Source organism: Chrysemys picta, chromosome 4, assembly GCF_011386835.1.
Source record: "Chrysemys picta bellii isolate R12L10 chromosome 4, ASM1138683v2, whole genome shotgun sequence".
In the NCBI taxonomy this organism is placed as follows: Eukaryota; Metazoa; Chordata; order Testudines; family Emydidae; genus Chrysemys; species Chrysemys picta.
Genome location: NC_088794.1, coordinates 74,345,987 through 74,490,165, shown reverse-complemented (window position 1 = coordinate 74,490,165; position 144,179 = coordinate 74,345,987). Strand labels below are relative to the sequence as shown.

The 144,179-nt window shown below is 44.7% G+C and overlaps 2 protein-coding genes across 9 annotated transcripts; both read right to left on the bottom strand.

Moving 5' to 3' along the window:
- Positions 1-1,319: 1,319 nt before the first annotated feature.
- NAT10 (N-acetyltransferase 10) lies at positions 1,320-41,551 on the bottom strand. 5 transcript variants are annotated; one of them, XM_005304548.5, is made up of 30 exons: positions 41,390-41,505; positions 40,255-40,329; positions 38,819-38,941; positions 36,930-37,021; positions 35,805-35,976; positions 35,144-35,266; positions 34,126-34,187; positions 33,025-33,139; positions 31,905-32,012; positions 30,441-30,574; positions 28,873-28,966; positions 21,839-21,937; positions 20,968-21,104; positions 20,138-20,262; positions 19,593-19,743; positions 18,852-18,948; positions 17,127-17,243; positions 15,664-15,765; positions 15,478-15,552; positions 14,682-14,798; positions 14,342-14,475; positions 12,352-12,400; positions 10,732-10,825; positions 10,524-10,634; positions 8,963-9,135; positions 8,167-8,286; positions 6,948-7,046; positions 6,426-6,499; positions 2,990-3,073; positions 1,320-1,729 (listed from the first exon to the last, which is right to left on the bottom strand). In XM_005304548.5, the coding sequence occupies exons 3-30, from the start codon at positions 38,924-38,926 to the stop codon at positions 1,636-1,638; spliced, it is 3,060 nt and encodes a 1,019-aa protein (XP_005304605.2). In that variant the 5' UTR covers positions 38,927-38,941; positions 40,255-40,329; positions 41,390-41,505; the 3' UTR covers positions 1,320-1,635. The 5 variants fall into 5 exon arrangements, with proteins under 5 accessions (XP_005304605.2, XP_005304607.2, XP_065448755.1 ...); XM_005304550.5 differs by having other exon boundaries at positions 41,317-41,500; XM_065592683.1 differs by lacking the exon at positions 41,390-41,505 and adding an exon at positions 41,118-41,318.
- A 16,323-nt stretch (positions 41,552-57,874) lies between these two features.
- Positions 57,875-137,746, bottom strand: CAPRIN1 (cell cycle associated protein 1). Of its 4 annotated transcripts, none has more exons than XM_005304552.5 (19): positions 137,052-137,746; positions 136,520-136,725; positions 112,733-112,795; positions 108,177-108,263; positions 102,264-102,502; positions 102,041-102,123; positions 99,000-99,137; positions 98,267-98,319; positions 98,096-98,182; positions 86,172-86,327; positions 85,658-85,766; positions 80,389-80,450; positions 78,931-79,041; positions 75,575-75,724; positions 69,394-69,544; positions 68,568-68,762; positions 67,878-67,978; positions 61,005-61,068; positions 57,875-59,137 (listed from the first exon to the last, which is right to left on the bottom strand). In XM_005304552.5, exons 2-19 carry the CDS (start codon positions 136,721-136,723, stop codon positions 59,073-59,075), a joined length of 2,118 nt encoding a protein of 705 aa, XP_005304609.2. In that variant the 5' UTR covers positions 136,724-136,725; positions 137,052-137,746; the 3' UTR covers positions 57,875-59,072. The 4 variants fall into 4 exon arrangements, with proteins under 4 accessions (XP_005304609.2, XP_005304610.2, XP_065448756.1 ...); XM_005304553.5 differs by having other exon boundaries at positions 136,860-137,740; XM_065592684.1 differs by having other exon boundaries at positions 68,715-68,762; positions 136,860-137,662.
- Positions 137,747-144,179: the final 6,433 nt, after the last annotated feature.

Here is a 144,179-nt window from a genome sequence, read left to right as displayed (position 1 = left end):
CTGGTTAACAGGCCTCTCAAATCCAAATAGCTTATTGGGGAGGAAACTGGTGCATGCCCAGGTGGAGAAAACCATTTTTTAAGAATTTCATGGGGAGGTAGGAGGGACTCGAGGGTTAGTGAGGTTTTCCAGCAGCAGAGGGAGGGGCAGGTCAGGATTTACAGCCATTCGTAACTCTCACCCATCTGTAGCATAGGGCTCTCAATACAGCCTACCATTAGCAACTCCCAGTCCTCTTGGGCTGGGAAGCAGGGGTAAAGAAGGTGGGTGACAGAAAAATACATGCAGGGGAGGGAATGAGCATGAGATGCAAAGTGGGGAGCAGGCTGTGGGACGGGGGTCAGTGGAATAGGAACCCTTATTCTGTGGAAGGAAGGGAGGAGGAAGTGGAACTTCAGCTGCTGCATTTGTCTGCAGTTCCCCAAGAGCTAAGATCTGCCTCACTCAAGGGAGTCTGTGATAGGCACAGACACAGAAGAGAGCAGCTCCACCACAGAAACCCCCCAGCAGAAGACGACATGAGCCTGGGCAACACAGACCTGGTCCCAAACGTAAAAAGGAACCACAGGTAAGCAGAGACCTCCTGCATCATGAGCGGCCTGTTGAGTTGCTTGGACAGCCCCTGCTGCTTGAGGAGAAGCCAGCGTAGGCGAGGAGGCTGGTTTCCTGGCATTGGAGCCTATGCTGATTTTATGGTAACCTCTGCACAATTTCCAGACTACAAGAAGCCAAGCAGACAGCGATAGCTGAAAGTATACCAGGCAACATGGAGCCAGCAGGGCCTTCTCTATTTGTCACAGCAAGCTTAGGGAGTAAGGAAATATTAGGACCATCTACCAGGCATATCATAGGGCAAACCCCTGAGCCACCTGAGAGATAAGGGGCCTATAAGCCACTAAGAATGAGACAGAGGCATCCTTATTAGGGGCTTTCTCTGGAGAACTAAAAGCAGGAGCTGTAGGCTTTGCTTTCCAAACAGAAATATATATAAACATACACTGCAAGCTCCTTAGCATTGCATTGCAGTAACCATCCCTGACTGTGGCCACTTTTACATGGCACTGAACATGCCGCTGGTGCTCAGTGAATAGCAAAGCCCCACACAGAGAATGGAGCTCATGGCTCAATTTGAAAGCAGAAATGATGCTGCTTGAAACTGATGTCATTCATAACGGAAAGAGGATGCAGAGAAGGGTGTATTAAAATGCTATCATGCCACACCACATAGTAAGGCACAATAAAAGCAAGTGCTCCAAAAGGCCTCCCAAAATAAAAAAAAATAAAAAATTAAAAAAAAAATTAAAATACCAACCACTAAGACGAGGGAAAGTTGTTTATAGATTGATTAGCCCTGGGAATTGACATTTCCTAGCCATTCAGGCACCCTTGTAATAGTCTAGTTTGATGTGTAGTGCCTCCTCAAACAAGGCTTTCCAGGGACACAGTATAAAAATCCCCATGGGCAGCATCTCTTGATGTCACTGCATTTTCCTTAATATAGTCTTTAAAAGGGCCTCTAAGCCCTTCCCCTCCAGACACTGCTTCTTCAAGAGAAGTCCTTGCTTTAAAAAGGGGTTGGGGGTCCCTAGACAGGAGCTTGCTCCTGGTTATTCAAGTCCATTATAATTTTTGAAGTCATTTCTTCCACTTCTGCTTCGGATCTTTGTTCTTCTTAAATTTCTTTTGTTGTTTTGGTCCTTTTTCCATGTCTAGTTTTCTCTTCTTTTCACTGAGAAACAGGAACAAAACATTTGTTAAAGAGAATTTCAATTCAACAGGGGAACAGGCCTCCACAGAAACCTTGGCTGCCAGGCCCCCAAAGGAGAGGGTGTGGGGGAAAAGAAGTGATCCCATTTCTTGGCTCATTTAAAGCAGGACTAGTGAGAGCACTAAGGAATATGGCCTAGATTTTCTGGTGTCTTGTGATTTTGGGTGCCCAACTTGAACCACCTTAAAGTAGCCTGATTTTCAGAGGATTGGTGCTCAGAACCTTCTTACAGTCAAGCCTCTTGAAGGCATCTCATGTTGGGCACAGAAACTGGGGCACCCTAAAATCATTAGATACTTGAAAACATAGGCATACAAATAACAGTCCTGCACTGGGCTTAGGCTCGGGGTGGATGGATCAAACGTAACAATTCTGTGGAATCTCCGATTTCAATTACATTTTAAAGGTCCTTGTATGTTTTTTTAAGATGTGTAGGGGCTCATTTACTGCTTCCAGGATTCACAGAAGCAATGAGTGTGCATACAAAGCAAAATAAAGATGCACGATGGCCAACATATTTATTCCCGTCCTTAGGCCTCAAGAAAAACAACATGTATGACAGTGCCATCCCATAAATCCTCAGGGGCACAGATCAGGAAAGCTCCCATGCTGACCTGTGTAGGAGCTGAAAGAAGGAAGATTAACATTTTCAACTAAGAACCTGATCCTACGAGCTGCTGAACCATCTGCCCCTAAGGAAGTCACAGGAAGATGAGGGCACTCAGCATCTCAGAGGATTAGGCCCTAAATTAAGAGGATGAATTTCTACAAGCTTCCACTGGTGTCAGCTGCTGCCAATGCAGAAGAAAATCAAATGGAACAGGAGAAACTCTTAAAAGAATTACCCCCACCAAAGAGAATCAGGACAAATTAGGTGCATGGCCAGGGTAAAAAAGTGGGGCTAGTTAGGATTGAGAGATGTACCATACTGGCTAAATAAAAGCCAAGATGGGATCAAGTTATAGAAAGGGAGGACTGTTTTTCAGAGCCACACTACAATCTTCTCTACTCAAGGGAAAACCCAGCCTACTTGCTATTTACCCTCTCTGATCCCGTTAGGTGTATACGTAGAGCAGCAAGATATACAATTCCTGTGCCCTTAACTCCTCATCTTCACTCTACGTTTTAAGCATTACGATAAAGCAAACTGGGAAGGACAGATCCACTGAAGAGAGGTGCCTGGATTTAAAAAACAAAACAAAAAAACCACACTTTCCCAACCTTTTCAGACTGACAATCGAAGCGTTCTGTCCTGCTTTGGTCAGCACTTCATTCCATTCTTCATCATCACCCCGGATTATATATCTAAGTGAGAGGTGGAGAGGAGAAAACAAAACAAAATCAAGTCTGTTTAAAGGAGAACAATTAAGGTTAATTCTGTCCACAAACTGCTACCCAGCCAGTGCTTGTGTCAGCATCCACACAGAAGAGAAACTTTCAGAAATAAAGAGCTGGTTCAAAGCAGAACCAGATGGCTCAGGGGGATCTGTAATGCAGTACACAGCGATTCATGACTACATCACTGGTCTAAATCCAAACTAGGTCAGTGCTGACCAAGAACTTATCATCCAAAAGCTGTTCAGTAACAGATGTGAAGCATCTGGTGTTCCTTCAGCTGCCCATATTATGAATGTTACCAAATTGCTCTTTTATGGCAGCCCCATCACAGAGGCAGAGAACTGAACGGCAGCAGACACACACGCTCACACCCCGCCTTCCAGTGGAGGGCCAAGGCCACAGTGGTTTTCCTTTGCATATAGGAGACATGCATTGCACCTGCCCAAGTAGTAAACTCTTCCAAGGAGAGAGGTCTTCAGTCTCCATGGCTTTTATTAATTTGGCAGCGGTCACCAGACCTACATACACCATTGAAGACATCCATCCAACGTATAGTTTCCATTTACAGGATTGTGGGAGTTTGTTTTTAATGTAAAGAAGCAGAAGTTAGTGCTGCACGAAAGATGAAGACCAAGGATGCATACAGCAAGTATTCACCAGGGGAAGTTAGTTAACTAAGAGAACTCCTGGATCAATGGCACACACAGGAGAGGCTCCATTGTAGAGATGGTCTGGGGTGTTGTAGCCATTCCGCTGTTAATGACTAGGAGTAAGACTGAGCACTAGCACAGGGGGACCGAAAAGAAAGGGGCCCAGGATATTATAACTTGAACGTTTCCTTTGAGCAGGAAGGCCAGAAAGACAAATTCTGGTCCGTTTATGCTCTTGTCTTGTGCCCCTCCCTATGGTATCCAAGTGTTTGAGACACAGCATGCAGCTTTAACTAAGGGACCACACAACAGAACTGGCGTGCTCATTCCCTCCTACCCCAAGCCTCTGGGGTCTCAATTACAGAAGTTAGCCTCTGTTCAACCTTATATTAATGCTGGATAAAGCCTTTCCAGCTCTCTCAGCTCTACTACTGTACTTCTCCGTAATCTGGCTTCAAAAAAAAAAAAAAAAAAAACCAATAAGGGTGATTTTTCCAGGTTGAGGTCTGGGGGAAATAATTTAAAGGAAAAGCAGCAAACCACACTGGGCTAAGAGGAGAAATGAAAGTAGTTTGAAATAATCATGTACATCCACGTCTGTCACATCAGACAGACAACATAACCAGAGATTTTAAGAAGCTTTTATTCCTCTTCTCAGCTTTGTTAGTGTTTGCTTGGTTGATTTAGGGCCACAATAGAAGACACTGCTACAACAATATTTTTTGAACAAATAAACAGTTTTTTGCAGGATAAAGGGAAGGACTGGTTCTTGTTAGCTCAGAAGGAAGAAACATTTGCTGGAGTTCTGTGAGACTCACAGCTTCAGCAGCCTTTAAGTTGACTATCTCCACAATAATTAACAAGCAGCTGTGCAAAGACATTTCAGGCAACATTAGGTTTAATCTGCCAGTTAATACATGAAAAAAAGGTAAAAAAGGAATGATTAAGTCAGTGCTGACAAGGATACTTCTCTACTAGTGCTTTCACTGAAGCCAACGATAGTGGAGAAGGACAAGTATAAGTCAGGAGTCCTAAGCTGGTGTAAAAGACAGTAGGACCATCTCCATGATTTGTGGGAAGCTAATGATTAAGACTGCGAGTTTGTCACGGATTCCGTGACCTCCATGACTTCTACAGCGGCTAGTGCGCCTGGCCCAGGGGCAGTTCAGGCAGCCCCTGCACCAGGTGCTCCGGCTGCTGCTGGGGCAGTCTCGGGCCATGGTGCCCCCCTCTCTCCCCCAGCAGCAGAGTTTGGGTGTGGAAAGGGGTTGAGGCACAGGATGGGGTGAGGTGGGCTCTGGGAGGTGTTTACCTGGGTGGGCCCCCGGGAGTGACGACATCCCTCGCTGTGAACCGGGAGGGCTCCCCCTGCGGAGGTTGCTCCCTGAGGGCTCTGTTGGCCCTGGAGTCAGGACCCCCTGTCTGGGCAGCTCTTACCAGCTGCCCGAGAAGTCAAAGGGGGCTGGAAGCTGAGGAGCAGCCGCAACCCTGGGCACCAGCAGCAGATGGGGGAATGCCATGGTTGCCTGCTCCATGGCACACCAGCCAGGGGAGCAGCTATCCTGCACTGCCTGGCTCTGGCTTCTGATCTATAACCTGGCCAGAGGGCAGGGCTCGGGGGAGAGGAGGTGGTGGTGGGGGGGAGAAGCTGCCCCCAGGACTACCCCACGCTGTGTAAGGCACTGCAGTTTGAGGGGGGAAAACCGTTGTGGCCACCCAACTGTGCCCATGGGCTCAGAGCTTCTGCCAGCGGGAAGTGCTGGGGCTCCCAGCTTCATCCCCACGCCCTTCAGATCGGGGGAGGAGGGCGCCGGGGGGAGAGGAGGATTGGTTCACTAGGGCTCCCAGCTTCAGCCCTGTGTCACTCCCGGCTTCAGCCCCACAGGGGGCACTGGGGCTTCAGCCACAGGGCCTATGGCCCCACTGAAGGGGCTCGCGGACCCCTGATTGAGAACTGCTGCTCTAGTGGCCATCCAGTTGCACAGTTGGATAGGCAGACGTAAAGGAAGCCAAAACCGCTTGCCCACACGCACACCATGTGATCAATCAACCCTGGCTCCCAGTCATTTGCTTTTACCACTGGGGCACGTGGCTCAATAATGCTGGTAGGAAAAGTCACAGGTAACTAAATAAGAGAACTCAGCGATGAGGCTGAGGATGGGAACTAGAAAGTTCCTGTCCACACTATTCTGCTTAGGCACAAATCTTAGCTCATGTGTTGAACGGAGTACAGATGGATGGCCAGTGCCAATGAGCACTGATTTCTATTACCGAAACTAATTTTAAAAAATGAAAGTTAGCTTGAGAGCAAGAGGCATTTATCAACAGAGACCATTATTAATTACCTGTGATTAACAGAAGTCTCACAAATCTGTAATCACCAGGTGCCAAAAACATGACAAAACAGCATTTATTAGATATTGCAGAATAAGAAGTTCAGCCTGTGTGTCTTGACAAACACCATGACTTCAAATTTCTGATCTAACACAAAGCTCCAATTTACTGGCTGACAATATGACACAGATGTCTGCTTTGAAAGTGAGCACAAGGTCTTTGAGATATTCCTGCCCTACCCCCAACATGCGAAGGTGTACTGCTCCTGGAGCCTGGGTATTCAAACTAGATGCCTAGGAATATTTGTGGTGAGACTTATGTGGATAAATTCTTACTGTGAAAAGTCCATGTCTTTCAGCTTCCCCATTTCTTGCTTGTGTTTTTCCTGGAATTCCTTTGCTGCTTCTTCCTGCATTGAAACATCCCAGAGAGACACTAAGTTTTATGTACGTCAGTAACCCGTGTATTACAAGGTAGTCTCCTAGGTCAGAAATTACAACTTTTGACTCCCCTCCCATCCAAAAGGCAGTATGCCCAACAAACAAAAAGCCCCAAGCTCTGAACTGGGTGTTTCCCAACAACTCTTCCCTTTTTAATTGTTTTATGTTAACATAACATAAACGCAAAGGTAAGGCTGGGAGGTGCACCACAGTATAAGGAGAAACATAAGCACAAAAATGATGAAGCTTTAAAGGCACAGTTAAAGCTTGCAAAGTTCCATAACTACCATAACAGGTCACGTATGTCATGCACTCCTTATACTGGAAGAAATCCACCTTACGAGACTCTTACGTTAGAGAAAACCCTCAGTGATCTGACGTGCATATTGGAAGTTTTAGTAGCAAGATTATTATTACCAAGTCCTCATTTAAAGATTTCAGGGTTGGCTCCATTACAACTTCCTTTGTAACTGCCATCTGCTCCTCCACAGCCTTCTCCTGGATCCTGCTGAACAACTGGGGAAGGAAGGAAGGAATTAATGTGATGGGGTTACTGGTGTTTTCCCACAGAGGTGCTTTAAAAAGGAATTAAGAATATTTTGGCTTCCCACTATGGAACTTCTGTAGTCTTTGAAATATGAACAAGGAATTGGGGTTTGTTTTTTTTGGGGGCAGGGGGGTTTAAGTGGCCACTTCATGTGAAAAAATGACAATGGCCACTTCTTGAAAGCAGAAGCAAAGACAGCTTAATAAAAAAATAAGTCAGTCATCCAATGTCAATTGCACGAATGTGAGAGCTGGTGGTTTACAATACACCTCACTTAGGCAATCCCAACTGACCCATTAATGTGTGGAGGAAAGTACTACAGATTTACTCTCTTTAGTCATTCCTTCATGTCAACTAAAAGAATTCTATGATGAGCAAGCCATCTGTAAAGTGACTGACTTGCATTTTAGGATGCAGAAGCTCTGCCTATTAAGTCGTTGCATTAACTTGCTCAGGGGACTGGAAAATGGATGAGGAACCTTATATTCCTATGGCACCAGTTTGAATTGAGCTCATGTTATTACTGGAGGAAAGTATTACCTATCTGATAATGATTTAAGTGAAAGGAGTTGGTGGCCCAAGTCAAATTCCTCATGGACAGCCATCCACCGCCACAGCGGACACCCTTGCTGTAAGCCTCATCAGGGAGATCAAGGAAACTGGAGACCTGACCTAGAACCTTTCCTGGATATCTACAGGCTTCAGCTCTGTCCTACAGTGACCCTAGAGATGACCATTCTAAGGCAGATTGAGACATTGAGCCTGGACTTTGTATCAGCTTCCTCACCACCTTGCTTACTGGACATTAGATCCTAAAGCCTCCTGCCTTCAGTTCATCACCTTTCACCATTTGAAAATAAACACAAATCTACATAGTGTAAGGGGGAGTTTACAACAGAAATCACCACCACAGCCACCTACGTTTGCCACCAGGTAGAAGACATTTCTTTACAATGAGCCTCTAATGATTTCTTAGAGACAGGCTGAGGATACAGGATTCTGATCCAGATTTCTCACACTACAAGGCTCAGGCCTGGGACCGCGTTGGGCCCAACTTGAGAGAGCAAAGCTTGACCAGGATGCAATTACCTGGACGACTTTGCGGACGATCCTATTGAAGAGGCCCATCAGCTGACTGCTGGGCAGTTCTATCTCTTTTTCCAGCACATCCACAGATTTGTGTTGCAGACCAATCCCCAGAAGAAGGGCCTGGAGGATAAGATTTTTATTTATTTTTAAACCCACAAAAAAGTTAGGTTCTTCCCCACCTCCCTGGATTCTACCATCAAAGTTATTGGCCCAGCAAAATAATACAAAGCACAACAGGTGAGGGGTTCAGAGTTTTGTATGAAGTATTGGAACTCCCCCAAATTGCTCCACTCTTGATGGGCATCACTACATACATGTTTAGTCCAGCAGTACCTCCTGCTCTGGCTTGGGGCTTTTAGCTAGTATTTACACAGCACTTTAAGCTTACGTAGTGCTGTGCAGCATGTGTAAGAGAACAGGGTCCCTACAATCAGAGTCAAGGCAAATACAGAACACGGGAGACCAGTACAAGCAGGAGACAGCGCAGCGAGGAATGCAGAAGAGGCAGTCAGCTGAAACAGGGGGGTTTGGAGATGTGAAAGAGGCGAGGAACAGGAGTGGGGCATGTGAAGTGGGAGTGTGTTCTGAGTACAGGAGGTGATACAAAGGCTGACAGAAGGTGAGACTCTCTTACTCCCAAAGGGAGAAGTCAGACTAAACAACAGCACGAAATAAGAGCCAAGATGTAGGCAGGGATAGAGTTACATAGGAGCGAGTTACTCGCTCCAGAAATATTGACACGACATGGTCTCAACAGGGAAGGAAGGAGGTGGTAACGAATGCAAATGGTACATACAGACTGCGCGGCAGAGAGGGATGTGTCTCCTAGCTGGCTGAGAAAATACATCCTGGAGACAGTGGGAATTGTGTCCATAATCAGGTGATAGTCCACCATGTTTCGAGAGTACATCTCTAACCGCTTCAGGTCATAGGGGATGAACACAGCTTCCAATTCAGGACGGCTGATTGCTGAGCAAATCAAAAACAGCAGTATTAGAATTGCACTTCGTGTTTCTTCAGGATCTGGATAATCAAGCTCACTTTGAATATCAATTCCCTGTGTGCTAACAGCCACAAACACAACCCACATATTTGCTTTGAAATGTATATATATGAACCAAACAATAATGAATATAACTGAATCCTCAACTGGTTTAGTCATGCAAACTCTCCGAATGAATTTTAAGATTAAATAAAAATCTGTGTAGGGGACGGACACCTCACAACTACCGTCATGATTCCTACTACTAGGCAAACAGTGGGCCATGGAGACTGAGCTCCTCCTCTTACTCTACAAGGGCTGAGGCACATAGCTAAGGAAGCTTGCACTGACTCTGCCCACACTGTAGCTGTCCTCTGACACAGGGGGTTAAGCAGCTTTCATTAAATAAAAACAAAACACCGAACCAGACTAATTCCTGTGCTCCCTTGAGCGATCTTGAGCTTGTTACGTTCAAGAAACCACAGTTTGCTTTCATAGATTTTTTAAGTCAGAAGGGACCATTGTGATCATCTAGTCCAGGGGGAGGCAACCTATGGCACGGGTGCCGAAGGCGGCACGCGAGCTGATTTTCAGTGGCACTCACACTGCCTGGGCCCTGGTCCTGGCCCAAGGGGCTCTGCATTTTAATTTAATTTTAAATGAAGCTTCTTAAATATTTTAAAAACTTCATTTACTTTACATACAACAATAGTTTAGTTATAGATTATAGACGAATAGAAAGAGACCTTCTAAAAACATTAAAATGTATTACTGGCACGCGAAACCTTAAATTAGAGTGAATAAATGAAGACTCGGCACACCACTTCTGAAAGGTTGCCGACCCCTGATCTAGTCTGACCTCCCATATTACACAGGCCACAATTCCTACATCAATAACTTGTGGTTGAATTAGAAAGTCTCTTAGAAAGACGTCCAATTCAGGTTTAAAGACTTCAAGTGATGAGATCTCCACCACAGCCTAAAGATAAACTGTTTCAGTGGTTAGTTGCCCTCACTGTGAAAAGTGGGTACCTTAAGTCCACAGTTTGACTTTACCCAGTTTTAAATTCCAGTCATTGGATCTTGCTATGTATTTGTCTGCTAAATTAAAGAGCCCTCGAGTTTCAGAGCATTTGCAAAACTTTGAGCAAGTAGAGCTCTCTGATCTCAGCTATCAGGGAGACAGTACTGGAAGTTTTCACTCAGCAATAAGCATATTTTTAAGCTGAAGGGAGCAAACAGAACTGACCAACAGGGAGTTATAGCATTCTACTAAAGGCTGTAGAACATTCACAGGTATCATTTAAGAACCTTTTTGATAAACCATGTTAAGATCTTAAGCCACTGAAGGGATTTTAGAAGCCTAGAGACTCACGTGGTTGCAACTCCTGCTTGATATTCTTGTTCTGTAGAATGTTCAGTGCTAACGAAGGGGGGAAAGTGCTGAACTGATACGACAGCAGAGACAGGAACCGCCTCCTGAAATCTTCAGGACAAGAAGAAAAGATAATGGTTACCAGCACGGTTGTGCAAAGGATACACGGAGGCTTCCTCTCACACTAGGACAGACAACCAGCTGTTACCTTTCCAGAAGGCAGCGAGCCAGTGCTCCTGTTCACTCTCTTCTTCATTTAGCATCTTCAGCATGATACAGGAGTGCTCACCAGTCAGGTCATTCTAGGAAGGAAGACAGATTCCCACCCTTTGCATTATGTACTGAAGTGACAAAAGCAAAGACAGGTGTTGTAATAGAATTAAAACACTGGGGTCCCTCTTACCCAATTTCTTGCATGGACACGGGTGGTATTAAAAGTCACTGACCATCAGGGCCGGCTCTAGGCACCAGCAAACCAAGCACGTGCTTGGGGCGGCACATTTTCAAGGGCGGCATTCTGGCCGTCTCTTTTTTTGCTTTGGGCAAGCAAAAGCCTAGAGCCAGCCCTGGCAGCAGCAGCACGTTGCCATGGGGCCGCTGCGGTTCGCACTGCAGGGGAGCAGTGCCCGCACCTTGTGGCTGGGCCGGGCAGGCTCCTAGTGGGGGACACTCTGACTGGGTGCCGCCCCTTGGGGCACACAGAGCCGCCTGCAGATGCCGCAGGGCGGCTGCCCCCCCAGCGCCACAGCAGGGGCTGGGCAAAGCGACCCGAGCCACCCAGGGACTGTGGCAGGACGGCCAGAAGCAGCAACAGGGCCATAGAGGGCGGGGCACTGCCCTGCGGGGCCTGCGTCCCGCTCTCCGGGGCTCCGCTCTGCTCCCTCTAGCGCTACTCTGCCCCGGCTCCTCAGCCCCCTGCCGGGGCGGTCCCCCGGTTCTGCTTGGGGCAGCAAAAAAACTAGAGCCGCCCCTGCTGACCATCATTATGGAATTTACATCTCACCAGCCTTGGGGATTTGATAAACTCCATCTAACTGGCTCATGAGAGGAGATTTTGATATGAGAGTAGCAGAATTGTAAGATGGTGATGGGGTTTGACTTCATTCTAAAAACTTCTTTTAAGGTCCAGATTGTGTGAATTATGTACACAGAAACGTGTGCACATCATTTTCATTCAAAACTACTGCAGCTGCATCACAAGTGTGGCAAATGCATGGGCAAATAACCAGCCAGCCATCTACCTGGCTATCTGCACACACTTGCCTGAGTTACATACATGGGCATTAGCCTTGAGTTTTTAAGCAGAGTAAACAGCTAAAAGATATTACAGATGGTCACTACTCCTCTTCCAAACCCTAAAATATGTTAGCCCAGTTATTAGTGAACCCATAAACCCACAAGATAAAAATGACCATACAATCCCAGTGAAATTGACACTTATTATAAGATTTTCAAAAGCACCTAGGTGCCTAACTCCCAATGATCTGCTGAGGTGCTTCTGAAAAATCCCACAACCCAAATCCTATCAGAGTATGTGGAAAGGCTTTCACGAACGTCAGTGGGAGCTGGATCAGGTTCTTGAAACAGTATAAAGCAACAGAGGGTCCTGTGGCACCTTTACGACTAACAGAAGTATTGGGAGCATAAGCTTTCGTGGGTAAGAACCTCACTTCTTCAGATGCAAGATGAAGTGAGGTTCTTACCCACGAAAGCTTATGCTCCCAATACTTCTGTTAGTCGTAAAGGTGCCACAGGACCCTCTGTTGCTTTTTACAGATTCAGACTAACACAGCTACCCCTCTGATACTTGAAACAGTATGATACTTACTGGAGTCTGCCTTAGGTAAACTGGTACAAATCCAGCACGTTTCCAAAATCTGAGGTGAGGTGGAGAGGGGGCGCGGAAGAGAGAGAAAAAAAATACACACTGGAAATTATTGAGATGTTAACACTACAGTAGTAGTAGTGACAGCAGACCTATCCTGATTGTGGAGCAAAGTTCATATGGCATCACAGTAAACTTATAACAAATAATGTTAATCAAAAGGGCGTGAAAAGGGGCTACTGATATAGACCAGACTTAGAGAATAACTTATGAACAAAAAGATTATGACATCAGAAAGTGGACAAGATTCATGTGTCAGAAATAAGGGTTAATTGGTTGACAATAATAAGGGGACAGCCTGTCCACCAAATTTTGGGACTTAAAAACAACAAAGAAACAAAAAAAACCCAACAGATTTCAGTGAACAAAAACATGGATTCCTGGGAGACTCTTCCCACCAGAGACTCTTCCCTTCATCTGTGAACCTCGAGAATCCTCAGAGATTTCCAGACCTCAACACATTAGTGAGGGCACCAGATCATCACTGCTGGACCCAAGAGTATCCCAGACTGATACATGCAAGATCCTGTTCTGTCTTGTCATTCTCTTCCTACCAACCCCAAACTACTATCTTCTTCCTATCCTTTCCCCCTACACACTTGGCTCCTGACCTGATCCTGTGATAGCCCTGCCTAGCCTGAGAAGGATCAGTGAAAAAGGAACTTGCTGGGACCAGACAGCATTCCAGATGAAGGAAGCAAGTCAGGGTCCAGAGCTGCACCTGTGCTGGCCAACCCGCCTACCCAGAGCACACATCTATGACTCATCAGCTGCACTGGATCTTGTGAATTTTAGCAGGAAGCTGTACTTTTCCCACCTTTCACTATCCTATTTCTTTCTTCTCGTATCTGTTTTGTCAAAAGCAGGAATAATGACAAGCACCAACAGCTGAGTTAAAAAGATGAGATTTTTCCCCATTAGAAGGGCTGTTTGACATCCTCTCTGAAAACGGCATTTTGCTAAGTTTTGACTAAGATTGAATGATAATGCACAAACAATTTTATATACTTTATATTTTGGATTCTTCTATATAGTCAATCAATAAACTTCCAGATTTTGGCATGAATTTCATAGTGTTTGCTCCATGGAATTAAGCAGGATGGAGAGACTATCCTCAGAACCCCAAACTACAAAGAGCGGTTTAATATTGCACTTTGCCAGTGTCATATTAACACCTTTAACTTCCTGGACCCACTTATTTCATCAATATAATACAACAGTATCCTTGGGCGTGCGCAGCACCACAGATCTGCTTTGCAGTGGAACTGGGGCAGTCTGGCCATACAAGAACCAGAGCTTGAGGTGGTAAATGGGGACTTTGCTCCTGAGCTAGCAAAGGAGGGAGAGCTCTGCATTATCCTGAAGGGCTCCCGAAGTATCCAGCATCCAGCCATCCTGAACTGTAAGTACAGATCCCACCACAAGGGGGCATGGAGCTGTGCCAGTTTTGAAACAGAATTACGAGCAAGGGAAACCTGTACAGATATCAGGACCCAAGTGCTATGATACATTCATCCGTAGGGGCTCCCCCCAACTGCATTTAGTATAGATCAGTGGTTCTCAAACTTTAGCAACCCACATTTTGATTTAAAATTTTTCATGGACCCCCAATAACCCTATTCAGCCCCAGGCCTCGCCCCCAACCCACTCCTTCCCCCAAGGCCACACCCACACCCCACCGTTTCTTGCCCCCACTTCACCCATGCCCCTTTCCACCCCCTCCCCCGAGTACACCCCATTCCTGCTCCTCTCCCTCCCTCTCAATGCCTCCTGCTCACCGCTGAACAGCTGTTCTCCGGCGTGAAGGATGAGCTGGGAGGGAGGGGGAGGAGTTGATCAGCGGGGCCCGCAGACCCCCTGGAGAACCCTGGGGGTCTGCAGACCACAGTTTGAGAAACGCTGGTATAGATGACAAATATGGTTAAACTCTTACTTGAGCAGCCTTGGTGTCAAGCCATAAGATACACCCAGATAATCTAGATTCTCCGCTTGTCGCTCACTCAGTTTGAGAAGTAAAGGAGGCAAGTCCTTCCGAGGTGTCACAGCCTCTTCTAACAAACTGACAGTCTGGAGAGAAGAGAGGGAAAAAGTGCAGCCAAGTTAGCAGGCGAATAACAGAGTCTTCACAGTGACTGCAGATTAAATCTCTCAAAAGCTATAAACATGGAAGGATATATGAGACTCAGCTACTGAGGGTTCCACCATATATATTCCAATATGAACTGAATAGCCTAAAACAGCAAGAAAAACCAGGAGCACATAGAGCTTCATACCTCACTGCTTACGGTGGCAATTCCTTTTGGCTTCGGAGTAACTTTTTCTTCCAGGCAAGGGAATTTGCCTTCGTAGTACATTTGCAATAAGGTCAGAGCCCTGCTGCCATAACCCATCTGTGAAGGAGGAAGGGAATTTAAAACAAATGAAAATACATTAAAAAGTTCTTAAAACTGTGTGTTTGTTTTTGTAAAGAAGATTCATTATCTCATCACATTCACCACAAAAGCTTCACATTTATAAAACATCTTTCACCCTAAAGAGGGCGCAGGCAGTTTACAGATGACCTATACTAGTATCATTCAGCCACTACAAAAAACGCATCTGCCGCTTACATACTTAACAGCTTATAGCAGGGGAAGTGCAGGATGCATTGTCCAACTGAAGCTACCACCAGAAGTTTAGGGCTCAATCCTGCAGCTCTCAGATTAGTAACCCACCGAAGTCCTGGTACTTACTGATGTACGGTCTGGAAGATGGGACCCATAAGTAGGCAGAAAGATTGACCCCAGGACACCAGGGTTAACCCCCCCTAGTTTCACAAGAAATTCACGGGCTCTAATGCTTCATATCACATCTCCAGCAGCAAAGCACTGCCCAGCAAGATGCTGGGAGCATTGGTTTGGTACTACCCCTAAGGAGGACAATTCCCGTACACTTGCTGCAGAAGCTGAGCTTTCATTGGAAGTCTCCCACCCAAATAGTGGTCAAGGCTCATTCTGGTCATCTTGTGAGAGCAGATGAGGTGGTCCCACTGCTAGCTACCTATAATCACAGAATGCTGGAATACATTACCCCTTGATAATCAGGGTGGACTGCAATGCGAACAACACGTCCACCCGAGAGGCTCCCGAAGTCTGGATCTTGGAACTGCGTGCGAAATACAAGTCAGATTAAAGAAAAGAGTTGGAGTGTTCAGAATATCAAATCAGCACTTAAACACCCCTCACTCGAACATAACCAAACAGCTAAATGACTTACCTGCTCTGAGACAGTCCATGGAATAAGATCTCCTGAAGCCTTCCTCCCCCTAGACAGGCTATTCATGATAGTCTGGCGAGAGATCTCTCCCTCCAGACACACCTGCCAAGAGAAAGAAGGAAAGGTTATGAACAGAGAAAGATGTTTAGTCCCGTACTACAGCTGCCCATTGCAGAACCATACAGATAGAAAACACTTGGTCAGTCATCTAGCCTACCATTTATACTGTGGGAGAACTTGTAGCATACTAGGATCCCCTTCTGCTGGAGTTTGTACAAACACATAGTACAAGCAGCGACAGGCCCTGACCTAAAAACATTCAGTCTAAAGAGAAGATATAAGCAGGCAGGGACGGGAGAAGGATAGTGTAACAAAGATTATAAGTAGGCTTGGAAGGATTAGATTTTTATCTGTAAACATTGATTTCACAAACCGCCAAAAAAATATTTCCATCACTAGTAACTGAAGTTTGCAAAGAAAAATGCTGCTTGGGAACATAAGAGTTTGATATAAGGATATTTACTTTGCATATTTCAATCTGTGTTGTTGACAGTTTGGGTTAACAGTTATAAAGCTTTAAATTTTTTAATCTCAGCGTCTACTATTATTAAATAATTATTGTCTGACTCCCCAATTTTTTGACACCTCCATTTCACACAACTGTGAAAATTTAAATTGAAAAAAATAAAAAATGCTTAAAAATAAACATTGATAATAGCCACCAAAATTATAAAAACACAAACTGAATTCTGTCCATTTTAATTACAACATGCTTTAGCAAAGACTACCTATGTGCACAATCTATAGCCAGTCAGCAGCAGCTAATCACTACCCACCACCTGCCTAGCCAGTTTCACTCTTAAATTTTCCCTCATTTCTCTCTTAGGATGGGCCTGTTCCCTACCGTAGATTGTGAATTTACTAGCATGCATTGCCCTGGTGATCATAACCTTGATTACTGGTACTTAAAGGGTCAAGGAGGTGGAAGAGTTGTATACTTATGTAGAAATGCTCATGTTAGTTAAGAATTGCAAATAAGATGCAAGAAGGTTCAATATCAATGCACCACAATTCAGTCATCTCCTAATGAGTCCATATTTGTGCAGCACTATACAATGCTATGAAGTAACAGGAATACAAGCAACATTGGAGAAGTACTGCGATCAACTCTCCCCAGGGGAAGAGGTTGCTGTGACCAGTACTTCGGTTTCTCAGCAGGCCCTGCAGCACAAATGCGTTCCTTAGGTTGTAAGCGCTGGGTGAAAGGAACAATGTCCTTGTGTACTTATACAGCAGCTGGCATAACAGGGCCCCGGTTAAAGCTTCTGGGCACTACCATAATACACACAAAACTGAAACTACTATATAGTTCTACAGATACGAGTCACTGTCACACATCCTGCCACTGCATCCTTATTAAACAGTTCTGTATGCACTGTATGCTTCCGCTTTCTGTCTCTTACCTGAACAACAGCAAGTACTTCTGGCAAGGAATTCTGGGTAGGTGGGACTGGTGGCAGAAGGCAGAAGAGATGATGGGCAGGAGCATCTGAAAGCATCTGGAGGTCATTGGGAGAATTCTAGAGGACCACAAAACAAAAGTTACAGCACTAATTCTCTATCATTTACTAGTTAGTGTTAGTGAGATGGGTGGCTGTGTATCTGCAGACCAACAATCCTCAAGACTCTCTGCAGTTACGAGGGAAGAGTTTCAAAGTTCTACCACAAAGATAGTAATTGCTTAGAGTTCAACACTACTATGAATCCTGCCTCTCCCTCCTGTGAATTTGGATCTAGCAAAAACCTTGGTATAATACTGATAGCTGAAGAAACTCTCAAAACAATTCAAGGCTATCACTCCTAGACTACATTACTTGGATTGGATTATCTATCAGAGATTTAAAACCATAATATCAATCTACAGGTACATTACTACTGTATATACTCGATCATAAGCCGGATCGTTTATAAGCTAACCCCCCCCTCCCCCAAGATGGATAAATAAAAATGGAAAAATTTGATAACCCGTTCATAAACCGACCCTATAATTCAGGGGTCAGCAAACTTTGGCTCCTGGGCCATCAGGATAAGCCGCTGATGGGCCGAGATGGTTTGTTTACCTCGAGCGTCCACAGGCACGGAGATAAACCTAAGTAAACAAAGTGGCTTACCCTGATGGGCCAGGACAGCAACTGGTGGGGAAATTGTGTGTGTGTGTGTGGGGGGGGGGGGGGGGGGGGGGAGGGGGGAGGGGGGGGGGGGGAGAAGCTGGGAGTCAGGGGAGTAACCCCTGTGACCACCCCCCACATGACTCCACTCCTAGCCCGGGACCCCCCCACTCTCCCCATCCCATCCCACCCCACCTTATCTGGGGAGGATGCCTCTGGAGCTGCTCCAGCAGGCTGGGCAGCGCGGCTGCAGCCTGCTCTGGCTGGCCAGACCGGGCAGCGTGGCCACATGTTCCAGCAGGCTGGGCCAGGCGGCCGTGCGCTCCGGCGGGCCGGGCAGCGCGGCCACAGCCTGCTCTGGGGGGTGGGGCCAAGTGGCATGGATGCAGCCTACCAGCCCCGAGTTGCAGCTGCTTTGGAGGCTGGGGGGGAAGAGCAGCATGGCCAGAAGCGGAGACACTCTGGTCCCGCCTCTTCCCTTTTGGCTGTGCTGCCTCTCCTTGCTCCCTCTGCTGGGGGGAGGGGCTGTGTCCCACCTCTCCCTCTCTATACCGGTTCATAAGCCGACCCCCTTCTCTGGTGCTTCCCTTTTTTACTAAAAAAAATTCGGCTTATGAACGAGTATATACGGTATTTTTAAATTAAATTTAAGGCCATTCAAAAACCCAGTTCTTATTTAATGCAATATATGCTACTGAAGACTGTTCACCACCTACACTTCTCTCCCCTATATAATTCAGCTATCAGGCTCTGTGCTAGTGCAACAGGCATGTCTAAGATTTGGTCTCCTGGATTTCACAGCCAGGAATCAGTATTAACCCATCTTGAGATAGGGCCTATTGGGTGAGGAGGGAATTGGGAAGACAGTGATGTACAAAGCTAGAAGTTGGGCCTGGAGGTCATCTGTTAAGGCACAGAAAAGCTACTGAGTTATCAGTCCACTAAGCTTTCTCAATTTGACCTCTTTAAAACAGCAGAGATTTCTCCATTACATCCCAGTTGACACGGCTGTAATACTACCTTGTAGTGTGAAGCCACGTAGAGGGCCATTAGCCTCTGGAGAAAAATTTCCGACGCTTTGTGATAACAAAAGAGGGTGTCTCTGTTCACATAATATCTAAGTATGGTGATCAAGGAAACAGCCAAAGCCAAAAGACACGTCCCCTGTTGATTTATCCCAGCCTGAGGTGATTTTCCATGTAGTATCACAGTATGAGCTGGCTCAGTGCCCTTATATTCCGCCTGCATCAGCCGGACAGGGAACACCGATTCCTCATTCTTTAAGCTATTGCTGTCAAAAGACTTCAGCATCAGGGCTTTGGACAGTCTTCACGCCTGATCTGCATACGCCCTTTCAAGCATATCAATTAGGAAAAAAAAAAAAAAAAAAAAAAAAGTCACATAATTTTGACTCTGGCCCTCGCTCAAAACCTTCCTTAGAACTCACCACTCTTCTTTGAAGCTCATCAATGGTAATAAGACACTGCCAGCCCACCCCTTTAAAAAAAGGCCATGGTCTGAGATTGAGCTCAGAAGACTGGCCTGAGTGCACTTTGATTGGATCCTGCACGGAGAAGCACCTGGGTGGACCCTATATCTGCACAGAGCCCTACAGATATCAACAGGCTGGTCAATGGGCCAGTGCAGAATTGGGGCCTTAGACTGTAGCCTTGCTGTTAGTCTCTTCTGGAAGAGCTCACTGCACCCTGCCACAGCTGGAAGTAAATTATTTAAAGCATGTATTAATTTCAGCCAGGATACAGGTCGCAGGTTTCAGGCAGCGGGCAGCCAGAGATGATCCTGGTGATGTTGAGACAATCCAAACATAGCAGGTCATTGAGCCATTTTTCAACAGGGTCTCCAGGGGCATATCGGATTGACTCGTGGAGGGAGACTTCATGCAATGTACGAGCTGGAAGGAGAGATTCAAAAGAAAAAACAAACATGTCTGAAGTGACAAATATTGAAGACACTAACAGGATCAGGCCCTTCAATAGCTTCGGTCCAAACGACTGAAAGTAGCAAACCACCTACTTCCCCACCAAACCATCCAAAATTGGACACTTAAGCCTATTTCCACATAGAATCAAGGTAGTTCGATTGCTCAGGTGGAGTCCATGCCCCTACAAGTGGGTTACATTTCAGAAGGTGAGAAATTCATAATATTAAGCCAAGAGGCAAGTTACAAGTCAAGCTTCTTTAAAGCTTCCTGCGTGTTCCTCCACCCCCACTCTCTACAGCAAGACAACAGCCGTCATACTGTGGGTTAGATGCTCCTATTCAGAGATGTCAGCATGGGGAGGTACCTGAGGCGAGTTTAGCTGTAGCTGTAGATTTGTTCTCTGCAGTCATGCTGGCTTGCGCCTGTGCACTCTGCTGCCGGAGCTGCTGAATCAGCTTCAGGGACAATGACCGACCAGTGCCCTCATAACTACAGGATTAGAGATCAAAGAGAAGCAAGTAAGATGAGGCTGAAACAAAACTGCAGATGTAGTGTGGGGATCTAAAATCCAACTTTATCTGCAGGCTTTATCTGTGTTTTGGTGCCATGTGCCATTACTAGGTCCCTTGCAGCCTCACTGTTGGTACAAGCTTACTTTATTCCCACACAAACTGCTTCACCTGACGCTGAAATGCAGCTGTTTGCAGGGTGAAAGTCAGTGATGTGACAGGAAGTGACTGATAATTACCGGTAGAAATATAAGGGGAATTTAAACAGGCAGGATACAATAACCTATACTGGACTGTAGCCACAATGCTGGAATTTTCTTCATCTCCTTTTATTCAGAAAGTGGCTGCTCTCCACAAACCCTACACATTCACTCCTCCTAACAGACTTCAGCATCATGCTTAAACATTTGCTCCTTGTACAGGCACAGAACAGAGCACGTCTTCATGCCAAGCTCAGGCAATTAATGAGGCTGGACTAGAAAGTGACCCATAGAAGAGAATGAAGACGACAGTCAATTCAAAGGCAGCTCTCAGCCACTGGACAGAGCAGTTATGTAAAAGGGTCAGTACTAGCAGAAAGAGCATAAGGGCTGACCTGAATGAGAGCAGTAAATCTGCAGGGTCCTACAAGAAACTGCCCTTGCTGTTTGCTTCCCAGACAAGCAGGCCTGCGTGAGTCTCTTACCCATTGATTGTAGAAGCCATAAAGACGAGGTAAGGCCCCAGTAGATTTTTCACTAGAGGAAGGGGGATGGCAGCAGCTTCATCAATCACCACAAGTTCTGCCTGGCCCAGTTTCACAGCATCGGCGGGATGTATGTACTGCAAGGAGCGAAGTACCATTTTAGCCCATGAAAGCTTATGCTCAAATAAAATTTGTTAGTCTCTAAGGTGCCACAAGTACTCTTGTTCTTTTTGCGGATACAGACTAACACGGCTGCTACTCTGAAATCTGCTATTTTACTAAGGTAATCCCTATCCAGAGCAACTGTCTAGGAGTTGAGGAGACTTCAAAAGGAGGCAAAGCTGCAGCCCTATAAAAACCGTTTCCTTCCAAGGTGCCAGTCTCTGATTAGAGAGAAATGGAGAGCAGGCACTGTGGTAAACTAGTTGGGTGAACTTTAGTGCCAATCCAGGGAGGAGGAATAGCAGGTCATATGCTTTATGTCATGTCTATGGAGCAACAAAAGTACTTTATTTGTATCAGATTAGGTCTCCTTCATTTTTGTTGTCTGCTATAAATTTGTGCTCCTCCACCACACTTTTCTGGACACTATTATAATACATACCAAAAGACAAGCACGTGCAAATCCAAATGAAGATTCTTGACTTACAAGATCTCCACAGAGCTAGATAAATAGCTTCCCTTGTGGAACCCATTGATCAGGAAGCAATTTGCCTCCTCTAACCTGTCTGAATACACAATGGTGTGTAACATCGTTATACATTATGTAAAATGTACACACTTAAGTTTAAAAACTTAACTATATGCTATACTTCAAGTGGCCATGAATGGGAAATAGTGAGGCTGGAGAAGAGACATGCGGATTAATTACCTGGATAGTCTGTCTGTGCTCCTTGAACACATTCACTCTGACGACTGCTTTATTAAACTCAGGGTTCAGCGACTGAATAATCTCATAGTCCAGATGTTCCTGAAGGAAGAGATTAAACAAAAGGAAGATGCAAGACCTAACAGAAAAGACGGTTACTCACCGTTGTAACTGTTGTTCTTCGAGATGTGTTGCTCATATCCATTCCATTAGGTGTGTGCGCGCCGCGTGCACGATCGTCGGAAGATTTTTACCCTAGCAACACCGGCGGGTCGGCTGTGGAGCCCCCTAGAGTGGCGCCTTCATGGCGCTGAATATATACCCCAGCCGACCCGGCGCCCCCTCAGTTCCTTCTTGCCGGCTACTCCGACAGTGGGGACGGAGGGCGGGTTTGGAATGGATATGAGCAACACATCTCGAAGAACAACAGTTACAACGGTGAGTAACCGTCTTTTCTTCTTCGAGTGCTTGCTCATATCCATTCCATTAGGTGACTCCCAAGCCCAACTCAGGTGGTGGGGTCGGAGTGAGACATTGCTGTGTGCAAAACTGCTGATCCGAAGGCAGCATCGTCCCTGGACTGCTGCACTAGTGCATAGTGTTCTGTAAATGTGTGGACTGACGACCAAACCGCAGCTCTACAAATGTCCTGTATCGGAACTTGCGCCAGGAAAGCCGTCGAGGAAGCTTGGGCCCTCGTGGAGTGGGCGGTGAGGTGCGGTGCTGAGACACCTGCCAGGTCATAGCAAGTCCGGATGCAAGACGTAATCCAGGAGGATAGGCGTTGTGAGGAGACCGGTGAGCCTTTCATTCGGTCGGCCACTGCAACGAAGAGTTGCGTCGTCTTTCTAAAGTGCCTTGTGCGGTCAATATAGAAAGCCAGGGCCCTGCGTACGTCCAGAGAATGCAAACGTTGATCCTGGCGAGTAGCATGTGGTTTAGGATGAAAGACCGGGAGAAATATATCCTGGTTGATATGAAAAGGAGAAACCACCTTAGGGAGAAAGGCAGGATGTGGACGAAGCTGCACTTTATCCTTGTGGAAAACTGTGTAAGGGGGCTCGGATGTAAGCGCCCTGAGTTCAGAAACGCGCCTTGCTGAGGTGATGGCTACGAGGAAGGCTGTCTTCCAGGACAGGTACAGAAGTGAACAGGTGGCCAGTGGCTCGAATGGAGGACCTGTGAGCTTGGAGAGAACCAGGTTGAGGTCCCACGTCGGAACGGGCTGACGTTGTTGTGGGTACGTCCGGTCTAAGCCCTTGAGGAATCTAACGACCATCGGGTTAGAGAATACCGAGGACGCGAGTTCCCCTGGATGGAAGGCCGATATAGCGGCCAGGTGAACTTTAATTGAAGATATCGCCAACCCTTGCTGTTTTAGGGATAGGAGATATTCCAAAATGAGAGGGATAGGTGCGTGCAACGGGGACGTGGCTCGCTGTTCGCACCAACAGGAGAACCGCTTCCACTTGGCCAAGTATGTGGTCCGTGTTGAGGGCTTCCTACTGCTCAGCAGAATCTGTTGGACAGAGTGAGAACACTGTTGCTCTGCCTGGGTGAACCATGGAGCAGCCACGCCGTGAGGTGGAGTGATTGCAGGTCGGGGTGACGCAGCCGGCCGTGGTTCTGCGTGATGAGATCCGGATACAACGGAAGCGGGATCGGTGTCCGAACCGAGAGTTCCAACAGCGTGGTGTACCAATGTTGTCTCGGCCACGCTGGAGCGATCAGAATTACCTGTGCCTGGTCTCTGCGCAATTTGAGCAGTACCTTGTGGACCAGAGGAAACGGAGGGAAGGCATAAAACAGGTGGTCTTTCCAGGGAAGGAGAAACGCATCCGAGAGGGAGCCCGGAGCTCGACCTTGCAGGGAGCAGAACACGTGGCACTTCCTGTTGTCTCGAGATGCAAACAGGTCTATGTGGGGAAACCCCCACTTCTGGAAGACGGAATGTATAATGTCCGGACGGATAGACCACTCGTGCGTTTGAAAGGACCTGCTGAGCCGGTCCGCCAGAGTATTCTGGACTCCAGGGAGGAACGATGCCGTGAGATGGATTGAGTGGGCGATGCAGAAGTCCCACAGGCGAATGGCCTCTTGGCATAGAATTGACGAACGTGCTCCTCCCTGCTTGTTGATGTAAAACATGGCCGTGGTGTTGTCGGTGAGAACTAACACACAGCGGCCACGTAGGAGATTGAGAAATGCCTGGCACGCCAGGCGCACCGCCATCAGTTCCCGAACATTGATGTGCAGGGCTAGCTGAGGTGCAGTCCACAGGCCCTGGGTATGGTGCTCGTTGAGATGGGCGCCCCAACCCAGAGATGAAGCGTCTGTGACCAGGTGCAGAGAGGGTTGTGGGGCGTGAAACGGCATCCCCTCGCAAACCACATTGTGATCTAGCCACCATGTGAGGGAGGTCAGGACCGAGTTCGGGATTGTGACCACCATATTCAGGCTGTCCCGATGTGGGCGGTATATTGATGACACCCAGGTCTGGAGTGGGCGAAGCCGAAGTCTGGCATGCCTGGTTACGTACGTGCATGAAGCCATGTGACCCAGGAGGGTAAGGCACGACCTCACCGTGGTAGTTGGGAAGGCCTTGAGTCCCTGTATGAGGCTCGTGATGGTGCAAAAGCGATTGTCTGGCAGGATGGCTTGTGCGCGTCTGGAGTCTAGAACCGCACCGATGAATTCTATTCTCTGGGTAGGTTCTAGAGTGGATTTGTCCTTGTTGAGTAGGATACCCAACTTGTTGAATGTGCGCACTATTATGTGGACGTGATCGCGAACTTGTTCCTTGGTGCGACCGCGTACCAGCCAGTCGTCTAGGTACGGGAACACCTGTATCCCTTGCCGACGAAGGTACGCTGCCACGACAGCCATACATTTCGTGAAGACCCGTGGGGCCGAAGATAGTCCGAAGGGAAGGACTGCAAATTGGTAGTGCACCCTGTTTACCACGAATCGGAGGAAGCGTCTGTGAGGCGGGAAAATAGCAATGTGAAAGTATGCGTCTTTCATGTCGAGGGCGGCAAACCAGTCTCCAGGATCGAGGGAAGGGATAATGGCCCCCAGAGAGACCATGCGGAACTTCAACTTTACTACGAATTTGTTGAGTCCGCGCAAGTCCAAGATGGGTCGCAGACCTCCTTTGGACTTGGGGATGAGGAAATAACGGGAGTAGAATCCCCTGCCCCTTAATTCCACTGGAACCTCCTCTATGGCCCCCATAGCGAGGAGCGTAGAAACTTCCTGTATAAGAAGTTGCTCGTGAGAAGGGTCCCTGAAGAGGGACGGGGAAGGGGGGGAGGAGGGGGGGATAGAAGAAAACTGGATAGCGTATCCCCTCTCCACCGTGCGGAGGACCCAACGGTCCGAAGTTATAAGGGACCAAGCACGGTGGAAGTGGGAGAGGCGATCCCGAAAGGAGGGGGCTGGATCCTGGGGGATGACTGGGGCGCCGTCCTCGACCGCACCTTCAAAAGTTCTGCCTGGGGCCTGAAGGTGGTCGAGGTGGCCCCTGGTTCTGGCCGGGTTGAGGGCCGGTCCACCTTCTTCTACCACCTCGCCCTCGCCTCCGGGCCGAGTCTTGTCTCTGACGAGGCGGGGGGGGGTAGAAGCGCTGAGGTTGCGGCCTAAATGGCCTGCGCTGGGGGCCCACAACATGCATCCCCAGGGAGCGCATGATTGTTCTCGAGTCCTTGAGGCTCTGCAGGCGGGAGTCCGTCTTATCCGAGAACAATCCATGCCCCTCAAAAGGCAGATCTTGTAGGGTTTGCTGCAGCTCCGGAGGCAAACCCGAAACCTGAAGCCAGGAGATCCTGCGCATAGCGATGCCCGAAGCCAGGGTCCTCGCCGCTGAGTCTGCAATGTCCAAGGAGGCCTGCAAGGAGGTCCGAGCCACCTTCTTGCCCTCCTCTACCATGGCTCCAAACTCTTCCCTGGACTCTTGGGGAATCAACTCCTTAAACTTCCCCATAGAGTTCCAGGAGTTGAAATTGTAGCGGCTCAGTAACGCCTGTTGGTTCGCCGCTCTCAGTTGTAGCCCTCCGGCTGAGTAGACCTTACGGCCAAACAGGTCGAGCCGCTTAGCCTCTTTTGATTTAGGCGCTGCAGCCTGCTGGCCGTGGCGCTCTCGTGCATTCACTGATTCCACCACCAGTGAGCACGGTTGGGGGTGGGTGTACAAGTACCCATAGTCCTTAGAGGGGACAAAGTATTTTCTTTCCACCCCTCTCGCTGTGGGTGGAATGGAGGCAGGAGTTTGCCATATCGTATCCGCATTCGATTGGATCGTGCGGATCAGAGGTAACGCCACCCTCGATGGGACATCTGCTCCAAGGATGTTCACGATCGGGTCGTGCACCTCCACTATCTCCTCCGCCTGCAGGTCCATATTACGGGCCATCCTACGCAGGAGATCCTGGTGAGCCCGAAGATCTATCGGAGGGGGACCCGTACATGAAGTGCCCGCCACTGCCTCGTCCGGAGAGGAGGAAGAGGATGCCTCCGGTGGTACCGGATCCAAGGGGGGGTCCTGATCCCTTTGCTCTTGGGCCGGGGCATCACCTGCACTTGGGTCCCTGGTGTCGGGTGGCGTGGACACCGAAGCCTCCATGCCTCCTGGCGGAGGCCGAGAGATGGTGGATTCTGGGGCCCTTCTAACCGAGTGACCCGAGCGAGAGGTCGATGGTATTGGAGCCCCTTGTTCTTGGTGGTATGCCCACGGGGTCCAAAACGACCAGTGAGATGGTCCATGAGATTGGTCCTCTGCCATCTCCTGCCAGTGGCCGAAATTTTGTTCATCGGCGCGCCCTTGAGGGGGGTATGCCGATCTCGACAAGTCCTCCGAGGAGCGGGACACCGATCTAGACGGCCATGGCGGTGCCGAGAGAGATGAAACCATCCCGGTGGGCTGCGGTGCCGCACGGTGCCGGTCCGGAGATGATCTATCTCTGCGCGGTGCCGGCGATCGGTGCCGGGACCGCGACCGGTGCCGATGACCTCGTCGGTGCCGGGAGTCAGATCTGGACCTCGACGAGGACCTGGAGTATGCCCGGTGCCGGGAGCGACCCCTCGACGTCGAGCGCCGACCGTAGCGGTGCCGAGAACTACGTCTCGACGTTGATCGGTGCCGACGATCATAGCGGTGCCGAGACGTAGAACGGTGCCGCGAAGTAGATCTTGGCCGCGAGTACGACCGGTGCCGAGACGATATTCGGCGCCGGGACTGCGAGCGGCGTGGGGACCTGCTTCGGGACCTGGACCGGTGCCGAGGTTCCAGCCCTTGTGATGGTGGGCGCATCAAAGCAGGTTTCCCCCTCGACTGGACCGGGCGAGTCAACGGTGCAGTCGGTGCCGGTGGCTGAGGCGGTGCCGGCTCCGTGAGAGCTATTAAGTCTCTCGCCGCCGCGAAGGTCTCTGGAGTCGACGGGAGGCACTGTATCACCGCCGGCCTGGGGGGAGACGCTATTTGCACCGGACTCAACGGCCTCGGCGCCGGAGTCGACGGTGCCGGAGGCAACTGTTTCCGTTGCTCCACCGGTGGACGCGGCTCTACCCCCGACACTGGGGGAGCTGGCGTCTTCGGCACTGATGTCCCCGTCTTATGGGCTTTTTTATGCCCTGGGGATAAGGACCGGCGCCGAGGCACTTGCTGTGTCTGCGGTGCCGACGAGGTCCGGTGCCGGGGAGGCTTGTCTGACGCCACTCGCGTGGTCGTCGCAGCCGGTGCCGCCGGGGCACTGCGCACCGAGGTGCTAGGTGCCGGGGCCTTGCTCGTGGAAGGAGCGTCCGGGCTAAGAGCCGCCTCCATCAGAAGTTGCCTGAGCCGAAAGTCCCGCTCCTTCTTCGTTCTCGGACGAAAGGCCTTACAGATTTTACACTTGTCTGTCTGGTGTGACTCTCCCAGGCACTTCAGACAAGATTCGTGCGGGTCGCTCGTGGGCATAGGTTTAGCGCAGGAGGCGCACAGCTTGAAGCCGGGAGCGTTGGGCATGAGCCCGGCCCCGCGGCCGGGGGAGAAAAGGGGGGAGACGACCCCCTTAACCCCCTGGACTATTTAGAACAACTTTAAAACTACTTAACTAACTTACAACAAACTCTAAGACTATAACTATAACTACAACTATGATACAACAAGAAAGCTAGGGAAAGTGGAGAACAGCTAGGCAGCGCTCCACAGTTCCAACGACCGTCAGGGGCGGTAAGAAGGAACTGAGGGGGCGCCGGGTCGGCTGGGGTATATATTCAGCGCCATGAAGGCGCCACTCTAGGGGGCTCCACAGCCGACCCGCCGGTGTTGCTAGGGTAAAAATCTTCCGACGATCGTGCACGCGGCGCGCACACACCTAATGGAATGGATATGAGCAAGCACTCGAAGAAGAACAGGAGGTTGTGAGAAAAACAAAGTATTTCTCACCACATTCTCCTAGTTTAATATTAAATCTTCCATTCAGATTCTCACTTGCACTCCTGAGGGTCAGTTTATTTGCACAGAAATTCTGTAAAGAAAGCCTCAACCTGGTTAAACCTACCCGTATTCCTAAAGTGAAAACAGTATTAAAAATATAATAGTACTTTGGTTCCCTTTCGTCCATTCAATGAGATCCATCAGAGAGCTGGTTTCTCCAATACTTGCAAAGTTCATGGAGTAGCAGATCCAAGAATAAATTCCATTTCTTAGCAATGAAGCAGTCAATTATTTGATCTATTTCACTTGTATTCCTAGCATTTACTTTAAATTGAGGGCCCTAACTGAAAATCTTGTATTAAAAGCAATATCCGTTTCCTTATGCAAAGAAATCTAGTTTCACAATATTTCTGATTTACGAATACTGAATGTAAAATATCACTGCACTCTGATTCACTATATACTTCTGCAGAGCATTAAAGGCTTTTAGGTGCAAACAGCCTATAGCTAAAAGGGTATCATTTTTAAAATAAGCACATAAAAACCAAAATGAGAAATGCAGTTTTAAATCCCTACCTAAACACATTTTTATGAAACCACTGTAAAAGCCTGCTCTCCTTACTTGGTACTGCAGTGCATCAAAGCCTTTAAATACAAACTCAAATAGTGTGTGAAGGTTATCTGGACTGGGAGATGTCACAAAGATGTTGGAGTAACTGTTGAAGAAACAAAACAGGGTTTTAAATCCTTTTATGCAAAGCAGTGTGAATGATTCAGTTTATATTATACGGAGCACGTATGACATTACAAACACTGAAATTTTACATATACGAAGCATCTTAAACCACAAAGAGTTTATAGAAGGCAGATTTATAACTGTAATAGAAAGCAACAATTAAAGTGAAACATTCTTCCTACCACACCTATAGGATACTTCTGTGTGTACCACTACGCCAAAGTATTCAGCAGCACACACTTCTCTACTCCTGCATTCAACACTTACTTCTCCTGAAATGCCCACAAGTAGGAATCCTAAGTGTTTTCAAATTTAGTTTTCCCAGTGGGGTCTCCAGTGCATACTCTCTGTTCCACCTCATCTTTTTGACTGTAAGCTGTATGGTCCAATGGCCATCTTCATTTTGTACCTATCAGCAATTTGTCCGTGATCAATAATAAATCATCATCTAACCTTAAGTTCTTTTTACTGTTAACAAGAATTACACTATCTACCCTTCTATGAACGGACCCAAATCAGTGACTAAAGCAAATTATTTAATTGATTGTAATATCCCCATCACTATATCAGGATGAGAATGACTACTTAAAAATTACTATTTCGGACATATATTACGTGCATTTATTTCTAAAACAAGCAAATCAATATTCTCAGATATCTAATAAAACTCGAGCTCACATACAAAGGACAGTGAACTTCATTATATGAATGGATGTGACTTTAGTTAGATACAGCAATAGTACAATTCTCTCTCCACATGAAAGTAGATAAAAGATAAATCTCAATATTTAAATTAAGATGTACAGACAAGTCACTTGAGAATTATGTTCCTGTGTTACTAATTCTAGCGAAATCCATCACTTCTTGATGACTGATACTTGAAAAATGAAATAATTGTGAAATATGATCATTTCTGCATGTTATGAATCTACAACCCTATCCACATTAAGCCACCATGCCAAAAGAAAAAAAGTACATTCAAAAAATTAAAACGGTAAGCCCTTCCATTTCCTGGGACACCTGCTCCAATGTACACAAGTATTACGTTGTTTACCTAGTAGAGCCCTGATCCTATGAATACTTATGAATATCTTAACTTTGAGCCCATGAATAGTCCCATGCTACATACAGATCCAAGCACGCTGTCAGAATTCACCACACTTATATCCTCAACTTCTATTGCTCATTGGTTTCACTACACAACTGATAACTGATTTTTAGTTGCCTATTTTATTTTTTTAAATGTGATTATTCTGACTTTTAAAGATTTAAAATTTCCTGTTCGTATAAAAATGGAAAGATTTGGAAATCAATACAACTATCCATCAAAATGCATAAAAAGGATTGCGTAATATATGTATATTACTGACACACAAATGCACCTCAAATCCTTCTCAGCCTTCGCATTATTTACAAATGCAAATAAAAGCCTGGACAACTGAGGTTAAGCTTACCCAAAAGCCACGGCTCCAGCTATAGCCAATCCTAAGGCAGCAGATTTACCACGTCCCCTGGCAGCTGTTAAAGCCACGGTGCTCCTCAGAGTCTTCTCAGAAATGGCTTCAATAAATTTCAAAAGTGCTTTTGCCTGGTGAATAGGAAACAAACACAGGAGCAGTGTCTAATGGAGAAATAAAGCCATGTCCACATTTACTGAATGGTATCACTAGTGGGAGCTGACACATCCCTTTTTCCAGGCATTGGGGGGCAGGACGGGAAACGATGAGGAAGAGAGACATTAAAACCAGCCAAATACCTTTTTTTTTTTTTTACTGCTTGATACTTAATACCACAATCTCTGAGCATACTTGGACCCTGAGCTCTCAAAATGGGACTGGGCAAGACAGAGAACGGTAGTTATAGTTATATTGTGGATTTCAAGAGCATGTTTTACTTGAGAACTTTAAATCACTTTATACCAGGAGATTTTCATAAGCACTTTACTGTCATTTGTACTTAAGTCCCCTTGGAAGTCCCAGAACCCCTCCGTAAGGTAGGAAAGTATCTGATCTATTGTGCAGATGGGGGATGGCAGGAACAGTGAGGTTTAGAGACTTGCCCAAGGTCACACACCAGGTCAATGGGAAGAATCTTAAATCCCAGTCTCAGCTCTACCCACTAAGTGTACTCCCTGACCAAACCAACCCTACAAATTGGACATCATAAGAAAGCAAGGGACAAAGTAGGACCTGTTTTAACTTTAGAGACACATACACCCTTTAATCTGTGGAAGGGTGAAGACAATAGCAGCAAAAGTAATAAGTATTTGCCTTTTACAAAGCATCTTTCACTCAGAAGGATCTCACAGCCCTTCTCAAATCACATGCTTGCAAAGTTACTTTTCGCAAGGAGAACTGTACACAACCAGCACTCTGTACCACACGAGGGATGGGGACGTTTTGAACAAGGGCACCAAGACAAGCCCTTGCTCAATTGAAAGAGTTGGGAATCTATCATCCATGGACTGGACTTGGAGTTTAAGTTGTTAAATGTAAGACACAAAATAAGTTACGTAATAGCTCAGCTACCTTCAGAGATGGTAAAATGGGCTAAGTCAACTCATGCCACTATTTGAACATGTGGCTCAGTTGCCCACTTAACGCAAATCTGATGCTTTGAGAGCCCTATGCCATTTCCTCTCAGTAAGTGAACTTGCTAGTACAACTCCTCAGCCTCTTTCCATTCTAACCCTTCCTTTCATTAGGGAAAGTCAAGCTGCTTGAAGAGGCCTCTCACACCTGCCTTTGAGCTGCCCCGTCATGTTAACTCTTCCAAGCAAGCCAAGGGAGAGTTGCTTTCCTGTAGGAGGCAGCACTGGCTCGTGAACTTTTCATTCAGAGGAACAGTATGGGACAAAAACATGAATGGTTGGGGCATCTGTCAAGAGAACAGCATTCCCAGTTTAACACCATGCCAACCTGATCCAGAGTTTTACAGCTATCCACCAGCACTCCTACAGGTTGCGTATCCTGCAAACTCTCCTTCAATTCCTTCAGCTCCAGATCCTGAGGTCTGAGGCTATCCTCCTAGAAGCAAGAGAAGAATTTAACAAAGCAGGATTAATAAGGGACCTTTCAGCACAGCTGCTACCTCCACACCTGTCATATCTTTATATGGCAGGAAGAGAAGTTCTATTACAAATTTAATAAGCTATACTGGGATCAGGCTTGTAGATGGGGCATACATTTGGGTCCAGCATATAATACATCCTTCAGAATGAGGGACAGGTGAGGTGTGAATCCAGTCCTCTCTGGACTTGGATTAAAAGAATGATCAACCCAGCCTCAGTTCTAGACTATTGAGAACTGGTACAATAGGCTGTATTAACTCAGAAGAGGAGATTATTGCTAGATATCTTTCTAAAGTTTTTTTTGGTAAGTCATCTTCAGTCTATGGATCAGAACTTCTCAGGACTCAAATAACTCAAAGGTCTGTTGTAAATAGTGATATACAAGTTTAGAGCACCTTCTGTTCCCCGTGCTTCCAAAACTTTGCAGATTATACACAGACATTTCTTTCATCAGTGAAATGCAGTAAGTGCATAACAGCAATATTATTCAACAGTTTAGGAGAAGCATCCAACATACTGCAGGGAATTTTGGTGACCAAAATTACCCAGACAGCAATATTCTCAGGACAGAGAGCTAAACCCCGATATGTTGGTAAAACATGCCAAAAGATATTCAGCCATCATAAGTGATCAACCTCTCATCTGACAGCTGGCATTGCCAGCAGCACAATGCTTCCTATCAAATTGCTAGAGAATTTTTTCAGCAATGATTCAAAAGAGCACCCACTGCTGAATCACTGACACTGCTCTCTACAGCGCCCAGATAGATACTGCTTGCCAGATATAAGAAGCAGTTGAATCTTCAAGTCCAGAATTTAGAATTGGCTCTGCTCTCCTTTAGTCTGAGGTTAGAATAATACTTGCTATTTAGTGGGGGAAGAACCACCTCATCTTTATCAAACTTTAAAATACTGTTTGCATCTTTGCCTTGGAAAAGGCTTTGAATCAAATATGTAATATACACTTACCTGAGACTGTGGAGGAACTGGTGTTATGTTTGCAATGTGACTAGAGACTGGCAGGATGTTGAGCTGATCATCAATCACTATGCAGTTCTTACAAGAGGCCAGAGACAGAATGAATCTGCATGATCAGACAAAGCCAGCTCAAATACAGCACTGGTGACACAGAGCTTATTTACCCTGGCTCCCTTTCTCTCCAGATGCTGCACTTACAATCTGGTCCTGCTTTTACACAGTTTTATAGCTGGGCTGAGACAAGTTAGTTACTCAGCCCACTTTTACTTAATATTCCTAGTGTGCCCTGTTATTATAACATCTGAATGTTCTATAAACCAGAGACATTCACCTCCATTCCACCAATTTAAGGTGATCTTTCAAGAAAGCCTCAGAATAGGACATGACAATTAATTTGAAAATATCAGTGTAAACAGGCAATTCTTGACCCCAAGGAAGTAGTTACATGTACCCATCACTGTAAAATTCTAAAATTACACTCATACTGGTTGTTGATTCCGTTTTATCCATGAGACCACACATCCACCAGCTACATGCTAAATAACATTCTATATTCTTCCCGGGGGAAAGATGGTGCTAGTTATATATCCTAATAGCAATGAAGACTGTTTATTCAGTACAGTAAGGCAGATTTCTTGGCTTTTACAAGAGACTGATCTAATGCCATAAAGAGAAGCTAGGCATCAACAATTTCATATTTTTAAGCTGTGGAAGTGCTCTGCGAGTCTCATCAAGAGCTGCAACACTGGGAGAATGTAATTCTGATATTTGTGCTTCTAAAGAGCCCTTCGTCAAAGAATCTCAAAGCGCTTCACAAACATTAACTCATTAAGCTCCACAATAGCCCTTGTAAGATATGCAAAGGTTTTATATATATATATATATATATATACACACACATACACACACACACACACACACGTACACCCCTCCCCCACCGGCAAAGTGCAGCCACTTCTGTGATAAGAAGGCACATACATTATTCTAAGTTAACAGGACATTGTGCCAATCCTGAAACAAGACACTGCTGTGGATGCCTTTCTTGCAAATGTAGACTTGTTAACTTAGGTTTTCAAGATCCTAACAACCCACCTTTCGTTAAACCTCCCTACTATGTCCTGATGTGCCTCTGTTCTGTAGCGTGAGTGAACATCCTGAAATAACAAGACAAAGATCACTCAGTCTCACAAGTTTGAAACATGAAGGAATCTCTGGGCTAGAGCACAGTTTATATGGAATATAATTCATATGAACTATCAAACATCCCTTTGTCCCCATCCATTCTTGACTATGCCTCTCCTTTCCCTGGCATAAAACTTCCTTTTCCTGTATACCATGCATCTCCCCAACCCTCCAAATTCCTCTTTAAAAATACCACCTTTTCACCCTTCCCCACACTAATTTCCACGCCAGCCGTATCTACTCCCTGAACTTTATGTGATTGCATCATACTGTCTAATTTATGGCCCAGTCATGCAGGGGCTGAATACCCCATGGTGAATGCCTCATCAGTGAAGCTAGAAAAAAAAACTGGTTCTCCAATTCAAGTGCTGACTCAATTACTACTAGTGAAACTCCCTAGCTGAAAAATGAATATATTCAGCATAAATAGGTTACACTTCAGAGATATTATCAGTAGTGAAGTTGCTCCTACTTAACACTAGGTATGAATTTGGCAAATTGAGCTCTTCTTTCCAAGTTAATAAAATTCTAGCGAATGTGCCTCCCCCCTGCCAAAAAGGGTAAAATTGTACATTCCATTTGCCTGTATAGTGCCCAGACCGAGATCATTAATACTTTGTGACACTGAGGACCCAGAGAAGAATCAAACCCCTATTCTATATCTAAAGAATTAAGTTGTTAATTATGCGTCCTCACCTTTGATCCCTCAGTCTAGGAGAAATTCAAGTCACCTTATTAAGCAGAACTGCCTAATGGTAGACACAGACACACACACACACAATGGCAGAGAAAGAACAGTAAGGTCGGGTGGGCACTTAAATGATGACTCAGCATAGAATATAAAGCTGAAGAGAAATGCACTATGTCTGGAGACTCTGGACCACCACTGTGTGGGAAAGGATCAGAGGTGCTTGTTAATCAAACATACCATGGTCATTGTATACAGCTGCTTCAGTGAGTTCATAGTTCTGAGGAGAATCACCACAATTCCACCTCCTTCCACTGTTTCAACAGTTCTAGCCAGCAGGTTTGGCGTCAAGGCTTCAAAATCCTAGCAAATAAAAACACAGTAACAAACAAATTCAAGGTTGTCGTGAGTCTTCCAAGACAACTGGCATCGACTAACAGGAATCAAACTGCCATAAAACATATTTCTGGAGGTATGCAGTGTAGTTGTAGCTGTGTCAGTCCAAGGAAATGAGAGAGAGAGAAGGTGGGTGAGGTAATTCTTTTACTGGACCAACTTCTGTTGGTGAGAGTGCCAAGCTTGTCTTTCACCAACGGAAGTGGGTCCAATAAGAGATATTACCTCACCCACCTTCTCTCTCTCTAATATTTCTGGAAGGCAAGCTTCTATAACATTAGTGTTTTCTTGCTTCTAATTACAATTCTGCCAACAAATCCACTGTGCTCACAAAAAGCCATGCAAAATACCTTGAGCCATCATCACTGAAAAATACTAGCAAGACAAAGATTTCTCCTGTAAGGCATTTAAATTGCTAGAAAGGCAGTAAATGGTCCAGGGGAAAGAAGACTCTCATTCTAGTGTAATTTTTTTTTTTTTTTACGCTAAATGATAAATTTGTTACCTGGAGTACACACATGCCAAAGGTGTTACCAAGAATTTTATGGGTCTCATTGTAATAGCAGTAGCGAATGTTTGTAGCTGCTATAAACAACTCAAAAGGGTCATCCTGCTTTAGGTTTAAAGTTCCACTTTTAATCTTCTTTTGTAGTTGTCTCATTCGCTTTTTACGGTGGCTAGAAAAAAAAAAAAACGATTATAGTTGTCATGGGAAGAGGGCTGGGCTGAGGAGGCTGTTTGAGATCTGGTTCAGATTTAAAAGAGGGTTCCAGAGTTCAGGCTCTAGAGTAAACTGGGGTAATGTCTGGGTTACACAGTGCTGAACTCATCAACTGTTCCTAAGAGATTTCAGCCCAAAATCACAGAAATCAAATAGGATCAACTGATCTTGAAAAATGTCAGTTGTCTTATATCCAAATCTGAAAGAAATTCCCCAAACAGGCACCCTTTTGATTCTGAACCCAAATTTGTAGGTACAGATTCAGATACCCCTAAAGTCGAGGATTTTGACATGAGGGCCTACAGTCTGCCTCCAGTTTTAAGGACTTGTCTAAACTACAGATGCTACAGCACTGCAGCTGTGCCATGGTAGTGCCATAGTCTAGACACTTGCTACAGTGATGGAAGGGGTTTTTCCCATGCTGTAGTTAATCCATCCCAAAAGGCAGCAGCTAGGTCAATGGAAGAGTTCTTCTGTCAACCTAACAGTACATATACTGGGGCTTAAGTCACACCTCTGAGTAACACAGCTGGGTCAGCCTATGCTTAGGTACAGACCATGCCTAAATGTTACTGAAGTTGTGTGTGTGTGTGGGGGGGGGGGGGTGGAGGAAGAAACTAAGGTAGAGAGGGTCACCAGGTCACAGACTCTGCGTTGGAGCTGTGATTAGAACTCAGCAGTTCCTGGCTCCCAGCTCCATACTTCTGCCACACTATTCAAGTCAAAACAAACAGTTCTATTACACTGAAACTTTTGTACAATCACCACAGGATTTAGCCTAGTGTCTCCACTCGATTGAATCATGCGACCTACATACAGCTGACCTGACAAGAAGCTACCTTAGATCAGCTTCACAAGTTAGAGTGCAATTAGACTCCCAACAAAGAGTGAAAGACAAAAACTTCTTACCTGCTAAAGCCCAGCTCCTTCTTGTAACACCACAGGACTGAGGGTCTGGCCTTCACAGTTGCTTTAGATAGCATGTGATGGAGTATAACCACCTACCAAAAGGCACAAAACAAAGGCACATTAACCAACAGCTGCATTGAGAAGAGACAATCATGAAGTGAAATTTTTTTAGATCCCAAGTGGAAAATATCAGATTTTAGAAATAGACTTATATTGCACAAGTGCTCAGTATCAACAGGAGTTAGGAGATGGCACAACTCACATCCAGCACCTTGTATTACCCCCCAGAACATCAGCACATGAACCCCATGCAAGGCATGCTACAGATTATAACGGTGGAGCAGAACTGCTGGGAAAGGGGATCCTTTCTAAAGTCTGGATGGGCAGTGCAAAACCCATCAAGCTATTAAAGCAGATCTGTGCAAGGTGAGGGCTACCAACTCTTTGCTTCAATTATTCCTTCCTCTATAGTTCCACTTTGCCATATTTTTAAAACATATCTGACACAGAATAAAGCATTCTGCATACAAAGCAGATGAATCTCAAACATCACAAGCTTTGTATGTATGCTGAATGTCTAGCTACACACTGCATAAAGGAGGAAAGGATGGGTAACTAGTTACTAGACAAATTGGTGTCTCCTTCCAAATAACTTGTTTGTAACGGCTTGGTGTACAAACTGTGTGTACAAGCTGTCAATTCGGGCTGCCATTTTTTTTTTTTTTAAATCAGTGGAGTTATACCAGTATAACTACATCCACATTAGGGGTTGTATCACTATAAAGTGCTTTATACTGGTATGGTTTATTCTCCTTTCTCTAGAAGAATAAGCTATAAATGAGTCTACACTGCAGAGACGGTTTGTACCACCTGAATTATATTAGTGCAGTATAATATAGTAGCAGCATATTTAAAACAATACAACTTTTGTGTTTAGACAAGGCCTTCACTGTCTATTGCACAGGCAGACTTTTAAACAAAGGTAACTTTTCCCCATGTCTCTTGAAACCTGCATCAGCAGACGATAGCAGCATTACAGAGGCAGCACATTCAACCCCTATGTAGTAGATGGGGGTGTCTGAATTTGGGCAGTGCTAGTCATTCTCTCTCACTAGAACAACCACTGACAGTCCAAAGGGGAAGATGTATGGGAGATGTCTTTCCATACAATGTTGCCTCTACAAATTACTCCAGTAGGATTTCTACTGTGGTGAGCCTTGAAGGGTAACTGGATAGGTAACACCTGGCTTGAGTCACAAAGGTGACACAATTTGTAGGAGAACATTAGGATAATTTTACCACTTTAAATTAAATGAAGGAAACTCTCACCAGCCTGCAGGGGAGTAGAGAATCTTTTTCCTTTAAGAAGAGTTCAGATTCTTCTTTATTTTACCTGCTTTATTTCATCTTTCCTGAACTTTTTTAAAAATAGCAGATGATGCTTAATAGTTACATCCTTCCAAGCATTATTGATATTCCTTGTGTTTCTATTATTTCACGGTTTGTACTAATATAAATATCACACTCTACAGCATTTACATCCTTATTAGGTACAACACATAGTATATACACAGAAAAACTTCTCTAAAAATGAACAATATACTAACTCAATTACAGAATGTCTACTTGTCAGATAAGATTCTCATCTCTGCTGCTCTAGAAATTAGTTTCCTTCCTTATGAAAGATGCAAGTTATTTATACCTCAACCTATTTATCACTGTGGGTCACATCCACACAATATGTATACTACTGTATGGCCCTGAGGATGTCACATGGGCCACAGCTGTGTGCTGATTGGGCCGTGGGTTGAGAACCACCACTCTAGACTCAGACTGTACATTAACTAAAAAGAGCCATTGAAAATATCTGGTCCGAGGCTGATAGTTACCTGATCCTTGCCATGGTCTCCAACTAGAACAAACAATGTCCTGTGTCGCTCAGCCACTCCATTCTCAATTAGCACTCGAATGCGATTGTCTACCTTCTTGCGCTGCATGGTTAGTAAAAATGCCTGAAAAGTTTTTTCAAAAGTTAGCCAGTCTCCGACCTACAACAGCATGTTTCAGTTTAGGATGTACAGCGGTGTCAAGAACATAAGATGCCCAGAGTTTTTATGACATGGTTGAGATTTTTACATCAGATATTCTTGGCTTTTTTCAGTCTGACACTATCTTCCAACAATCACAATCACATATTTGATTTTTTTTTTTTTAAGTATCTGATTTAAAAAAAGTAATTTGACAACTTCTCCGGGAGATTGTTTACATTAGAATGACTTTTAAAGAAACATTTAACACAGTGCAATAACTCAGAATGGTTTGTCATACAATTAAAAAGCAGACAGCATTTTTCCAACATGGGGTTTCACTTGTAAATAGATAACTTTAACGAGCAAGGCAGCACCTTCCTTCCAATTGCCCAACCCTTAAGTTAACAGTACTGGATGTATTTGTATTGTTCCAACAAAGTCACTAAGATAATGAAATATTAGATCTTACAATCACCTTATTCTGATTACCATGTTGCTTTTTTCTCCTCCACTCTCATCACAAGATTTAAGCAGCTGTTATTTCACAACGCACTAGTTACAGATTAAGGACTTACTCCAGTGGGAAGCAGGATTCCAAATTCTCAGAGAGGAAATGGCTATTAAAGTTGCATTAGGTTCACAGAATCACTTTCTGGCTCCTGAGGTTACCAAAAGGGTAACTTTGGTAATATTTTGGGAAGGATGAAAGGTGTAATCAAACTGTCATTTTATGTTTAGGTACTTCATTGGGTGACACAGGACCAGCTCTAGGCAGCAGCAAACCAAGCACATGCTTGGGGCGGCACAATTCCAGGGGCAGCATTCCGGGAGGTGTTTTTTGTTTTTGCTTGAGGCAGCAAAAAACCTAGAGCCGGCCTTGGGGTGACAAAACTAAAATCAATGAAGTATGCTGCTGGAAAAACTGAGATTTCACTTCCAATGGTATACAGCTCCAACGTTTTTTGAGATGCTGGACTTGCCCTGTCGCCGACCATTAGTCTAGCAGTGCTTTTTGAACACTACTGCAGGACAGTGTAATAAGCAATGGATCAATATTTATTCCATGCTTTAACTATGTGTAGTCACATACACACACACACAGACCATGACTGTTAGCTAATCATATCCAGATGGATGACAGTTCTTGCATGTTCATTTCCAAAACTTAGACCTCTAGTCAGTGAGCTAAAGGATTATATTAACTCCAATGAAGAGCAGCACTGAGGTAGTTCAGCCAATACACAATACATTGTTTTGATGGGCTGCAAAAAGCTTCCCAGACCCATTGAATCTACCTGAAATTGTAAAGATTGTATCCTTTGTTCTCCAAGCGTATGCACGCACAGCACATCAGATCCTTACAAGATTCTCTGAAGCAGAAGTGACAGAAAAGGGCTATTTGATCACCTAGTCCAGTGGTTCTCAAACTTTTGTATTGGTGAACCCTTTCACATAGCAAGCCTGAGCGAGACTCCCCCCCCCCTTACAAATTAAAAACATGTTTTTTATATTTAACATTATAAATGCTGGAGCCGAAGCAAGGTTTGGGGGTGGAGGCTGACAGCTCACAACCCCCATGTAATAACCGCATGACACCCTGAGAGGTCATGACCCCGTTTGAGAACCCATGACCTAGTCCATCCTCTGCCTGTTCGGGCTGCTCACTGCTGTAAATTTCATATTCCAAGGTGACTAAAAACCTCCATAAAACCAGAATATTTTCTTCAGAAAACAAAACAAAACAAAACCGATGTCAGGTGCCCTCCGACACAACCACTGTTGTGACTGCAAAACTACACAGGCCCTCTGATCCGCATGTAAAGCAGGAAAAAAAAAACCGAGGAAGGGGAGCTGTACGGGAATGAATTCAGGAATATCCCGACTTTGACATGGGACTGCGGCTGGTTGGGAAGAACGAATGTGGGAAGGGGGAGAAAGAAAGACTAAGACTGATAGGGAAAACAGGAACATTGAGAAAAACTGAGGAGGAAGGAAGAAAAAACTGGAGAAGCATGGGGCGGGGGGAGAGTCAAGAAAATAAACAGGCTTGTGAAAGCGTTGGGGGAGGATCTAAAGGGCTGGGCGGTGAATTAAAACACACGCACAGATCATGGCCGCCAGGCTAACTAATGCGAGCCACATGGCAGAAACGTCTTACATTTTCATTTTCAAAACTCTAGCGGACAGGAGAAAAAAAAAACGGCTCCAGGAGCAAACCCACCCACGCCTCCCAAATCCGCAGCCCCACTGCCCAGCGCCCCGCCACGTGACGTGACAAACCAGCGCTGACAACGGGGCTCGGAGACGGACGGATGGGGCATTATTAACACCACCATCACACCCACCCCGCGCCTCACCTAGCCCGGCGGCGATTGCTCCGCAGCTCCCGTCCCTGCAGAGCCCCGGCCTCTGGCGGCGCGGCGCACTCACCCACGTGGATGACCGGCTGGGAGACAGGCGGCCCGGGGAAGAAGGACCAGGCAGGGGAAGGCTACGCTACGTTGCGCGGCGAGCGGAGCATGCTCAGTAACTTCTGCTGACGCCTCTGCCCGAAGTCCGCCCTCACTTAGTACCGCCTCCCGGCTGCTGCTCGCGGGGCTACAGGGCAGCATCGGGGCGGGAGCACTGAAGGCGCAGGAGGGGCAAACAGCTGGCGGCAGGGGAAGGAGCGGGAGGCGGATTAAGTAGAAAGGGCGCAACCCACGCTGGGAATCCCGCTGCTACAGAGAGACGCAGCGCTACGCCGCAGTTTCTAGGCTATTTCAATGGCTGCAGAGCAGAGTAGGAGAGGTGGACACAGCAATTAAAACCCAGGACTGGCCCGTCAGCTGAGCCCAGCTAGGGCTAAGAGGCCGCGGTTTAATTACAGTGTAGACATCCAGGCTCTAGGACCCTGCAAGGTGGGAGAGTCCCAGAGCTCATGCTGCATCTACCAGCAGTTAAACAGGCAGCTGTAGTTTAATAGCAGTATAGACAGACATACCCTAACTGTATGTAAGAGGGCAGTTGTAGTGCTACCACTGTTATGAAGTGAAGAGGGAAAGGATAGTGTAGTTGAACCGGTTAGACACGCATAATGAATGCCCTAGAGATATGACACATTGCCTTTTTGGTACACAGTTGCAGGTAGTAGTTACATAGTGTGCTGCTGTTTAAAAGTAGGGCCGTGGCATATATGAACACGCTAATGGTCAAGAGTAGCAGAAATTTTTTTTATTTTTTATGAGAGGGATTGCAGAATGCTTAGGCCCAACCCAGGATCACTAGACCAGGGAGGGCAAGAGCCTTGTACCCCTTACCCCAAGGGGAGCCTAAAACGATGCCTTTTAAGTCCACATATGTATTTCCTTTCAATTTAGTTGAATATCCTCTTATTGTATTATGATGAGAAAAAGTAAACAAGAAGGAAGGTATGTAAGTGGCAGGGATTTGTAAGAGAGCTGGCTTCATGGAGCATGCTTAAGCATTACCTCACCTCCATTTTTGTCCTCCTGTTGTAACAATTTCCACAGCTTGGCCCTGATTCGCAAGTGTCAGGAGGTTCTAAAAAATTTAGATCAAGTACAGCTAACCCATGGGGGGGGGGGGGGGGGAGGGGAAGGGAAGAAACAGATTAAGAAACATACAAGATGCACTTGAGCGTTTTTTAGTTTTTTTGACTCCTGGCAGCTTTTTGAATGTAGAATTAGCCCAGAAAACCAATGAAGAAGCTTAGACGTACATGAAAAAAAATGAGCAAGAAATATTTAAACTACACCACTATTTCACAAGTGCAAGGGTAGGCATAATTCAGAAGACATTCCACTAATTCCAGCATCCCTTTTTAACATCAGTGATCCTTCAACTAGACCCAGATTCATAGATGACAAAAACAACCACCACCATAGGGACACCAACTAGGGCAAGTTAAAGGTAAATGTTTTCCAATTCACAACAGAAGGTTGTTTACAAAAGAAAATTTGAGAAAATATACAAACTAGCTCATAGATTCCAGGAAAGTGGACTAGTGTTCTGTGCAAATTAAGGGGTGTTGGTAAGCAACCTTATTGGTGTTGGTTTTGGGAAATGGCTATATAGCCACATAACTCAAACTCACAAGAAAAGCCATGTTCATACTGAAAATACAAGGAAGAGAATTGGAACTATGAGTGAAAACTGAGTATGCAACTGACCAGACTTCACCATCATTGCCCACACTGAAGAGAGAACACTTGCAAGTTGTATTCGAAAGAACTGTGGCATTGTTCTTCATTTAGCTGAACAGAACTACCATTTCATGGATCCATGGAAAAACTTACCAAGTGTGGAAATGGAAACCTCTTAGGCCAAGTTGAGTAAGTGGCTAAATTTGAGCCTGTGATGAAAGAACATATAAGATCATTTTTCACTAAAGAAACACTATTACTTAAGCCCTACCCTAAAAAATATTTTGTATTGATCTCAAAAAGGTAACAGATACAATTATTAACATAAACAAGATGAAGAATCCTTTATTTTGAATTGCACATTTGAGATAAGTCACAAGAAACAAATGTCTGTCAGTTTGAGATCCAAGAGAGGTACCACCATTGAAGAGCACTTCCTATAGTTTCTGAATGTGCAGGAGACTACCAGAAAGGCTCCATCATGTGAGATATTTTAGGAGTTATCTAGACATGGTGTGACATATGCTATATACAGGGGACAAGGATATGGTAATGGATCTAACATGAGAGGACAGCATCAGGGTGTGCAAGCTCATTTAATTCAAAAGAACAAAAAAAGGCATTTTTCTTCTGTGAGGATGCCATTCCTTAAATCTAGTGTTGAGTGACACAGCAAACTTCTTAAACTGGTCAAAACTTTTTTTCAGTGTTCTTTAATGAATGTACACTATATTTGCAGCTTCAACCAGAAGGTGGAGAGTTTAGAAATCCAATTTGAAAACATTAAGGTCTCCTCAACACAAGCTGAGCGCGCAAACTTTAAAGTGGCAGTACTCTGCAGTTTCAGATGGAGTCCGCAATCAGCGCTGCTGAAATTAAGAGAAATGACAAGAGATAATGGGGAATATGGAGAAGCCAGATCACTGGTGGATGAACACTCATTTAAGTTCATTATCTCATTTGTGGTTTGGCACAACTTAATGTTTAAAATTATTATAGTAGGCAAATAATGTCAGAGCACACTGCTTGGTCTTGATGTCAGCAAATTACTTGAAGCTACTCAGCCAAATACAGAATTATCATGAAAATGGAGTTGAAGAGGTGTTAATTGCTAAACATATAGAAGAAATGTCAGTGCCTGCAAAACTAACTGAAACATGTCCACAGAAAATAAATTGTCCAGGTACAAAGCAGAGGATCAAGTTATTGGCGATGCAGAAGAGATTTCAATTTAACTTCTTCACTACTGTGATAGACACTGGCAAAGCTGCTCTCATGAGCTTGGGAGAATATTTTGAATTATTGCAAGAACACATGGATGTGGTTGGATTTGTGTATGATGTGAAAAACATTGCAAACTTTTTTCTAACAAGTGAATTGAACAAATTGTGCATTAACCTGTAATCAGCTCTGACAAGTTCTGAGGACAGTATTGGGAATGTAGATGTGTGCAAACTGGTACATGAACTCCAGAGTCTTTCTGCTGTTTTGCTGAAGTCCGTGGATGCACTTGAGTCACTTCAGTTCATTTTCAGCATGGGTCTGCCCCTGATGTACCCAAACACATGCATTGTTCCATGAGTGTTTCTCACAGCTCCAGTGTCCATGGCATTTGCAGAAAGAAGTTTCTCAAAGCTTAAGTTAATAAAAACTTATGAGGTCTATTGTTTCTCAAGAACATTTAGTAGGACTGGCTACACTGTCCACAGAAAGTGACATTTGCAAGACACTTCAAGGATGTGACAGAAGAATTCATCAGTAAGCACTCCATTACTCAGAATGAACAAGGTAAGAAAAACAGACTTTTTTCCAGTCACTACCCACTGAAAAGAGCAGGGCCAGCTCTGGCTTTTTTGCCACCCCAAGCAAAAAAAACCATAACAAAAAAACAAAAAAAAACCACGCCTGCGGCACAGCCGGAGAAAAAAACCTGCGGGGCGGCCGGAGCCAGGGGGACTCCCTGCACTGCAGACGTGCTCAACTAGCGGGGGAAGGAGCAGGGGGAGAGAGAGAGAGAGAGAGAGAGAGAGAAAAGGGGGCAGCCAGGGCTTCAGCGGGGTGCTCGCCTCATGGCCCTGACCGCCACACCACCTGCCGGGAGGGCTCCACGCCGCTCCAGTCAGCGGGGAGGGAAGGACGCGGGCTGCCCTGCCAGGCTTGCTACAGACCTGGCACCGGCTGGGGCAGACAGAGTGTGCAGCCCGCTCCTAGCAGGGCGCTCCCCTCCTCCACCCCCTACAGGGCAGCCGGAGCGATGAACCAAAATAAAATAAATAAAGTGGCCGTGCCGCCCTCCAATTGGGCGGAATGCCGACCCAAGCACGAGGTTGCTCGGCTAGTGCCTGGAGCCGGCCGAGGAAAAGAGTAAAATGTAACAGGCAATTTATTTATCTTTGAAGGTGTTTGCAGCCAATTACTAATTGTGGATTTCTGTAAGTCAGTATGTGCATGCTTTGATTAAACTGGTAATGGGATATTAATGAAAAGGGGCCCCCCTCAGGATACAGAAAGGGGTAGAAACCAGGGTTAAGAGACACTGCCAGCAGGGAAAAACCCCAGGATAAGAAGGGGCAAAGGGGATAAAGGGTATCATACATGGGCAAAGCCCTCTGCAGAATTTACAAAAATAGAGGTTGGGTGGCAGAGGTGATCCCCTCGTGCACAGTACATCTCAGCACCTGCTTCCCAGGGCTGTGATCTTAAAGGCACAGTAAGTTCCACTGCCTAGACTAGGTAACTAGCTCTTCCCTATCTGAAAGGATATATTGAACTGCTAATGGAGACTTGAGTCAGTGAAATATTTTACATACTTCCTACCAAAATAAAATATACAAACACATACTTTTTAGTGTTTAAATGAATGCATAAAGTCTCGTAGCACTTCACAAATTTGTCTTATCTGTTCTGATTTGCTGAAATAGGACTCCATTTATCTTTAACATTATGCATGTGTATGCCATTGTAGCGATTTAATTTATTTTAATAGCTAACAAAATATTAATGATTGTAAGTAGTTTTAGCAATGAGTATGACTAGTGCAACATGCCATCTTATAATTTGCAATTTCTAATACAAATTTTTTTTTTTTTAAACATTGCTGGTTTATTCTTTTGGATCATGCGACTACAAGGCTGACTGATTTCCTGGGTGTGTCAAAACTTCTTCAGTTTCATTTGATCCGGCACTGGGAATTGCATTTCTCAGCTGTTATTTTGCCTCTCACTCCATTATGTTACGCTTTTTCACATTTCGCTCCTTGTGTGTAGAACTTGGTTTCCAAATATTCACAAAAGGTAGTATACTCTCTCATATGAAATTTCTCAAATGCAAATTTCTTTAACTTTTAATGAAAGTAGATCTACAACCACCAGACTTCAAAAATCATGAATTATATAACTAAAAATTACATGAAATTAGTTTTTTAATTTGCCTTTTTTTCCCTGAGCCTTTAGATTATACTAGGCTGAGAACTACAGAAGTATTTAGGCTCCTAACTTCCCTTGATTTCAACAGAAGTTAGGAGCCTAAATACTTTTGTGGATCTGGGCCTAACTTCATTCTTTTGCTGTTACCACTCCCACAGTATCCATATATAGCAGAACCCCATTTATCCGATCTAACTGGGACCAGGGCCAGATCGGATACTGGTCTGTATGCTGCTCATTGGCTGCATAGAACTGGCAGGTCATAGGATGCAGGGTCTTTCAGATATTAAATTGCATTTATACTTAAAATATATGGCTTACGTGGATAATTACTTTAAAAAAATAGATGCTGTAGTTGCCATAAAATGCAGGTGTTTTACACGTTAACTCAGAGGATACTGTAAGGAGTAACTGCCTACCTCGGGGCTGACTTGGGGAGCTTTATGCTGTGCCTTTCAGACCCAGGTGCTGTCCTATGGCCACACTGCTCCACCAGAAGCAGAGAGGGAGCCGGGACTGAGAGCAGCCGCTTGGATACCTGGATCAGAAGGGAGATGCTGCCCTTTCCCAAGCCTAGGGGAGGGTCAAGGTTACAGGAGCCCATCAGTTTGACTAGTGAGAGGGGTTCCTTCCTTCTCCAATCCCAACTATGGGGGGGAGGGGGAAGGAGGAGGGAGGCAACAAAATCAAGGAGCTAGGGGTAACAGCAGTAGTTTGAGCTCTGGGGGAGGGATTCCTCAAATCCTGGAACATACAGAAGGAGAAGCAGGATATGCATCAGGGAACCCCATAGGGAGCTATGCTCCCCAATTGCAAGCACGGGGAAAGGGAAGCTCTGGCTGCTTGGGCTGGCTGGGAGGAAACACCTAGAGGGAAGCCTCTCTCACTTTCACCCCACAGGAAACGGCAAAGGAGGTGAAAATTCTTAGGGGGTTTTGTTTTGAGCAGACATTTGTCTCACAAAGCTTCTCTTGGTCAAAAGGTAGGTCCTCAACCTTGGTTTGGAGTTCTTTAGGTATGCCAGAGGATTATAACCAGGATGGCTGGCGCATGACTATGGCTGTGGCCGTGGTTCTGGCTGCCATGTCCGCGATGTCCAAAGACACTTAAAGGGCTGTTTTAGCTAGGAGTTGACCCTCATTTACAATGGCTTGGAATTGTGACTGTTTCGCTTCTGGGAGCTCTGCTGTGAACAAGCTGAGTTTCCCATAATTATCATAATTGTATTTTGCCAGCAAGGCTGAGTAGTTGGCGACTCAGAATTGTAATGTCACCGAGGAGTAAATTTTTTGTCTGAAGAGATCTAGCCTCTTGTGTTCTTTGTCATATGGGGTCAATCGAAACTGTAGTTTGCCACATTGATTAGCAGCATTGACCACAAAAGAGTTGGGAGGCGGGTGCGAGATGAGGAAATCCACCCCTTTGGTGGGGACATAATACTTTCTATCCGACCTTCCGCATGTCGGCGGAATTCAGGCTGGTGTCTGGCAGACTGTCTCCGCTGGTTCTAAGATCGCATCATCAATGGGCAGAGTGATTTTAGAAATAGATGCAGGTTGCAAGATTTGTACCAGCTTCTGTTGGTTTGTATGCACTTCCTCCAGCGGGATGTCCTGGCTTTAGCCGACTCACTTAAACAGTTCCAGGAACTGTCTGAAGTAATCCGCCAAGGTAGGTGGTGGTGGTGGCGGCGGCATGATTGCCTTATCCAGGGAGGAGGAAAAATTGTGAGCAGGAGATGTCACTTCCAGATAAGTGGCTGTTTCTGTGCCATCCCCAACATGCTTAGTCTCCGTAGTCTCTCCGTTGGGAGAGATGGGATAAGACCTCAGCTCGCCTCTCTGAGCTGTGGGTAGCCTAGAGTGGAGACCCCGGTAAGTTGCCCACAGTTCCCAATGTGCCCATTGCATTGGGAAGGCCATCGATCAGTCTCTCTGTTGCAGTAGATTCTGTGGCAGTTCTGATGTTGGTGCCATTGGTGATGCTCTTGTCAGTGCCCTCAGATGTGCTGTCGATGTATTCAGTGCAGTCGGTGCCAACTTGGTTTTCTCAGCCAGTGCCAACTGCGATGTTGGTGCCAGGGGCAGAGGCATAGGGCCTGAGGAAATGCTCAGTACTGGGTCCCTTAAGGGTGAATTCGGTGCCATGGAAGAGGCATGTTGCCGTCTGTGCTTCAACTCAGTCTTCTTTGCTTGGGACTCGGCAGTGCAGGAAATACCCAAAGCATCATAGGTGCTCACCCGAGCCTGTGTCGGCATCGGTGATAGCGACCTGGCAGAAGACTGCCTGTGTTTCCGCAGTGCTCTCTGTGGAGAGATCTGCACCCTCTTCCTCAGTCTTTTAGAGGAAGGCATGTCTCTTGTTCCTGCAGGGTGGTGCCCAGAGAGGAGGGCTGTTGGTCTGGCTCTGGTTGGAGAGATTTCTCCATCAGTATAATTTTCAAGTGGAGATCTCGGTCACGCCGGGAACTTGCTTTCAGATTACTGCATCGGACCCATGAAGAGTGTCCGTCCGAAACAGGCATTGCTTCACGGCAAGAGTCGCATCGCTTAAAACCTGGGGAGCCAAACATCTGACGTTAACCGACCCCGGTGGGGGGAGGGTAAACTGGTTAAGTAAACTTTCCCCTCCCGCCCCAAAACTAGCACCAACACTAACTATAAGTTTTTGAAGACTATTTAAACTGCTCTCTTTTTAAAAAAATTGGCAAGAATAATGAACTCGACTGAGCGCCATCTTCAGCCAAGGATGGTTGAGAAGGAACTGAAGGGCTTGGGTCCTGCATGTGCTAGACGCGACACCAAGACACCTAACTGTGCACTGCAAGACACCTACTATGCACGCGTGACCCGCGCAGACACTGCTACCGTAAATCTCCAATAGACAGCGCCAGGACGCACTGACACCTGAAGTGGAGCACCCACAGGGACAGCACTCGAAGAAACAGGTTTCTGCTGGAGGCACAGCAGAGGCAGATCTGGCTTCCACTCCTGAACCTGCTATTGATTTCCTGTGGAAGTTTAGCCAAGTCATAGCAATTACCTTTCACTCTGCACTCCTGTCAGATTATTCTATCCTTGCCCTACTGGTGGGCTGTATGCTCTGCCCTGACAGGGTATCACCTTCCAGGCTGGAGCCCTAGCTTCTGTGATTAGAGTATGGGCTCATTAAGTGAGCTGCAGAGGGGGAAAAATAAAAAAAAGATTGAGGGTTCTGTCTCCTCTCTCCCCACCTAACTTTTTTATGCTCGATAAAGACAACCCGAAATGTTTTCTTCTTGTTTTGTTAGACGTTCTCATCTTGTATGACTTGAAAACTAGTGTACCATCACAGCAACTAAACAAGTGAAAGTAGTGCTATTAACAAAGGGAAAAGATTTGTAGTCAAACTATTCAATAACTTGTTTGTTACTTTGTAAAAACCAGCAAAAAAAATACTCACCCTTTTTGATTAAGATGTTTATTGTGAGCACTTAACTCCCTTAGAGCTCCATCATGTCTTTGAAAAAAGTCTTGAAACACCAATTATCCAAATATCAAGATAAAAAAGCCCAATGCATCTTTTTTCTAGTGCCAGAGAGTAATTAGCATCTTAGTCAACCACTAGTTAACATAATGCTAATACTGTTTCAGCTAAGCAATATTACCATTCGCTCTCATTGGGCTATACTCACCTTCTGGGAGCCATCCCCATAAACGAGAATATACTATAGTATCGTTAATTCGTGTATCACTTAATAGATCTGAAGCACCACAACTTCATTAACCTCTTGAGAAAGGCCAGAAGACTACACAAGTGAGGATAAATTTATTAAGATGTGACAAACCTGACTCTTCACATCCACAGACAGCCAACAGAGCTACAAGCTTTCAGTTCTGGCCTGAAAAATTCTATGGAACTCCAGAAAAGTGTTTATTCTGAAAATGGCAGTCTAAACCAACTAGACCTGATTGGGACTGGTCACACCACGGTAAGTATTTCAAGCATTATCTTTAGACTGCTAAGTCATCTCCAGAATAGAATGAAAGCTCCGTTATGTGTAATTTCTCTCCTTGTCTTCTCAAGTCAGTTTCTCTACACAAAACATTTATGCCAAACATCTCCCTGCACTCCTAATCCTCTTCCTTTTCCCTGTTTTTACATCAGAAGTCTCCCTATCTTTTTCAGCTTTGTGAGACCTAGATTTAAGCGATGGGTGGGGCTTGTTTTAATCCGAAATTCTTTCTGGTATCCTACCCCACAGGTAATGGAAGAAAAAGCATGCATTTACAGAGGGGGAGCCCTTTATCACAAACCTGTACAAACATTCCTCTTTAACCCTATTTACTACCTCACAGGGAAGCCAAGTAGTAACTCCTTTTCAATGACAGAAAAATACAGAGACTTGAAATCAATGGGATTTGCTGGATGCATTGTTCATCCATCCCTCGCTATACATTCCAATGAATCTGTGCTGGTGCAAACATGCTACCTAGTTCAATATCCATAAAATTTTCAGAAACTATAAGATTGAAAAAGATTTTGGTACTCTTGTTTCTCATTCAATACAACTAGGTAAGCTTGTAATATTTAAGCTCTATTTAATAAAATCCCAACTGTCAAGTTTTTATACAAAAATTGCAAGTTCACCATATTGGACCAGTGATACGAAAAAAAATTACCAACCTGCACTCTAGGTTATCAATTTCAGGAAAAGACTGCACAGGCACTAATTTATTCTCAATGCTGCTAACCTCAAACTTGTAGTATCATAGATACTTATGAAAGGTTTCAGAGTAGCAGCCGTGTTAGTCTGTATCCGCAAAAAGAAGAACAGGAGGACTTGTGGCACCTTAGAGACTAACAAATTTATTAGAGCAAAAGCTTATGCTCTAATAAATTTGTTAGTCTCTAAGGTGCCACAAGTCCTCCTGTTGTTCTTTTTATAGATACTTATTTAACTCATCCCTTGCTTTAAGAATTTCCGACTATCTAAATTTCTTGTACACGAAGGCAATTTAAAACTACATTCCCCACTCCCCCATCCCCACCCCAAAAAAGGATTAATTTAAATCCAGATTCCACTGGGAATGTTTGAGAGATTTTAACCCAAAACAAATATTGGGTTTTACAATACAGCAAACTTCTTAGATAAAGAATTGCACTAAAAGTGTAGTTTATTTCCATGCAGCTAGGAATACTAATGAAAGCGCCACTTTTGCTAACAATATAAAGTCTGTAAAATAGTACAGTGAGAGCAAGGGAATTGAATTACCGGGATAATACCAAAGTAACAAGAAAGTGGTAGTAACAAGACAGTCCTATAAAATGTAAGTGGAATGTGTGCGCATAAGAGGGAAGGATGGTATTTTTTAAAAGTGTGCGCATAAGAGGGAAGGATGGTACTTTTTAAAAGTTTTTTTTTTGACACTGGCCATGAGCGGATTCATTCATTAAATGTGAAGATGAAAAACTGTAAAGATGTACAGGTAGTTAACTATATAAACTGAACCCCCAGATGATTAAAAACTAATAATGAAGAATTGGAGATTTGTCTACCACTGGTGGGGTGGGCTAATTACACCCATCTGGAGATGCTGCTCAGTTTGAGTACAGAAAGTTACCATTCAAAGTTACATAGTAGTAGTATCACAATATCCAATTCTGATAAACCCAACTTCAGAAGAGGTGGAATAGCTAAACTTGTCAAACCAAACAATTTCTCAATACAACCCCCTTTACATCCCAAACACAGATCTGAAGACCTAGGTTCTTGAAGAAAATTTCTAGTTAGCAAAAGAAACTTTCCTGTTCTTCATCAAATCTAGGTCCACAGATCTATGAACAGAATTTTAATAGCATTACCCATCCATGGAAGGCTTTTGAAAAACTGGGATATAAAATACTAGCAGCAGCTCCACTCTGAGGTGAGCCATTTACAATATGAATGTATATCAACTAGCGAACCACTGCCTGTAACATTCAATGTCAAAAGGCCACATTAAAAGATGTGACAATATCCAGTTCAAAAGAACAGAGGGAAAAATAATTTGTCACTTTACAAATTTCCTTATTTAAAAAAAAAGTGCATGAAGATCTCATAGCTCAGAGAAATGAGCCCACAGAATAGAAGGGGTGGGACTTCAGAAGCCTCCAAAATGGCCCACTGGATCCCCTTTGATATGGAAAGCATAGAATCAGTGTAAATCTCTGACACTCCTTAATGGACAACAATGTTACTAGAAATGCCACTTTCAAGAAATTAAAGGGAGATTTCTCTCAAAGGCTCAAATTTATCATTAGCACTGACTACTCAGTTTTGAATTCCACAGCAGAGTCCGGTGAATTTGAGAAGATATTAATTATGCTACCTAAGAAGATGCTCAGTGTCTGAGTAGGTACAAAAGCTTTCTTCTCCTAATATGCCAGATGGGTGACAAGGTTACCTCTTGAACTCTCAGGGTGGCTAGCTTGAATCCCATATTTAGAGTGTAAGAAATCTTACAGTATGCTTCATTCCCACTGAAGATAGGGAATCGTCCTCCGTTAAATCAGGATCTGAAGCAAAGCTAGGTATCAGTATACACAATTGCTTCCAAGAATGCATTTTTCATCATAATGTTATTCTTTAGATTTCTCTTCAAAGTCCAGGGTCTTAGGATAAAGATTACTCCTTGACAAGAATATTGGAGGGCTGGAGATAGGGTGACCAGATGTCGCAATTTTATAAGGACAGTCCTGATATTTGGGGCTTTGTCTTATATAGGTGCCCATTACCCCCTATTCCCTAGCCCAATTTTTCACACTTGCTATCTGGTCACCCTACTTGGAGATTAGATTTACCAGATCTGAGATCAGAGCTGGCTTCCTGGGCCAGGAGGAGACAATTTTGCTTTATCAGATAAATGGCTCTTTGAAGAGGGGGGAAAAAGAATACAGACAGAAAACCTGTTTGTCCCTCTGAGACAGAGCATATGATGCCCCTACAGTTGGGACCCACTTTCTGGAAAAGTGTTGGGGAGATTTTGTATTTAACAGGAGGCAAACAGATCCATCTGGAGAGTGCCAAATTGGTATCAGTTCTACAAAAACCTTTGAGAAAAATGATTATTCTGCTAGGTCAACCCTCTGATAAGTGAGCCAATTAGCTGTAGAATTCAATGTCCCTCTGATATATATATCTCCCCCTTAGAAAAAAGATATTCTTCGGGCCAGATGAACAGGAGTTAGGCCTCCTTCAGGAATGTTTTGGTAACGTATGCCATATTAGATGAGCTGACAATAATGGTCATGATCTTTCTGAGGGGTGGAGAGAAGGCCATGAGAGCATAGCAGATATCCTAGCATTCCAGCCAGTAGATAATGTTTTCACCCCTCAGCTCATATTAGAACTGTTTTTTCACTGAACAAATGTCCAGACCATCTGATGCTTTGAGAGGAAGTTGACAGATCTTATTCTCAATCACACAGCAAGATAAACACAAGCTCCTAAGTAATTTCAGCCTGCAAAAGGAACACTGAGTTTCAGGACAAGTGAAGATTCTAGAGCTTTATACACACATTGTTCCACTATAGAGTATTCATCCAGGATACAGAATTTCCACTAGGCTCAGCCTATTGAAACTTTTAGCCTATTAACATTTATTATAAAATCGGTCAGAGCTTCCACTGTTATTCTAGAGCAGAGTATTCAACCTTTTTTTCATTTGCAGACCCCTAAAAAATTTCAAATGGAGGTGCGGACCCCTTTGGAAATTCAACTTGTGGTCCATGGACCCCTATCATAAAAGTCTTGGGCTGAAAACTGATTGAATAGAATTCTACTATAAACATTGCAAGTGCTCAGCCCGGCATTTGACACAGCGTGAGAAAGGGCACTAAACTGTGGACTTCTATGGTAGCAACACCACTTCCGGGTTTTCACCTTATTTTCAGTCACCTTTCATGGACCCCTTAGACAGTCTGCAGCCCCCTGGGAGCATGCAGACCTCAGGTTGAAAACAACTGTTCTAGAGAAAAAAACATCTCTGAAGGTAACTGATTCCATTGCCACAATCCACAAAAAGCAGTGAATAGTCTTCTTCACGTCCCTGTTCTTCTAGTGGCTAGACACTGGTTACACAGCAGAAGTCTGGGAAGAACAGCACAATTCTATAAAGTGAGCTGTTTAATCCCCCCCCCCAAAAAAAAAACATGTTTGAGGGGAATAGAATTCAACCATCTGCTAGGTGAATTCTGAGTTCCGAGGACTCAGAACTGACCACTTGGCTTAGATGGGGCTATGAAGAAATCATGCAGAAGACTTGGAATCAGAAGTAGAATGTCCAAGTTTCTTCTGGATCAGTTGAATTTTGGGTCCGTTCCACTTTGTCAGATCTTCATCCAGTTATATTTGATCAGAGAAGGTTAAAGGCTACTTTACTTTCCCGTACTGCCACTAAGTCCTTTAATATTGGATTTATATGAGGATAGAATTTCTATTGTCTTGTCCAACTCAGAGATCACTTTCCCTAAGATCCTGTGCAAACAGAGAATTTTAGGTAGAGTGTTCTTACTCCAGAATCTGAACCAAACCTGGCACGAGAGAAACTGACCATCTAGTGAGACCCTGGACAAAATGTGACTGGCCAAAGCCATTTTGTGAAGAGAAGCTCCCAGAACCTGAAGTCTCCTGAATAGAGAGGAATGGCTAGACAAGACATCAATCCATAAAGTCTGGATGCTAGAGGTCTCTTGGGCTGCTATATTTGCCTCAAAGTTCCTAGGAAGTGACAAATCCCCTCACCTGTGTGTGGCTCCTTGGGAAGGAAATCCACCAAACTCACTCACTCAAGGGCTAATTGGATCAGGAATGAAAACTCTCCAGAAACAAGTTAAAAAGTCCTCTCTGAATCATTCCCAAGAGAGCCTTCGTGAAGAGGGGTCTCCTGTGCAATGGAGTGAGGAACTCCCCCATTAGGTTTGGGATTGCTTCCTTTAATGATTCTTCTGAGGAGATATTAAAGGCTGCAGGTCCCTAGGAAGGAGCTCAGGTGAATCCAACAGGCATTAGAATCAGGCAGAGAAGGTCCAGCCATAGAATCCAAGCTTCTGGGTGATTTGCTTCAGGGTAATGACCATGTTAATCAGGCCATATGAGATCCACGGATATATGCCCTGAAGGAAAGTACATTAGGAGCTGGGAGTCAAGCCTCACAAACCATTAACTACCGTCTAGGGTATCCATTGAGACCGACTGCTTGGCTTCAATCCTCCATAGCCCAAAGGGAGGCGGAAGAAGCTTATCTGATATTCCATATGCAGTAGCAGCACAGGCGGTGCTCTCCTCACTGGCTTCAGCTACTCCCTTAAGAGCTTGATGTGACATCAGTTAATCAGATGGCTCGGTATAACCAATGCCATCAAAGCTGGGGTGTGCAGTGATGTGGCGCCACTTGTAGCATCTCCAGATGAGCTTTGATTGCTGCTCAGGTCTTCTTCAGTCATGGTGACTAGGAGTGAGATGCCACCTGACCTGGCCTGGTTCATTCTGATGTCTTTGGTGCCAGCTAAGAACAGGCCACAGCTAAACCCCAGAGCACGACTAGCCAAGCATACAGTTTTCCTTTTTGGCAAGCTTACTCGCAACTATATGCGGCTGCTGTGTATCAGTCAGGGATCCTCAGGAGTGAAGAATGTACTGGAGATGCTCTCTCTCGGGAGAGAATTAAATCTGAAGTCAAATCAGGGACTGCAAAGGCTAAAGAGCTCTGAAATTCTTAAATGCAGAATGAAATTCAAAAAGAAAAGTTCTGTAGCAGGAGAGTTCTAGTTTGTCCTGTCTGCACCATGGAGGCAGAATAGAAGCAGAGTAACATCTCTAGACAGGTGTGGTCAGCTATGCCAATGATGGACATATCTGGTCCTATCTTCTGTAGTGCAGGCTGGAAGACTAGTTAGTGGCTCTATGAACCTTAATGTGATGGAGAAGGTCAGTTTTCAGCAAGGGGTTTATTAACAATACATCTGTTAAGATTAATGGAATTAGAGTTAACATTCAGGCTACATATGTATTCAAAGCACTTGTTTTATGTACTACAGATGATTATAGTACATTTCTATGTATCATTAGCATACAGTAGAAGGGGTATACTGCCTAAAGGCCATTCTCACACACAAGCTCACAAGCTAACACCTCAAAATAACAGGTCTCAATTACCCACATTTTATTAGTTCACTTAAATGATATCATTGGAAATAAATGGATACGCCCACATTTTTGGAAAATGGAATGTCCGGATCTATTCAATGGCCTTCAGTTAAATATGTTGTAAGTACAATGAAAAACTAAAATTATTTAAGAGTCAGTTGGGATGCAGCAGAAAGCTGAACGGCTATTTGTCTACTACTTATTTATAAATAGATTAAAAGGAAAACATTGAGAAGACTCCCTTATTTTCCTAAAAATCAGCATTAAAAAGCTTATCTTTTTCCAACTGTAAGGAAATAGCAAAAAAACTAAATGGAACTGCGCCAGCAGCAGTTTGCTGTATGGTCACAAGAGTGACTTGCCATCATACTGCAAGGTATATCATTTAATTGCTATGGAAAAAAGTGCCATCCCAAGCAACTAATGTGTTTGCAAGATGACTGTTTACCGTTGCTTCCACAAAACTGTGATGCCTCCAAGTAAGTACAATACTTGTAATTAATTTCTGTGGTCTTTACAGTCTGGTCATGACAAAGTGAAAGTCCCAAACTCAAGACATGTGACTATTTCATAATAAAGTCAAAAAAGTTTCAGACTTCATGACACAGTATAAAATATCCTCCAAATGACAGCAAACCCTTCAGTTTGGTTTAGTAAAAGCAATACCATTACCTCATGATTAAACATCCTCTGTTCGATAATGTGGCTGTTGCTTAATATGACCCTTTATAGCACTTTACATCTTCAGTGTGCTATAAAATGCATTTGTAGTCAACACCTCTATTGAGGTAGCTATGTATTCTCCCCATTTTAGATAGGGAAACAGGCACAAAGATAAATCAATTTGACCAAGATCATACCGGAAGTGAGTGGCAAAACTGGGATAAGGTTTATGAGTTCCCAACTCCCAGTCCCAAGCTAATTCTTCTACACCATATGTTGACTTGACGAACATGAAAGTCTCCATGGAAAAGAAAAAAATTCCCAGTTAATCCAATTAGTATGGATTAAGACAACGGATAATAAGTGTGAGAGTTATAACTTCTGGAATAATTTAAAAAGGAACAAAAGACTTATGTAGATCTGTAAAGTGAATTAGACAATAAGCTTATGAAATGTCTATCCCCATCATGTTAAGTCTGCATCAGTAGCTGAAAACCATTGTTCCAGAATACAATTTTTATAAACATGTTTTATTTGTCTTGCTTATACCGTTAGAACTGTAACTGCTGGCTGTCATTTCCCTTAAAAGGGGAAACCGATCCAAACACATACTGGTGCTTTTCAAAAGATAGCAATTAAAAGGGCAGCAGCAGCGGGCATTTGAGATTTCTTAAAACCTTCAGGCTGCAGGAAAGACAAAAGGACATGTGACCAAAAGTGTTATGATTATCCATTAGAGATTTCCATCAGTACCTGTATCAGTTATTTAGGTGATAATACAGCAAGGTCAAGTATTAGTGACAGACAATGTGCAAGTCATAAGGAATGATAGAGAATACCAATCCTTACAAAAGTCATTGCTATCAAAGAAACTTAAATATGTTCAAGAGAGATATCTAAATACTTCACATCAAATATACAAGTGGCCATCCAGATTATATCCCATATTTGTTGCAAAAGTTTTAAAGTGCCAATCAAAGCTAATTTGGGGGGGGGGGAGGGGGAGGAGGGTTAAAAAAACCTTATACAATTATTTCAGCAGTTACACAAAAGCAATTTATGTATCCTTAGCCCCAGTAAACTGAGCCTGGTGATGTAGAATGCTGTAGCTAAGGGTGTGTCTTGTCTATCAAAAGCTGGCTGTCAGCTTATTTGTCTAGTTAGGGATATATGCATCATTATGCATCTTAAACTGTTCAGTGCTTCATTTTAAACATGAAAAAGCTGAAATGCAGTTGCTCTGCCAAACCACACTTCACTTCTTCCATCCTTCTTTCATGAGAAAGTTTAATTTTATCAACTGCCATCAGAATAAAATCTTTAGGGATTTGCCGATTTTATTTGTTGCATCACTATAGAATGTCAGAAGTGAGGCATTCTTGTTTTTTTCTGCCACTTCAGTTAACCATGGAGATCTGATCACCCTGAAATTGCCTTTTTTGCTTTACTCATAGCAAGAATAACAAATCTGAATCTCATGTGCAAGGCTCAAGATGATGCTTAGGACAGAACATGCAGAGTAAACGTTGTTTCTTTCCATATCCAGGTAATATAAAGCTGACAACTGTAGTCCTGTCTTTATGGGTAATGAAAAAAGTCCCATTACAATGAACTTCCTGTAAGGGAGAACAATAGATAATAACTCTTCTGGTAACATGTATGGTACATTGGCCAGTGTGTTTTTGGCGTTTAATATAATCCTGTGGATTAGTTTAATTCACTTGCTGAGCATTCATTTGAGGCATCCCTCTGTTGGGTCTTGGGGGCCCTCCACGACCTAGAAAATAAAAACAGCATTTAAATTTTGTAACAAATCAGACCATTTTAGAGTTCATAAAGGGTGTGACTCAAGTTTGGTATCAATAACTTTGGTTTAGAATTCATAGGTATATGTTTACTGCACTAATACATGGTCAATATCCTTATCCATTGAAACACAATCGCACGTGTATGCCTATTGAATCATCTAATCAATTCCTTGGTTTTCCCCCCTTTGTATTTTTCAGAATTTTCTCAGAATCTTAGATGAATTTAACCTAACTTCTAAAGTGATTTTCCCCTTCAGTTAACCAACAGCAACTTATTGACACAAGTCACCCACACATGTATGGGATAACAGATCCAGTGCAAGTTAAACTAAGATTTTTTTAAAATAATTGGTTAGCATTTTAAAAAAAATATTATTTTAAAGCCATTAAGCTAAAGGGTCTCTTAAATTATCAAACAGCCAGTCGCAGGTTTGCTTTCACTTCCCTGCTCCTTTGTATCGAGCCACTTGAAAGTCTCAACAACATTCTGAAAATAGATCACAAGCTATTGTTCTGTTGAAGATAGACACATCAATTTAAAAAAACCTATCTTCAATCAATCCACCGTTCTGCCAAATACTTACCTGTATTTTACTGGCAATGAGCCCTGGACTTTCCTATTTGGAATATATTTATGGACAGCATTGCTATAACTTCACCACGATTAGACAGACTCTCAATCCCCATTCCCATCACACTATTAGGACAGTTCCTTTTGACAACGCATACAGACCTTTCCACAAGTTGGCTAATGTTATATATTTCAATATTTTAGGCAGCAGAAATGGAGAACATGCAACGTAGTTACCAAGTGCCTGTTGAAAAACTATGGAAGTATTGTTGAAAAGTAATTAAAGTTCAAATGCAAAAAGATTAGCTCAACTACAGCTTTGGCTATTTGATAAACATTTAGCTTAAGCTCATATATGATTGAGTGATTTCAATATACACCTCTACCACGATATAACGCTGTCCTCGGGAGCCAAAAAAATCTTACCGCATTATATCGAACTTGCTTTGATACACCGGAGTGCGCAGCCCCACCCCCCCGGAGCGCTGCTTTACCACGTTATATCCAAATTCGTGTTATATCAGGTCGCATTATATCGGGGTAGAGATATATTAATACTTGTTTCATTCTCAAAATAAAGAACACTGTGCAGCTGCAAATAAGGCTGCAAATATTTTAGGAGATTTTTACAAAGGGAAAAAATACCTATCTCTATAGGAATTGATACTTTAAAAATAATCACTTTCCTGAAGACTCTAGGAACTAAATGAACAAAAGGCAGAATTTGTAAATATGTTGACCAAAAAAAAAAAAATACTCCGCAACAGGCTGCAAGTAACGCAACACATCTTTATTGAAATTGAAGAAATATCAATATACAAATTCAGAAGTCAAGGGAGCTTTAGAAAACATACAAAAGAAAAGCCTGCGGTCAAAATTCTAGCAAATCTTGTCAGCAAAAAATTAAAATTCCGAATTGAGTTAGTAGGGGCAGCAGTGAAATGGGTGCAAAGCTTTACCAAAAAATATATTTTCAAGTTTTCAGGGCTCATTTTCTTTTAGTAAGAAAAAAGGCAACTGAATAGTGTGGATGCAAAGATAAACTTAAATCTCAGCAGACAAATGTAACTTCTTACGAACAAAAATACTTCATTCAATAGCCAACTAACAACTTCCAACAAAAGTTCCAGGAAAGTTTAAATGTATTTTTGAATTGTGGCCTATTAGTTGTATATGGTAAAATGTTTTCTGATCCACAACCCTCTAAGAGATTGCATCAGAAACTCCAGTTCAGTAGAATTAGGAACATATAATTTGAGTATTACCTCGAGGGGCTCCCCGCGGTCCACTCTGTCCAGAGCCACGTTTAAAATTCTGTTGATATCCATCCTAAAGAAAGTGTAAAAGTGAGAAGTAAATTAAGGTATCTTCATTAAACCACTGCAGTCATTTGTTGTGCCTTAGAAAGTTAAATATTTGCTATTAAAAATATTAAGTTTCAAGAGTATTTCGAAATAACCCATCCATTTTTCAGTTAAATGATGCCACGGACAAAATACAGAATTGTAATTCTTAACAGGAAATCCTAATCTGCCTCACAAGACTAGAAAGGAGTTAGGTTCATTAGCAACTAATAAACATCTTAAACTGTTTTCACAGACTAAGTGATTAAACTTTACATAACATATCTAGGCTTGGAAGGATTACAATTTTTATTGGTAAACGTAGATGTCACTGTACACACACAAACCGATGAATAATATTGATAAATAATCAAAGTTTACAGCTAGGCAAAGAAAGAAAAATGCTACTTGAGAACTTAAGGGTCAAAATCGAGTGATTCAGACTTCTGACTTAGGTTTGTTACAAATGGACTAGCAAATGAATAGTAAAAACAGTTATGATTTGCTGATTTACAGATATTGACTTTGTATATCTGGACATAGGATATTGACAATGCGTTTTAACAGTTTATAAAGCTTTAACTTTTTGAATCTCAATGTTTACTGTCATTAGTCAGTCTGACATTCCCCCATATAATTTACCACAGTTGTGAAAATTTGAATAAAAATTAATCGCGCGATTATAATTTTTTTTAAATGTATCGTATTGTTAAACAATAATGGAATACCATTTACTTAAATATTTTTGGATGTTTTCTACATTTTCAAATATTGATTTCAATTACAACACAGAATACAAAGTGTATAGTGTTCACTTTATATTTATTTTTATTACAAATATTTGCACTGTAAAAAAAGAAATAATATTTTTCAATTCACCTCATACAAGTACTGTAGTGCAATCTGTTTATCATAGAAGTTGAACTTAGAAATGCAGAATTATGTACAAAAAATAATTGCATTGAAAAATAAAAATGTAAAACTTTAGAGCCTACAAGTCCACTCAGTCCCATTTCAGCCAATTGTTCAGACAACCAAATTTGGTTACAATTTACAGGAGATAATGCTGCCCGCTTCTTGTTTACAATGTCACCTGAAAGTAAAAACAGGCGTTCACATGGCACTATTGTCGCAAGATATTTACATGCCAGATGCGCTAAAGATTCATATGTCCCTTCATCTTCAACCACCATTCCAGAGGACATGCGTCCATGCTGATGATGGGTTCTACTCGATTAACAATCCAAAGCAGAGCAGACTGATGCATTTTCATTTTTATTATCTGAGTCAGATACCACCAGCAGAAGGTTGATTTTCTTTTTTGGTGGTTTGGGTTTTATAGTTTATGCATTTGAGTGTTGCTCTTTAAGACTTCTGAGAGCATTCTCCACACCTCACCCCTCTCAGATTCTGGAAGGCACTTCTGATTCTTAAACCTTGGGTCGAGTGCTGTAGCTATTTTTAGAAATTTCACGTTGGTATTTTCTTTGCGATTTGTCAAATCTGCTGTGCAAGTGTTCTTAAAATGAACATGTGCTGGGTCATCATCCAAGACTGCTATAACATGAAATGTGGCAGAAAACAGGTAAAACAGAGCCGAAGACATACAGTTCTCCCCCAAGGAGTTCAGTCACAAATTTAATTAAATTATTTTTTAACGCGCATCATCAGCATGGAAGCATGTCCTCTGGAATGGTGGCTGAAGCATAAAGGGGCATGTTTAGCATATCTGGCATGTAAATATCTTGCAACACCAGCTACAAAAGTGCCATGCGAACGCCGGTTCTCACTTTCAGGTGACACTGTAAATAAGAAGCAGGCAGCAGTATCTCCTGTAAACGTAAACTTGTATGTCTTAACCATTGGCTGAACAGGAAGTAGGACTGAGTGGGCTCTAAAGTTTTACATTGTTTTGTTTTTTAGAGCAATTATGTAACAAAAAAACCCTGCATTTGTAAGTTACACCGTAACAATAAAGAGATTGCACTACAGTACTTGTATGAAGTTAATTGAAAAGAGAAGATTACTCACCTTGTGCAGTAACTGAGGTTCTTCGAGATGTGTATCCCTGTGGGTGCTCCACTTTAGGTGTTCATGAGCCCCTGCACTTGTAGTCGGAGACTTTTAGTAGCAGTGCCCGGTTGGGTCGCACATGCGTGGTCCCTGTCTCGCGCTGCTGCAGGCAGTTAACCGACGCTGTGTGACCAACCCTCACTCAGTTCCTTCCCTACTGCAGAGACTAATAAGAAAACTCTAAAGTAGAGGGGAGGAGCAAGGGTAGTGGAGCACCCACAGGGACAAACATCTTGAAGAACCTCAGTTACTGCACAAGGTGAGTAATCTTGTTTTCTTCTTCTTGTGCTGTCCCTGTGGGTGCTCCACTTTAGGTGACTTCAGAGCAGTGCCCTCCGATGGAAGGAGGGGCTTCGGAGTTGAAGTCATGACCTCTGATAGTAGAGAGCATCTGAAGGAGGTGTCAGATGTTGCCTGTTGCTCTAAGGCAGGAGTCTCAAACTCAAATGACCATGGGGGCCACATGAGGACTAGTACATTGGCCCGAGGGCCGAATTACTGACACACACATACCCCCGCCGCCCTCAGCCCCGCCCGCACTCCACCCCTTCCATGGGGTCCCACCCCTGCCCTGCCTCTTCCCACTCCTTCCCTGCCCTCATTCCAACCCCTTCCCCGAAATCTCCACCCCAACTCTGCCCAGTCCCTGCCCCCAGGGGGTGTAGGTGGGGTGTGGTGGGGGCTTAGGGCAGGGAGTTGGGGTGTGGGGTGCAGGAGGGGTGTGGGGTACAGCAAGGGGTCAGGGTGCAGGGTGTGGCAGGGGGCTCAGGGCTAGGGTACAAGAGGGGTGCAAGGTGCAGCAGGGGGGTCAGGGCAAGGGGTTAGGGTGCAGCAGGGGGCTCAGGAGAGGGGTCGGGGTGCAGGAGGAGTGCAAGGTACAGCAGGGGGTCAGGGTACTGGAGTAGTAGGGCATGGGGCTCAGGGCAGGGGGTTTGGTTGCAGGAAGGGTTCGGGATCAGGATCTGGCCCGACGCGTACTGGGGGCAGGGCAGGCTCCCTGTCTGTCTGCCCTGCCCCCCGCAAGAGGCTGGAACATGGGGAAGCGGGGGCAGAGGGGCTGTGCGTTTCTGTTGCTTGAGGCACTGCGTTTCTGTTGCTTGAGGTTCCCCGTTCCCGGCCAATGGGAGCTGCTGGGGACGCTGCCTAAAGTAACAGCCACACACAGACCCTCCGCCCACCCCTTCCCCACGTTCCAGCCTCTTCCCGGAGCTGCGCAGGGCAGGCAGGCAGGGAGCCTGCCCTGCTCTCGGTGCTCATCTGGCCGCTCTGGTAAACACTGGGGGAGGGGCTGCTCTAAGGCATAGTGCTGTCTAAAGGTATGGGCTGAGGCCCAGGCAGCAACTCTACAAACGTCCGTCATAGGTACATTGTGCAGGGAAGCCGTGGAGGCTAAGGGTCTAGTGGGATGTGAGCGAATCCCCATGAGGGATTGGCAGTTACACTCATGATAGAGTTTTGTGCGATTATGGATCTAAGTGGAAAGGCTTTGTTTAGAGACGGTGCTCCTTTTGGAGCATTCAGTGATGGACAGAAACAGTCTGGGTGATTTATGGGATGGTTTAGTCCTGTCTATGTAAGAAGCCAATGCCCTCCGAACATCAAGATTTTGAAGTGATGTTGCATAGTTGGCTATGAGAGGTGAGGGGTAGGCAAGGAGTAAGCCTTATTGCCAAAACTGATCAAGTCTTTTCCAGTCCTTATCACAAGTTGTGTTTCAGGGCTGTTGTTGCATGCCACGTCGCTGGACTGCATGTATCACTAAGCAATTAGGCGCTGGATGTGAAGTCCATGCCCTTTGTTGGTACACACCTCCCATTGGACCTCCTGCCGGCTAGAGAGGCAGCTGCAGGGGTCCACAGAATGACCCTTACAGGGTCCATCAGTGCCTCATTCATGTGAATGGCAATTTTTTTTTTTTTTTTAAATGGAGCGGATGTATGCAAAAAAGTCCACTAGCCCATGCTGTATCACAGGGACTTCCTCAAAGGAAATATCCAGAGAGGGCCACCCTCCCAAATAAGCCATGGAACAATTTGAAATCATCCCCTATATTAGGAGGGAGGAGGCATTAACGTGTCCCCTGTGGACAATGATGGCAAGTGGATGGTTCTTCCTCCTCTTCCCCTGGTACCAGAGGGTGCTGGTACAGAAGCTGTGGGGAATTACTGTGTGCTGGGCCGTGGCAGGCAGTCCCCCCTTGTGTGGGGCCTATGACCCATGGAGTCCAGTATGCCCTTTGGCATGGGAGCGGCATGGGAGTCCCCATACCACTGTAAGTACCCAGGAACAGCATAATATGCTTCAGGAGAGACTCCTGGGTTGACTGACTCCTGATGGATAGGAGCCGATGATGGAATAGCTCCCTGTTCTTCCTCATCTTCCTCCTTCAAATAAGGAGCGAGACAGTGAGTGATGTTGGGGACACAGGGAGATTTGGTGCCGAGAGAATCATTCTCGTATCAGTACCGCAAATAGGGGGAGATCAGGGGCAGAGCTGAATACCAGAACCCTCTGTCTAAGGAACTGCTAGTGTGCTGGTTTGATTGGCCCCTGGGGCTGTCTCCTTGTCAGTACCAGGACTGCGGAGGAGAAGGTGGCGCTGCTGGCTGTGCCTCTGTGCGTGTTGGGTACACCTTTGAAGAAGCTGTCTTTTGTAGCGCCACCGCACTGCTGTTTGTAGATTGTGGTGCGGAGGCACAGGTTTTTGGTTTCCCCTTAGTGCCTGTGTCGGAGCCGTGACAGAGACTTGTAGAGTCTCTGGCTCTAGCAGTGCCAGGAATTTCCGCTACTTCAGCTCCCAGTGCTGACAGCACAGCTGGTGCCAGTATTGGATGGCTGCCCGCAGAATAAATATACATCACGGTGCAGAGGCATGGGGTTTTGATTTCCCCTTAGTGCCTGCATCGGAGCCTGCTCCTGTAGAGTCTCTGGCTCCAGCGGTGCCGGAGTTTACCACCATCTCAGCTCCTGGCACTGACAGCACAGGCGATGCCGGCACTGGATGCCTGCCGGCGGAGCGGCTATAGATTGTGGCGTGCAGGCACGGCGCTCCAACCTCCCCTCAGTGCCTGTGCTGGAGCCGTTCCCCGAAGTCTCTGTCTGCAGCGGTACTGAAGCACTCAGCCACCTGAGCTCCTGGCACTAACAGCACAGCCGGTGCTATTATTATCGGCGGGATGGCTATGGGGTCCCCCCCTGCCCTGTGGAGGGGATCCAGGTGCTTCCTCAAGCGATGCCCAGCGTGGCACTCCGATGTAGGGTTGGGGAAAGCATTCCTGTCCGAAGCCAAGGTTGGCTAAGTGTGTGGGGGTGGGGAGGTGGGGGGGGGGGAAGGGGGTGTCCCAAGCCTCATGCCCCAACAGGTCCAAGAGACTTCTCCACTCCCTGCCTTTCTGTGAGCCTGAGGCAATGCACCTGGAGGCACTAACACACAGGCAGCAAACACAACAATCGTGGCTGTCAGGGACAGGCACTTCGAGCCTGGAGGCAAGGTGCTGAGAGCCCTCAAAACAGTTGTCTTTCTGAAGTTCCTGGCTGTGAGGGTTTTTTGTTTGTTTGTTTTAAAGGAGAAAAGAGAAAAGGAAACAAGCTAAGTAGCTGCTAATAAAGAAACTAAACAACAGACTGTAACTAACTACAAAGTAGCAAGAGGCACTGCTGATTGCTCCCACTCCTAGCCAAGGAACTGAGTGGGGGTTAGTTGCACAGCATCGGTAAACTGCCTGCAGCAACATGAGAGACAGGGACCACGCATGTGCGATCTAATCGGGGACTGCTACTAAAAGTCTCGACTACGAGAGCAGGGGCGCATGAACACCTAAAGTGGAGCACCCACAGGGACAGCATTCGAAGAAGAAATACTATTTATTTTGCTGATTTTTACAGTGCAAATATTTGTAATAAAAATAATATAAAGTGAGCACTGTACACTTTGTATTCTGTGTTGTAATAGAAATCAATATATTTGAAAATGTAGAAAAACATCCAAAATATTTAATTTCAATTAGTATTCTATTGTTTAACAGTGCGATTAATGGCAATTAATTTTATCGCGATTAATTTTTTTTAGTTAATCACGTGAGTTAACCGCCATTAATTGACAGTCATAATAAAAATCTAAAAAATGCTTAAAGTCCATAATTTTGTGCAACTGTGAAAATTTAAAGTGATAAATCTAAAAAATGCTTAAAAATAAATATTAGCAGCTGAAAAAATAAAAAAAGCAAATTCTGCCAAGCATATAGATATATAAAAATATAAACATAGGGAGTGTATCTGTTTAGTAATACAGTTATTACATTTTATTTGTTAGCATTGCAGAGCCAAAACTTGTAAGAAAGTAAACTATTCCATTCTGGCTCATCCATCAACAGAATCATTAACCAAGTACCAACTGCAGAATTAAAGTATATTTTCCAGTATGTCTATGTGTAAAGGGTTGCCCACAGATAAATGACAGAGAAAAAAATTTAAATTTTTACTGGTGAAGTCACAAAAAAGCTTTATTTTCAAATCCCAGGGTGAATAAGACTGGCCATTTGGATGATTGCGGAGCAGGGAGCTTTACTTTCACTTGTAAACTAAACACATTTGATATGGAGTTGTCGAGATTTTGCAATTAAAACTCTAAGAAGAATACTTACCAGTTATTTTAAGCAAGTTATTTCATTTAGTTTAACTGATTTTTCTATTCCTATAATTTTAATTTAAATGTCAACTCACCCGTTGGTAGTTGGAGTAGTCCCGAGGAGCATTAAATTGGGGCTGCGAGTAACCACTGTTAGGAGTGTTGGAAAATGAAGGGCGGTAGCCATCATACCCTCCTACGGATTAGAATACAAATGCTTACTGAAGGGCACATAACCTGTCTTCATAAGTTATGCTACACACATAAAAGGCCACTGAGGGACTTCATTGACTTTTAAGAAAAAAACTTGAATAAAAAAAGTGTTGTGTGCCAGCAGACTGTGTAAACATCTGTAAAATAACCTACATCTTCTCATTAAGACCTTGTAAAAAAACTGGGGAGGTGGTATCTGAGGATGTTTCTCTGATAATCTTTAGTACACATGTTTAATCTGTTATTTATTATTTGTATTACCATATGCCCAGGAACCCTAGTCATGGACCAGAACCTTGTTGTGCTAGGCACTGCACAAACACTGAACAAAAGATGATTCTTCATTCAGTTCTCAGAGATAGTCCAGCTGAAGCCTAGAATTTAAACTGCTTTGTTAAGATAGAACAAAGTGAATACCACCTCCACAAGCTTAAATATCTTCCCAATATGTTTCTGTATTAAACAATAATAGGGCCAACATAACAAAGGTCTCGTGCCATTCTGTGATCCTGAAAAAAAAAATTCAGATAAAGTCTCAAAATTTTGATAAAATATATATATTTATTTTTTACCTCTAAACCCATTGGCAGGTCCCCTGTATCCATTCATTAAGCCCCGAGTGCCGCGTGATCCACCACGAGACACTCCCCGGCTGTTATAATAAGGCTGACTGTTACGTGGGAACCCAGTATTCTGTTGTGGAGGCTGCTGGTGGTTACCTGCCACTTGATGGGACTGGTCCGGGGAACCATGGTAGGTGCCAACCACTATAATAAAAACAATGGAAGTTTATGTTTTCTATGTTCCCCAAACACTGAAAGGTATCAATTTAAAGCAATCAAGTCTGCCTTAGTACCATCAAGCACAGCAGTAAATGTTTACGAACCCAAAGACAGATGGTTTGCAGAACTAAAAGTTGCTATTCTGACACACTCCACAATATTAAAATAATGCAAGATGTCTAGTGTTCAGTGAAGTCAGTGTCAACAGGCCTCAAGTCAGTACAATTAAACTTTACACTGGTGTTTTTTTCTTTTTTAAATCGACAAAGAAAGAAAACTTCACACCACACAGGCCTGAAACAAGTGGAAACATTCTCAAGTGACTTCCACAATCTTTCCATGAAGTTGCTAAACATAGGGCCCAGAGGCAGCGACACTGCTCCATAAAAAAAAAAAATTATTCTGCATGCAGAACTTCCCCTCAGTTGGATTCTCCTCATTAAGAGTTTCGGTTTTGCAGAGACTCCCCCGAAGAACAAAATTTTACGCATTCTAAATTCCATTTAATTTTAAGTCGGCTGCCAGATTTCTTGGAATTTGGTCTCCATGATTATCCTCCACTGGAAGCCTCCCTTTTAGGCTAAAAGAATGTTTTAATTTTGTCTAACAAGTTTACCTGTCTGGAGCTGTTCTTGCTGAAGTTCTGATTGTTCTACTTGGTGAGGCTGATTGGAGAAACTCTGGTTGTAACTGGCCTGGTACTGATTTTGTTGCTTTAGGGTTTCTGGCTCATTGACAGGAGGAACAGGTGCATTCATATTGAATACCTACAATGGTAGGAAAAAACTAAATATCTCTCTGGTCTACATTTTCCCAATTTGTACTTACATGTCTTTTGCATACAATCCGAGACTATATGCTTTATAAACTGACAAAAGAAGCAATTACCTTCCTTTCTGTAACTGTTGTTCTTTGAGATGTGTTGCACATGCCCACTCCATTGTGGGTGGGTGTGCACTTTGTGCACAGATGTCATTTCCCCCCCCACAACCCCTTCAACAGTACCCGTCAAGATAGCTGGAGCGCCCCTGCCCCATGCCAATGCATGGTGATGTAAGAAGGCGGAGGCAACCCAACCTCCCTCAGTTCCTTTGTACTGGATGTACTCTGATGGAGAGGGGAAGGTGGGCAGGCTGTGGAATGGAAATGTGGAACACATCTCGAAGAACAGTTACAGAAAGGTAGGTAACCGTTTTTTCTTCGAGTTATTGAACATAATTTGCAAAGTAGGTGACTCTCAAGCAAACATCTATGGAGGTGGATTCGGGAGTTTATCTGAATAGTGATTGCAAGACCACCCGCCCAAAACTGGCATAATCTCTGGACTGATAATCAATGGTGTAATGAGAGGAGGTGGTGTAGCTGATGACCAAATTGGTGCTTTATTAATGTCAACAAGTGATACGCGAGCTAGGAAAGCCGCAGAAGCTGCTTGTGCTCTAGCAGAACATGCCAGTACTCCAGATGACAAGGTCACATTAGCCAGCTGGTAGCATAAATGGATGCAGAAAGGGATTCTCTAGGAGGAAACTGGCTTGGCCCTTAACTCTATCAGCAACTGTAACAAAAAGCTGCATAAAAGTCCAGAACGATTTAGTATACTCCAGGTAGATAGCGAATGCTCTTCTCACATCCAATGAGTGAAGTCTTTCTTCATGCTTATGGTGATGAAGTTTTGGAAAAAACAGGGGCAAATATATCATTTGGTTAACATGAAAACTAGACAGTACTTTTGTAAGGAACTTTCGTTGCAGCTGAAGATAAACCTTAACTTTATAAAAAACTGTATAAGGGGGTTCTGAAACTAAATCTCTTAAAATGCCACCTTCATAGAAAGGTGAAGGAGGGAGCTAGTCACAAGGTGTTCAAAGTGGGGTCCCATTAGAATTGCCAGGACTAAGCTGAGATCTCAAGGAGGGATGGGGACCTGCACTTAAGGGCATAATCTATTATTCACCCATACATCAAAGCTGAGGCCTTGGCTACACTGGCAATTCACAGCTCTGCACTTGCTGCGCTCAGGGGTGTGAAAAAACACACACCCCCCGAGCGCAGCGAGTGCAGCGCTGTAAAGCGCCAGTGTAATCAGCGCCTGCAGCGCTGCACGCTCGCTCGCAGCGCTGCAAGCTATCCCCTCGGAGAGGTAGAGCTCTCGCAGCGCTGGCGGCGCAACTACAGTCGCGCTTAACAGCGCTGCCGCGGCAGCGCTGTGAATCCGCGAGTGTAGCCAAGGCCTTAGATAGCAGCCAAATGCACCCTTACAGAACAGTCAGATTCTGTTTTAGATCTAGAAGATAATCCAGCCAATATTCAGGGGTGCTTGCCAAGGAGATATACATTTCTCATTAACCCAAATGGAGAAGCACTTCCATTTAGCCAAGTAAGTGACCCCAGTTAGGGTCTTCCATTATTTAGAAGTACATTCTGGACATCCCGTGAGTAGGACCTTTCAAAGGGATTCTGCCTTGAAGCATCTATGTTGTGAGATGGAGCGCTTGTGGAGGCTGGAGTGGTCTCAAGAAATTATGTCTGGATCCAACAAGAAGAATAGAGGAGGCTCTGTTGACAAAATCAGGAAAGCTGAGTACGAGTACTGAAAGGGCCATGCCGGTACTTTAAAAGGATGAGACGAGCATGGTCCTTTTTTATTTTTGGATACTACTCTGAAGAACAAAGGAATTGTAGGGAAGGCATATAGAAGGGAATTCTCCCAGGATAGGAGAAAGGCATCTGTTGGGGACCTAGGCTGAGACCCCCGGGAACAGAACTAGCAACATTTTCTATTGGGTCTTGTTGCAAAAAGGTCCACTTGGGGAAACCCCAAGAGTTGGAAAATAAACCTGGCTACATCTGGGCGTAATGACCACTCGTGTTGATCGGTGAAGGATCTTCTCAGCTGACCTGCCACTGTGTTCTGTTTCCCCGAAAGGTAAGCAGCTTTGAGGTGAATCAACTGAGTTGAGATGTACTACTCAACTCCCTGACATTTATGACCAAAGGCCTTGTGTCTTCGGGGACCCAATGTGAGCCCCCCAACCTAGAGACGATGTGTGCGCGACTAGAGTGCATGTTCATTGCATGGGAAGGAAGCCAACTTCCAAGCAAATTTTTAGAGGGTCTATCCACCAATCCACAGACAACACGACTAGCTCTGGCACTTGAACCATTTTGTCCAAATGGTAGCAATTCAGGGCATATACTGTTAGCCATGTTTGCAGCTTCCTGAATGGCAGTTTGGCGTGCTGCACTACATAGGTTCATGCTGCCATATGACGTAGCAGCCTGAGGCACTTACGTGCTGTTATGAGCAGGTAAGCCTTCATTCGAACTATTAGGTCTCAAATAGTTTTGAACTTGGTTTGTGTTAGAAAAGCTCTGGCTCTGTAGAGTCAAGGATTGCTCCACTGAAATCTATTGTCTGTACAGGCGTCCATACTGATTTTTCTCAATTCATTCAGTGCCTCAGAGCATTGAATATGGATAGAGCAGTGAATATCCTGGACAGAACCTGCAACTCTGATCAACCAGTCACTCAGGTATGGGAAGACATGGATACCTAATTTTGGAAGATGAGCTGGTACGACAGCTGCCAAGCCAAACAGAAGCACTATGAACTGATCATGATGAATATCACGCATTAACCTGATAAATTTTCAATGGCCGGTACATATTGCAAAATGGAAGTACGTGTCCCTCAAGTCAAGGGCCCCATACCAGTCTCCTCCTTCTAGGGAAGGGATAATTGACACTAGGAACAGTGTGAGATTTTATTTTCTGCAGGAATTTGTTCAACTCTCTTAGATTTAAGATGGGCATGAGATCTCCCTTTGTCTTGGTAATCAGGAAATAACAGGAATAGAAGCCTTCTCTCCTGAGGCTCAACGGTACTTCCTCTATAATCTGTCTGAAAGAGATTCTTGACATTGCCCTTCAGTGGGAGGTCCAGAGTGGTCCCTGACTGGGGGAGCGGGAGTATATAGAGAGGCACAGAGTGTATTAAACTGGATGGCATACCTCTGTTCCACCATATTTAAGGCACACCGGTCTGACATTATGTGGGTCCAAGTACTTAGGAAGCGGGACAAGCATTTGGTAAACAAACAAAAAAAAGGGGGAGCAGACAGAAGTGAGGAGACTGGAATAATGTCCTCACTACCCAATCAAAATGCCTGTTTGGAAGGGGCAGCTGGATGTGATAAGCTCATTGACACCGAAGAGGAGGGTGCCTTCTATAGCTCCTTCTCTGTTTTCCTAGGCGGATCTTGGGAACGGGGAGCAAAGCTATGGTGACAAAAAGGTGCGTCCTTTTTGTGACAGGGATTTAAGTGTAGCCCGGGAATCTTTAAGGCTATGAAGCCTGCCATCAATTTTCTCAAAGAATAGGTAGGCCCTTCAAACAGATGGTCCTGTATCAGCTGTTGTACTTCTGGCAGCTAGTTTGGATGACCAACAATAAATACCTTCTCCCAGCAATCGCTGGTGCCATAGTTCATGCCACTAAATCTGCACTATCCAGACTGTCCTGGAGGGCAGTTCTGGCAACCAATTTACCCCCCTCCACCATTACAGAGAACTCTTGTTTGTAATTCTCTGGTATTTTGTCCTTGAATTTAGCAGTGTTCTCCCAGTGTGAATAATTGCATCAACTCAGGAGTGCCTGCTGGTTTGAGATCTTAGTTGCAGGCTCCCTAAGGAATAAAGTTTGTGACCAAACAAATCTAGTCTTCTTGAGTCCTTGCTCTGAAGTGGAGATATGTTCATTCTTTCTTTCCTGCGCATTGGCAGTTGAGATACCACAAGAGAAGTGGAGGAGTGATTGCAAAAACATTCATACCCTTTAGAGGGGGTGAAGTATCGTCTCAGCCTGTTTTGCTGTTGAAGCCAGGGAAAAGGGTGTCTGCCACAGAGTCGTGATGAGCTCCATGACTGCCTCATTGATTGGCAGAGCAATCTCAATCAAGGTGGCAGAGATACCTCTCCTGCCTGGATGCCAAACACCTGAGACCACTCTTTTCAGGAGATCTTGGTGGGCCCTGCAGCCTTCTGGTGGTGGTGTGTGGGCACAGAATTCATGCCCCCCACAAATTTCTTTGCTTCTCTGCCAAAAAAAATGACACTCTGATGGGGAAGCAAAGGGAAGCCTCAAGAGCAGTCACATGCCCCTCCCCAGCAGCATAGGTGCATCTTTTCGGACACCCAGAGCAGCCGATGGAGAGGTAAATCACTGTGGGCTAGGGGAAGTGGAGAGACAGTGCCTGAAGACGCCCCAGCCGGTGCTGGGTCAGACCCATCCAGCTGGTGTGCATCCAGACTCCACCCATACCCAGAACCCCTGCCAAGCCTAACCTGCCTTCACCCAGAAACACCTCCCCACACTGAGAGCCCCCCACTGCACCCAGCCCTAGGGCTGGGGGATGCCCTGGCCAGTCCTGGCTGGGGGAAGAGTGCAAAGTGGCCGGGCCAGACCCCCCCCGCAAAAATCTTCCCCTGCTACAGGAAGCTCCACATCCTCACACCCCTCGCTTCCTGCCCCCATCGCTCCTCAGTGTAGGGGGAGGGATCACTGTCGGGGGAGCTGCTCCCCCGTCCGCCCACCCTCATGTATCTGAACCCCCTCCCATACCCAGACCCCTACACTTGAACCCCCACCAAGCCTCACCCCCTGCACTCGGCTCCCCCAGCCAAGCTCCACCCCCTTACATCTGGAGCCCTACCCCTGAACCCAGGCCATCCCCCCGGTGAGCTCAACCCGCCCGCACTAGAACCTCCAACATGACAAACTCCACACCCCATGTACCTGGACTACCCTGACTAGCCCCCCCACACCTGGAACCCCCCACTGAGCCCCAACCAACTGCACTCAGACCCCCACCCAACCAAGGCCCACTCCCCCAGCACCCGGACTCCCCCTGCCGAGCCCTTCCCTCCCCCCCCCCCCCCCCCGTAAGTCTGGACCCACTGCTAAGTCCCATTATCCCTGCACCTGGAACCCCCCCCCCCCCCCAAGTGCATCCAGATTCCCCCCCTCGGTATCCCCACTGAGATGCCCTCACCCAGACTGCCCCACACAGAACCCTAACAGCCCATACCTGAATCCCCCCACACTAAGCCCCTCCACGCTTGGATCCTGCCAGGCTGAGTCTGCCTGCCCACACCTGGTGCGCCTGGCACAGAGAGGCAGGCCTCGCCCTTGCGCTGTGTCAGGGTGGGTGCACCCTCATTGCCAAATCCATGTCCCTGAAGGGAAGGAGGAGGGAAGTGAGTGGCCTGCAGAGTGATCTCCCTGCTCCGTGCAGCCAGTGGCCCGTGCTCGCCACTGCCATGCTGGAGCCTCCACCTTTATTTATTTACAAATAAAATTTGAAGAATTTTAAAATATTGTGTGCAGAATTTTTAATTGTTTTGCACAAAATTCTATCAGGAGTACTATTTACAAGGCGTGAAGAAGGTATTTGAATAAACAAGTCTGAAATCGCGGACAACAATCACGGTCAGGAAGAAGGAACTGAGAAGAGTTGAGGGTGGCTCCTCTTATACTAGCACACAGTGGCGAGCGGCCATAGGGGGCACTCCAGCCACCCCAACAGGTACCACTGAGGAGAAAAAAAGTCTCTGACATCTGTGCACTAGGCACACACACACACCTACAGTGAAATTAACATGTGCAACCACTCGAAGAAGAATAGAGCCTATTCTAAGTGCAATTATATAACACATTCCAGGATCAAAATAATGGCTATCAGAAGATTTGATTAACAGAACAAAGTGATTTACCATTAAGTTCATTTGGTACTTACTGTCTGCATGGATTGGAATGGAGCTGCATTAACGTTGATTCCACTGCTATGTAAAGGTTTGCTAGACCCAGCCTGGAATACCTGTGGCTGGGGTGCAGTAGGAAGTGGTGACGATGCTGGGGTTTGGTCTGCACTCAAAGACATTGAAGCCTAGCAATTGAAATGAAGACCACTTAAGCAATAATTCATGCAGCAACTGATTATGTCAAGTCATCCTATACCAAATTATAGGCAAGGCCTGAAAAATATTGCTATTGACATGTGAAGGAGGCTCTACCTCAACTAAAACTATAGCCCTCCCTCCACAGCACAATTGGATGAATGAAAAAGAAAAGTTTCCCACTCTCATGAACCTCAGAGAAGGACAGAAGTGAGTGAATGGAGGAAAAGCAAGTGCCCAACATGACACCTACTAGCCACGGTCAATAACATGCCCCTCTTCCTCCAAGCTAGCATCCTGCATGCTTGTGCAATGAAATTCTCCACAAGGTGCTCCACTGAAAAGTACTAGCCTCTCACCTCTATCAGCATCTAGCTGCTGGTGATTTAATGAATTTAAGTCTTGAATATAGAGAACTCAAACAACTGCTACCAAAAAATGTAAGATTTCACAAAATTTGAAGTCACAAATAAGGTCAAGGCATTTGTAAAAAACAATTATTCACCTTTGTATCTGTTCAAGATGTGTTGCTCATATCCATTCCAACTAGGTGTGCGCGCGCTGCGTGCACGACTGTGGGAGAATTTTTACCCTAGCAACACCCGGTGGGTCGGCTGTGGAGCCCCCTGGAGTGGCGCCTTCATGGCACTTGATATATACCCCAGCCAACCCAGCGTCTCCTCAGTTCCTTCTTGCCGGCTACTCCGACAGAGGGGAAGAGGGGGCAGGTTTGGAATAGATATGAGCAACGCATCTCGAAGAACAACAGTTACAAAGGTGAGTAACCATTTTTTCTTCAAGTACTTGCTCATATCGATTCCAATTAGGTGACTCCCAAGCCTTACTTAGGCAGTGGGGTCGGAGTGAAGCAACGTGGACTGTAGGACTGCTCTACCAAACGCCATGTCATCTCTAGCGTGCCAGACAATGGCATAGTACGAAGCGAAAGTGCGTACCGAGGACCAAGTCGCGACTCTGCAGATCTCCTGGATCGGGGCCAGGAACGCCGACAACAAAGCCTGGGCCCTTGTGGAGTGAGCAGTGAGGGGCGGGGTCAGTACCAGCCAGATCATAGCAAGCGTGAATGCAGGACGTGATCCATGAAGAGATCTGCTGAGAGAAGACCGTGAGGGCTTTCATCCGGACCGCCACCGCAACAAAGAGCTGAGTCGTCTTCCAAAACGGCTTGATACACTCAATGTAGAAGGCAAGGGCCCTACGGTCATCGAGGGAGTGCAGCCGCTGTTCCTGGCGACTAGCGTGCGGTTTTGGATTTAAAAAAATGGAAGAAAAATGTCCTGGCTGATATAACCTTGGGAAGAAAGGCCAGGTGAGGCCGAAGCTGCACCTTATCTTTATGGAAGATCGTGTAAGGTGGTGCCAAGGTAAGGGCTCTCAGCTCGGAGACCCACCGCGCCGACGTGATAGCCACCAGGAAAGCCATTTTCCAGGAGAGGTAGAGAAGGGAGCAGGCGGCCAGCGGCTCGAACGGGGACCCCATAAGTCTGGAGAGGACCAGGCTAAGGTCCTATGTGGGGACTGGCTATCGATCTTGTGGCTAGAGATGGTCCAAGCCCTTGAGGAACCTTCCAACCGAGGTGGGTGCCCCATCCCAGGGCTGACGCATCCGTGACGAAGGACAAGGAGGGCTGCAGGCTGTGAAAAGGAACTCCTTCGCATACTGCCTGAGGATATAGCCACCAGCAGAGGGAGGCCAGGACACTCCAGTGTCCCAACCTGGGCGATAGACTGATGCCAGCCAGGCTTGTAACAGGCGTAGTCGAAGTCTGGTGTACCTGGTCACATACAGGTAGGAAGCCATGTGACTGAGAAAACTCAAGCAGCTTCTTGCCGACGAGGTTGGGAAGCTCTGAAGGCTCCGGACAAGGGCCACAATAGACTGGAAACGAGCGTCCGGCAGGACGGCTCGTGCCTGCACGGAGTCTAGAACCGCCCCAATGAATTCTATTCTCTGGGTCGGTTCTAGTGTCGATTTTGCCACTAACCGACGAAACGTGTCCGTGACCAAGTGGAGGTGGGACTGTTCTCTGGTGCGCCCCGGATAAGCCAGTCATCGAGGCAAGGCTATACCGGCACCCGCCCTCGGGCGCTTTCAGGGAGGCTGGTCTCTGAGGAGACGGGCCACCCTTTTTCCAGCTTCCGGTGCCACTTCTGGCCAGGATGGGAGCAGTGCCAGGCTGGTTGCAGTGCTGAGGAGCATCAGTGCTGCGGGACTCATTCAGAGTCCAACCATGGTGCAGCTCCTTCCGCTGCCGCCGGGACGATGCGCACAGAGGTGCTCGGTGCTGGATCTTGGCATGCCGCAGGAGGCTCAGGGCTAAGAGCCGCCTCCACGAGGAGCGGTTTTAAACAAAAAGTCCCGCTCCTTCTTAGTCCGGGGACGAAACCCTTTGCAGATCCTGCACTTGTCTGCTTGATGAGACTCCCCCAGACACTTCAGGCAAGAGTCATGGGAGTCACCCATTGGCATGGGCTTAGAGCAGGAACCGCAGGGCTTGAATCCCGGAGCTTTGGGCATGAGCCCAAGAGAAAAATCAGGCAGGAGGGGAAAAAAACCAACCATTTCAAGAACTATAACTACACCGGACCCTCGCTAGAACACAAGATTTGGGATCCATGCGCGGGACCGCATTAAAATGAATTGCAAGTAAAGTAATTAAATTTGGGATCCATGGCCACGACCGCATTATATGCGAATTTGTGCTATATAGACTTGAGTTCTAGAGCGGGTCTGGTGTATTAACTATTAACTGTAAACTATTAAAAATAAACTATGCTAGGGAGAGTGGAGAGCAGCGAAGCAGAACTCCACAGTTCCAATGACCATCACAGGCGGTAAGAAGGAACTGAGGAAGCGCTGGGTCAGCTGGGGTATACATCAAGCGCCATGAAGGCGCCACTCCAGGGGGCTCCACAGCCGACCCACCAGGTGTTGCTAGGGTAAAAATTCTCCGACAGCCATGCACACAGCGCGCGCACACCTAATTGGAATAGATATGAGCAAGCACTCTAAGAAGAATAATTACAACAACATAAAAAGGGTTATCAATTGACACCTGAAACAAATATTTTAACTATGAAGCTTTATCTTCAAAGCATCATACACTACCCCTTTATTCACACCTGCAGATTGAGATAGTATATTGCTCGCAAAATAAAGTCTAATAGGACTTGCCTGAATCTGGTCAATTGATTCTTTCTGTGGCCGTTGCTCTGTTGTATGAGAAGGCTGATACATGGGCTGGGATGCTGTGTAACCCTCACTTGTAGAAGAAACCAAGGGCACCTGCCAGAAAGAATTTAAGATTTAGCAAAAGCTCCTTCAAGTTTTACAAACCAGACATTACAACTTTGGAAGGAACTGTGCCTGTGGTAAAAATCTTGTTATGGATACCCAACATTTTTACTAATATCCACAGTAGCAATATACTTATGCACAATTTGATTAAAATTTAGATGCTGAAACAGGGGAAAAGCGATTTTAATTGATCTGTTCTAGTGTACACCCACTGCTCTGGGCAGAAGTTCCAAGTTCATTTATATTTTTGTCCAATCCAGTTGAAGGTGTGTGTTTTGTTTTAAATGAAAATTCTTCCTACTGTTATGTCTCCTAAGATGACCACAAGAAAAAGCACAGAGTACTAGGGATGAGGAACAGTGTGTAGCAGCAGGCACTGGGGTGATGTTGGTCATCATGAACCCACCCTAACTAAATTTACCTCATTTTAATTCAACTTCCTTGCAGGCTTTGTGGCCTGATGGCTAGTTACGGGGTGAAGCAGACCAGTAAAGTTGGTTTAAAAACTGTTCTGCTTCCATCACCAACATGATCCAAAACCACCTACAAAAAATAAACGCACTGCCTTGCAACAGAGGTTTTTGAGAGGAAATTCTTGAGAGGAAGCCCACAAGACTGGTTGCCAGAGTCACCTTTTTGAACCATCACATATCCCTAATCCACTGTACAGCAAGCTGGAAGCAATTTAGCTGCTAGCTATATAAATGGTTGAGGAATTACTGTTAGAACTGGTTTGGACCAGGGGGAGTATATTGAGGAAAACGCATAAGCACCACTTAACATTATAAAAAAAACCCTGGAAAATATAAAGTTCAGGGGGGGTATGAATGCACCTAGGGCACAGGCATGGCCCCAGCAGCAGAATCTTGTGCGGACAATCACTCTAAGACCACACATTTCCCACACAGAGTTCAGTCTAAAAGGCACGTTGCTCCTAATGAACATTCTCAATCTCTGTTACTCCACATGGCACTTCTTGTTGATCTTCAATGGTGAAGCATTTGTCGGTCTTCTAGCAGGGACGCTTCCTGCTAGCTTCCATTCATTTCAGGGCTCTTATGCATCTACTGAACAAAAAAGTCATGAGACCCTCTACACTGTCACTGATTCTTGTATCAGCTTTTTCCAATGTAAATACAGCCACTATCAAGTTCGCAGACACCAAAAATTGAAGGGGAGTGGAAACTAACAATATAAAAACATCTTAAAAGAAAAAATAAGTTTGATTTCTGACGCACCTAATGGTTAACCTCTTCCAACACAATCCTCACCAATTAAAATAAACCTAAAGCCAATTAAAGATCCAGTAAACCATTTATTGAGGATAGATCTTACCTGCGTAGCTTCTGGTTGCACAGGAACTTGGTTAGGCTGGGAAAGTCTAGATTCAGCATGAACTGGAAATACAATAAATTTACTATGTAACATTACAAAGAGACTTCTTACATGGTATAAATTATAAGCAAGTCTGGCAACGCTACCTTTTACTAAGATTGCCCAACACATCCCATAAGACGTTGTTTACAACTCTGCCAAACTAACATTTTGGGTTGAAATTTTCCAGGCTGTCAGTCAGTCTCAAGAGGAATTTTGGGGGGGAAATTTCAGCTAAAATGGTTCATCCATTGCAGAGAACAAGGACAGGGACTCTTGGGTTCCATTCCAGCCTCTGGACGGGAGTGTTCCCGTGTGGGTACAGATTCTTCTGACTGTTTCACCTCTTCTGTCCCATCACAGTCCTCTCTCTCTCTTCCTCACCCTGGCTCCTTGTCCCAGTTTCTAGCAAGTCCCAGTCCAGTGCCTCCTGACTCCATTCAAGCGCCAGTCCTCCCTCCCACGTCCTTGTCCCCATTCTTCGCCCCTTATCTGCATTTGAATCAGGCGGTGTGCGCCACCGTGCTGCCTGGGCCCAGCAGTGAGTCACTGAGAGTACAGGAAAGACAGACTTTCTGATCACATTTCAGGTGTCTAAACCTGGCATAGCTGGCAGCAGCCTAGAACTGCAGTTGCAGCAAAAGGCCTGCTCAGCCCTGAGCTGGAACATGCTCAGTGCAGATGGAATCTTTGAGGAATTTGTCTGCTAAAATCAAAGTCTCTACTGAGCACATGAACCACAGTTTTTCAGATGCTTATAAGCTGGCATGATGTGAGTGGGTTTTCAAGAGGAATAACTCTGCCACAATAGCCACATCCTTCCAAATTTCAGGTCTCTTCTCCAAAGCATGATGCACTAAAGCTATTTGTAGAAAAGCTCCACAAGAGTTTTTAAAATGGACAAAACATTTTTCTTAAGTCTCACCATTCCTCTATCAAATTCCTTTCAAATCCACTGGCAAAGTGTCCCATTTTCTCTAGTGCTAGTTGACACAAAGGATTACAACTACTACTACTACTACCACCACTACCACCACCAGTTACTCTGTTAGCTTAAATGTCCAGGCTTGGAGCAGTGGATCAGAAGATTCCAAACCCACCGATGACTCTTCATACAATGATCAGTATGTCACATAAAGGAATTCTGATTTTTTTAGTTTGCTTTTTTTAAAATAAGGAAGTTACATACACAACTGTTAAATGTTCATTATGGTTGCAAAGTTAAGTAGGGCTGTCCATTAATCACAGTTAACTCACACAATTAAAAAAATTAATCGAATTGCAGTTTTAATCACACCATTAAACAATGAAAATGTAATATTTTTGCATGTTTCTCTACATTTTCAAATATATTGATTTCAATTTCCAACACAGAATACAAAGGATACAGTAATCACTTTATATTATTTTTATTACAAATATTTGCACTGTCAAAAAAAATAGTATTTTTCAATTCACCTAATACAAGTACTGTAGTGCAATCTCTATCATGAAAGTTGAACTTACAAACGTAGAACTATGTACAAAAAAACTGCAGTCAAAAATAAAACAATGTAAAACTATAGAGCCTACAAGTCCACTCAGTCCTACTTCTTGTTCAGCTAATTGCTCAGACAAACCAAGTTTATTTACATTTGCAGGCGATAAACGCTGCCCGCTTCTTGTTTACAATGTCACCTGAAAGTGAGAACAGGCATTTGCATCGAACCGTTATAGTCGGCGTCGTGAGATATTTACGTACCAGATGCTCTAAAGATTCATATGCCCCTTCATGCTTCAGCCACCATTCCAGAGGATATGCTTCCATGCTGATGATGCTCGTTAAAAAATAATTTGTTAGTTAAATTTGTGACTCAATTCCCTGTGGGAGAATTGTATGTTTTCTGCTCTGTTTTACCCGCATTCTGCCATATATTTCATGTTATACCAGTCTCAGATGACCCAGCATGTTGTTCATTTAAAGAACACTTTCATTGCAGATTTCAAAAAACGTAAAGAGGGTACCAATCTGAGATTTCTAAAAAAGGGTACAGCACTCGACCCAATGTTTAGGAATCTGAAGTGCCTTCCAAATAATCTGAGAGGGACAAGGTGTGGAGCACGCTCCCAGAAGTCTTAAAAAAGCAACATTCGAATGAGGAAACTACAGAACCCGAACCACCAAAAAAGAAAAACAATCTTCTGTTGGTGTCATCTGACTCAGATGATGAAAACGAACATGCACAGTCTGCACAGCTTTGGATTGTTATCGAGCAGAACCCATTATCAGCATGGATGCATGTTTTCTGGAATGGTGGTTGAAGCATGAAGGGATATATGAATCTTTAGTGCATCTGGCTTGTAAGATATCTTGCGACATCGGCTATAACAGTGCCATGCAAATACCTGTTCTCACTTTCAGGTGACATTGTAAACAAGAAGCGGGCAGCGTTATCGCCTGCAAATGTAAACAAACTTGGTTTGTCTGAGCAATTAGCTGAACAAGAAGTAGGACTGAGTGGACTTGTAGACTACAGTTTTACATGGTTTTATTTTTGACTGCAGGTTTTTTTTGTACATAGTTCTACATTTGTAAGTTCAACTTTCATGATAAAGAGATTGCACTACAGTACTTGTATTAGGAATTGAAAAATACTATTTTTTGACAGTGCAAATATTTGTAATAAAAATAATATAAAGTGAGCACTGTACATTTTGTATTCTGTGTTGTAACTGAATATATTTGAAAATGTAGAAAACGTAAAAAATTAAACGATAATAGAATACCATTTATTTACATTGCAATTACTTTTTTAAATTGCTTGACAGCCCTAAAGTTAAGCACTCAAAAAAGTTAGGCAATGTCAGAATTAATGTTGCTGGGGGGCGACCGTAATTCAGCCCCCTTGTGCATATGCATGATAGTGTCTTTAATTACATGGTCGCAAACTATTCACCCCCCCGCACAGGATTCCTGACTCATTCAGAGGACAGAATGGATAGTACTCACTTAGATGAGCACTTATTCAATGTTTTGTTTTCTCCTTATTGTTTAATGAGTGATCCCATGCCTTATTTACTGCAGGCTGATCAAACCCTGCTCTGAAAACAATTATTAATTTTCTCATGGGCTTTTCTATGGTGTTCATCACTATAGTGCAGGCCTGCACAACATGCGGCCCGGGGGCCGCATGTGGCCCGCGTGGGCTCACTGTGCGGCCCACGGGGGTTGAGTAGGTGGGCTCACTGTGCGGCCCTTGGGGGGTGAGTAGGCAAATGGGCAGGCAGTTGCAGGGAGTGAGTCGGCGAGCCGGGGGAGGGGGGCTGAGGAGGCGAGCGGCAAATCGGTGGCTGACCTGTTCTACTGATCTAGTCTGGCTCCCATCCCCTTTCCCAGGGCCAGCTCCAGGCACCAGCAAAACAAACAGGTGCTTGGGGCGGCACATTTCTAGGGGCGGCATTCTGGCACCGGCCATCATAGGCGCCGACTCTGGGGCATGGGAAAATAGTGCCCCCGCCGCCCCAGCTTGTCTCCGCTCCATCTGCTCCCCTGAGAGCGCCACCGCCACTCCGCTTCTCCCCCCTCCCTCCCAGGCTTGCCGTGTGCGAAACAGCTGTTTCATGCAGTAAGGCTGGGAGGGAGGACAAGCCGAGCGGCGGGGCACTCGGGGGAGGCGGCGGTGGTGGAGCGGTAATGAGCTGGAGCGGGGAGTGGTTCCTCTACCCCCCCCCCGTTACTTCCTGCACCCCCCCACCCTAGCTCACCTCTGCTCCACCTGCTCCCCTAAACGCGCTGCTGCTCCGCTTCTCCCCCCTCCCTCCCAGGCTTGCCGCACGCAAAACCGCTATTTCGCGCAGCAAGGCTGGGAGGGAGGAAGGAGAAGCCGAGCGGTGGGCACTCGGAGGAGGCGACGGTGGTGGAGCGGAGGTGAGCTGGAGCGGGGAGCAGTTCCTCTACCCCCCCCCATTACTTCCTGCTTTCCCCGACCCTAGCTCACCTCCGCTCCGCCTGCTCCCCTGAACGCACCACTGTTCCACTTCTCCGCCCTCCCTTGCCTGAAGCGCAGCAGCAGCACACCAGGGGGAGCAGGCGGAGCGTAGGTGAGCTACGGCGGGAGGTCATGGGGGGCCCGCAGGAAGCAATGGTGGGGGGGGGGGGGGGGGAAATGCGGCACACCGGGGGAGGAGGCAGGGCTGAGGATTTGGGGAAGGGGTTCAGAAGGGGTGGAGTTGCGGCGGGGCCGGGGGCAGAGGGGCACGAAAAAAAATGGGGGGGGGGGGGGGGGGCACGGCCAAAATTTTTTTTGCTTGGAGCGGCAAAAATCCTAGAGCCGGCCCTGCCCTCTCCAAGTGTTGCAGCTGTCTGGAGGTGCCTGCCTTCCACACCTTCCTCATTCACACCTCATTCATTCAACAGGACAATTGATTACAAAGTGCAGGGGGGAGGGGGGGGGGGAGAGATCTTATTCTACTTCTAGCAAAAAGACATTTTTCTTTTACCTTAATTATACTACCTTTGGGGCCTGCTATAACAAATTACCGAGGTTCAATACTGCTGTTTCGGTGGGGTGACGCTGGGGAAGGAGGGTTTGTTTCCGCGGGGCAGGTGGCGCTGGGGGGGGGGGGGGGGGTGTTTCGGCAGCACTGGGGGGGGGTTGTTTTTGTGTGGCGGGTGGCGCGGTGTTGTGTTTTGGGTGGCGCTAGGGCAGGGTTGGCGGCTCTCGGGGGGGGTTTCGGCCCTCAGCTGTTTTCTTTGGAGTAATATGGCCCTCACCACTTTATGAGTTGTGCAGGCCTGCTATAGTGTCTGAGTGACTCAGGTATTTTTTGACTACCCCTGTGAGATGAGGGAGTATTATCTGAATTTTACAGAAAGGGAACTGAGGCACAGAGATGAAGGTCAGAATTATCCACTAAATCCGGAAATATTAGTCTACAACACAATGACATCATGTCCTTCACAAGCCAAGTGCTTGGTCTTGTGTTCAAATAATTGAAAGGACACCCAATTACCAGAGATTTGGGGCAATAATTTATACAACAATGCCACAAATGAAAATCAGAGCAACAGACTACTAGATGTCTACAAAGTGCTCCACAGCACAGCTATATTCCATGAAAAATCACATAATGACCTCACTGAACACCAAGTGGGTTTAAGCTTAGAGATAACAAGGTTAGGAATGCCTGAAATCAAGTTAATTTTGCAAACCTTCCCCAAGATGCAGTTTTATGATTTACCATTACAAACCTGGAGGGCAAACCATCTGAGGCATATCCAAGTTTTGTGCTGGATTCATGGGCTGTGCTGATACGATGGCAGGATCAAGAGCCTGATTCTCAAACTCCAACATGGAATCCTAATAGAATAATTCAACAGGATTCAAGCATGCTTTTAAAAATGTATTAAATTATATTGTTATGATCAGGGATTTGGTCTTTTTTTAAAAAAACATGAAAAATAGGAATATCAATATATTTAAAATCAACCTAGATTTCAAGGATTCTCCTACACCATTCACACCCCCAAAATTATAGAACTTAACTCCCAATTATGAAGTATACACTGAAGAGAAGATAATGTAACTATGGCAGCTTGTTTTCACAGGCAAACAGAATAAAGTACAAAAGACAAGCAGGTAACCTGCTCTTTACTACTTAGATGGCTTTATTATTTTTACTTTATATAACTGAGGCATTACTAACAAATGTAAGAGTTTAGTGTCCCTCTTAAACCAGTTCACCACAGCAGAGCAACTACATACCTGCATGAAGTTGTATGGGCCCTGCATCTGTGCCATAAGGTCCTGTACTCGCTGTTTCCTAACAAGAGGGTCTGCTTGAGTCACAGTAGTGAGAGCATGGGATTCAGGAACTGGAGGAGATGTAGCTTGTGGTTGTTGCTGGAGTGAATTTACAACCTAGTGAGGAAGTAACAATTGGCTCATGGGTTTCATCTACATATTTGGTTGAGACAATATCAGAAGTAATTTATCAAAAAGAGTAAAAACTTGGAACTTTAACTACAAAGGTTTGGCAAACTAGTAAGTGCAAAACAACTCCAAGTTCTTGGAAAAGAGTATTACTGTAGCTTTCTACAATGCCCACACAAGGGCCTCTATTACCAGTATGTAGATTTCCTAGAAGGAGGTTTAATGCCTTATTTTTCCTATATATTTCCTTTGCTTTTTTCAAAAATATGACCTGCTCAAAGAATGCTGCTGGGACAAAAGGTTTAGCAACAACTGCAATTACTTCAATTATTCAGTATCCATCCACCCACCATTGTGGTGCATTGTTTTTGACAGGTGAAATGCAAAATCAATTGTTTATTTCTACAAGCCCTGGGAGAGACTGTGCCTTTGAGGCCCAGCTTTGCCAGAGCCCCTGACAAAATGATGCTTTGCCTGGAGACATCTCAGCCAGCCTGGACCTGGGGAGAATGAGACTGATGGGTAAGTCCTGCTCTGCTTTGCAGACCTGACACTTGATTTTTTGAACCTTAGCAGCATCGTTTGGGTAAAAACACTGGTGCTTCTCCTGGGAAAAGGAAGCCACAGGACACATTTAGTTATCTGATGTTGGCCACTGTAAGCAGGAAATTAGACTAGAGGGACCATAGATCTGTTTGTGTCTGGTAATTCCTATTCCCAATCTTTTTTCTCAGCATCTCTCTCCTTATATCTCACTCATCTTTCTTTGTCTTTTGCTTTCTCTCCATCCAGCCTTCTGCCTGTCCACCTTTCACTCTTTCCCTGTCTGTTTCTCTGACCGTTTTGCTCCATGTGTTTAGCAATAGTTTTTAAATGGAAGGTGCTGCTTAGTTTGGATCTTGTTGACAGAGACAAACTTCAAAGCACATTGCTCGGTTTTCCAGGTGAGATCCTCCATTTAGTGGCTTCTACTGAAAATTGCCCTGGCAAATAGTTTTTCTACATTTGATAGAAAAGCCAGTACAGGAGGTCATCTTTTCCCAAAGAAGTACAGTATGTTTAAGCCAGACTGGAAGTACATTAGTTCTATACTTGTGTCTGTGTGTAGAATATTTTCTTCTTGGGTTTTCTTTCAAAATCAGAGACATTTTCATTCTCTCTCTCTTTCTTTTCACTCTCTCGCTCTCCCTCTTCCCCTGTGCCCCAGGAAGCACTCTGGTTTCAGAAAACCTTTCCCATTCATGAGAAGTCATATGCAAAGTATCCAAATGATTCATCACTTACCTACCGCCCCAACAAGAGCACTTGCTGGAATATTGAGAAAGGTAAGTGCTCCTCAGTTGAGGCATAGGTAAAGTGGAAAAAATACATCATTTTCTCTGCACAACATACAACGGAGACTCTTATTCATATGTTTCCTCTTTCTCTAACTGTTCCCTTTTCCATTGATTGCATGTTTAAATTTAGTGATGATTGTAAATTGCAGGTAGTCTTATCCAAAGATAAGTTGAACTGTACCTGAATTCCAGCATTGAAAGATTAGTAACCACCACTGGGAAAATTCCCACCAATCATACCTAAGCCACTGCACTTTCTGGTCTTTCTGTAGGATAGTGCTGCCTGGTTTGGATCCGGTTTCTTGAGAGAACAAGCACATTTCTGTTCTGCATTGAAACCCAGCACTCTATGTTTTCTGCTTTTTTGCACAGACTAATGCTCTTTCTCTAGAGGAAGATTTCCCAGGCAGAGGCGGGTTGGCTGCCACCAGAAAGGGGGTTCCAAAGAGGATGGATCTAGACTGTTCTCAGTGGTACCAGATGACAGGACAAGTAATGGTCTCAAGTTGCAGTGAAGGAAGTTTAGGTTGGGATATTAGGAAAAACTTTTTCACTAGGAGGGTGGTGAAGCACTGGTATGGGTTCCCTAGGGAGGTGGTGGAATCTCCTTTCTTAGAGGTTTTTACGGTCAAGTTTGATATAGTTCTGGCTGGGATGATTTAGTTGGGAATGGGTCCTGCTTTGAGCTGGGGGTTGGACTAGATGACCTCCTGAGGTCCCTTCCAACCCTGATATTCTATGCTTCTCTACCAATGAGGCTATGGAAGTGTCTACACTTGGAAGTTTACCAAAATAGTTATTCCAGTATAACTCCCCATGTGGGCATACTTAGAGCACGTCTACACTTGCACAGTTACAGTGCTGGCAGTTACAACGCCGCTCAGAGAGCGCCGAAGGAAAACCGCTGTTGTGTGTTCACACTGACAGCTGCCTGCGCAACAGCATGTTCACATTTATGACACTATTCAGAGTGTAACACTATGGCAGCTATCCCACAGAGCCCCTCTTTCTCTTTTGCCGCTAAGACTTGTGGGAAGGCAAAAGTGGTCGCAGGGCATCCTGGGTCCTGTCCCAATGCCCTGTGATTCACTGCTTCGCATCCCAGCAATCCCTGTGCTTCCATCTGCATTTGGCACCATCTTTCAACAGTTTGTGTATTGTGCGCCCTGCCTCTTTCGGACAGCAGGAATGGATCCCAAGCTGTTGACCAGTATGCGGTTTGCACTGACTAACACGTCACGAGTGGCAGTGGAGTTATTCCTTGAAACTACAAAGGCAAGAAGAGTGTGACATTGATCTCGCCACACATAATAGCTACGACATGAGATTGCTTGTGGCATTCACAGAGGTGCTGATGACAGCTGAACGTCGCTTTTGGGCTCAGAAAACAAGCACTGAGTTGTGGGATCACATCGTCAAGCACCTCTGGGACGATGAGCAGTGGCTGCAGAACTTTCGGACGAGAAAAGCCACATTCATGGGACTATGTCATGAGCTCGCCCCAGCCCTTCGGCGCAAGGACACGAGCTGCCCTGTCACTGGAGAAGCGCGTGGCGATTGCACCGTGGAAGTTGGCTACTCCAGACTGCTACTGATTGGTTGCTAACCAGTTCGGAGTGGGAAAGTCGACCATTGGAGTTGTGTTGATGGAAGCGTGCAGAGCTATTAATCACATCCTGCTCCAAAAGACCGTGACTCTGGACAACGCGCGTGACATTGTGGTTGGCTTTGCACAAATGGGCTTCCCCAACAGCAGAGTCGTGATCGATGACATACATTCCAATTCTGGCATCGGACCACCTAGCCACCGAGTACATTAATCGCAAGGGGTATTTCTCAATGGTTCTCCAGGTGCTTGTGGATTACCGTGGGTGTGTCACAGACATTAACGCAGGCTGGTCTGGAAAGATGCATGATGCACACATCTTTTGGAACACTGGCCTGTTCAAGAAGGTGCAAGCAGGAACTTTCTTCCCGGACCAGAAGATCACCATAGGGGGAAGTTGAAACACCCACTGTGATCCTGGGAAACCCTGCCTACCCCTTAATGCCATGGCTCATGAAGCCATACACTGGGCAACTTGACAGCAGCAAGGAGCAGTTCAACAACAGGCTGAGCAAGTGCAGAATGACTGTGGAGTGTGCATTTGGCCATTTAAAAGCCTGCTGGCGATGCCTGTTTTGGAAGCTGGACATGGCTGATGACAATATTCCTGTGCTTACAGTCGCGTGCTGTACGCTTCATAATATTTGTGAAGGGAAGGGTGAAAGCTTCACTCAGGGCTGGACCGCAGAGGCTCAGCGTCTGGAGGCTGAATTTGAATAGCCAGAGACCAGGGCTATTAGAGGGACACAGCGCGGGGTCCTAAGGATCAGGGATGCTTTGAGACAGCAATCTGAAGCTGAAAGCCACTAATATTTGTTGCTATGCTTGGGATTGCAGTCCTTGTAATGCTAAGTGGTGATTGGTGCACATGATGCAAGAAGGGGCCTTAACATAATTGTATGTTGCTTTGAAGTGCTTTTTGCTTTTACTTAATACAATAAAGATGTCTTTCAATAAAATAATTGTTTGTTTGAAAGCAAACAACCAGAGGAGAGAGTCAAATGAAAAAAATCATCAGCAGGGAGGGGGATAGAGGAAGGGAATGAAGGTCTCAAGATGAGGAGGGGTCCTGGATGGCTACAGATTTGCGTATGTCCAGGGATCATACCCAACCTTCTCCTTTGGAGTACGATGCAATGGGTGCTGTACGTCAGCAGGGCCAAACTGCAGAGGGATGGGTGTTGAGTGCAGTGGGTAGTGGGAGTCCACACTGCTGGACTGTGAGGAATGGAATGATGCGGGTAGAGAGTGGAGTCAGGAGGTTGGTAAGAGTGTGTTGGCGGTGTGGGGAGGCACATGGGAATGAGTTTTGCGACAGCGGCTGCAGGGGAGGGCAGGCGGGCATGGAGCTGCTTGGTTTGAAGAGCTGGTAACTCCTGGAGGGTGTCCGCTTGGCGCTCCATAACTTAAGAGCCACTCTGTGGCTTCTTTCTGGTGTGCCACCTTCTCCTTTCGGACCCTTTTCTTGCTGTCCTGCCACTCCTTCAATTCTTTTTTCTGAGCGGCGAAGTGCATCATAACCTCATGAATCAAGTCCTCCCTTAGTTCTTCTTGGATGCTTTCTAATTCTGTACAGCCATTCTGCCGCTGATAACAAAGAGGGAGGCTGTGCTCTCAAGGTCATCTCTGAAGTTTACATGCAACATTTTACAGAAGCAGTGTTGTTTGCAACACAGACAACACTGTTTCAGTGCTTTAAAATACAGCCAGTACTCACACACCTGTCACTAACTGGCTGACCCCAGGCAAGCACACATGAACCACAAGACCCCCAAAACGGTGAGTAGCCACAGGGGCAGGGTAAATCACTGTTCCCGGACCCTGCTGTACGCTGGGCACGTGGCTCTTGGGCACTTGGGGAGAGCCAGCCCTGTAAGGTGGGCCTGATAATCATTCCTATCTCTATACTTTCCACAGGAAGTGATCATTATGGAAGATATATCGCTGCTGAGGGTGAGCAGGGAATCAAGGGAGGGTCTTCTCCAAGCCTGCGGCTTCCGCCCTGGCTCCAATGCAGCTAGCCTGTGTGCAGCAATGATCCCCGCACCAGACACGGCAAAGTAGCACGGGAAAGTTACCGTTAATGGGGCAAGAAACAAAGCAGCTCTGCCGAGGAACCTGCAGCAGCGGATTGCCCAGTACCTCCACAAGAGTTTCCTGGAGATCTGAGGGAGATTCCTATGAAGTGAGGGAGTGTATCAGCCGCCTGTTCCACTGCTCAGGCGAGGCATGAGGTGGAGATAAGCCTGCTTTCTGAAACCCTCCTGCCTCCAACAACTCGCTTCAGCAATTCCCAAAATCAGATCCACTTAGCAGGGGCCTCCTCTCCTGTTTGTGTTTTGCCAAGCTCCGACTGCTGTAACTGGGTAGGCTCCTCCGGGGTAGAAAAGAGCTCCTGACTGCATGCATCTCTGGCCTCTGAGTCATCCTCTGCCTGTGGGTCCCCCTCCCACTCTTCGTCCAAGATTGCCTCCTCCTGGCTCGGTCCACTCCCGACTGGCATACAAGCCAACAAAGTATCCACAAGGTCCTTCGCAGTGGAGGTGGGGTCACCACAGAGTATCACGTCCAGTTATTTGTAGAGCCCGCAGCTCGTGGACGCAGCACTGGAGAGGTGGTTTGACTCCCGCGCCTTGTGGTAGGCGTTCCGCAGCTCCTTCACTTTGACCCTGCACTCTATCATGCATCTAGAAATCTGTCCGTAGGTATCAGAATTCTGGCAGCTGGAGCGCAGCTGTGACTGCACTGCCTCCTCTCCCCAAATGCCAGTGAGGTCCAGCAGCTCGGCACTGCTCCAAGCGGGGGATCGCCTGGTGCGTGGAGCAGGCATGGCCACCTGGAAAGATGCGCTGAGACTAATGCACGCATCACCGAGCAAACAGGAAGGGGACTTTCAAATTTGCAAAGGAATGTACAGGGTGGGACTGACTGTTGGTCATCTGAGGGCAGGGCAGTAGAGTTCAAACTGATAGCCAGAAAGGTGAGCACAGGCATTGTGGGAAACTTCCCGGAGGCCAATTGCAGCGCTGTAATCACCACGGTGTCTGCACTGGCTCTGCAGTGCTGTAGCCCCGGCGCAGAAAGCTCTACACACCTTTCATCGGGGTGGTTTTTTTTAGAGCGCTGCATCTGCCCAGTTTCTGTGCTCTAAATGGATTGGCAGTGTGTACACCTTGGGAGTTACAGTGCTCAAAGCTGCTTTACTGCACACAAACTTGCCAGTGTAGACGGGGCCTTATTCTGAAATCAAGAGTGCCTTTTTCCAATTTAACTTAATCCACTAAACTAAATCAGAAAAAGGCATTCAATTCTACAATAAGGGAGTTCCACACAGGGAGTTATTTCTGAATATTATTCAGGAATATCTATTTTGGTAAATGTCCAAGTGTAGACATGCCCTTATAGTCTGTTTCAATAGGGTTTCTATATTTTAGGTAGGCCTAAACAGCTTTGTAGGGACTTAAGTAACCAGATGTTATCCTACATAAATTGCCTGAGAATGTAGTGACCTCTAGTCTCAGGCAGCATGGTCTAGAAAGAATGGGTGCCCAAACAGTATTCTAAGATAGGCCCAGAGGCATGGTTAAGCCTGGAGATGCAAGTTAAGATGTCAAGCAGTAGTCTCTTAAGTCTGCTCTGCAACCTGTATACCCTGAAAACAAACAGTATAAAGGATCTCCGCCACAACATTTGGAGAAAAAGAACAGTGGGATTCTTTACACATTAGCGTCTCAAGGGGGGTGGGTCACAGTAACAGGACTGCAGTATAGCATATGACTATATTCAGGCATGAAATAACTGAGAAGCAGGAGATGGCAGGCAAGAGAGGTTAAGGCTCAAAAGAGGCTCGTAACAGTGTCCAAACTTGAGAACATTCCCTGCTGATCCCCAGAAGCCAAGAACAGTGGTGGCCCTTTCAAATATTAATTGGGATCATTACTGGTAATCTGTCCAGAGCCTCTGTATCTAGGACTTTTTAGATGCCAAGATCTAAAGGGTTACAGACCAGTTTCAAGCAGACCCAACACCAAATTATGCAGAAATGCCTTTGAAAACTAGCTGTATTGGTCATTGTAAACGGTGCACATGCTTGAGGGGAATCAAGGAAAGAATGCAGTTTATAGGACCAAAAAAAAAAAAAAAAAATTAACACCTGATTGTCTAAGACAAAGACTGTTCATAGTTGTGATGGCTAATACTCAATCATGCCCTAGAAGGGAGAAATTCTATGATTACAGTATTAATTTCTGTGCCTTCATAGCTGGGTTCCTTTTGTCTCACCCTCAAATCCTGTCAGATGAGTTACTTTCCGATGGTGTCAAAAAATAGTCTTTTACTTCACTACCACTAGGTGTCTACAATTCATTAGTTTATGTGAATTATTAGTTCACATATAATATTCTGCACCTAGCAGGCATTTCCAGAGATGGAGATAGCTATTTGTGCCTGCCCAATGTTTTGGAAGAATTGATTAGTGTACAGATATTCCTGACTCATATTCCTCTTCTGCAACATTTGAGCACAGATACGTGAAGTTAATTTAATACCACTTTAAAAACAATGACCGATTTCCACTTCCTCAAAAAACCCAGACGTAGCACCAATTTTGTGGGACTGGTGATGTTATGTTTTCCAAAAGCTACCCACTGAATGTGATGTCAAACTTCTAGATGTCTTGAGAGACCGTGGAGCAAAGGATGGAGGGAAGTGTGGCATTCAGAAACAGAACAGCAGCTCCCAGAGAGCACAGCATCACACAGTAATTAAGTTTTGAAAATCCTAGTGGCTAGGAACTCAGCTGAACTGAACACCCAGCACCAAGAATAAATTTAAAAACCCATCAACTTTCACCCACATTTTGGTTTAAAATTCCCCATGTCCAAGTGCACACAATTGGCCATCCAAAGGAGACCGTTTGAAAATTTCCATTATAAGTACATATGATTTTTGCATTGTACAATCCCCAAAATGCCAATTATGGAGTGGATCAGTGTGAAATAAAATAGAAAGATGGTTTGGAGAACGGAAGTTAAATTGTAAAATAGTTTTGAAAATAATTATAAGATTGCTAGTGTGGATTCCCCCTCGCTTAAATGTTGGTACAAAGCTTTGACAATAATTGATTCCGCTTTTTTAAAAGCGGACACAAAACTTGGTTAGCAGCTATTGGCTTAATATAACGAGGCTATACAACTAAAAAAATCATGGTTTGGAATTGACTATTAAAAACATCCAACCTAAGCAGTTTTGAGTAAATCTATAAAAATTGGACGTTTTTTGCATGAAATTTATAACTGCATCTTTTAAGAAATGTAGCACACTGAATTAGATCAGACAAAAGCAGGGCTGGAGAGAACCTCAAGAAGTCATCTAGCCCCCAGCGATGAGGCAGGACAAAGTATGCCTACCACCAACCCTGTCAGATGCTTTTCTAACCTATTTCTTAAAGCCTCTACAGCCCTACGTAACCTGTTGTAGTGCTTACCTATCCTCAGTTAGGTATTTGCCTAATACCTAAGCTAAAATTTCCCTTAGCTTGGGCACTAATTTTGTAAGCCATAAAAAATTTGCAGAGGGGTAAATCTTGAGTATATCTTTGTAATGAAGGTTTTTAAAAAGAGAATTTAAGATCCCGGTCATTTCCACCACCACCCCGTTTCCTTCAGAAGTGAACATTTCTCCTTCAGAAAGAAGAACAGGAGTACTTGTGGCACCTTAGAGACTAACAAATTTATTAGAGCATAAGCTTTCGTGGACTACAGCCCACTTCTTCGGATGCATCCGAAGAAGTGGGCTGTAGTCCACGAAAGCTTATGCTCTAATAAATTTGTTAGTCTCTAAGGTGCCACAAGTACTCCTGTTCTTCTTTTTGCGGATACAGACTAACACGGCTGCTACTCTGAAACTTCTCCTTCAGAGAAACTCATGAATTGCCTCCTTTCAAATCATCAACTGTTCTCAATACAACCAAAGCCACAGGCTGTCCTCAGTTAAGATGGATGCTCACTTCTGACAGCAAAGGGGCTGGCATCTTCCCTGAAGATAGAATGGCTTAATTCCCATTGCATAGTAGTGGCGATCTTCGCTAAGAGAAGCTGTGACCTCTGTCCCATGAAGTACATTGGGAGATGATGGCCACTTTAAAAAGAGGGCTATTCTTTGTGAACTTCTCTGAGGAAAAGACTTTGTATGCTAGTCTCTACTGAAGAAAAAAATGATACAATTATGAAGACAGGGGGCAGGCTCTGGGCAGCATGAGTGACGTTATTGGCCGGCTGCAAGGATTTGAGGACTGGCACCGGCCCTAAGGTAAACTGAGTTTGAGACCCCTGTTTTAGAGCCTACAAGTCCAATCAGTCCTACATCTTGTTCAGCCAATGGCTAAGACAAACAAGTTTGTTTACATTTACAGGAAATAATGCTGTATTTACAATGTCACCAGAAAGCGATCACAGGCATTTGCATGGCACATTTGTAGCTGACATTGCAAAGTATTTACGTGCCAGGTATGCTAAACATTCGTATGCCCCTTCATGCTTTGGCCACCATTCCAGAGGACATACTTCCATGCTGATGACGCTTGTTAAAAAATGTGTGTTAATTAAATTTGTAACTGGACTCCTTGGGGGGGGAGGGAGCAGGAGGGAAGAGAATAATATGTCTCCCTTTTACCCACATTCTGCCATATATTTCATATTATAGCAGTCTCAGATGATGACCCAGCACAAGTTCATTTCAAGAACACTTTCACTGCAGATTTTGACAACGCTAAGGTACCAATGTGAGATTTCTAAAGATAGCTACAGCACTCAACCCAACTTGATTTAAGAATCTGAAGTGCCTTTCAAAATCTGAGAAGGACGAGGTGTGGAGGATGCTTTCAGAAGTCTTAAAAGAGCAACACTCCGATGCAGAAACTACAGAACCCAAACCACCAAAAAAGAAAATCAGCTTTCTGCTGGTTTCATCCATCTGACTCAGATGATAAAAAAGCAGATGCTTTGGTCTGCACTGCTTTGGATTGATATCAAGCAGAACCCATCAGCAGCATGGATGCATGTCCTCTGGAATGGTGGTTGAAGATGAAGGGACATATGAATCTTTAGCGCACCTGGCCCATAAATATCTTGCGACGCCAGCTAAAACAGTGCCATGTGAACACCTGTTCTCACTTTCAGGTGACACTGTATACAAGAAGCAGGCAGCATTATACCCTGCAAATGTAAACCAACTTGTTTGTCTGAGCGATTGGCTGAACAAGAAGTAGGACTGAGTGGACTTGCAGGCTCCAAAATATTGAACTGCATTCAAAAATAAAACAATGTATTTTTGTATATAGTTCTACATTTCTAAGTTCAACTTGCATGATAAAGAGATTGCACCACAGTACCTGTATTAGGTGAACTGAAAGATACAATTTCTTTTTTGCTTTTTTACAGTGCAAATACTTGTAATCAAAAATGAACATAAGCACTGTACACTTTGGATTCTGTGTTGTAACTGAAACAATATATTTGAAAATGTAGAGAACACCCCAAAAAAATTAAATAAGTGGTATTCTATTATTGTTTAATCGTGCGACTAAACAGATTAATCGCTTGACAGCCCTAATTTTAATATAAGTGGGGTTTTTTTAGTCAAGGAATGGGATTTAAGCATCAGAATATGGCAGTCAGCAGCACAGTTATACAAATGGAAAATCTTCTCCCTATAGACTGGTGTCTCACATCCATTCCAAGTACCGTTCGTTCTGAAGGCCATGAATAAATCTGTGGATCATGAATTTCTGATGGACTGGTTATATCTGGCAGAGCAGATATCAAGATGGCTCCTCTTCTCTAAGAAATCCTGAAGCAGTGACAGGTAGTTACTCTATCTCAAGGCTGAAAGAGCCAGGAAGACACCACATGGAGTCAAAGGGAAAAAAAATCATCTTTCTTGGAAGGTAGGAGCTCTGGAACTTGCTTCTACAGGAGATTAAGCTGAACCAAACACTAATCCAGTCATACACTGAAAGATTACTTTTTATTTATATATATCTTCCTAATGGATGGAATAAGTTCATGTCCAATCCACCGATCAAGAAGTTATGAAATAAGACAGTGGATAACTATTCTCTCCAATACATGAAAATGTGTGTAAAGAGCCCCTGTTATAGTACAGTGGTGGGTTTAAATATGTAGATAATACATCTATGTAAGTCACGGTATTTGTAAAATTCTTACTATTCGTGTTGTAATTCATGTGTGCAAAACAGAGTGTTAAAGCTGAACACTCATTTTCATGACTTGTATGAAGAATGCATTAACAGTTTTCTTTGTAAGTATGACTTTTCTTCTAGAAGTAAATATATAGTACATATAGGTTTATCTACTTCTGAGCAAACTTGTGCACACCTGGCGGGCAAAGTAAGTTGTGGTTGAGTTTACATGTGGAATTATTAACTGTATCACCAGGAAACTGCATAAAGCAATACAGTTCCATAATGCTGTCAATAGCTGTAACTACAATTTAGAAGTTCTACATTGGCTATGCATCAGTGACAATTTTAAAATTGCTTGTTACTTCTCTAGTTCCACCTCCCCAACCTATTAATACACTACTAAAGTAACTTCCCCATTGAGATTTAGTTCATGCCAGGTTAGTACTATAGAGATCTTTGAGCTGGGTACACAATACAGGAAAATATGGCCAGCTCAAGACTGGTAAAAAGGTTTATTTTTGGGTTAAAATCTATTATGAACGTTTTGAAGAGTTGCAAGTCAGTGAAAACAGGGACTGCAATTTTACCAGCAGCACATAAGACATCTTACCTCAACCGTTTCAACTGTCCACTCATCTACCTGTTCCTTCTCACTGCTGCTGAACTGAGTCTCCGACATGAACTGTCTGTTTACATACTAAAATAAAAATGAGAAGGTATGAAAGACAGACAGTGGCATTAAAGCTAAAATAGTGACTGCAATCTTTCCACTGAATAGTACCTCAGTTGATTCAACTTCACTTGGTTCAGTGTATTCTTCTGTTGGCTCAGGTTCTATGAGAAAAATATACTATTTTAGGCACATTCCATTAAGTAAATGTATGTTACTCTTTCCTTTAGACTTTGGGGGGGTGGGGGGGGGGGAATAGTTAAATCCCAACCAGTAGTTTAACAGTTTATCTTCCTTTGATAATTTGACAAACACTGTTTTGGTTTAATTTTTGTGATTTTAGAGTTATGAGAACATAAGTTCTGTTCTTTAACCTACAGCTCTACAGCAAACTGGACTAGAAAGATGTGGGAAAGCAAGATATGGTGACCAATTTTAATCTACATGATAGCACATAAGCAGTTTCACTGTTAAGATGTATTCCTAGTTTAGAAGTTGCAGTGAACTTTATCTTGAATGCATATTTTGAACCTTTGCCCACTCAATGAAGATCCCATTAAGCATCTGTGCCTCGTTAGGCTGCTGCTATACTCAGGATTTTAACTGCTAGTTAGCTCATTCTTCACATTTATGCACTTTGCATTTATCTATTATGTAGCCAGGCTACATATGTTCTTTTACAAAGCATGAAATTCTGTCTAAAGCACTAGACTGACTGAATAGTTTAGATATATTAGCTTGATTTATTTCACATTTGTAATTATTTTTCCACTGCTCTCATGGATCCTAGCAAGTAGAAATAACAGTAGACCTACAACTTACCCAAACAGATAAATGTACTTACCAGCTTCTGCTACAGGATCTTCCACTGTAGGTGCAGGGGCTGCCTCCTCTTCCTCACACAATCCATTCTGATGGTTGTGGGTACTATCAAAATAACTAGTTTGAAGAATGCGTTCAACAACATCCTTCAAGGCCTTGTCTGCAAAGGAATTAAATTCTGTCAAGTATAGACTAAAAGATCATATAACTGTTTTCCAGGATGATGTCCATCGTCCCCCACCCCCCCAATCTCATAAAACTTATTTTCCATTTATTGGTAGGAACATTTACTGTCCAGAACTAGTCTAATATCACTTTGAATTTAATTATCTACCACAGAACGTCCTCTGGATTTTAACAATCAGAAATGAAAAGCATTTCCCGAGTTGTGCCAGCACTGCATACTGCCTGTTTGCACATTAAACCATGGTAATTTAAAGAGCAGCTGACAACTCCAAAGTCATTTTGAAGCAATTCTGCTTCTTGAATCTATGAAAAGCTGATCTTCATTTTTGACTAGATCCTTGGGGGTAAGTATCTTAAAACGTAACATGAAAGAAGCGGTTAGATATGGATAATGCAAGAATAAGCAAGATCTCCACGAGGTCTGTGTATACCCCCCAGAACCATAGCATAACCCTAGAGTCCTGGAATGAGTGCAAAGTCTAGGTCGGCAACCTACGGCATGCAAGCCGATTTTGAATGGCACACTGCTACCTGCCGCAGTCCTGGCCCCCAGTCCCACTCAGCCCCCACGCCCACCGCTCTCCCCTGCAGGGGCAGGAGGCAGAAGCTTGGTTCTGCGGCAGCCAAGCTTCCCCCGTCCCCCGCTTCTTCCCCCAGCATGGTGCTTTCCTGCCCCTCCTCCTCCTCCCTGCCGCCGGTCAGCTGATAGCCCTTGCGAGGGGGAGGGGGACCAGTGGCAGCATGCTCGCTGCTCTGTAGAGGAGGCAGAGAAGAAGTAGGGACGGAGCCTTGAGGAAGGGGGTGGAACAGGGCATATCCCTTCCAGCCCCCTGCCGTATGCCGCTTAGGGCAGGGGGCTGGGAGCACCCTCACGAGCCAAGCACCCCAGCCCTCTGCCCTGAACCCCCCCCCCCACACACACACACCCCAGCCTTCTGTCCTGCACCCACACACACACCCACACACACCCCTCTAAATGGAATACACAGCTGCATCTACTCGAAGATGAAGAGCAGCAACAGCCAGGCCAAGTAATCTGCCAATGAGAACTTGACATGTGTCCAGTCTTTATCGCACCAACATATTACAACCAATAGAACTGTTGCATGCAAATTAGCTACAGAGGAATAGTGGCAATTGGTTGGGATACATTGAGTCATTTGACATCAGAGGTAAAAGTTGATCTGAACCTGTCTGTAAACCTATATCATAACTATATACAATTTTTAATAATGTAGCTTTTTACAACAAAAGTTCTTCAAATATAGCATAGACAGAAGATTTCTATTACTTTTATTTATGGAAAGTTTGAACAATTTTCTTCTGTTAAATTCATTTGGGAGTGAATTTAAGTATAGTAGATGCTAATTTTCTTAAAGAACACAGTTTTCAATGGATTTTACATCCAACTAATCTACTTAATTTTCTAAAATTTACTCTGTGCTCACAAATTAAGTTGTGTAACTTTGGAGGATACACTGCCTTTTTCATATATAGCAAAGAAGTTAAATCCCTGCTTTAAGTGCAAAATGGAATTCAGTCTAAAATATGGAGTCACAACCAGCACTTCCATAATAAGCTGAATGCACTGTAAAGCACACATCTACATATCTTGGGCCCATACAGGAAAATCCTAATAGTATCTAGTTGCCATTTAAAATGCCATGTTTTGTTCAGATTACAAGTAATTATTCTTTTGTGCATTATTTGTAATACTAAAAATAAATACTAGAAAGAAAACCCTGATTTTAACAGCACATTTTCTAGCGATGAAGAAAATAGAGGACAATTTCAACTGTAAAATAAGCAGCAACTGTAAATAAAAGCATAAGCAAAGATTGCTTTTTCTTGCAAAAATTCTGCTTTATGTACAAAAATATCTTCCTAAAACTCTTTTAAAGTTGTTTTCAACAATTCTTGACAAGGTTAGCACATCCTTATGTCACATTTTCAGCCTAAATTATCTACTTGATCCAAAATCACAAAGTATCATTATGTCAGAGAATTATTACCTCAACAGTTATAGCAGTTTTCAGAAAATAGCAACCAACCCTGGAAATATTAAGCCCCTTATACTTTCATGGTTTATCTTATTCTTATTCACATAAACATACTTCAAAACATCCATTCTGTGAAATACAATAAACAGCCATTAAAAGCTGTAATTTTCCTGAGATTGGTTTTAAAACCACACTCCTTTAATTCCTCCAGCAGGAAGTTTCACTTCATCTCAAATTAAGCAATACATTTGGATATAACAGTAGGCAATCTATATATCTATTTATAACAGCTGTTTTCATAAAACCACATACGTAGATGGATTTACTTACACTAATGAAACAAACGATTTCTTGCTAAGAAACCAGATGCTATTCTTGCCAGATTTTCCAAAGAGCTTAACTCCCATTTAAACACCCCAACAGAAGCTGAGCTCTCCTGAAAATTTGGCTACCATTTAAGCATTCCATTAAAAAAAAGTCATAACTTGCCTTGTTTAAGGTCTAAAACTAACCAAGTACACATTTCGTTGAGAAATATTCCTTGTCTAACCCGGTTTTCTAGAAAGCAAAAAAACAGCTACTACGCACCATCAGTGACAACACCGCTGAAGCAGCAGAAACTGTGGGCCCAGTAAATGATGAGTAAGGTTGTGTCAGTGCCAAATACAATATGCAGTAAGTTACCATTTCACTGAACTATACAGTTACAACATAGCTGAGACCAAGATAATTCAGTCACTATCCAGACAAGCAATTAGCAAAAGATAGCAATTCTGACAGTTAAAACTATTATCACAGGCATTTGTGATGTAACTTTTACTCATATATTTAGTACATTTTTTCCTTGCATTCAATGTTCTACTTTAAACATACTTACAGGTAGTTCCACAAACAGGCTTATCCTTCCCTTCCAGTAAGTCCCACAGGTGAATGGATGCTTGTTCATACTGTTCGTTCAACCTTCAACAAAAATATTAATTAATTGAAGCATAACATTACTCAACAGGTCTCAAAATTCTTATGCTGCAGATAATTAGAATAAATGCACTAATCAATATTAACATTACAGAGATTACTTAACAGTAAAACTAGCACATTACCTCATATTCATGTCCCGCTCAGGGTCTACTAGCTTGTAAAACTCATCCAGCATTGTCAGTTCCTCCTCTGTCAGTACAGGGATGCCATTTGATCCTTGTTTCAGGTCACTGCGCACTTCATCATCTCCTAACTTGTCCAAAATAAACTGCAGCTCAAGTACAGTCTTTAAACGTTTCTGTTCAGCTTCTTCTCGCATCAGCTGCTCCCGCCGGGCTGTCTTCTTTATTGTTTTCTGGATCTGCTCACAAAGAAAGGGGAACGTTAGATTCTATACTGGATTGAGTTAGACTACAACTCAAAATTATCTATGTATCCAGGGAACTGGCTTTTAAATGCCACCACAAATACTATATTTTCTTTATATAAAGCAGTGATACTCAAGACTGAGGTGCACGAGCCGCAAGTGGCTCTTTGATATGTCCCTTGCAGCTCTTTACAAAACATATTAAAATACTGTGATATAATTATTAACCAATCAGGATGCTTTTACATTATTAACCAATTGTAGTTGACAAAATAATACTTGGTCAATCATTTTGCTGTGAGAATTTATTTATCTATACACACGCACTCCTGTCATACTGTTTAAACATGAATATATAGTACTATGGTAAATGAATCTATAAATTCCCACAACTGTGGCTCTTTTGGGTAATGCAAATCACTAATTTGGCTCCTGAACCACTGAGGTCTGAGCACCACTGCTATCAAGCTACTGGTTCTAATCATAACCAATATAACCATCATTAAGATTTTACCAAGATATTCTTCATATGTAGTGCCAGTGAAAGTATACTCCACTAAAAGAGAAAGATAACTGACATTTACCAACATTAGCTAAGATCAACTTTAGAGACCTACTGTTGGAATATTATATCATGATCCCAAAACAAATCCCTTGTCTATTCATATACAGAGTTTTAAAAAGTCAGATGGAAAGGGCTGTGCCAGAGCAGTACAGTACAGGAATTCAGCTTCAGGGGGGAAAAAAAAAAAAAAAAAAGGACCACAGGCGCTACAGAGGAGGAAGAGCAACCCTTCATCATCAATCTGCATAAGTACTGGTGACAAACAGAATAAATCTTCTGGCTAGTGACGTCAGGGGTTATCAACACATTTTTGGTGGCCTCAGAGCGTGGCCACCAACTATTGCTGGTCGCAGCTCTGACCATTTTTCCTAAAATACTTTATTTGTTTTTCCTAAAGTTAGTTATGCGCCACTGTGTTGTATTGGCTGTTGCTGCTGCAATCTCGGGGCCCCCTGCAGCAGGAGTTTGGGTGTGGGGGGGCTCAAGGCTGGAGACTGTGGTGTGGGGCTGTGCTTACCTGGAGGAGGGGGGGGGGGTGGAGGGAAAGGAAGGGGCGGGATCCCCAGAAAGGCAACAGAAACTCTCCTCCCTCAGCTCCTAGCTCCATGTGCTGCCTCCGCCCACAGGCTGCCCCCACAGCTCCCACTGGCCGCAGTTCCCAGCCAATGGGAGCTGAAGAACCAGGGCTTGGGGCGGAGTGGAGGCATATAAGCATACGTTGCCGCTTCCCAGGAGCAGGGTAGGGAACCTGCTCCAGCACCGCGGCCCACCTCCCAAGTTTTAGCCGGGTATATAGTAAAAGTCATGGACAGGTCACGGGCCGCAAAGTTTTGTTTACTGCCTGTGACCTGTCCATGACTTTTACTAAAAATACCCGCGACTAAAACATAGCCTTACCTATACAATGCCCATGGATCCCAGTATGGCCAGTTGGGTGGCAAGGGTATAGGAGGCGGTGTCCATGGCTGCCCACACCAGTCCCGCATGTATGTAAATGTTTAGTGCTGAGAAGGGTCAAGATTTAGGTGAGGAGTGGCAAGGAGTGTACATTACTTCTCATACTCTTCTTCCTCATTGCTGGAGAGGGGAGGGGCTGATCCACAGGGAGTGGTTACCACCCTCGGTCCCAGTCTCACTGGGGTACCATCTGTACCAAGTAGGGGAGTTCCAAGTGTGGAGGCCACTATCAGGTCCGCATGCCTCATGAATTGCTGCGGAACCGCGAGGCTTGGTGCCGGGGACGGCATCATGCACTGACCAGGAATTAGGGTCAAAGCTGTTGGTACCGACAACTTGGAGCTGTACTGAATAGGTACAGCAGGTGGCGCCACTGTCGTGCTCAGTGCCATTGTTTTCTTTGGCTCCGTAGGCGCCAAGCTGAGAGGTTTGATTTTACTGCGTGCACCTCCATTAGAACTTGGGTCTTTAGGTCCTCGGGACGTCTCTGTACTGGACGTTCCCGGTGCCTGACTGTCCGGCGCTCTCGGCGTCATTGATACCAGGGGAGATTTTTCATTTGGAGATTTCACTTTCTTTTAGGTGATTCTCATTGTGGAAATGAGTGTAATCGCTTTTTGGTAACCTTCCTAGGAGCAGGCTCCTAGGCAGCTGTTGTTGAAGTAGATCCCCTGTCAGATGCTGCCACTGGCGACCGTTGGCCAAGAGGTGTCCTGGACTCTGGGTCGGAGGCAGGTCTGAGGGATTTCTCCATCGTCAGGAGCCTCAATTGGAGATTCTGGCCTTCTTTGTCCTAGCAGTCTATTTTCTGCAGTGCAGACACTTTGGGGTAATGTGTCTCTCGCCAAGGGAGCGGACACACTGTGCGTGGTCGTCAGAGACCAGTATGGAAAGTCTGCAAGTCAGGCTGCGTTTAAAGCCAGGTGAGCCAGGCATGTCTGAGAGAGCAAGTCCTTTGGAAAAAGAAATGGGATAACCCTGTTTCTCTCCCCCCGCTTCCCCTTTTTTTTGTTTAAAGGCAATAGTCGAGTATCCACCGGGGAGGCAGGTGTAAAGAGGAAAGGGAAAGATTTTTTCTTAACATTAAATAAAATAAATAAATAAAAAGGACAAAGGAGTAGGGTAGCTAACTATGACTAAACTAACACTATCGGAAACACTACAAACTATTAAGCTTACCTGAGGTAAGAAAAGGCACTGCTGGTGCTCCAACTCAAGCCAAAGGCACTAAAGAAGGAAGTGGGGGGCGGTTGGCTGCACACCGCTCTGTAACTACTCGGAGTAGTGTGAGATGGCTACGGCACGTGCACGGCCCAACTGGGCACTGCTACTACAAATCTCCAATTACAAGTGCAGGGCGCCAAGTCACCTAAAGTGGAGCACCCACAGGGACACTCCTCGAAGAACCCATACCTTCTGGTGCACATGCGCCTCACACACAAGAGGAATCTTTTGACCAGCACTCAATTAGGTTTGCACCTGAGCCTTGCATGTCCTCATTATCCCTCCCCCACACAAGTACATAGGCAGAGCAGCCCAACTGTCTTTCAGTTCTTTCGTTGAGAAACTCAATGCAGTATACTCCTGGGGGAATTCTGCCCCACTCTACGTTCACAGAACTCATGTCCCCTGCAGATTGTTTCCCTTCACTTCCAAAGCAAAGCAAAGCTAAGCCGCAAGAGTGGTCACGTGTCCCTCCTAAACAGTGTAGGTGCTAATTTTGGGTGCCTGGAACAGCCAGTGGAGCATTAAATCTCTGCTGGGGCGGTGGGGGCAGCTGTGTTTGCCCCAGCCAGTGGCTCTTACCCTTCACTGGGCTCAGTTGCTAGTCCTAGGTGGGCTGGGGGAAGATAGGACTCTCTCTTCCCCTGCAAAGAGCAGCCAGGGCTGCATCAGACACATCCCATGGTTGCAGGAAGTTCCACACCCCTGCCTACCTGCTTCCTGCCCCCACCGCTCCTCAATCACAGTTGGAGTGGAGTATGGGGAGCTGTTCCCCCATCCACCCAACCCCATGCATCCGGACCCCCTCACCGAGCCTCATCCTTCTGCACCCAGACCCGTACCAATCACCTGCAATCAAATGCCAATCCCAAGCCCTCCTGCACCCAAATCCTCCGCTGAGCCTCTCCCCCCCCTTAATCTGGACCCCTACACCCAGACCATCCTCCGCTGAGCCCCTGCACTCAACCCACCAAGCCTCACCCCCCCCCGCACCACCCCAACAAGCCCCCCCCACACCCAAACTCATACCCCACCAAGCCCCAAGCCACCAGTACCTGGACCCCTCCCCCTGCTGAGCCTTCCTGCCATGCTTCATCCCCCCCACAACCAGACCCCTCCCGCCGCTGAGGCCCAAACACTTCACCTGGATCCCCCTGCAGAGTCCCATTACCCCTGCACTCAGAACCCCTCCAATTAGCCTCCATGCACCCAGATTCCCCCACACTCACACACCCCACTGAGCCACCCTCACCCAGATTGCCCCACACAAAACCCTCTCAATCCACATCTAGATACCACCACACTAAGCCCCCCCATCACACTTGGATCCTTGCCTGCCCAAGCCTACTTGCCCACTTCTGGTGCGGAGGGGCAGGCCCGGCCCTTGCACTGCCGGATGCAGCATCAACACTCCCTTGCTCGTGGGACACTGACTTGGCGATCTCCCACTTCCGTGAAACCAGTGGCCTGTGCTCCCCATTGCTATGCTGGAGCCTCCACATTTATTTATTGACAAATAAAACTTGCAGAATTTTAAAATATTGTGTGCAGAATTTTTTTGGTGCAGAATTCCTTCAGGAGTAGCAGTATGACTGAAGAGGTTTAGTACACCTTGCTATGGTTGAGGCAGTAGACAGAGGAAACAAAGAAAGGAAGTTCACAGAATTCAAAATTTCTACACATCCAACAGAATTTCCAATAAAATTAAAATGTTAAGACATATGAAAATAAGTATTAATAGTTTAGCATTGTTCATTAGAAGATTATTTTAACCTATAAACAACATTTGAACAAAGAATCTTCACTTTAGTCATATCCAGTTAACTTTAAGACTCAAATTTTCCTTTATGAGAGCCACGTCTTATCTGACTTGACAACTTTCCTGTATTCGTATGTCCTCTCAGAGTAATAGGGTTCACTCTCAGGCTTGGATTACACTACAGAGTTAGGTGGATGTAGCGCAATTTACGTCGCCCTAACTCTAAGTGTCTACACTACAACAGTGCTCCTGCTGATGTAAGTAGCCCACTCCATCAACTTAACTCCACCTTCATGAGAGGTGTAGCGCTTAGGTTGATGTAGTTAGGGCAACGCAGTGTTCATGTTCATGCTGGCCCCACAGCCCAAACCAACAGCCCTGCCACTGACAGCTCTGGCTGTCGGCCCAAGGACTGGAGGGCTCCAGCTATCAGTGCCACACAATGCAGTAATTATTGTGTTGGCTGTTCATCAACCTAACTTAGGTCGACTTAATTTTGTAATGTAGACAAGGCCTAATTTATCTGAGGCAGAGACTATAATTTATTATGGCACAGTGGCCTAGCATAAGGGGGCCTGCAATACAAATATTTTTAAAAAAACCACTCTCAGACTCTGAACAAAAAGCCTAAATATATCTGTGGCATCCCTCTGCTTCCTTTTTAATTTGTTGGTTTATGACAATTTTACCGTTACTGAACTGGTGGGTTACTGTTGTATACCACTCGTGTAATGTGTTCAGTGGATTGTGAGGCATTTCATTATTTTTTGGTTACGTTTTGTCAAGTGCTTTAAAGGCCTTAGAATTCAAAGAAGAAAGTAATACATTAATTTTTTTCATGCTGTTAAGAGTTACAGAAAATCTTTTAAACAAAGACTTTTTGAGCTCAACTTCTTTTAACAGGAAACCAACTTGCTGTGACAGTATACTGAATTGAGTCTGAAAGACTCAGAAAAAGAGTAAGTCAGAAGTTTAAATGCATCCTTATTTTCAGATAAGTGTTTAACACGTTGCAATTTAAGAAGTCAAATATAAAAAAAATATAACGTGCATTAGGTTCTTTCTAGATAAAACATCATTCAATATCATTTATTTGTAGAAAATAGTTTAGTTTTTCCTATTTCAACAGTTAGCCTGCATCTGATTTTCAATCCTTTACTTACATCTTGGCTCAGAGCCATGAAACTCCTCTGCAGTTCTTTAGCAAATTCCAGGTTATTCGTGACTTCCTGGTACTTAGACACTGCATCCTTGAAAAAAAAATTAAAGTGACACTTACTACCAAGCAAGAGATATGCACTTCCAAGTGATAACTTTCTGCATAAAGCACAGTCATGCTCTAAAAATAAGTTAAGCATCTTTAAACAGTAATGAGACTACTACTACTGAGAGGTTAGGGTTTGATATCTGAGGCTTCAAATATATTGAGTAGAAGAGACATGCAAATATTTGAAGCGTTAAGGACTTAGCTTTCTGGAATAAGGGGGCCGGCGTGCATGTGCACATGCACGAGAGAGTTGTTTTTAATATTTAGTTTGATCACTATTTTAGTCCAACTAAAAATGGGTCAAGTCTCATGAAAACAAAAAGCAACTCCTAGAAAGTCATATGCAAAACAAAACATTTTGAAAACTAACCAGGTCAGACTAACCTACAATTAATGCAGTCTAGAAAAAGGGTGGAAAGCAGGATGGATAAAAATTGAGAAATTTTAAAGAAAAAAAAAGCAAAAACCTGATATTTAATACATATTTCTTTTTAAAAATACACTTAAAATTAAACTTTAAATTACCAACTATGTTAAGGCCCTACTTTTACTATATAGAAACCGTTACTTACTGTAACGGTGGTGCTTTAAGATGTGATGCAGATGTGTATTCCACTAAGGTCTGGTCTACACTACGAGTTTAGGTTAAATTTAGCAGCGTTAATTTGAATTAAGCCTGGACACGTTCACACAACGAAGACCTTTTTTTCGACTTAAAGGGCCCTTTAAACCGGTTTCTTTACTCCACCTCCGACGAGGGGAGTAGCGCTAAAATCGGCCTTTGTGGGTCAGAATTGGGGTAGTGTGGACGGAATTTGACATTATTGGCCTCCGGGAGCTATCCCACAGTGCTTCATTGTGACAGCTCTGGTCAGGGCTCTCAACTCAGATGCACTGAGCAGGTAGACAGGAAAAGGCCCGCGAACTTTTGAATTTAATTTCCTGTTTGCCCAGCGAGGAGAGCACAGGTGACCACGCAGAGCTCATCAGCACAGGTAACCGTGATGGAGTCCCAGGATCGCAAAAGAGCTCCAGCATGGGAACGAACGGGAGGTACGGGATCTGCTCGCCGTATGGGGGAGACGAATCAGTGCTAGCTGAACTCCGTAGCAGTAAACGAAATGGCAAAATATTAGAAAAGGTCTCAAGGGCCATGAAGGACAGAGGCCATAACAGGGACGCACAGAAGTGCCGCATGAAAATTAAGGAGCTACGGCAAGCCTACCACAAAGCCAGAGAGGCAAACGGAAGGTCCGGGGCAGAGCCGCAAACATGCTGCTTCTACGCGGAGCTGCATGCCATGCTAGGGGGTGCAGCCACCACTACCCCAACCGTGTGCTTTGACTCCATCAATGGAGAATAGAGCAACAGGGAAGCGGGGTTCGGGGTACGAGGAAGATGATGATGAAGACAATGAAGATAGCACACAGCAAGGAAGCAGAGAAACCAGTTTCCCCAACAGCCAGGATGTGTTTATCACCCTGCACCTGGAACCAGTAACTCCCCCGAACTCACCCAAGGCGTGCTCCTAGACCCTGAGGGCACACACAAGGGACCTCTGGGTGAGTGTAAATTATTATACATGGTTTAAAAAGCAAGCGTGTTTAATGATTAATTTGCCCTGGCAATCGCGGCCAGTACAGCTACTGGAAAAAGTCTGTTAACGTGTATGGGGCTGGAGCGGAAATCCTCCAGGGACATCTCCAGAAAGCTCTCCTTCATGTACTCCCAAAGCCTTTGCAAAAGGTTTCTGGGGAGGGCTGCCTTATCCCGTCTGCCATTGGTAGGACACTTTACCATGCCAGGCCAGTAGCACGTAGTCTGGAATCATTGCATAACAGGAGCATGGCAGCGTATGGTCCTGGTGTTTGCTGGCATGCAGATAACATCCATTCCTTATCTCTCTTTGTTATCCTCAGGAGAGTGATATCATTCACGGTCACCTGGTTGAAATGGGATGGTTTTATTAAGGGGACATTCAGAGGTGCCCGTTCCTGCTCGGCTGAACAGAAATGTTCCCCGCTGTTAGCCCACACGGTGGGGGGAAGGGGGTGAAGTGATCATCCCAGAGAATTGGGTGTGTGTGTGGGGGGGGGGGGGGGGGGGAGGGGGGGGGTAGTTGTGTTTGTGCTGCATGTTAACCCGGAAACTGCAGCTCCTTTTACATTGAAAAAACCCATTTTAAATGGCCAACCCAAAGGGTGCTTGGTATGGGAAATGAGGGCGCTACTGTTTGAAACCATTCCCACATGTTAAGAAGGTTAAGAAAGCCAAAAGACTGTGGCTTACCATGGCTGCCTGCAAGCCGAATTCTGTTGCCTGGCACTGTGTGAGTGATCTCTCACACCAAAACTGGCAGGCCCTCAATATAAGAGGAAAAATGCGACCTTGTAACGAAAGCACAGGTGCTGTGTAATGTGAACAGCAAAATTTAACGTGAAAGAGTGTACCCATTGTTCTCTAAAATGCGTCTTTTTTAACCACCTCTCCCTTCTCCTCCACCAACTGCAAACGTTTCTCCTTTACAGAGGATAGCGAAGATTAGAAGGAGAAAACGGCGGACTCGGGATGATATGTTCTCGGAGCTCCAGATGTCCTCCCACGCTGACAGAGCACAGCAGAATGCGTGGAGGCAGTCAATGTCAGACTACAGAAAAGCACAATATGAACGAGAGGAGAGGTGGCGGGCTGAATCGCGGGATGAACAGAGCAAGTGGCGAGCTGAAGATGATAGGTGGCGTCAGCTTGCAGACAGAAGGCAAGAGTTCATGCTCCGGCTGCTGGAGCATCAAACTGATATGCTCCAGCGTATGGTTGAGCTGCAGGAAAGGAAGCAGGAGCAGAGACCGCCAGTACAGCCCCTGTGTAACCAACAGCCCTCCTCCAAGTTCCATAGCCTCCTCACCCAGACGCCCAAGAACGCGGTGGGGGGGGCCCCCTCCGGCCACCCAGTCACTCCATCCCAGATGATTGCCCAAGCATCAGAAGGCTGGGCCTTCAATAAGTGTTAAAGTTTTAAAGTTTTAAAACTGCAGTGTGTCCTTTTCCCTTCCCTCCTCCCCCCACCCTTCCCAGGCTACCTTAGCAATTATCCCCCTAGTTGCTGTGATGAATTAATAAAGAATACATGAATGTGAAGTAACAATGACTTTATTGCCAAGCAGTGTGGTCCAAAAGGTGGTTAGCCTGTGGGCCAGCCAAGGGATCAAGTGGTCCAGTCAACTAGCTAGCCCATTTTTTTTAAACTGCTCTACTTAATAGTTCATGAACAGGATTTTTGACAAAGCAACAAGATATGTAGGCTTTATCTACACTGTGCACCTTTTAGTGACACAGCTGTGCCGCTAAACCCAGTGTAGCTGCTGTTTGTCAGCAGGAGAGCTCTCCTGCCGAAGCGCTGTTCAAACCAGCGCTTTTCGTCAGGAAAATTTGTGTTGTGACAGGGGAAGGGGGCGGGGGAGAGGGGGAGGTTAAACCCCCCCTGAACGACAAAAGTTTTGCTGACAAATTTCCAGTGTAGACAAAACCTTAGATGATAATCCTGTTTAGTAGATTGTTCAGCTAGGTCAGCAGCTCTGGTTCAGATCTAGGTCTTCATCAAAGACAGCAGCAGCTGTTATGCTGAAGACCTAATCTTTAACAAAGGTGCCTTTCTTTTGTAAAGATCTTCTGATGTAACAAATCCTCCTCAAATTGCTAACTCCATGTATCAGGTTAGCCCTCAATTCCGGATAAAGAACATTAATGAGGCATATGAGAAAGTGGTGGTGTACTACTCCTCTCTTAAATCATACCAGGCAGCTTTCACATATTATGAAGAATGAGAACATCAAATGTAAATCATATTTTTCCCTCAGCTAGCTATAGCACAATAAGGATTGCAGTTATGGTCAATGTTAATTTATTTCACCTTGTTAATTAACCAATTTATATTAGCCGAGAGAGACCTAAATTATCACCTATGCACAAGTTGTTCAGTTTGTGTTTTTTTTAAGACAGAAGGGTCCAAAAAATTATGGGTCTCAAAATGTGAATTTGTGAGCCAAATTTTAACTGATAGATTTTCTTTGAAACTCCCCAAAAATTCAAGTTTGATTTGAGATTGTGCGCTGAACTTTCAGTCATTACACGGTTTTCCTATAAAAGAGGCTTAACTCCTGCTTTAGGTCTGAAACAGAACATAACCTTAATTATGGCACCACCACGGATCAATTTCAATAGCACTGTTAAATATTTAAGTCAGTTTTCACTACAGTACACTAACAATTGTGAACCTAAATAAACAAAAATACCAACACACAAAATATATCCTTGCAGCTTTTCAATCTATCATTAGTATAGCTGAAGCCAGATCTACCCAGTTACTTTTAAATTTGAGTTCATATTTAAAAAAAAAAAAATTCAAGCATTGACAGCCTGCTAAGAGAGATTTGTGGAAGTTGCAATTTTTACCAGTTGATCTTGATTAAGGCGCTCTCCCTTGTTCATTCGATCCTGGTAATCATCAAGTTTGCCCTGGGGGGGAAAAAAATGCTTTTATGTTTTGTGTACTACAAGTCATAAAGAGTTATGCACAAGAGAAGTGAGAGTTATGTTACGGTTCCTCCCGTGTTAAGTCACAATACCTATTTTATATGAAATTACATTGTAACACAAGGTCCTAGAACTTGACATGATCATGAGCTTTGTATGCAAATACCTGAACTCATTTTACATTTAAAAATATACTTTTACAAGGAGGAAATATTTTAATCTCATTTATTCTGTTACTATAATGCACATCTTAGTGACCTTTCTTGCAACCAACAGAAAGTTGCTTTGCATCAGCATTGAATGTGACCTGCAAAGAAACAAAACTAGGTGTGTGTGCCCTGTTTAGTTTCATGGTGCATACAGACAACTCAAAGCTTTTTTCATTTTTGTTTTTCCACACTAACTGCTCAGGGTCTATCTGCTCTGGGAAATTCTAAAGAACAAGAACCAGAGAATTAACTGGGAAGAGGCAATTTTTATTTATGCTGTTTAAGCCTTTATTTTTGCTAACATTCATTTTCCTAATATTTGACAGAAAAACCTTTTAGGATTCAACACCTACCCCACTCCAGTTATGGGCTGAGAAAACTGCCAATCCATGTGTGACTATCAAGTCCTCAAGTAAATCAGGAAGGACCAGACCAGACTTAATATTCCTCATATTTAATGTAGGACACCTCTATACATCAAAGACAAGAAAAGCGCGCACACATTTTCTTTTGCTGGTGACTTAAGAGTTAAGTCAGATAGGCAAAGATCTTCTAATTCCTTTGTGTTCATTTCCTGGTAACCCAAAAAGTGACAAACCAAGCTCAGTCCTGAACTAAAATCTTATGCACTGCACTAAACTGCCAGAGATATGACTCCAAATGAAATGAGACTCCAAAACCAAGCTTGGTAAAGTCAAACCAATACTCTTCAAAAGCAAAAATGTTTAATGTGGTTAGGTAACTGTCACTTATCACTTAGCTTACAAAACAAAAATAGTTAAGTACTTCCTAAATCTGGGGTGGGCAAAATATAACCCGCGGGCCGGATGTGGCCCGCCAGCCATTTTAATCTGGTCCTTGAGCTCCCACTGCGGAGTGGGATCTGGGGCATGCCCGCTCCGGCACTCCAGCTGGGAAGCAGGGTCGGGGGCCGTTCCATGCAGCTCTTGGAAGCAGCGGCATGGCCCCCCCTCCAGCGTTCCAGCCGGGGAAGAGGGTCAGGGGCCGTGCCACGTGGCTCCCGGAAGCAGCAGTATGGACCCCCCCTCTGGTTCCTATGCATAGGGGCAGCCAGGGGGCTATGCTCTGCACATTGCCCCCACCCCAAGCACCACCCCTGCAACTCCCATTGGCCGGGAACCACAGCCAATGGGAGCTGCAGGGGCAGTGCCTGCGGACAGGGCAGCGTGCAGAGCCGCCTGGCCGCGCTGCCGCATAGGAGCCAGAAAAGGGACATGCTGCTGCTTCCAGGAGCCGCTTAAGGTAAGCACCGCCCGGAGCCTGCACCCAAGCCTCTCCCTGCGCCCCAACCCCCTGCCCCGATTCCCCCCTCCCACCCTGCGAACCCCTCGGTCCCAGCCCAGAGCAACCTTCTACAGCCCAAATTTCTCGTCCTAGAGCCCAGACCCCCAACCCGAGCCCTCACCCCCTCCCCCGCACCCCACTCCACCACCCCAGCCTGGAGCTCACTCCTGCACCCTGAACTCATTTCTGCCCCCCCCCCGCACCCCACACCGCCAACCAGAGCCCTCACCCCCCTCCCGCACCCCAACCCCAACTTGGTGAGCATTCATGGCCCACCATACAATTTCTATTCCCAGATGTGGCCCTCAGGCCAAAGAGTTTGCCCACTCCTGTCCTAAATGATACACTGACCATGTAATAAACATACTTATCAAACAAAAATGCCTATTTTGTCAAAAAGAAAACTGCCATAACTCTCACCTATGGACTATTTAATGTTATTTCTGTGATCTTGATTTTAATATTTAAGTATTCTCTTTTCATGTTTAGTTCAATGTATTTATAACAGTTTTTCAACAAAGTGTTCTGCCATTTCTTGCAAATAATGTTTATACACTGATTTATATAATAACTATATGGTATGATTTGAGACTGATCAACATGCTTCAATGTGCACATATAACTCATTTATTTTTCAGTGGATGTATGTTGTATTTATATTGGTGAAATCGATTTACTTTGGGTCAGAGTTAAGGTTTGTGTGTACAGTTAACCTGTACAATGGGAGATGTTAAGCGAAATTGTATAACACTTATCCTACGATAGAGTATGATGTTAGACAGAAACCAAAAGAATGTATGCTGCTGGGTACACAGAGAGACAGAAGTTTGGACTCTCAGCTGAAGCTCTACCTAGACTGCCCCGATGCAACTTGGGAAGTTTTGAATTTGAAGGATCAGCAGTTGGCTCCTGAGGAGAGGGAACAGGATGACTGAGGGGATTGGAGAGTCAGACTGCAATCAGGACAGGAAGTACTACCAGGCTCTTAAAAGATTAGGCTTTCCTTCTGCAAGTAAGCAGCAGCAGGACCACTGAAAGCTGCTGTTATGTTTATTTTGGTTAAATAAAAGTTCAGTTTTTTTTTCCAAACTTTTTTCAGAAGTCAGAGGCAGTCAGTCAATCAGAGTTTTGAAGAGATCTGCAGGGTCCCTGAAACAGAGTTATGAAAAGCAGCCAGGATCGCCTGATAGTTATAGACAAGTGTCCTGAGAGGGAAACTAAGGCCTGGTCCCCACTAAGCCCCCACTTCGGACTAAGGTATGCAAATTCAGCTATGTTAATAACGTAGCTGAATTCGAAGTACCTTAGTCCGAACTTACCGCAGGTCCAGACGCGGCAGGGGAGGCTCCCCCGTCGATGCCGCGTACTCCTCTCGCCGAGCTGGAGTACCGGTGTCGACGGCGAGCACTTCCGGGATCGATCCGGGATCGATTTATCGCGTCTAAACCAGACAAGATAAATCGATCCCAGAACATCGATTGCCTGCCGCCGGACCCTCCGGTAAGTGTAGACATACCCTTAGAGGGGTTAAAAGGGTTGTACTAGTAACTCGAAGATCCCAGAGTTTAACAAGGTGTGCGCCAGATCATGACAGTTGTAATGAAACATTTCTTAATGTTTAAAAATTAGTCCAGACTGCACAGTGCAGCTTGGGAGAGTGCCACAGTGCCCTGAAGTGCAGCTTTGACATAACTTTGAGCTACCTATACAGCAGCAGACACAAACAGTACAAAGGGAAGCCCCAGTCAGATACCCTAGATTGGCAGCAGGGTCATAGCATAGGATCTTCCCATGGCCAGCTATGCTGGCTTCAGGGCCAATCTACTTATATTATAAGCACTGAACAAGTTGATGTTCTTAATAACTACTCGTTTGTTTTTAAACTTGGGTTCTTTAAATAATTTGACAGATAATTACACTTTTTACTTGGCAAGGCTGTTTTTTTAAATAAAGTTTTAGATTTTTTAAGAGTTTCTTTCCTCTATCTCCTCCCCCCCCCCACCACCCCCCTTGGGCATATGAACTTATTGGTCACCAGATTATTAAACCAGGACTGGTGTGCACCAAGCTAATAACATGAAACTGACAAGACATTCACATATGTTGCATGCAGTGTAGTTGTAGCCATGTCAGTTCCAGGATATTAATAATCAACATGGAAGACACTGAATTTAGCCGTCTGAAATGGAAGCTCTACAACAGAGTTTCTCAAACTGGGGGTTCTGACCCAAAAGGGGGTCGCAAGACAATTATAGGGGGGCCATGAGAATGGTGGCTGATGGCCAGGCGCCCAGCTCCGAAGGCAGAGCCACCGCCAGAAGTAAGGGTGACATGTTATGGGAGATGGGGTCACTTTTTTGGAGGGGGTCATCACAGTGTGAAACATTTTCAAAGGGGGTTCTAGCATAAAAGTTTGAAAACCCCTGCTCTACAACATGAAGAAACAGGAAGCAAAATTTAACAGTGACATCTACTTCCTGAGCAAATGCAAGAATCAAAACATCATCCCCTGTAACCATCAATAACTAGGACCCTACCAAATTCACAGCTGTGAAAAATACTTCACAGACCATGAAACCTAGCTATTGTATGGGAGGGGAAAGGCTGGGGGCATCACAGCTGGGGACTCCTACTGTATGCCAGACTCTAGCTTTCACGGGGGAGATAAAGGCAGGAAGCAGGGATGAGGGGTGACCTTCCTACAGCTAGGAGAGGTTCCCAGAGGTGGGTCTGACGCCAGCCCTGGGGAGCACCCTGTGTAGGACAAGAGGAAGTCCCATCCCTCTCCAACCTGGCCCCTCTACGGCTCCAGGCCCAGCCTGAAGGGATTAAAGTGGCTTTGGGTTGGCTGTGTGTGTTGGGGGAGTGACCACAGCGCCCCCTTGACCAGTCACAGTTGCCCACTCATAAGGCTGGCCCTGCTCCTCCAAAAAGTGATAACCCCCGCAACCCCATACCATGCAACCCTCACTTCTTTGCTGCTGTTGGCAGCAGTGCTGTTTTTAGAGCTGAGCATCTGGCCAGCAGCCCTGCTCTCCAGCTGCCCAGCTCTGAAGGCAACGCTGCCACCAGCAACAGCGCAGAAGAAAGGGTGGCAATACCATGATCCCTCTATAATAGCCTTGCAAACCCCCGACAACCCCCTTTGGGGCCAGGAACTCCAGGGTTACAACACCGTGAAATTTCAGATTTAAATATCTGAAACTGTGAAATTTACGATTTTAAAAATCCTATGACACTGAAATTGACCAAAATGGACCATGAATTTGGTAGGGCCCAATCTATAACCCTCTGACCACTACACACAACTCCAAATATGCTGACTAGCTCTGCAGAGACACTTCAGAGAAACTGAGGAACCACTTACTTCACCTCACATACTCCAGAAGGGACCACCTCAAGAGTGAAAAATCACATGCTCTCACCCACTGGAGGAGAAACAAAATAAAACAGGAAATCATGCAAAAAAAATGCAAAACAACTATCAAAGAAACCTAATGACAGCCATCCAACACAAATACAAAGTGGAACCAACTACAATTACTCCACCACCCCACAGGAGAAATCCTGTCACCAGTACCCACCACATGCTCACAACACCCCAACATAATCAATTTATCAAGACTGAGCTGGAGCTGAATTATCTGTACTTACTGGAGCTGGATTATCTGTACCCATTCACACACTTTCATCACTGTGCACAGTGCTAAGCTAGCTATGCACAGATATTCATCCATTCACACTTCCTTATACACCAACATCCTTCTGAATGACAGCATAGCTGTCTGCCTCAAATATTTACAAGACAATGGACAACCCTCAGATATACATCCCAAATACATTGCCAAACTCATGCATTTCATCCTCACCCATAACAATTTTACCTTCAACAAGAAACACTTTGTCCAAACCCTCGAAAAAGCCATGGGTACTAGGATGGCTCCCCAATATGCCAACCTCTTCATGGTCCACCTTTGAAAAGAACTTCTCGACTAATGCACTACAAACCATCAATGATATTTTCATCCTCTGGACAGACAGCTTAAACTACCTCACAGATTTCCACCACAACTTCAACAACCCTCACCTGTCCATTAAACTCTCTCAGGAACATTCCACACTAGCACCAACTTCCTGGACATCACAATCAGCTTTAACAATGGAACCCTACAGACAACCATATACAAGAAACTCACGGATCACCACAACTACCTTCATAAATCCTGTAACCACCCCAAACACACCAAGAAAGCTGTTATCTTCAGCCAGGCACTCATACCACAGAATATGCTCCGAGATATATACCATAACACACTTAAAACTTCCTTCACCAAACAAAGACACTCCACCAGAGAAGTAGTTCGCATCATGGAACAGGCCACCAAAATACCCCCAAAAAAACTATTTCAATACGGGGGGGGGGGGAGGGGACCACTGACAACCACAGCCCTCGTTGTCACCTACAACCCCACTCTGAAACACATACGGGGTATCAAACTACAACTTGTACTTTATAGGGGCCCCATCCTGAAAAAGAATCTTTCCTGAACTCTTCTGACCTTCCAAACAACCCCCCAACTTCTCAATGCTCATCAGACGCAAGCTCCCACAGACCAGGACAACAACTGAAAGCAGCACTAAACCCTGCCATAACAGATGCAAATCTGCAGACATACCTCCACTGCTATAATGATCAAACATACCTTTCAAGATCAGTACACTAAATGTGCCAACAACAATTATTTGCCCAGCGAGCTTGTCCAGTCAATGACAACTTCTCCTGACATCACTGAGAGCAGGACTGGGCTTCCCCTCCACAAAAACCCTCTGCTTAAATATGACTTATTTTCATAGAATCATAGAATATCAGGGTTGGAAGGGACCTCAGGAGGTCATCTAGTCCAACCCGCTGCTCAAAGCAGGACCAATCCCCAGAAAGATTTTTGCCCCAGATCCCTAAATGGCACCCTCAAGGATTGAACTCTCAACCCTGGGTTTAGCAGGCCAATGCTCAAACCACTGAGCTATCCCTGTTTTTAGAGACAACCAAGATTATATGGAAAGTCTGAAGTGGTAGTAATTAATAACAGAGCTAGAAGACTAAAACAATGGTCGACAAGAGTCAATATTTCAAACTGCAGTAATTTTTAGTGACCTGTATCAGAGGGGCAGCAGTGTTAGTCTGGATCTGTAAAAAGCAACAAAAAGAGTCCTGTGGCACCTTATAGACCAGGGGTCGGCAACCTTTCAGAAGCAGTGTGCCGAATCTTCATTTATTCACTTTAATTAAAGGTTTCACGTGCCGGTAATACATTTTAATGTTTTTTAGAAGGTCTCTCTCTATAAGGCTAGATATTATATAACTAAACTATTGTTGTATTGTAAAATAAACAAGGTTTTCAAAATGTTTAAGAAGCTTCATTTAAAAATTAAATTAAAATGTTGATCTTACGCCGCCGGCCCGCTCAGTCCACTGCTGGTCTGGGGTTCTGTTCACCTAGGCCTGCAGCGGGCTGAGCGGGGCCTGCGGCCGGGACCCCGGCTGGCAAGGGTCCGGCAGCCAGAAACCCAGACCAGCAGCGGGCTGTGCGGGGCTGGTGGCCGGGACCCCAGACCAGCAGTGGGCTGAGCGGCTCCTGCCACCCAGGATCCCTGCTGCCGGACCTGCTCAGCCCGCTGCCGATCTGGGGTCCCAGCCCTGCCCACATACAGTGGGTACCTACCCGATTCTCCCATTCTCTTCCTCTCTCTCCACACTGAGCTGAGGATGGAAGTACACTGAGCACAGGGCTGGGGGTGAAGGAACAGGCAGGGGGTTGGGGCATAGGATCTGGCCAGGAGCTAGAATGAGGGAGGGGGCTCAGGATTGGGGCAGGAGGTTTGGGTGTGGAGCGCTTACCTGAGCAGCTCCCATTTGGTGCGAGGGGTGCAGCGGGAATGGGGGGGGGGGGCACGCGTGCAGGCACTCCCATTTGGTGCTCAGGGTGGGGATATGGGGGGTGCAAGAGTCAGGATGTGGGGGGGCATGGGGGGCGCAAGAGTCAGGGCAGAGGACTGGGGGCATGTGAGAGAGTGCAGGTGTCAGGGCATGGGGGGCCTCGGTATGTGTGGTGGTGTCAGAGTCAGGGCTGGGGTCGTGGGGGGGGGGGGAGGGTTGAAGGAGTCAAGCAGAGGGGTGTGGGGGGGTGCAGGGCGGGTCAGGGCAGAGGGCTGGGGTCATGGGGTGCTCACAGCAAGGGGCTGGAGGGGATATGCCCCTATTCCACCACCCCTCTTCCCCAAGGCCCTGCCCCCACTTCTTCTCTGCCTCCGCCGGGAGCAGCGAGCATGCTGACTCCACTCCTCCCCCAACTCCTCCCTCGCAAGGGCCATCAGCTGATCTGCCGGCAGGGAGGGAGGGACAGAGAGGAGGAGGAGGGGCAGGAATCCAGCACACTGCGGAAGAGGCAGGGGAGCCGGCAGGACCAAGCTTTAACCCCCTGCCCCCGTGGGAGAGGCGGAGAAGAGCGGGCCAGGCAGGAGTTTTAATGGCACACTGCTGCCTGCCGTGACTCCGGCAGGCAGCAGCATGCCATTAAAAATCGGCACGCGTTCCATCTTTGGCACGCGTGCCATAGGTTGCCAACCCCTGTTATAGACTAACAGATGTATTGGAGCATAAGCTTTCGTGGGTGAATGCGTCTGACAAAGTGGGTATTCACCCATGAAAGCTTATGCTCCAATACATCTGTTAGTCTATAAGGTGCCACAGGACTCTGTTGCTTTTTAGTGGCCTGTAACTCAAGTCAAATGATAACTTCTCTTCAAACTTCAAAGATTCCCCTTCTGCCTTTAGAATTAATTTAGCAATTCTTAGAACAAGGTAGTCATCCCAAGACAATTACAGAGACCTAAAATAGTAACCAGTTTTCATTATAAAGCTGTTTGTAATTATGGATTCAACACTTTAATCTACACGAATATCTTTACCAATTGCTATAAAGCAGGGGTGGCCAACTTGTGCCTGAGCAGGAGCCAGAATCTGCCAATGTACATTGCCAAACAGCCATAGTATTATGTCAGCAGCCCCCCCCATCAGCTCCCCCACCCCATCTACCAGCCTCCCCTCCCTCCCTGTGCCTCACGCAGGATGCAAGAGGCTCTGGGGGGTGAGGAGAAGAGCGAGGGCATGGCAGGTTTGGAAGGGACAGAGCCTTGGGGGAAGGAGTGAAGTGGAGGCAGGGCCTGTGGCAGAGGCAGGGGTTGAACAGTGAGCATTGGAAAGTTGGCACCTGTAGCTCCAGTCCCGGAGTCAGGGTCTATGCAAGGAGCCGCATATTAACCTCTGAAGAGCCGCATGCAGCTCCAGAGCCACAGGTTGGCCACCCCTGCTATAAAGCTTTGAAGACTAAGAAAATGTACAGATATTAAAGGAGTGCTTCCCCACACAATTCAGATTAATGTTTGTGAAATACAACACACTGGGAAAAATATTGCCTTGAACAACCAAAATTCAAGTCAAAAATTTTTTTTTTTTTTTTTTTTTTTAAAATACACCCAAGGAATATCCTGAGAGCCATAATACCAAAAAGATTACTACAAAAATCATAACACTCAATTTTCTTTTGGGGGATAATCACTGCAAAGAATATTCTAGTTACAGGTTGTAATCTATTTATTTTAAAGAACAGTGCTTTTTAGTTCTAGTCACCGGTCAGCTGTTCTTAAAATTGAGAGGTCACGTATCTTGGGAATATAAGATTAATACTACACAACTATTTTTAGTCACTTGAATTTAAGTTTTTGTTCATGTGGATCAAAATACATTACTGAAAAGTTAGTCCCAAAAGGACAAAAATTTCCAGTGAATGTTTCCCCCTTTTATATTTTGTCACTAACCCTACTACTTAGTGCTACATCTGTGGGTAACCCACAATGAAACTTTTGACAACAAAGGACTTCTCTCTCTTCACTTAGAGAGAGGCAGTGAAGCCAACATTGGGATACTGGTTTTAGATCAGCAGCTTTAGCGACCCGAGAACTCCCATTTTGATTTAAAAATTTTCACAGACCCCAACCCCCCCACACACACAATACCCCATCCCCACCCCACCTCTTCCCACTCCTGCCCCTCCTCTTTCCGCCCCCCAAGTATCTCCCGCTCCTCCCCCGCTGTTCCCCGGCATGCAGGAGGCACTCAAAGGGAAGGAGGCAGGGGGAGGAGTTGATCAGTGGGGCTGGCGGACCTCCCTGGGTCCGCGGACCCCAGTCTGAAAAATGCTGCTTTAGATAGAAGGTAAAAGGTAATATAGGTTAAATCTTAAAATGTTCCTAGCTCCATTTTTAATACCATCTGAGGCTATTATAACTTGAAAAATAAATTAAACTTTGAAAATTCTTCCGTGACTTGCACAATTTTACTATATTTGTCCGTGGAAGGGAAATGTTTGTCTAAAAGAACCGTTTCCATTAGAATTCTAAAAATGGACAAACATTTGATTTTGTTTAAAAAAAAAAAAAAAAAAAAAAAAAAAAACTTGTTTTACTAGATGTACGTTTTGGGCTAAATGTGACCTAATAGTCGCTTTGAAGTTATTAAATACTGGAAAAAGACCGGTTGGATCCAACCTTGTAACAGCAAACTTTGTCTTAAAATTCTATTGCTTTCATATAAGATTTAGTACAAGTCTACATAGACCTAAAAGTTAATGTATTCATATCTCTGGAATTTTCATTATTTCTATATGACTGAGTATATTTCATATTCCTATGAAAAGCTGTTTGGAGATCTGGATTCAACCACTACCTCATGTCCTGTCAGTTTTAAATTCCAGAGTCAACTAAAGCCATCAAAACGAATCCCTAATAGTAATCAAAACAGGAAGGCACAAAGGGGGGAGGGGAGGTGAAGAGGGGCAGAAAAGGTCTCTGGAGTAGAAAAATTAAATAAAAAAAAAAGTTACCATGGCATCGTGTTCTAGGTTTAAACGTTTCTTTAACCATCATTTGTTGACAGTGACAAAGTTCTGATCGAAAGATAAAACAGATAGTGAAAGTATTTGATCAAAGATTCTGAAACAATTCACTTGCAGAAACTGAGCACAGAAGAGTTCAGCCCAAAGGATTTATTCTGGAAAGCTGCCGGCTTGTGAAAGTAAAGATAACATGCAAATTATCATGCAAGATAAATTATAGACAGTGGCCCCAGACAGATAGTTACAGCCACTCATACTCCAGCTATACCTTTCACTCCCTGCCAAAACAGCCCATATTACTGAAAACTCTACAATTAAAAAAAGGTAGACAAAATGGTTACCTTTTTCACCTTTCCATTAAAAACAAAATCGTTCAACATTAATTTTCTGTGTCAGGGCTAATTCTCCAACTAAGGATTTCCTGAACTCCCAATAATATAATGCTGCCTGGCCAAGTGTTTGATTTGGGCAATAGCTAGCAACCATAGCATTGTGGTCAAATTAAACCACAACAATGGGACACAGTAGATGAGGTGATTACCAACAGATAGATCAGAAGATATTTTGATGAGCACTAAACTATACCCAAAAGACCATTAGTCAGGTAGAGAAGGGGTCTCAAACTGAAATGACCACGAGGTCGCATGAGGACTAATGCATTGGCCCAAGGGCCGCATCACTGACACCGACCCCTTGCTGCCCCCGGCCCCGCCCACACTCCACCCCTTCCATGAGGCCTCGCCCCTGCCCCGCCTCTTCCCGCCCCTTCCCTGCCCCCATTCCAACCCCTTCCCCCAAGTCCTCACCCCAACTCTGCCCCCTCCCTGCCCCCCAGGGGGTGCAGGAGGAGTGCAGGGTATGGCAGGGGGCTCAGGGCAGGGAGTTCGGGTGCAGGAGGGTGTGGGATGTGGTAGGGGGCTCCAGACAGGGGGTTGGGATGCAGGCTCCAGCCCGGCGCCGCTTACCTAGAGCGGCTTAGGGGTGGCAGCACCGTGCACCATGGCCAGGGCAGGCTCCCTGCCTGCCTGCCCTGGCCCTGCTCCGCTTCAGGAAGCAGCCGGAGTCCCGGGGGGGGGGGGGGGGCGGGGAGGAGGGGGGAACGGCGCCATGTGCTGCTCTTGCTCCTCGAGGTACCTCCCCCAAAACTCCCATTGGCCGCGGTTCCCCGTTTCGGGCCAATGGGAGCTGCGGGGGAAGTGCCTGGAAGCGGCAGCACAGAGCCCTCTACTCTCCCCCTGCCCCCCTCCCGGTACTGCAGGGACATAGTTCCAGCCGCTTCAGGGAGCGATGCGGGGCTCGCGGCGACACGCATTAGGCAGAGGGGTGGGGGGAGTTGGTGGACCGCACAAAAGAACTCCACGGGCCGCATGTGGCCCACATGTTTGAGACCCCTGAGGTAGAGCAAGAAGCAAAGGTGTTTTACTCCTAACAGCCTACCACCATTTAAGAGGTAAGCAACTGTGTTCACCACTAGCTCAAGCTTCAGGATGCAGCCGTCTTAAATAGACCATTGAGCACATTACAGTTAGCCTAGTCCAGGGGTGGCCAACCAGTGGTTCTGGAGCCACATGCAGCTCTTCAGAGGTTAATATGCAGCTCCTTGTATAGGCTCCGACTCTGGGGCTGGAGCTACAGGTGCCAACTTTCCAATGTGCTTGGGGGGGGGGAGATGTTCACTGCTTAACCCCTGTGGCTCTGCCACAGGCCCTGCCCCCACTCAACCTCTTCCCACCCCCTCCCCTGAGCCTGCCATGCCCTAGCTTCTCCCCCTCCCCTCCAGAGCCTCCTGCACACCATGAAACAGCAGATCTGGAGGTGCGGGGAAGGAGCTGATCAGCGGGGCTGCCAGTGATCAGGAGGCGCTGGGAGTGAACCGATGAGGGGCTGCTGACTTATTACTGTGGCTCTTTGGCAACGTACATTGGTAAATTCTGGCTCCTTCTCAGGCTCAGGTTGGCCACTCCTGGCCTACTCAGTCATACAATGCACAATGTTTGACCACCAAAAAAAAAAAAAGTCTGCCATGAACCACTATTTAATTTGGTAACCTGAGTTTTAACTATTAGAAACAAATGTTCTTATACAGGGCTTCTCCATCACCACAAACTGGAAGAAAAGTCATTCCTGTTTAATGCTACTTTCTCACAAAGCTTCCAGATATTTAGTATGCCAAAGTGAAGCCAAAGGAAGGCAGCCTTGCCCTCTGCAATGCAGCGGAAGAGCCACTCTGTGATAATGTGCATTTGGTTAAATGGGATTCTAAATGCAGACTGTTACCTCTTTGTAGTTTTAGACACAGTCCAGAAGGTCACCTACTGCATTAGGCTAAGATACTACTAGATAAGAGAAAGATAAAGGTTTACAAAATGACATCTTGATTTACTCTGTTAACTAATATCAGCAAGAAGTGCTATAAAGTAACTGCTGTAAGAATTTTTTGCTTAGCAGCCCGACTGCAGTATCCCAGCAAAATGAGATGTTTTACTGATTTTTTCCCTGTACAATCTTATCCTAAGTTCTCACACACAATGTGCACTCTGAAATATAAAAGCACAAACAGCAGAAAAATTTAAGAGGTAAATGAGAGGAAGAGTGATCCACTAAACAGATCACAGGACACTGAGTCAGTAGATCCCAGTTTTAGTCCTTGATCTGCCATTAACTCACTGTGACCCTGTGAGATGGGATGTAAAGCTTGGATGATCAAAGGACTATATTGAACAATGTGCCAAAGAATGGATGTTTGGGACTGTACATATGAAATGGATTTCCTGGAAATAGCTCAAGGGAGGTGAATACAAATTCCTTAAGTCCAGTTACCCAAACCCCAGCCTTTTGAACCTATGCCCTGAGAAGTGGGCCTCTGTCTGCTGATCACCTGTCATACAAGGTCAAAGGCCGAAGCTGTATAAAGAAAAGACTGAACTAGTTATGGTTGTTCTGGTTCTGAATCTGAAATGGTTGTGAACTTACTTTTACAGGGAAAACCCAGTTGTGGGTCTTGAAGGACTGTAACCTAACAGAGGCTGGGCTGGAGTGACCTCTGGTAAGCTTTAAGCAGGCATGTAGGTTCTATTGTTTAATTTTTTCTCTAAAATACTTGTACTTGAAGAATAAATATGCTTGCTTAGGAAAACCTGTGTAGCAATCTGCAACTGCTGGCAAGTAAAGTGCAGATGCTGGCCAGTTTAGGCAGTCTGGCTTGCTGTGGATGTGTAGGCAGGGAACTACATAGCCTGAAAAAACACCCTGGTTAGGAGGGAGAGACATGTAGGTCTCCACCCAAGAAAGGGGACAGTTGAGGAACCAGGAGCCTACAGTAGGTGCCTTGGTGGACCATGAAGGAAAAATACAGGTGCAGTTGCCCTGAACTGAGTCAGTGCTGTTGACCAAAGTCTGACTGATCTTTTTCAATATTGAGTTTGTTGGCAACTAACTAAGATTTAATTTTCATTGTGAGCCATCACCCCCTTTAATTTCACTTCAACTTTTCTCAAGCAAATTCCTTTTGGGCTAAAATTTTCCATGCTTGGTCTTGACCCAAAGGCATGTTTATTTTTTAAATAAAACTATCTTTGTCTTTTCTGAGTTATATATGTTCTGACTGACATTGTTTTGTAATTCAGATAGATGAAGTCAGAATATTTAAAAATTGACTTGTTATATAGTCCTTATTCAAGAGGGAAAAACTTGACTTTGATATAAAGAGTTTATAAACGAATGTTTAATATTTTCATGCATGTGCTTTAGAATGTTCCCCAACTAACTGCCTCTTCAATTATGTGTCATCTTAGTGATCTAGCACCACAAAGGCATCTTGAAAGTGACTACAAAGCACTTTTCCCCATTTCTTAGAAAAGAACCAGGAAAACTAAATGCAAACAAACATTCAAGTGAAATGAAAGTTGAAACTGAGCACTCAAAACTTCAGAAATTCCAAGAGGCACTGTTTTCCCCACTCCACAACTTGGCTAGGTCACATACAGGTTTATCTATTCCTGTTTTCCTTGTACACAATAAATAGTTGATCACTCTTATTTAATTTATATTCTAAAATAGATAGGACACACAACAGGGTCACATTAACATCGTAATAATATTTTTAGCTTTTGGATTTATAATGTGCTCCTGAATTTTCAGCTTCAACACTGCATTAATAAAAACATCCTTGTTTCTTATTCAGAAACTGTAAGTGTTTAGAACTTGAGGATTTTCTCAATGTACTATATTAGAAAATTTAAGTGAACTCTCTCTCTCATGTAAATCTGAGTGTCGAGCACGTAACACAGCTTTATAAAGAATATCAAAAGACATTAAAGTGATACTAAACTGAATATTTACCATCATTTAAATTAGGCCTGTCGATTAATCGCAGTTAACTCACATGATTAACTCAAAAAAAAAAATCGAATCGGGATTGTACTTCTTGTTCAGCCAATTGCTAAGACAAACAAGTTTGTTTACATTTACAGGAAATAATGCTGCCCTCTTCTTATTGACAATGTCACCAGAAAGTGAGAACAGGCATGTGCAGGACACTTTTGTAGCCAGCACTACAAGGTATTTACGTGCCAGATATGCTAAACATTCATATGCCCCTTCATGCTTCGGCCACCATTCCTGAGGGCATGCTTTCATGCTGATGACACTCGTTTAAAAAAGTGTGTTAATTAAATTTGTAACAACTCCTTGGGGGAGAATAGTATGTCTCCTGCTCTGTTTTACCCCACATTCTGCCATATATTTCATGTTATAGCTGTTTCGGATGATGACACAGTACCTGTTCAATTTAAGAACACTTTCACTGCAGATTTCACAAAATGCAAAGAAGGTACCAATGTGAGATTTCTAAAGATAGCTCCAGCATTCGCCGCAAGGTTTAAGAATTTGAAGTGCCTTCCAAAATCCGAGAGGGATAAGGTGTGGAGCATGCTTTCAGAAGTTTTAAAAGAGCAACATTCCGATGCGGAAACTACAGAACCCGAACCACCAAAAAAGAAAATCACCCTTCTGCTGGTGGCATCTGACTCAGATAATGAAAATGAACGTGCTTTAGTCTGCACTGCTTTGGCATTTTATCGAGCAGAACCTGTCACCAGCATGGACGCATGTCCCCTGGAATGGTGGTTAAAGCATGAAGGGACATATGAATCTTTAGCGCACCTGGCATGTAAATATCTTGCAATGCCGGCTACAACAGTGCCATACAAATGCACGTTCTCACTTTAAGGTGACATTGTAAACAAGAAGCGGGCAGCATTCATTATCTCATGCAAATGTAAACAAATTTCTTTGTCTGAGCTATTGGCAGAACAAGAAGTAGGACTGAGTGGACTTGCAGGTTCTAAAATTTTACATTGCGTTCAAAAATAAAACAGTTTTTTGTACATAATTCTACAGCTGTAGCTTTAACTTTCATGATAAAGAGACTGCACTATGCTACTTGTATTAGGTGAATTGAAAAATACTATTTCTTCTGGTTTACAGTGCAAATAGTCGTAATAAAAAATATAAAATAAGCATTGTACACATTGTATTCTGTAAAAATAATGAGGAGTCCTCGTGGCAACTTAGAGACTAACAAATTTATTTGGGTATAAGCTTTTGTGGGCTATAACCGACTTCATCAGCTGCACGGAGTGAAAAATACAGTAGGCAGGTATAAATATATATTCCCATGAAAAGATGGGAGCTGCCTTACCAATTGGGGGGGTCAGTGCTAATAAGGCCAATTCAATCAGGGTGGATGTGTCCCATTCCCAACAGTTGATAAGAAGGGGTGAATATTAACAGAGGGAAAGTTACTTTTTGTAGTGCTAATGAGGCCAATTCAATCAGGGTAGATGTATTCTGTGTTGTAACTGAAATCAATATATTTGAAAATGTGGAAAGTATCCAAAATATTTAAATAAATGGTATTCTATTATTGTTTAACAGTGTGATTAATCGCATGATTAATCGTGATTAATTTTTTTAATTGCGTGACAGCCCTAATTTAAATGTAAAATCTCATTTTATTTGAATTGGTTTTTAAGAACATTATTTGTTCACTCCATTAACTGGAAATATCTACTATCTTAGGTGAATAAAATCACACTAGAATATGCAAGGCAATACATTTATGTGTCTTAAGGATACCAGTGATTTACCTACTAATGCAGATTAATCTTATTGGGAATTAGTCAGTAAATTATTTGTGCAATGATGACCGAATATACCTAGATATTTTGTAAGTCTTCCTAGTGGATGAATTCCCTATTGCTAGAAAATTTCAGTGCAGAAATACTAATACAATGCATTGTCTACAGTACTTTTATTCCAATCTGGACATCCCTAGTCTTCTATCCATACAATCAAGCCAACATGACCTGCACTTTTGTCTTACCATTTTACTTGACTTCTCCAGCAATACTTACTTCATGCTTTAGGGCAGTGGTTCTCAACCAGGCATATGCGTACCCATTGGGGTCTTCCAGGGGGTACATCAACTCATCTAAGTATTTGACTAGTTTTACAACAGGCTACATAAAAAGCACTAGTGAAGTCAGTACAAATTAAAATTTCATACAATTACTTGTTTATACTGCTTTATATACTATACACTGAAATGTAAGTACAATATTTATATTCCAATTGATTTATTTTATAATTGTATGGTAAAAATGAGAAAGTAAGCAATTTTTCAGTAATAGTGTGCTGAGACACTTGTATTTTTATGTTTGATTTTGTAAGCAAGTAGTTTTTAGGTCAGGTGAAACTTGGGGGTACGCAAAACAAATCAGACTCTTGAAAAAGGTACAGCAGTCTGGAAAAAAACTGAAAGCCACTGCCTTAGGGTATGTCTATACTACAAAGTTAAGTTGACATACAGCCACCACGGTAATTACTTCAATTTGTAACGTCCACGCTATGCTCCTTCTGTCAGCAGTGCATGTCTTCACCGAAAGGGCTTGCATCAATTTAACTAACAGTGTGGGACATTGTGGGGCACTGACAGCCTGAACCCCACTGCCCTTGGCTGTCAGCCCCTGGGTGGCAATAGGCAATGTAAACAATTCAGTGTCTACACAGACACTGAATCAACTTACGCACTACCCCTTTCAGGGAGATGGAGTTATTAAGTCGATGTAGTGGGCAAGTTATATTGGCGGGATGGGCATTTTAGGTGTAGATGCTTACAGACTGAAGTTGACATAAGGCAGCCTTAGAGAGTTTTACTGATTTGAGCTACCTTTTGTTCATTATGAAAGTACAATCTTACTTGGTTTTCACAGTCCTTTAAATACACACATTAAGTCTAGCCAAAGGACTCTTTCAGTCATCAATAGCTTAATCCAGAGTCAAAACATAAATATGATATTTTAAGAGTCATCTAAAGGGGGAAGCAGTCCAGACAGCTGGATGCTCTAAAATATTGTGGCAAACACATGCTTCCATCAAAGGCAAAAAGTCAGCAAAATTACTTACATTAGTAATTAAGATATTTTGTCCAACTCACAGAAAAGCAGTCTATTTTCTCTTCAGAGCATGTAGAACTAGTTGTTAGAAGTTATATCAAGCATTGAGAGAAATAACTTCTATACTATTAAAAATGTAATAGTTATAAATGAAACAATGAGATGAAACAAGGAACTTATTTTTTTACCGGTATGAGAGCTTAATTTTGAGGGTTGGAGCTGGGACTTAATAGGTATCCAAAAATCAGTATATCCATGCTGCCATTTGGAGGTTCCAACACAAACGAATTCAGCTGTGGTTTCACATAGTCTGCCTCCACTCACAATTTCACTACAGAAACCTCCAGTCACATTTATTACAACTAATTTTGAGTTTTATTTTAGATGACATTTCTTTGAGTCTGTTTCCTTAAAAAAAAAAAAAAAATGCAGGGACTGGGCCCATCACTCTGAACATGTGTTGTGCAGTGCAGTAACAGTGCTGACTAATATGAGACAGGCCATGCTGGATATGAGTAACAAAAGAAAGTAACTTGGAAAAAAGAGAACAGTCTCAGGACTGATTTAGTGTTATCCCACAAAGAAACAAGAAGACAGCCCTCCTGACAGAGCATGCAACTGCTTCACCAAAGGTACATGGAGATCAGCGAGAAGAGCCTTTGATCACCAGAGGGGCCTTAAACCTAGCAACAATGGCTGCTTCCATAAAACCTCTTATCACTATGTCCTAGTATAGACTGATTGTTAGTCAGATCTTTCATGCAGCAAGTCTAGCGCATCTATCAAGAAACGGAAGCAGAGAGATAAATACTATCTAAAAAGTTAGGCCAATCTGAAATACCCACTTGATGTATTCCAATGGAAATTCCTATGTTACTGAGGATGGTAGAACCATCCATGAAATATATATTGGCAAACATCACTAAGATATTTAGACTCATTTACAGTTTGGCTACAAGACAAAGTTGCAGCAATTTAACTTAAATCTGTTTTAAAATTAGTGCTAACCCCAGGATGGCCACTTATTTTAGTTTAAACCATTTCCCATTCATTTCAACCAAGCCAAATTAAGGTTGGTTTAAATCAAAAGGAGTGTCCATGTAGCCGTTTGCACTGGATTAACCAAATTGGTTTTAAACCTACAGTTGTTAAACTGGTACAGCTTTCTCACGAAGACAAGACATTTATCAGTTTATAGAATATGGTTTTAATACAGCATCTTTCATATTTTTAAGCATTCTAAAGCTTCATAAGACAATGGCACAGTTAGCACAGCACATGAAGTTTGGTTGTGTGTGGTATTAAAGGTGAACTGAAAGGGAGGAAGTAATTGGGGCATTTCTCTCCCACCCAGGTTGTAAAATGGAGACAAAGTTTGCTCTCACCCCTCCAACCCTTCCCCCCCCCCCCCCAAAAAGCTTCTGTATTAAAAACACAAGAACAGAAATTGAGATTTAGGTCTAGCTTGCTTTTCCTGGAAGACTATGAGTAATTACAGAACTAGTAGGATTTTAATATCACACACATCATGCAAGTGAAGTCAAGAGAGGTTTAAGTGATTTTTATTCAGACTGTTTAAAACTTTTTTAAACACCTATTTAATTCAACTCATAAGCAGATGGAAGAAAAGACTTTAGACAATAGAACGTCCCTTGAATTAAGCCCTAAGGAAGGTCTTAACACATAAGAGACCTTCAAGAAGTCCAAAACGAAGATTCTCCATTCCCGATCTTTCTTAAAGATAAAACACACCCTCAGGCTTTCTTTATACATCTAAAAGGACAGTAACCCAGTTTCTTCTATCCCCCTTTAAACATGTACCACTTAGGCTCTTTGGAACTTTTCTTAACACTTTAGTTCTGAAGCAAACTGAAAACAAGAAGACTGAAATATAACTAGCAATTTAGTATAAACACCTGTAATTACTATGGTTTCTAGCTTGAATTATTTTCAACATATTTTGAACAAATACTGTATTTAATTCCAAAATTATTACTACTTGAGTTTAGCAACATCATTTTACTCTTACAGAGCCAGCTAATGAAAGTGAGAAACTAAAAAGACTTCTCTGAATCAAGATGTAGCATTTCTGATTTCTACAGCAAAACAGCATTTATTAGACCACAAGCCACACTTACCATCTAAAATTGCACAGGCTCCAACTGCACAGGTCACCAAATCAACAGTATTTTTACTTTGTTCTTAGCTAATAAACATTCAAAACTTAACTCCATTGTCCTTCTAGATCAGTGGTCTCCAAAGTGGGGTGTACAAGAGAATCCTTGGGGGTGCGCAGCAGCAGGAGTGCTTTTTTTTTTTTTTGCTTCGTCAGGCGGGAGTCCAAGCAGCTTTTGTTTTTGTTTGCGCTGGGGGTGCATGCTCAAAAAATTTTTACTGATAGGGGTGCGCAATCAAAAAAGTTTGGAGACCACTGTTCTAGATGAACACCTGCAAACTCCTTTAGTGAAAGCATTCGATCTTTCACATCAGACGTTTTCACATTTAACGTTTTTCATCCACTTATCTCTAGACTCTGTATAATTTCTGATCTTACCCTTTACATGCAAAACATCTTCAGAAATTTAGATGATCATACAACTACTTTTTTTTAAATACTGCATTTAAGCATGTGATCACAAACAATACATAAGCACAAATAAATATTGCATATCTAGCCTCGGTCATTTCCTTACTTCTAATTACTTAGCCATGCAATCTTCAAAACTTCAGAGAATATGAACACCTTTGATTTTTTATTTTTTTTTTTAAAGATGGGGGGAAAAAACCATAGTTTAACAAATTGGCTTGACACATCCAAGAACCATTTATCCTACGCACATTATGAGGTCTGCAGCAAGACTTCAGAGTTGTGCAGAAGCTCTTGTCCCCTTCACACACTTTCATCACTGTGCACAGTGCTAAGCTAGCTATGCACATACAACCTGACCTTAACTGCACACTTTGTGCGCAACAAGAAAAAAGCAAAATATAGTGCTAATACACAATTTATCAAGTCAAAAGCAATTCACACCATAACCACTCAAAGGTTCTTCTCCTCTATGAGGGAAGTTTCCATGCCAAGTTTCAGAAAGTAATAAGCAGTTATAATGAAATGCTCATGACACCTTAATTAAAGCAGTCACTACTGCTCTCCATATATAACAACAGGTATAGGGAACTAACGGAGACTAAGGAATTCACAAGCTAAAACATCCCAAATTACATGCATTTGTATCAGAATTCTGAGGTCTTCTACTTATAACTTTCTAATTTAAGATACTCTCCATAGAACTTTACCAGAAAGTCCATTAAAACAGTGGTTCTCAACCAGGGATACGTGTACGCAGTGATCTGCTAAGGGGGTACATTAACTCATTTAGATATTTGCCTAGTTTTACAACAGGCTACATAAGCACTAGCAAAGTCAGTACAAACTAAAACTTCATACAATGACTTTTATACTGCTCTACATACTATACACTAAAAAGTAAAATATTTATATTCCAGTTGATTTATTTTATAATTATATGGTAAAAATAAGTAAACAATTTTTCAGTTATACCATATGTGATACTTTTGTATTTTTATGTCTGATTTTGTATGCAAGTGGATTTTAAGCAAAGTGAAACTTGGGGATACGGGAGACAAATCAGACTCCTGAAAGGCGTACAGTAGTCTGGAAAGGTTCAGAGCGACTGCATTAAAAGACAAACACATTTGTTAAAATTTAAGTTTCTTTAAAACTTCAGAAACTGCTGCATATAGACAGCAACAGGTAAAAGTGACCAGCAAAGGCAAAAATGCTGTACTTGTGCAGTTTTTGCTTGTTTTAGGGTAGAAGGGGGAGAAGAGCTCTTCTCCCCACCTCCCTGCCCCCCACTCCCCTAATTTTTAACTGAACATTCAAGTTGTGTCCACCCCAGAAAATTAGCAGGTTTATGATATTGTTTCACTTCCTTACTTTGTCTGAAGTTTTTTTATTCAGACCATTTACAATCTACTTATTTCACTTAAAACACCTGGGGAAAGTTTTAAGGATTGATTGAAAATCTCCAAACCTTCAGTTAAAGACTAAGACTTTGTCTACACATAAGCTTGCACTGATTTAACTGTTTAATATCACACCTTCGCTTATACAAGTATAAGTCTGTCTACAGGCAAAGTATGAGAGAACTCCCCTGCCACATTTTAAAGTCATACAAAAAGCCTTCCCTCTCTCTCTTTAAACGACACTTAACGTTCCTGCTATTTCCTACAGGGAAAAAAAAAAGCAGTGCACTCATGCATACAGGTGTAAAGCAGGTACAATTTTTGGCCCCTTTGCAGGTCACCTTTACAGCCTTATTATAGTTAATTCATAGACTAGACTACTCATACTTCAAGTTTTGTTTTTAAATAAAAGTGAAACAGAAAATTTCATAACTGAATTCATGTTTTATTTTAACATTAAAAACAAAAGCAGAATTAAGAGATTAACCTTGCTGCAGGTCAGAATTTTTTGGTAGCATCCCAAGTTTTAACCTGTAAATATAATGTTTTCTCAAGTACATCACCAAAATGCCAGAGCTTTTATTGGGGGAAATAACCATGCAAACTTGTGTTTTGCTACTGCGTCCTATTACACATTTACCCATTAAGCTCTGTAGAACAGGGTCACTTGCGTGGCACGTTCCATCTGACACACAGCATCATGTACACAACTGGTACCATAGATATGATAAGTAGCCACAACACCGTCACTCTCCTTAGGCAACCCAGACCCTCTGAGATTAACTGATGTTCCCACAACAGACACCCCAAGAGTCAGAGTCAGGGCCAGGGCTGTTGTATAATATCCTGGACACCTTCGAGTTTTGGCTGCGAGACCCATACAGAGGGAGCCTCCAGGGGCTGGGAATCTCTGGTAGGGTGGCCGGTTGGCCCCGACTTTGTGCTGCCAGTAACTGCTCACACAATGCAGCTGCCTCGGAGAGGCTGAGACTGCCTCTCACCGCCGCCATGTTAGCTTCAGCCTCCATGTGCACAGTCGGTGAGCCCCACCAACTGCAGATCCTATCGCCCCGCACCCACCCAGCTCTCTGTCCCAGGGGGAGAGGGTCGTTACTCCATGGGGCGGTTACAAGCCCAATTCATGCCCCCCACAAAGGCTGAGCACGCGAAGACCCCGGCCCACAGGAACAAAGGAGTGGGGAGGTGGGGGCTGTGGTTCACCGCACCGGTGTCTCACCGGGAGCTGGGACACCGACCGCGACTGAGAGAACGGGAAAGGGGGCAGTGGCGGCCCCTCCTGCCTGTGTCCGAGCCCAAACAGCCCCATGAGGGGGACGCGCGTCGCCCCGCGCTGGGCTTTGCGGACAAAGGGCTGCGCGCTTCGGCCAGGCCGAGCAGAAAAGGAATTCTCCGGCCGCTCTTCTGGAACCTTCCGGCGGGAGCCTCCGCCGGGCCCACACCGGGAACGCCCCGAGCAGTCCCGCGGCAACTCCCAGGGGACCAGGCCGGCCGGGGCAGGAGCACCGAGACCCGGGACCTCGCTCCCCGCACAGCGGGGCACGGGCCGGCCAATCCCCGCCGTGGATGACGGGGAAAGGTGATTCCGCAACCCCGGCGTTAGACAGAACAACAGGCCGCCGGGGAGCGGAAACTCCCGGGGGTAGGGGGAAGGGAACCTAGAGACCGAGAGGGAAAGTGCGGCCGCTCAGTCCGGGGAGGGCTGGAGCAGAGGAAGCCAGAACACGGGAGGGGGTGGCGGGGCCCAGGCGGGGGTGCGGGGAGCTACGGTACCTTCTTCTTCTCCAGGTTGCGCAGCTTCTTGTCGATCACTCCCAGGATCTGCTTCATGGCCTCGGTCTGCACCGAGCTGGTGCTGCCGCCCGCAGCCGCTACCACCTGGGGGGGAGCCGCTGCCGGGGCGGCCTCGCTACCTGCCGGCACTGGCCCCACTTTGCCGCTGCTACTCGCCATAGTGCTGTTGGTAGCCGAGGGCATCTCTACAGGCGAGAAAAGAGAGCGCGTTAAGGGGGATGGCTGGACGGGCCGCCGGAGGGGACACGCGGGAGGGCGCGCGCGCGCGCACCCACAACCTTCCTCACCCACACCCCCAGGACGCGCGTCGGAGCCGCACCTGCAGGCGCGCGCCCAACGATCTCGCCACCAAATCGATTCGGCTCTGTCCGCCTGCGACGAGGGTGCTCGGGAGTCACGTGACCAGGAGCCGCCTGGCGCCGCTCGCCCCCTATCCCCGTTCAACGGTCACTCACGGAAACCCTCCCGACCCCTGTGTCTGGAACCCTTCGTCGTCACACACCCCCCTCACCGTGTGTGTGACTGTCCCAAGGGGAGGGGGCTCAGTGCGCTGCGCTCTCGCTATAGGGAACGGCCGCCTCAGCCCACTCCGGCCCCGCCGCCGCCTGCGCCGCTCCTGCTACCTCTGCACCGAGTTACTAAAGGAAGAGACAAGAGCGCGCGCGCCTGAGACAGGCAGGGCCGGGTTAGGAGCGAGCGATGGGTCCTCGGCGGCAGGGTGTGTCTTCGTAGAACGCCTGAGCAACTGGCTGCTCTGCATTCCATAGCGGGACGGGCTCAGGTGTGCGGCGCGTCCCCATCGTGCATCCAACAATCCCCTTCCAAATGCTAAAGCCTTCCCGGGCCGGGTCGTTCAGGCGCGCGCTGGTCACTTAAACCGGGCACACAAAGGGAAGAGCAAGGGGCTCTTGGAAGGACCCAGCGGGAACGGGCCGGGCTTGTTGGGCAATGAAAACTCTTCCCTCTAGCGACAGCTCGGCCCCGCTGCGAGCGAATCCGGCCTGGGGAGCGACAGCTTGGGCAGCTCCAGCCCCTTCTCCGGGGGGCCGGTTGCGTGGATCCCCCGGAGGGGCCCGGACTCCCCCTCAGGGCAAAGGGCTTAACTGCAATAGTCCCGTCGCTGCCGAGCGCTGGCACTGGGGGCCGCTCGGCTCCGCTCGCAGGCGGGGAGGCGCCCGGTGGACTGGGCAGTGGCGCTCTGGGGGTGACCCGTGGTGTCACGCGCGCTGGGCATTGTAACCAGCGGTACCCGAGCGAGGCCGCCTGCAGCATGCATGTGGCCCGCTGTGTTTCGAGGCAAAGAAGCCCCATTGCCCGAACGGTACCGGGCAGGGGCGCTTTGAGGGCTGTCCCCGTGGGTGGGTTGTGTCTGGTGCAGAGTCACCGTGAACTTCTGACCTGCAGACGTGTGGCTTGAAAACTTTTAGTTTTTGCCTAATCATCTAACGCTCAGTAGCTGCTCCTTACTGGGTAGGCTCATGGGATGTTTGGTACCACGTAAGGAGCATCCCTGAAACAACAGGATGGGTGATCATCCTCTCCAACGCGAGCCACCTGCTACATCCACATTTGGGGGTTGAGATTTAATATATGCATTGTAGCCACTGGCAAACAATTGCCTCTCTTTCCTTACCTGCCAGGTGTGGTTACCTGCCAGGTGTGTCTTTCTTGCAGATCTTGATGCCTGTCTAATACTTACTTACATACATATTAAACTTTATATACATTTCTTAACTAAGACAGTATAATGAATCCAACCCCTTTAGTTCTATTAATGTTGTCAGCTATTGCTGGACTTTGATTTCTGGTCCAGGTAACTGAAAGCTTATTACTTTATTTCTTTATCATTTGCAGGAATTAGCAGTGAGACAATACCAGGCATGTGTTGTACAAAGGCAAATTTGCATTCAAAATGAGTGCTATACCTTTTTAAGGAGATACAAGTGTGACGTCTGGAGGCAACTGAAATGCCCCTGAATGTGGCAAACCAAGCTGGAAAGGCTTTGGCAGATATTTAACTGCCCTTCTTTACAATATAGAGGGAATGTTTTCCCTGGTATTTTAGGGAAAGAAATGCCCCTTACATTTCTTGTGAATTTGATAATTAGCTAACTTGTGTTCCTATACTTATTTTCTGTTCCTCATTTTACAGCTAATTTTAGCTCCATGCTAAGCAAACCTGCTCTCTGGCTTTTCTATAATTTCTGACAAATAATTTGCAATAGTTAATGTCCTTTCATATATGAAGTATCATTTATTCAAAGTGCTGTACATGTTGATGCTGCAAACTATATTTAGGAAGCAATTCATACAAGTGTAGCCACCTCCAAGATGAAACATAACTGTATAACAGCAACATTACACAACAGTTTGGTCTGGAAGTGAAGAATACCTTTTCTAGCTGACATTACAAAGGAACATTTCAGATAGATCCCAAAGGGTAGCATTTGGATGGTTGTTCATCTACACTGGAGGGTCTTTGTTGTGAATCCCTCCTGTTCATTTACATGAGATTATTAAGCTAGTGAAGAGACTCAGGGCCAATTTCAATTCTTGGATAGAAATAGAAATGAAGGACTGGAAGGGATCTCCATAGGTCATCTAGTCCAGTCCTCTGCACTGATGCAGGATTAAGAATTATCTAGACCCGAGAGGTGTTTGTCTAACCTGTTCTTAAAAATCTATAATGATGGAGATTCCACAATCTCCCTAGGTAATTTGTTCTAGTGCTTAACTACCCTGACAGTTAGGAAGTTTTTCCTAATGTCTAAGCTAAATCTCCCTTGCTACAACTTAAGACCATTACTTCTTGTCCAGTCCTTAGTGGTTAAGGAGAACAATTTATCACTCTCCTCTTTATAACAACCTTTTACATACTTGAAGACTGTTATCGGGTTGGAGGGAGGGACCCTCGGTCTTATGTTTTCCAGATTAAACAAGCCCAATTTTTCAATCTTTCCTCAAAGGTCATGTTTTCTAGACCTTCAGTAATTTTTGTTGCCCTCCTCTGGACTTTCTCCAGTTTGTCTACATCTTTCCTAAAATGCGGTGCCCAGAACTGGACACAATAATCCAGTTGAGGCCTTATCAGAGTAGAGTGGAAGAATTACTTCTCGTTTCTTGCTTATACCATTCCTACTAATACATCCCAGAATGATGTTTGCTTTTTTTTTTGCAACAGTATTATATTGTTGAGCCATATTTCATTTCTGATGCACTATAACCACCAAATCGTTTCCTGCAGAACTCCAAATTTGTTAGTCTCTAAGGTGCCACAAGTACTCCTGTTCCTTTCTACGAAGTCATTTCCCATTTTGTATTTTTGCAATTGATTATTCCTTGCTAAGTGTAGTATTTTGTATTTGTCCTTGTTGAATTTCATTCTGTTTAACTAAGGCCATTTCTCCAGTTTGTCAAGATTATTTTGAATTCTTATTCCGTCCTCCAAAGTGCTTGCAACCCCTCCCAGCTTGGTATCGTCAGCAAATTTTGTATGTTCTATGCCATTATTCAAGTCATTTCTGAAGATACTGAATAGAACCAGACCCAGGACACATCCTACTTAATATACTCTTCCAACTCAAATGTGAATCACTGCACTATATAAGTACTCTCAGTATGATTTTCCAGCTGGTTGTGTTCCCACTTTATAGTAGGTTCACCTAGGTAATATTTCTCTAGTTTGTTTATGAGACGGTCATGTGAGACAATATCAAAAGCCTTACTAAAGTTGAGATATATGATGTTGTGACAATGCAGTTCTGGAGGAACCCAACTGAGAGTGCCAACTCAGGATAAATTGCTCAAACAGGGCAGTTACAGCCCAAGGCTGGGTTTTTTTCCACCTCTAAGGCAAACCAAACCAGCCAGACTAGGAGGACTTCGGTCTCACCCCACTGGCTAACTGCAAGTCTCACAAGCAATCTCCTTAAACACTCCAGTTTCCCAGTATTACCACCAGTGCCACTCGTTATGGGGACAAATGGTTATGAAAACCAATACCCCAGTAAAAGAAAAAGGTTCTCCTGATCCCAAAGGACCAAGCCCCAGACCCAGGTCAATATACAAATCAGGTCTTACCCACAAATCACGCTGTTGCCAATCCTTTAGAATCTAAAATCTAAAGATTTCTTCATAAAAGGAAAAAGATAGAGATGAGAGTTAAATTGGTTAAATGGAATCAACTACATACAGTAATGGCAAAGTTCTTGGTTCAGGCTTGCAGCGATAGAATAAACTGCAGTTTCAAATCAAGTCTCTGGAATACATCCCCTGCTGGGGTGGGTCCTCAGTCCTTTGTTCAAAGCTTCAGCTTGTAGCAAAGTTCCTCCAGAGGTATGAAGCAGGATTGAAGACAAGATGGAGATGAGGCATCAGCCTTATATAGTCTTTTCCAGGTGTAGGACCACCTCTTTGTTCTTACTGTGGAAAATTACAGCAAAATGGAGTCTGGAGTCACATGGGCAAGTTCCTGCATACTTTGCTGAGTCTCAAGGCATATTTGCCTTCTCTCAATGGGTCCATTGTATAGCTGATGGTCCTTAATGGGCCATCAAGCAGGCTAGGCAGAGCTAACACCAGTTTGTCTGGGATGTCACCCAGCAGCATAGCATAAGTTTGAAATAGACAGTATAGAGCCAATATTCATAACTTCAACTACAAGATTGATACACACATATAGACAGCATAATCATAACCAGTAAACCATAACCTTGTCTTAGACACCCCATTTGACCCCCTTTATACAAGATTTGCATGCCACTACAGGACCTTGGTTGCAACAATGATCTATATGGTCCCAGATTATATCAATAACGTCACAGATGTCTATTGCTTTCCCCCATCCGCAAGGCTTGTTACTCTGTCAAAGAAGGCTATTAGTTGGTTTCACAGGATTTGTTCTTGACAAATTCCTATTGACTGTTACTTATTACCTTATTTTCTTCTAGGTTCTTACACATTCATTGATAGATTATTTGCTCCGTTATCTTTATGGAGCAAAATAAATTAAGTTGACTGGTCTATAGTTCCCAGGGTTATACTTATTCCCCTTTGCTAAATAGGTACGGTATTTGTCCCTTTCCAGTCCTCTGGTATCTCTCATATCTTCCACAAGTTCTGAAAGATAATCATTAATGGTTCAGAGATCTCTTCAGACAGTTCCTTAATTATTCTAGGATGTATTTTGTTAGGCCCTACCAACTTGAAGACTAACTTGTCTAAGTAATTCTTAACTTGTACTTTTCCTATCTATCCCATTTACATTGATGCAAACTTTTTTGTTGAAAATTGAAACACTTCAGCCATCCCTGTGTTTTCTGTTATTGTCTTTCCCTCCTAATTTAGTAATGGACCTATCCTGTCCCCTCTTGCTTCTCATGTATTTGTAAAATGCTTTCTTGTTAGTTTTTATATTCCTAGCTAGTTTAACCTTGTTTTGTGCCTTGGCCTTTCTAATTTTGTGCCTAACTGCTTGTGTTGTTTTTTTAATACTCATCCTTTGAAATTTGACCTATTTTCCATTTCTTGTATGACTCTTAATTTTGAGTTCAGGTAAGTGAAGATGTCCTGGTTAAGCCAAGGTGGCTTTTTACCATACTTCCTATCTTTCGTACACATTGGTATTGTTATGCCTCCGAAGAAGTGGGCTGTAGTCCACGAAAGCTTATGCTCTAATAAATTTGTTAGTCTCTAAGGGGCCACAAGTACTCCTGTTCTTTTTATTGGTATTGTTTGCTCTTGTGCCCTTAATAATGTCTCTTTAAAAAACTGCCAACTCTCCTGAACTCTTCCCTCCCCCCCCCCCCGTAGATTTGCTTCCCATGGGATCTTACTTATCAATTCTCTGAGTTTGCTAAAGTTTGCCTTCCTGAAGTCCATTGTCTTTATTCTCCTGCTTCCTCTCCTGCGATTCCTTAGAATCATTAACTCTGTCATTTCATGACCACTTTCACCCAAACTGCCTTCAGTCTTCAGATTTTCAACTAGTTCCTCTTTGTTTGTCAGAATCAAATGCAGAATAGCCACTCCCCTAGTCACTTTCTCCACCTTCTGTAACAAAAAGATGTCTCCAGTATATTCCAAGAACTTGTTGGATAATCTGTTCCCTGCTGTATTATTTTCTCAACCGATGTCTGAGTAGTTGAAGTCCCCCATCACCAAGTCCTGTGTTTTGGATGATTTTGTTAGTTGTTTAAAAAAAGTCTCATCCACCTCTTCGTCCTGGTTAGGTGACCTATAGTAGACCCCTACCATGACTTCACCCTTGTTTTTTTACCCCTTTTATATTTTTACCCAAAGACTTTCAACAAGTCTGCCTCCCAGTTGTCTCAACCTCAGTGCAAGTGTATACACCTTTGATATACAAGGCAACACCTCCTTTCGTTTTTCCTTGCCTGTCCTTCCTGAACAAGCTGTACCCTTCTATACCAATATTCCAGTCACGTGAATTATCCCACCAAGTTATTTGTGTTGCCAATTATGTCATATTTGTGATTATTCACTAGTATTTCTAGTTCTTCCTGTTTATTCCCCATACTTCTTACATTAGTGTATAGAGACATCTAAAAGGATTATTAGATTTCCCCTCTTTGTTATGTCATGTTTGTCCTTTGTCCATGCTGCGATTTCCCCTTCAGTCAGATCTTCATGTTTTGGACTTATCTGTGGATTTTTGTCTCCTGCCCCCATTGAACCTAGTTTAAAGCCCACCTCACTAGGTAAGCCAGTCTGTATCCAAAGATTTTCTCCGACACCTTCCTAGACAGGTGGACCCCATCTCTGCTCAGCAGTCCTTCTCAGAGCAGGATTCCATGGTCAAGTAAGCCGAAGCCCTCCTGGTGACACCATCCAAACAGCCATGTATTTACCTCAAGGATGTGTCTATCTCTGCCTGGATCCTTACCCTTGACTGGAAGGATCAATGAGAATACCACCTATACCCTCAGTTCCTTCACCCTGACACCCAGAGCCCTGTAGTCATTTCTGATATGTTCAGAGTCATACCTTGCAGTATCATTAGTCACACATGGATGAGATATTCCAGATACACCAAATCTGGAGTAATTTCATTGAAGTCAATGGGATTACTCTGGATTTACATGATGTAACTGAAAGTAGAATTTAGTCCATGGGCTGCAGTATCTTCAGTATGCTGATGACATTCACCTCTCTATTTCTGTCTTGTCTGATCTGTCTAAGGTAGTTGAGTGATTTATCCAGGATCTGTCTGATGCTGGGGATTGGTTTAGACTCAATCCATATAACGCAGGTAATGTGATAGGTTGGGGGAAGCAAGCAGAAAAAGTGGCAGAGATTACATTACCTTGATTTGAGGGAGTGCATCCAAGTTTGTTTTTTCAGGTTCATAATTTGGGGAATGAGGGTCATGCTAAATGTTAAGGGTGTGCAGATAGCATCTGTGGCCAAGTCTGCTTTTTTCCAGTCTCTGGTTCACAAGAAGGTCATGACTGTTCCTTTTGAATGTGGACATGGCTACAGATAGAGCCATTCCTCTGTTGCTTTGAGGTTAGTAGTGTAGTGTAGTGCTCTACACAAGACTACATTTTAAGGCCATTTCGAAGCTGACGCTGGCGTAAAATACATCTGCTTGCTTGTTAAATTGTAATCACACCAAGAC

Coding starts and splice junctions, on each gene's coding strand:
- CAPRIN1 (XM_005304552.5), bottom strand. CDS start 136,723: ATGCCCTCGGCTACCAACAGCACTATGGCGAGTAGCAGCGGCAAAGTG. Junction 86,328..98,095: donor GGACAGTTGAAACGGTTGAG/GTAAGATGTCTT, acceptor CTTCCTCACTAG/GTTGTAAATTCACTCCAGCA. Junction 67,979..68,567: donor ACCTGCCAATGGGTTTAGAG/GTAAAAAATAAA, acceptor TCTAATCCGTAG/GAGGGTATGATGGCTACCGC.
- NAT10 (XM_005304549.5), bottom strand. CDS start 38,926: ATGCAGCGCAAGAAGGTAGACAATCGCATTCGAGTGCTAATTGAGAAT. Junction 30,575..31,904: donor GCTGTAAAACTCTGGATCAG/GTTGGCATGGTG, acceptor CCTATTCACCAG/GCAAAAGCACTTTTGAAATT. Junction 6,500..6,947: donor AATCTTTAAATGAGGACTTG/GTAATAATAATC, acceptor GTTTCAATGCAG/GAAGAAGCAGCAAAGGAATT.